The sequence below is a fragment of the Aedes aegypti genome, chromosome 3 (assembly GCF_002204515.2).
Source record: "Aedes aegypti strain LVP_AGWG chromosome 3, AaegL5.0 Primary Assembly, whole genome shotgun sequence".
Taxonomy (NCBI): domain Eukaryota; kingdom Metazoa; phylum Arthropoda; class Insecta; order Diptera; family Culicidae; genus Aedes; species Aedes aegypti.
Window position 1 is genome coordinate 39,731,932 of NC_035109.1, and position 144,179 is coordinate 39,876,110.

General features: G+C 37.7%; 2 protein-coding genes and 1 long non-coding RNA gene across 5 annotated transcripts; 2 read left to right on the plus strand and 1 right to left on the minus strand.

Annotated features, from left to right (window-relative positions):
• The first annotated feature begins 17,079 nt into the window (after positions 1–17,079).
• On the plus strand, positions 17,080–81,945 carry LOC5580273 (E3 ubiquitin-protein ligase RNF13). 3 transcript variants are annotated; one of them, XM_021853775.1, is made up of 8 exons: positions 17,080–17,806; positions 51,783–52,303; positions 69,196–69,371; positions 69,438–69,529; positions 70,119–70,318; positions 70,412–70,607; positions 71,324–71,828; positions 80,085–81,945. In XM_021853775.1, exons 2-8 carry the CDS (start codon positions 52,172–52,174, stop codon positions 80,533–80,535), a joined length of 1,752 nt encoding a protein of 583 aa, XP_021709467.1. In that variant the 5' UTR covers positions 17,080–17,806; positions 51,783–52,171; the 3' UTR covers positions 80,536–81,945. The 3 variants fall into 3 exon arrangements, with proteins under 3 accessions (XP_021709467.1, XP_021709469.1, XP_021709468.1); XM_021853777.1 differs by having other exon boundaries at positions 17,083–17,806; positions 70,421–70,607; XM_021853776.1 differs by lacking the exon at positions 17,080–17,806 and adding an exon at positions 51,639–51,707.
• A 12,227-nt stretch (positions 81,946–94,172) lies between these two features.
• LOC5580274 lies at positions 94,173–139,499 on the minus strand. Its single transcript, XM_001662851.2, has 6 exons — positions 138,801–139,499; positions 119,093–119,265; positions 118,398–118,502; positions 116,982–117,122; positions 94,966–96,070; positions 94,173–94,902 (listed from the first exon to the last, which is right to left on the minus strand). Exons 1-6 carry the CDS (start codon positions 139,322–139,324, stop codon positions 94,470–94,472), a joined length of 2,481 nt encoding a protein of 826 aa, XP_001662901.1. The 5' UTR covers positions 139,325–139,499; the 3' UTR covers positions 94,173–94,469.
• On the plus strand, positions 96,721–96,948 carry LOC110678886. The gene is made up of 2 exons (XR_002502019.1): positions 96,721–96,808; positions 96,874–96,948. It is a non-coding gene; the product is annotated as an uncharacterized LOC110678886 (long non-coding RNA).
• Positions 139,500–144,179: the final 4,680 nt, after the last annotated feature.

The following is a 144,179-nucleotide window of genomic DNA, read 5'->3' on the forward strand; positions in this document are numbered from 1 at the left end:
ATAACGCTGAAGGGGGTGGGTGGGTGTCCTCTTGCTGTTACGGTCCATACAATATTTGTAAAATGTTCATACAAAAAGCGTTACGAGGGGGTGGGTGGGTGTCGAAAATGGCCAATTTTAGCGTTATGAAATTTGTGAATAAACCCAAATAGCAATGTGGGGAATGGGCGGTTAAGTTGTGTAACTATAAAAAATCGCCGATTTTCTAGAACAAAATGTTTCGTTTAAAGTTTGCCAATTATTCGACAAATTGTACATTTTTTGTCCAATTTCCTGTAAGGCAAACAGTTTGGATTTAGTTAAACCATAAAGTTCAAGAAAAACGAATAATGTAAATGAAATTATGATACTGTACAGTATTTTAACCCTATGCTATACTGCTCTGTTGTATTTATACTATATGTAAAGAAATTAGGAGTGCATTTATAAGAACCTATGAAACAAGTAGTGCGTTTGTTCTAATTGTACTTCTATTGAATCATTTACAGTTCATTAATGTAAAAACTATGTTTTTTGCAAATTAACTGTAATTGTTCGTTTCAAGTAAAATTAGAAAGTTGCACTACATGTTTATTTCTTAATTTTTAAAGTAATAACTTGTCAACTAGTTTCGGAATTAGTATTATTTTTTCCATAATCTTAAGATAAAATTGTCTACTTACATGAGTTGTAATTTTTGCCATATGTTATAAATTGCTTCGATGACTTATCATAATAAGTGCAGAATTTCGTTGGGTCGTTTTGATGCCTTGACCACTTTTAATCGTCCTCTGATGTTGAAGAAGCGCGGTGAAGACACCAAATCAAGGGGTGGATCACTTTCCTAGTGCACATTTAATGTGCATCGGTTTGCATCAAATGCATTTTTGTTCATTTATCTCAACACTTAGCTCTGACACCATCATATCATCATAGTAACATAGCAACATGTCATTGTTTGTTGTGAAAAATTTTAAAACCGTCCTAAACACTTTCCGTAGTTGAAATGTTGATCAGATACAAATTTTATTGATCAGGTCATTAATGGTAAACCCATATGTTTTCCAACATAATATTTATTTCTTACAGGTCATTAATTGAATTTAAAGCAGCCTATTATTGGAGCTTTTCGTAAAGACATGTTAGTCATAAAATTTGTTAGGCTGATCTGTGGCCTATCACTTCATGAACATTGTGAAAGAGGGTTTATACATTCGTATGGTTCCAAAAACAAAAGCTGGAGTACTGCTAAGCCGCATTGATCAGCTCTTTGCATGGTAGATACCTGCCAATATTTCGTGTATCAATATTGAATCTGGATATCCTATAAGTCAGTCTATTAACATAACTTTTGCCATAGTAAAAGCATGTAATTCGTGACGGCTTTCATTCCAAGTTTTATTTATATTCTATGTAACTCATTGGTACTATACCAGGGAGGAAGCCTCAGAATCATTTTCAAAATTTTATTTTGAATTCTCTGCAGAGCTTTCTTCCTGGTATTACAACAGCTAGTCCATATTGGTACAGCATACAACATGGCTGGCCTGAAAATTTGTTTGAATATCAACAGCTTGTTCTTAAGACAAAGTTTTGATTTTCTATTAATAAGGGGATAGAGACATTTTACATATTTATTACATTTGGCTTGAATGCCCTCAATGTGATTTTTGAAAGTTAAATTCTTATCTAGCATGAGCCCTAGATACTTAACTTCATCTGACCAATTTATTGGAACCCCTCTCATCGTGACAACATGTCTACTTGAAGGTTTCAAATAAAGAGCTTTTGGTTTATGTGGGAATATTATTAGTTGAGTTTTGGAAGCATTAGGAGAAATCTTCCATTTTTGCAAGTATGAAGAAAAAATATCCAATCTTTTTTGCAATCGACTACAGATGACACGCAGGCTTCGTCCTTTGGCGGAGAGGCCTGTGTCATCCGCAAACAAAGATTTTTGACATCCCTGAGGTAGCTCAGGTAAGTCAGATGTGAAAATATTGTATAATATTGGTCCCAAAATGCTGCCTTGAGGAACACCAGCTCTTACAGGAAGTCTTTCAGATCTGGAGTTCTGATAATTAACCTGAAGTGTACGATTTGACAGATAACTTTGAATTATTCTAACAATGTATGTTGGAAAATTAAAGTTTTTTAATTTTACAATCAAACCTTCATGCCAAACACTGTGAAATGCTTTTTCTATGTCTAGAAGAGCAAGACCAGTAGAATAGCCTTCAGATTTGTTGGAACGGATCAAATTTGTTACACGTAAAAGTTGATGAGTGGTCGAATGTCCATGGCGGAATCCGAACTGTTCAGTGGCAAAAATTGAATTTTCGTTGATGTGGGCCATCATTCTGTTCAAAATAACCTTTTCAAAAAGTTTACTGATGGAGGAAAGCAAACTGATTGGACGATAGCTAGAAGCTTCTGCAGGATTTTTGTCTGGTTTTAAAATTGGAACAACCTTAGCATTTTTCCATTTGTCAGGAAAATATGCTAATTGAAAACATTTGTTAAATATATCAACTAAAAATGATAAGCTACTTTCTGGAAGTTTCTTGATGAGGATGTAGAAAATTCCATCATCGCCAGGAGCTTTCATGTTTTTGAATTTTTTAATAATAGTTCTCACTTCTTCCAAATCAGTCTCCCAGGCATTTTCGAAAACGTTCTCTTGATTGAGAATATTTTCGAACTCCTGAGTAACTTCATTTTCAATTGGACTAGTAAGTCCTAAATTAAAATTGTGCGCACTTTCAAACTGCATAACAAGTTTTTGAGCTTTTTCGCAATTAGTTAGTAATAATTTGTTTTCCTCTTTCAATGCCGGTATTGGCTTCTGAGGTTTTTTCAAGATTTTCGATAATTTCCAAAAGGGCTTAGAGCCAGGGTCCAATTGAGAAATCTTATTTTCAAAATTTTTGTTTCTTAATTGAGCAAAACGTTTCTTGATTTCTTTCTGCAAATCCTGCCATATAATTTTCATAGCAGGATCGCGAGTGCGTTGAAATTGCCTTCTCCTCACGTTTTTAAGACGGATCAAGAGTTTAAGATCATCGTCTATAATCACGGATTCAAATTTTACTTCACATTTTGGAATTGCAATGCTCCGGGCTTCAACAATGGAATTTGTTAAAGTTTCAAGAGCATTGTCAATATCAAGTTTAGTTTCTAAAGAAATGTTAACATCAAGATTGGAGTCAACATACGTTTTATATATATTCCAGTCGGCTCGTAAATAATTGAAAGTGGAGCTGATAGGATTGAGAATCGCTTCTTGCGATATTTGAAATGTAACAGGGACATGATCAGAATCAAAATCAGCATGAGTAATCAGTTGGCTACAAAGATGACTACAGTCGGTTAAGACCAAATCAATCGTAGATGGATTTCTAGAAGAGGAAAAACATGTGGGGCTATCAGGGTATTGAATTGAGAAATATCCTGAAGAGCACTCATCAAATAAAATTCTGCCGTTGGAATTACTTTGAGAATTATTCCATGACCGATGTTTGGCATTAAAGTCACCAATGACAAACAAATTTGACTTATTGCGAGTCAATTTACGCAAGTCAGTTTGGAGCAAATTAACTTGCTGCCCAGAGCATTGAAAAGGCAAATAGGCAGCTATGAAAGTATATTTACCAAACTGTGTTTCAACAGAAACACCTAAAGTTTCAAAAACTTAAGTTTCAAATGATGAAAACAGTTGATGTTTTATACGCCTATGAATGATGATTGCAACTCCCCCACATGCCCCATCAAGTCGGTCATTACGATAAACAAAAATGTTAGGATCTCTTTTGAGTTTAGATCCAGGTTTTAAATACGTTTCGGTAATAACTGCTATATGCACGTTATTAACCGTAAGAAAATTAAACAGCTCGTCATCTTTACCATTCAGAGAACGAGCATTCCAATTTAAAATATTTAAATTATTATTTGGATCCATTAGAAAAACGTAATCCAATAACAATTTTATTTGTAAATTTTACACCTACTTGGACTGCTTCAGTCATAGTGGTGGCTTTGAACATTGCATCAATCATTAGATTCAATTGTTCAGTTAGAAAATTAAAATCAGAGGCAGACATGTCATGTGATTTCCCATTGGAATTTCCGGTAGACGAAGAAGCGGAGTTACCTGTGGCAGTAGGGTTTTTTCCATTTGATTTGAAACAAGTAGAATGGGTACCCATGGATCGAACAGGGGAGGATTTCGAATTTCCTGCTACGATATCGGCAAAGGATTTACCGTGGGTAGATACATTCGAAATAGAAAGATTCGAACGGCTACCCGACGGATTAAAATTAGCTTGTGAATGAGCATGATTATGATCTTCCTGATGGGTATGATTCATGATCAAGCGATCGTTAACTGAAAAATGAGCATTGTTCGATACTCTACCAGGCAAATTCCGGAAACGACCGTTATCGTAACGGATATTATCTTTCATCTGCCTGGCACGAGCCTCAATGACCTTTTTGCGTGAAGGACAATTCCAAAAATTGGACTTATGGTTAGCCCCGCAATTACAACATATGAATTTGGTGGTATCTTCCTTCACTGGACAGACGTCTTTGGCGTGAGAAGAACCTCCGCAAATCATGCATTTAGCATCCATGCGACAATTTTTTGTACCATGACCCCACTTTTGGCACCGACGGCACTGAGTGGGGTTCTGGTAATTTCCTCCAGGTTTCTGGAAATGTTCCCATGTCACACGGACATCAAACAAAAGTTTTGCTTTTTCTAAAGCTTTAATATTATTTAGTTCTTTTTTGTTAAAGTGAACTAAATAAAATTCTTGAGAAAGCCCTTTCCGAACAATGCCAGATTGGGTTCTCTTTTTCATAATGATTACTTGGACTGGGGAAAATCCAAGTAAATCATTTATTCCATTTTTGATCTCTTCAGGTGACTTATAGTCACTTGAGAGACCTTTCAAGACGACTTTGAACAAACGTTCAGTTTTGTCGTCATAAGTAAAAAAAATTGTGCTTCTTCTCTTCAAGATATCTGAGAAGAAGTTCGCGATCTTTAAGAGTTTCCGGCAAAACGCGACAGTCTCCTTTCTTTGCGATTTGGAAGGAAACCTTGATTCCCCTAATGGAGTTCAAGATCTCCTGCCTAAATCCCGCAAATTCGGAACAACTGACCACGATTGGCGGCACTCTTTGCTTCCTCACTTGAATCAAAGAGCCTGGGCTAGAGGCTGCTTCGATTTGGTGTTCGGAAAATTTGTCTAGAGCATCGAACTGATTGCTCATTTCGATACAATTATTCATTTCACCCTTGGAAGAAAGTTCGCATTCCGGGGAAACGTCCTTTCTTCCATTCTTGCCACGTGTAGTGACAGTTTTAAAACCCACTTTTTTGGAAGGAAGTAGTGAATTCAGAGATTCACCCTTCCTTTTGTTTGTTGTTGATACCATGTTTAATGAATAAACGAAAGAAGACGTGACCTTCGAAAGGTTTTTTCCCAAGACGGTGTCCAAGAAGGATTACCACCGCTAGCTTTCGCCAACGGGTCCAACGAAAAATCGAAGGCACGGGTCCAAACAAGGATCGTAAAGGGATCAATAGTAGAAAAAATAGTACTGAAAAGTACTGTTTTAGTAGCACTGAAAAGTACCGTTTTTAATTTTAGCACTGAAAAGTACTGTTTTTGTAGCACTGAAAAGTACTGTTTTATTGCTTTAGGTAGTTTTTAAGAAAACTTCCAAGAGCAGAGAGAATTCGTGTACGCACAGCACGAAGGTACGATGCGCACTGATTGAACACTTGTTTGTTTTGCACATATGTTGACCTTGATTTCGCATATAAAATTTTAGCAATATGATTTTTAGTTCATATTGTTCAAGTTAATGACTATAGTCAAGATGATTAAATATATAATAACACTAAAAATTTCCCCATCGAGCCTCCGTCACTTCTGTATAACTTTTCAAGCGTGTACACAAAATATATCGCTTACAAATACCAATAACATATAACTATTTCTTAAACTGTTCAACATGAGTTGAACAGTAAAACGCACATGTGTTGGTGTGCAAATACGTGCACAGCAGTACAAACAATTTCGCAAATGATGAGTCTATATTGCAACTGTTTCTCGAACGTTTTCAATATTATACTGTTGAACCTAATCTAGATGGTAAAATTAATTGTCACTTTTGGTATAGATGACTGAAAACGTAGTTTATGGTCAACAGCTTTCAATTTCATATTATTCAACATAGCTTAAATTTCATATTATTCAACATGGGCTTCGTAGCCGTGCGGTTAGTGTCACCAAGGCATTTAGCCGCATCGTGCTAAAGAGTGTAGTTTCGATTCCCACCTCAGGCCGTAAAACTTTTCGACAGGAATGTTTTCCGACTGTGCCACTGGGCGTTGCATGCTAGTCCATTGTCTAGTGTGGTGCTTCCTTCAAAGGGCAAATAGCCCACTGGGAGTATTTAACGTGTAGTGTCTTTTTAAATACAACCGCTTGTGATACATTAACCATTACAGATAAAGGAAACTTATTGTTTGCAATGTACGACAAACTGTGTTTTTCTATGCGGGTTATTCACAAATTTCATTACGCTGAAGGGGGGGGGGGGTCCTTAAGATGTTTCAGCTCATACAAAATTTGTAAGATCTTCATACAAAAAGCGTTATGAAGGGGTGGGTGGGTATCCCCGCATAGAAAAATACAGTTTGCTTTACATTCCAAACAGAATGTTTATTTTATCGGTAAAGGTTACCCAACTAACATTTAGTGCAAATGTAAACATTCTCTAAGCCCTCTTTATACGGCTTCATGCTGAGTAAAGGCGCTGTATATACGAACGAAAGCTTCTATGCAATCATTTTACCAACAAATCTGGCGAATCTACTCAGCTATTTTTAAGCTGTGTTGGCAGCTCTTATTCATACCGATCATTGCTCTAACTCGACAGTTATACGACATGTAGCTGTGTAACATCTTCGGAAGGCGCTTTCTCAATTATTTCGCAACTGTTGAATAATTTTTATACAGCTTTGCTGTATTATTGATTAAATATTATTGCAAGCTGTTTCACAGCTTCCAGAATTTAATATCATAAGTATCTGAATTAAATGTGTCCATCGTTACACAATTAAAGTATCTGCCACCGCCTGGAATCGAACTCACGATCTCTGCATCCACAAGTCTTGACGTTGTCCTTGCTGCCACCACAGTATATATCGAAGGCAAAGAAAACACACCGTTTTGTTCTACATTGAAAACGGTTCATATAATATTCTATAATGACGGTAAAAGATGTTATAGCCACGCTTACACGGCTTCATCAGGCTGTAAAAGGGTGTGAAACGTCAAACGCAATGTTTACATGCAACAGTTTGTGTAGATTTGCGATCGAGTGAAACTGCTGCTAAAAAGAGTGCGCGATGATTTTCTGTGATTATCCGGCGGAATACAACCCGAAGATCCACGAACCTTACGATCCTGTCCGTTACTACGGCAAGCCGGATACGCCTGGTGAAGTTGATCGAATTGGGTGCTTGGTTTGGCCACCGTGACAAGAACCCAAGGCTGCCGCTGGAGCCGTGCCTTTTGGAGATGGAAACAGAAATACTAAAAACCCAAGCGGCTGGGAATTGCCCCGTTCTTCCAGGTCATCGTCGGCGGAATGATGTTGCCATCAACTGGGGCAAACGGAAGCACCACAGGAACTACAAGTAGCATTAAACGAAGGCATCCTGGAAGCAGGGCAGTGAGAAGCGGAACCTATCCACAGTTTATTATAGAAGCGCGATCCGCGGATGATAATTTTGGCAGGATCCGGAGGGTGGTTCCGGCTTGTGGAAGATAGCAATTAGGCATAGATTGGCAGACGGGAATACAGTGAAAAGCTGCTAATTTTGTTCGGAGAGTAAATTACATAATTAGCGAAAAATAAAATGTGAAAATCTAGGAAATTTGGTTTTTTTGTTAAATGATGGTCACTGCCAGGCTTGATAATTCTCCTCAACATCATCAGAGTTCGGTGACATACTCTAGAGCAGCGTGCTGCCAGTGCCTCTTTGCGAGGGAGCCAAAAAATGCTAAGCAGCGAGGCAACGAAAAATGAGCGAGGAAGATGCAGCACAAAAAAAAGCCGAGTTAAATTCCATCAAAAAAGGGTGCTCTCACAACTCCCCGAGGACTGTCTGTTCGGGCGGCAGACTCGAGAGTTCGTTTGAAGTGTGAGTGATGGTGAGCTTCGTAACGAGAGAGAGAGAGTGTCTGAAAAAATCCTCGCATTTTTCAGCACTCTCACTCGAATCGCTTGAGGATCTGTGTTGAAAATTTTGAGTTTATTTTTTTCTCCTCAGAAAAACGGTAAAATCGGCTCCTCTTTGCATCGCAGAGGAGTTTCTATCAAGCCTGGGTCACTGCTCCTGAATTGATAGTTCAAAAATTAAATATGAGGTTAATAGAATTGTAATAGATGCGTCACAAGTTGTTGTTTTACAGCTCACCGCTGTATATTCGCTGTATAACTAACGATAAAGCGCTTCTTAATTATATATTGAGCAGCATAACAAATCATATTGAATAGAAGCAGCCGGAATAATGATGGGGACTTTTATTTCACATCATTGGGTTGCTACCTGTTGCTACTATTTACAGCTTAATGAAAGCAGCAAAAGCGATAACTGACGTAGTTTATTCAGCTAATATTTATAGCTGCAAATCGTTTGCGATACAGCTGTATTAACGCTAATAGTTCTATTTTTGACGGCTTTCAATTTTGGCTGCGTTCGCTGCTTTAATTCAACTGTTATACAGCACAAAGCAAATAATCTTGGCTTATAGCGCTAAAATTGTTAGTTGGGTAGTGTACCACAAATAATTACTTTTATGTTAAACAATATGAAACTAAAAGCTTATTACTGTATGAAATGATTTTCGTACTTCATACCGAACAGTAACAATTTGTTTCAGTGTCCAAATAATGTTAAACAATTTAATGATGAATGCTCATGAAATACAGTGAAATTGTATCTTCACATTTTGCAAAATTCTGTGTGATTATTTTTCCGCTTCAAACTAACACAGGGATATTTCACTATATTTTACCTTTTTTCTACAGTTTGGCAAACAGTTACACGCATTATTGTGTCCAATGTATTTGTGAGCGCGCATCAGTATACAAATGCACTGTGCCGATTCCGATTAAACCATATGATATTGTCGCACCGCCACCAAACCGGATCGCGCCAGTGAGACTCGCGACGCGCCTCAACTCGCCGCATTTTGAAATCAGTTTTTTAGTGTGGCGCTGCATTCTTACGATTTTTATGAACACAGCGCACTATTCACATATTAGCTGCGACGCACGGGTCCTGAGAAAACAATAATTTTGAATAAATGTTGGTCTTGATTTCTACCGGATACATAATACCTAAATTCAACAGTTTGGCAAATTGTTTTGCATGTTGGTATTTGTAACCGATCCGTACATGCAAATTTTCATCACATTGCTGCAAACCGTCGCGCTTTTTTGTTTGTTTTTTCTAATCCAGATTTCAACAATTCAGAGTGAGTGAAAATTAAATTTGGTTTTGAAACTAGCGAAGAAAACTCTCGTTGCTTCTGTTAAGATCAGTTCCGCATTGTGGCCGATAGTGACATCCCCGCAAGATGATGAAACGGGTTATGCTACCTGCAACGAGAAGTGAACTGAAGAATCGAGTGTTTGGAACTCGAATCATGCCGCCGGAAGAAAATAAAAAGTGTTCGGTACGAATTACACGTTTATGAGAAGCATATCTAAAACATCAGATACCGGAAGTAATGTGGTTCTCCAGACGATGTGTATGATTTCAAAATACGTATTACATAAATTTGTATCGATTTTACTAAGTTCCATTAGGGGAAGAGGTGGCAATATGAACAAGTCTTGTGGATTTTATAGAATGCTGTGAAATCATCAAATATTAGTTTGTATAATTGTTTAATGAAAATGTGCTAAATAAAAATTGTAACATAATTTTAAAAGTTAATTGTTTTCTTCCAACTACGTTATGGGTCAAGAGAGGATTGAAAAAACCCCTTTTTTATTTAAACAAGAACAAATGAAACAAGTGTGTGTGATGTAAATTTACTTAACATTGGATCTGTAGTCGATATAATTGAAGTAAGTTTCTGTGGTGTACAGAATGTGTGTTGTACGAATTGTGATAAAATACTTCTCTGAGTGTATCATTGCACACGCCCAAGCCTACTCGGGATGAGCTTTCGATTTGACATATGAACTGGCGAAAGCTCATCTTCGGTTTGGTTTCTTTCGTTTCTTTTGCACCATCGGTTCGTGGTCACGCTCATAGAATGTGACCACGTGCATTATTCGATAGTATTGGTGAGTGCGAGAATGCAAGGCGCGTCACATACTATCATGCAACGCCTGAATGGGAAGCGAGAATATCGAAAATGACGAGACCGACTATGCTGGTTCTTGGATGGTGGTATGAGTGGATTCTTCATTTCGAGAACGCAGCGCCGTGATCATGCTGAGCTTTGATTATTATAGCTTCAGTTTATAAACGGATTTTGCGTCGAGCAGACGCTTTTGATTTTGATTCTGCGAGTGAAAGTTACCACAATGGCGCATCTCGGTAGGTATTATTTTGCGAGCAATTTTGGGAAAAAAATTAATTTTTGGAGCGACAGATCTCCAAAAATGAAAGTTTTTCAGATCGGCAGGTCTCTGGTAAATAATTGTCAGGAGCGACAGGTCTCCGATCCTAGTTTTCAGAGCGACAGGTCTCTGATTAAGAATTTTACGGAGCGACAGGTCTCCGATGCTAGTTTTCAGAGCGACAGGTCTCTGATAAAGAATTTTACGGAGCGACAGGTCTCCGATGACAGTTTTCAAGAGCGACAGGTCTCTGGTAGAAAATTTTCTGGAGCGACAGGTCTCCAATTATGAGATTTACGGAGCGATAGGTCTCTGTTCATAGATTTTCCGGAGCGAAAGATCTCCGATAAGAGTTTTTCAGAGCGATAGGTCTCTGATGATGAGTTCCTCGTAGTGCTAGGTCTCCGTTGATGAATTTCCTGATCTTACAGGTTTAAAACACTGTTTTAGATCAAAGGATTGAGTCTTCTCATGTTGTTCAATGAACGCTTGCCACATTCATTGATAACTATGAGTGGAATTCGGTTTGGAACATCTAGTCTACTAATAGAGAGAAATAAACATTACATTTACGTTTAATTAAATTTTCAATGATTTATTGCTCAATGAAATGAGTATAAAGTTAGAAAGAGAAATTGGATAACGCATTGGTTCAGCTTTGATCTGGGATTAAATTTTATATGTATTTTAATCGGAATAAATAATATTTTGGAAACGACTTGGTTGGAATAGATTGTGTTATGACTGAAGAATGATTGGATTGGAGAGATACTTGAGACTGGATTTGGAGTCAATGGAATATGATTTACATTCAAATTCAATTAAGATTTGATTTGAATTGAATTGTATATGGACTGGACTCAGGTACCATTTAAATATGGATTGGATTTGAATTAGATTTGATTTGGATTTAGATTGGACTTAAAGTGGATTGAATTTTGATTGAATGTACATTAAATTTTGATCGGATTTGAATTTTTAAAGTTGGATTAAGATTGCATTTCAATTGTATTTGGATGGGATTCAAATACTATTTGGATTGGATTTGGAATGGATTCGAATTTGAATTGGATTGGATTTGGATTAGATTTGGATTGGATTCGGATTGGATGTGGATTGGATTTGAATTGTATTTGGATTAGATTGGGATTCGGATTGAATTTCGAGTCGATTGAATTTTGGTTGAAAATGCTTTAAATTTTCACGTTGGATTTAGATTGCATTTCAATTGGGTCCTAAAATGTTTAATGAAATCTTGTTTTTATTCAATAACACGAAAGAGCACCTTACTGCAACTACTTTAGCATTTTTTTCCGCTCAAATAACGGCTATATCATGTTTAAACTTTAATTTGAAAATTGGGTCCATAAATGAACCTTGACACTTAAGATCACGTTTGACGTTCACTTAGTCGACAAAAACACCACAGGGGTTTTTGTTCAACCACTGGGGTTGTTCCTATCTGACATTTCGGAAGGGACACGGAAAACAAAATACACCCAAAATTTGAGTTTAAGCCAAGGGGTGTGACAAAATCTAAAAAAATGTTTTTCGGGCTCAAACCAACGGAAAACATTGGAAAATTGAGTAAACATGTGTTATTGGCCTAAACTTAAGCGTTTGGCACTAAAATTGGGACAGGGCTTTAGGACCCTATTGTACTTTGATTGGATTCAGATACTATTTGGATTGGATGTTGATTTGATGTGGATTGAATTTGGCTTGAATTTGGATTGGATTTGAGTTCGATTTGGATTGGATTTGGATCGGGTTGGATTCGGATTGGATTCGGATTGGATGTGGATTGGATTTGAATTGGATTTGTATTGGATTTGGATTTGGATTTGGATTGGATTTGGATTTGGATTTGGATTTGGATTTGGATTTGGATATGGATTTGAATTTGGAGTTCGATATGGATTGGTTTTGGATTCGGATTGAATTTGGAGTCGATTGAATTTTGATTCAAAATGCTTTAAATTTTTAGGTTGGATTTAGATTGCTTTTGAGTTGTATTACTATTTGTATTGGATTTGGAATGGAATCTGATTTTAAATGGATTTAAATTTGATTAGGATTGAATTCGGATTGGATTTGAATTCGTTTTGGAATGGACTTGGAGTGGATTGAAATTTGATTGAATGTGCATTAAATTTTGATTGATTTTAGGTGGATTTAGGTTGAATAAATTGAAATAATTTATATGAATAGTATTTGAATAGGACTCAGATACTATTTAAATTGGATTTGGATTGGATTTAAATTTGGATTAGATGACGATTGAATTTGAATTGGATTTGGATTAGATTTGGTTCGGCTTTGGATTTGGATATGGATTGGATTTGAATTCGGATTAAATTTGGAGTGGATTGAATTTTGATTGAAAATGCTTTAAATTTTTAAGTTGGATTTAGATTTGGAATGGATTCGGATTTGAATTGAATTTGTATTCGATTTGGATAAGATTTGGATTTGGATTGGATGTGGATTAAATTTTGATTAGATTTAAATTCGATTTGGATTGGATTTGGATTAGATTTGGATTTGGATTGGATTCGGATTGTATGTGGATTGGATCTGAATTCGATTTGGATTTGGATTTGGACATGGATTGATTTGGATTCGGATTGAATTTCTAGTGGATTGAATGGATCATTTAAACAACCAAAACGGCCGCTATGTAAAGCATAGATAGCGCCACCGTAGCCTTGTGTGTTTGACCGAACAGCAATGCTGTCACAATGTTAAATCCCACATACAGTGGCGCCTTTGTTTTGATGCGGTGAGCACTGTCAAAAACTATCTTCAATGATCCATTTTGATTGAAAATGGTTTAAATTTTTAAATTGGATTTAGATTGTATTTGAAATGTATTTCGATTGGATCCAGATACTATTTGGATTAGATTTGGAATGGATTCGGATTTAAATTAGATTTGGATTGAATTTGGATTGGATTTGAATTCGATTTGGATTGGATTCGGACTGAATTTTGATTGAAAGTACTTTTATTTTTTATTGGTTTAAGTTGGATTTAGATTGTATTTGAGTTGTATTTGTGAATGAATTCTGATTTCAAATAGATTTGAATTTGTTTTGGATTGAATTCGGATTGGATTTGGATTGGATTTGAATTCGATTCGGATTAGATTTGGTTTGGACTTGGATTTGGATACGGATTGGATTTGGATTTGGATATGGATTGGACTTGGATTCAGATTTAATTTAGAGTTGATTGAATTTTGATTGAAAATGCTTTAAATTTTTAAGTTGGATTTAGATTGCATTTCAATTGTATATGGATTGGATTTGGAATGGATTCGAATTTGAATTGGATTGAATTCGGATTGGATTTGGATTGGATTTGAATTCGATTTGGATTAGATTTGGAATTAGATTGAATTGGATTTGGATTGTTTTGGATTCGATTTGAATTGGACTTATGTTGATTTTAGATTATTTCGATAAATTGGATGGAATTTGGATTAAATTTTGATTAGTTTTTGGTTTTGTTTGGAATTAAAGTTGCTTGAAGATTGCATTTTGAATTGTATTCCTAGAACTAACGTATATAATTTTCAACAAGTTCGAATCCTGTGGTAAATCAAATTCATGTAGTATTTTGCTGGTCTTAATACTTTTGAATGATGTTGAGAGTAGAGAAGGGAGCGATTGTGGTGTACAGAATGTGTGTTGTACGAATTGTGATAAAATACTTCTCTGAGTGTATCATTGCACACGCCCAAGCCTACTCGGGATGAGCTTTCGATTTGACATATGAACTGGCGAAAGCTCATCTTCGGTTTGGTTTCTTTCGTTTCTTTTGCACCATCGGTTCGTGGTCACGCTCATAGAATGTGACCACGTGCATTATTCGATAGTATTGGTGAGTGCGAGAATGCAAGGCGCGTCACATACTATCATGCAACGCCTGAATGGGAAGCGAGAATATCGAAAATGACGAGACCGACTATGCTGGTTCTTGGATGGTGGTATGAGTGGATTCTTCATTTCGAGAACGCAGCGCCGTGATCATGCTGAGCTTTGATTATTATAGCTTCAGTTTATAAACGGATTTTGCGTCGAGCAGACGCTTTTGATTTTGATTCTGCGAGTGAAAGTTACCACAGTTTCTTCCACGCGTCTTTATTTGTTTCATTATTTCTTATTTAGATAATTTATGAATGCTTCCATAATGGTATAATTATAACAGAACAGTGAAACAAAGGGTTGAAATACTTCACATTACCGTAAATCAACAATTACACATACGTTCTTCGTTTTCTTTCAAATTTATAGTTAACCTGTATCAAGACTGTTTGCTTTACAGTGGATTGGACCAAAAATGGACAGTAAATCGACAATTACACAAACTGTGAACGTAAAATTTTGTTCGGGAAAATCGGCGTTTTTGAATGGTTACATAACTTAACCGCCTATTTCCCATATTGTAGTTTGCCCAATCACAATTCACCAAACTGTTAAAACCGTTCGTGAAAGGGTGAGTTTATTGTTTTTTTTCTGTTATACGAAAACATCCAAATATTGTCGCAAATGGTTGTAAACAATTTTGCAAACAGTAAGCGTACGGTTCAGAATTATGCGGGTCTTAAATGGCTATTTTCTGCGTTATGAAATTTGTGAATGAACCCCAAGTTTGCTGCAGAGGATTAGCCCTGCCGAGGCTGGTCCCTTGTAAAGCGAAGTATGCACTTCAACAGAAAAGTAATGGCCTATCTTGATACATGGGAAATTTCTTGCAAGAAATGCTCAAGAAAAGCATTTTTCTTTGATCGCAGTACGCAGTTGAAAAGAAATGTCAATTCAAATGGATCTCACTGTAGGAAATTTCTTGACCATTTCTTGAGCAGAAATTTTTACTTTTCTTGAGCGGAACAGCATACTTAGCTTAGCATTGTTTAAGTCGCCTAGGAGAAGCAGTTTGCCTAGGCTACTTCTGCAACACGTGTTGTGCTATATGCACAGGCCCCTCCCCGAAGATTCCGGGGAAATATGGTCTGAGGCCAAGGGTAATGTCCATGCACTGTTCAAAAAAAGAATTGCTCAAGTCCAATGCATAGCTGGTACTAGCAGGTCGTCGTTGTTGCGTCATCTCCGCATTCCCTGAGTTACCTTCACAGGGGATCTGTTTGCAGATTCCCCCCTTGTAAAAATCCACAAAATATGTTAGGATTCCCACCTTTTATGACGATCCAAGTCTCCTACCCCTTACCACGCGTTACCAGCCGTTACACTAGCTACGCGAAGTGACAGCCCACCTGTCACTTTGACTGTTTTTGTTTTTGCGCTTTCCGTCTCATGCGTAGTATGCACCTGAAACGTAAAGCGCTCAAGTAAAATTTCTCTTTTTTACCAAAGTAATTTTGACAGCTGATCCAGTATGAGCAAAGTGTCACTTTTACTTGCGGAATAATTGAGCGGCACATTTTTCCGTAAGGAAAAGTGACAGCTCCATTTGATTTGTACAGTAGGCGTTACCAACGTTATGAAATCAGCTCTACTTCTCAGCAGCGTACAGCTCAAGTAATTTCGGTAGCAGGATCATAGAGGTCCCCAAGCAAACTGCCACGAACACCAACGCACAATCAATCTTACACAAGGCGATTTCCTCAGAATGAAAACGTATCGATGTTTGTTTGACGTTATTGAGCTTTCAGTCAACGGCAGGCCAACAAGGAAGTGGTTGTTTTGCAGCAATTCTGTTTATATTTGGATTCTCACAGCAAACAAAAGCAATGTTTTGACAGTTCTCACAGCAAACAAAGAAAATTTTGTCAACATTGCACTACTACGCAGGCAACTGGATTGGTCTATTCCTTGACCGTTTCTTGTCCTATCCTTTTGCACAGTACTTATGATCAGCGTACCGGCCATCAAAACTCGATTACTTTTTCAAATCGACGTAAGTAACTTTCGAACGGTTTTGAAAAAACTAATTCAGAAGAATCAAAACCGGTCTTCTAAAACTGTTTTAAAATGAATCACCTTTTTAACATTTTTTCGCCGTGTACATCGCTCAAATTTTGCATACAATCAGATCGCGTTCAGAAACTAGGTAGTTTCTAATAATTTCAACAAAAATAATTATAACAAAATGATAAGCCGTTTCATACAGTTACTTTCGACGTTTTTCTACCAGTGTAAAATCGGCTCAAGTAGTGTTTTGTTTTGATTCGTGGTTAAGTCACTTTGTCTCTCTATACAGCGGGGCGGCGAAAGTAGTGATTAGGTTGCGAAAGTTGAAAATCTTACTTTCGTCGTTTTGTAAATTCGGAAATTAAACGTTCTAAAAGTGAAAAATCTAGTTGGGTAGGAGCGGAACAAGTGGAATTTCGTCTGCGAAACACGTAGGATCAATAAAGTAAGTTTATTCACTTTTTTGACTTGAGACTATTTGAATAAGTTTTCGAGAAAACGCTCAAAACAACGCACGCAAACCCATCCTTGTTCCGCTGATGAGTGGAGCGCATCGCTCTTCTTGTTTTATCCGCTCGGACACTACGTGATCGACAGTGACTCGAAACGGTTCCGTGTGTGAGGCGTAGTTTTTGTTGAAAAAACGTAACGACGAAAAAAGTGCAGTCATCAGCTCGCGAAAAATTCATTCGATTCGATTCCATCTTTGTGGTGCCTCGATTTCGGTACAACGCCGTTTTTGTGTATTCTTGGAGGAAAAAGGCGAAAATGTGAACCCAGAGCAGCGAAAAATCTGACGATCCTGAAGTCGGTCGGAACCGAAAGCCAGAAGAAAGAAAAAAGTTGGGACTGAAGGAGGAGCGATTTGTTTTTGTTCTCGTCGGTGGAAACACAATGGCGACTGTCGTCTTGATCGCCTGCTTCGATGGGTGATTTTCTCGAGGTGTTGGAAGCGAATTTTGATTACGAATGTGGAAACGATTTTCTCGGTGGAAGAATTTGCCTTTGGGGGTCTGAAGAAGAAAAGCTGTGAAGAGAAATTGTGCTTGGGCGAGAAAGATTGAAGTCTTCGTTGGCAAGGGCTAATCAATTGAAAGTGTTTTTCATGTGCGAACTGTGTTTATCTACGTAGCAGGAGAAAAAGTGATTTTTATTCGAAAAGAAAATCGATTTTGTTTCTTGCTGAAGTTTCCCGAATTGGATGATTGCAGCGCTCGGAATCGAAAAAGGTAAGAAGCTCTTTGGTGAAACAAAATGACCTTGCTTGCAGCAAAACTGGACTGCTTTGATTAGAACAATATTCGAACGGTAGGCGTTTCTCCTGTTACGAAACCACCTGCATCATCTGTTTTCGGTGTAAAATTCAAGACAGATAAACAGAAAGAGTTGAGGAGGAGAATTTGGTAGCGCAGCAAAACACCCTTTTGAGTTGCTTCCCAAAAAAAAAATGTTCTCAAGGACAACCACTTTGTGGTTGTTCTAATAAAAGGCCTTCTCCACGCTTGTCCTGTCTGGACGTATTAATATGTTTACTCAAATTGTGTGTTCTTGATAAAATTTTCCACTCTCAATCAATAGCCTACGACTGGGGTGTAATGAAGGTGAGACATTTAAAAGCGGAAACACGTCTGCGGTGTAATGGCTGGCAGGTTGGATGAATGAAGGGAACTTTCGTTGTGAGCAGAATTATTATTCACTTGTTGTCAGCTGTCAATACCTTCATTACGAATAACATCTGGATTGGACACGCAATGTTGCCATTATAAGTTTGTATAGTTCAGCCTGGTCGATTTTAGAATTTGAATCGAAGTCCACATAATGTTACATTACTTTATACAGTCAGACTGCAAAATGTTACAGCTCACTAAATACTGATTGTTCAACAGGTATAAATGAAATCACTTGTACCGACTTTTTTTTTTCGAATATTTTCGCCTGTATTCCAATTGTAACACATCGCTACAAACTGTGAATAGCTCTTACAGTCAACTCTCCATAACTAGATATTAAAGTACATCTAGTATAGGTCCCTTCAGTCTGCATACATTTTCTCTCTCCATATCTCGATATCCTCCTTATCTCGATATCTCCCTATCTCGATGTGTTTCTGTTGATTTCTTGTTGTCAATTTTCTCTCCGTATGTCGATATAACCAATATCAAAGTTTACTAGACCAAAGTTTTGGGATTCAAAATAAATTAGAAGCACAAAATGACGTCTGTTTGTGTATTACTTTCTTGGCAACGGAGTGTTTTTCAATCTAGTATTCATCAAAAATTTGTTCTTTGTTCTTTGTCCCTATCTCGATGATCCCTTCGATATCGAGATGTGGAGAGGCGACTGTAACCATCGATCCAAGGGACCGTAGTAAGGCAGAAACCACGGTATCTACTGTCGGAACAAGTAGGTGCCATGCGTCCAGACCGGCGCAAATCAATCATAGTAGGCTAAGGTTTTCTACGTTAATACATTTTTACTTCCCTAACAACCGTCTAACAGTGTAGTTTGATTTACGGATACATCCATTAAAATATGGGCTCAGTTTTCGGGAAATCAAGACCAACAATTGAAAAGGCCTCAAGTCCAAAATGTAAACAAATCGGTTTTCTGCTGATTTCAGTGTATATCAAGGTTTGAAAAATCATAACTAGCATTTGGAAAATCAAAACCACTTGCTATTACCACTACTTGAAAGCTAATTCTATTCTGTTCAAGTTTGTCGAACACGCTAATAAGATCAAATTGAGTTTTAACATTGTTTGATCGAGATTTGTTTTCCGCAGTACCCGGAAATCACAGTTTTTGAATATATATGGTATGAAAAACACACATTGACATTATTTTTTCTGACCATAGTCAACGGGAATCGAACATTGTGAAGCTATGAATTCATTAACCATTTACAGCTTACATGTTACCTAAGGCAATAAATTACAAAAAATGCCCCAAGATCGAGCACTGCATCGCAACCTGATGATAGTTAAATCACGCATGACACATGTACCGACGAATGAATGAATTGAACAAGTTAGCATTGCTTTTTCTTTCCGATTGATGATTGTTTTGATCGCATTTCATTGCCCATTCAGAACGATTTGAAAACAATCATCATCATCGACTGAGAAAAAGCAGTGCTAACGTGTTTATTTTTTACATTCCACAAAGCTCACGATGGTGCTCTTTGCTCCCCACAGCGGATTCACATATGTGCTTCCTAAGTTACTATTTTTTACAATTTATTTTCGTAAGATAACTTATAACTTTCAACGGGATTGAGCTATAAATATGTGTAGTCATCATGTTCTGGAAGATAAAAATCCTAAATTTTCATACAGGTATGTTTTTAGAGAAAACACTTCCTAAAAATAGTGATTTTCAAGAACCTCGAAGCACAAACCTCAACCAAACTATGTTAAAACTTGCTCCAATCTTAAAATCGTGTTCGACAAAAGTTCGTAGAATTGAATCAACTGTGTAGAGGTATTTCCAATAATTTTTGGTGTTCCGTTCGGTAGTTATGATTTTTTATAGCTTGAAATTATCCTAAAAATACATAATTGATTTGAAGCACACCTATTTTTCTTCCAAATTGATTGAAATTTCGACCAGAAGTTCATTTTAACATGAAAAATCTAAATATTGGTTGACTGGTTGATTTCCCGACATTCTTGAAAATATGAATAGGTCTAGTGGGTATGCTTGTGTTCTTGGATCTGATTAAAAAATTCACATTCAGAAATTTATGCAGAGTGTAATAATAATTCAGTACTACCTACAATTCACGTAATTCTTCCAACTAGTGAAAAAAATGGGTTCAAATTCACAAGTAATGATTATTTTATGGTAATTTGCTATTGTAGTTTGCAACCTGCTGCTTATAATAATAGCTTTGTTCTGCCTTATGCTCTTCTCACAAATTGATCACCTCCTCGTCCTACCCATATCAGTGACGTTTGTCGAGCTGACAGCTATTACGAAACTTCACTTTTTTTTCTGATTGGAGCGTATCTGAAGCTCACTCATCGGCTGGCGTTACCTGCACAGTGGGTTCGCCAACATCCTCCACCCCGTGTAGCTTCGGTATGGTCCGACCCTTTTCTGCTTCTGGTCCACGAACTGCTTCTTGCACTTCCAATAGTGCCAATTTCGTCGCAGGTCAGTTGATGATACCCTTCGACGTCTTCACCATTGCTTTGCGAACTTGACCGTCTCGTTCTTTTACGACCTCCACAACACGTCCTCGCAGCCAACCATTCCGTCGTCCTTTCTCTACAACGATTACCAGATCGCCTGGTTTTATCGGCCTTACTGGCCGGAACCACTTTGTACGTCGCGTGAGTGTGGGTAGATATTCATGTACCCAGCGCTTCCATAATGTATCCACCAAGTGCTGCGCCAGCTTCCTGCTGTCCCTCAAGGTCGTGGTGTCCACCAGCATGTCGCGCCCTGGTTGGTTGATGCCCTGGGTTCCATAGAGCAGGAACTGGTTGGGTGATAGAGCCTCCTGTTCCGTATTGTCCAGTGGGATATACGTAAGCGGTCTTGAGTTGACGATCGATTCCGCTTCAACCGTTATTGTTTCTAGGACCTCGTCGCTTGGGTGCCGTGGATGGTCCGCGATTGCTTGCATAGCTGTCTTAACAGACCTTACCATGCGCTTCCATGACCCTCCCATGTGGGGTGCTAGAGGAGGGTTGAACAGTCATCTCGTGTGAGAGTTCGTGAATGTCAGAGCACAGTCGTTATTGATCGTCCGAAGTTGTGTTTTCAGTAGGCTGCTGGCTCCAATAAAGTTAGTTCCATTATCTGAACAGAACGTTGCTGGTGAGCCTCTTCTTCTTCTTCTTCTCCTCCTCTGATGGCGAGACTTTTGTGAGTCTATACTGCCAAGTGTTGTCAAATCATGAAGCATATGATTAGGGCATCTCCATCGTCCCTTAAATTTACTTAATGCGATCGAAATCTCTATCAATCTTTTTTTTTCGGTTAATTAATAGATTGTACCGATCCAATTTAGTCGGTAAACTACTGTAGTTGTACTGTCAAAGAGAAAAATCGCTCTGTTTGGTGTTAGTTATTATATTGTTATGTTATTTGTTTGAACGAATTTTGAAATTTCTCGATAGTTATTAGCGCCAGCTTGGTCAAGTAATGTTTCTATGTTATCGTGTTCAGTTAGTATTTTGTATTGCATTCTTGATTGTGAATATTTTGTGCAGTGTAGTAAGACATGGCTGGAGTCCTCTTTAACCCCACAGATATCGCATTTGTCGTCTTGTGTTAATTTCCATAAATACAGTTTTTCTTTTGATAAGGTATGGAATGTTCTTAATCTCCCTATTGTAACTATTTGTATTGTATCCAGTTCAAGTTTATCAAACCACGGTTTGAAGGTAGGTTTTGGCATAGGATTGTAATGTTTAACTCCTTTTTCTGTCGAAGTTGTGATGTATTCTTGTGTCCATTCTTCTAGTGTTTCTATTTTCGCTAAATTAGTTGTGTCCTTGAGTGGTATTCTTGTGTGAATCATCTGTTCGTTAGTACATCCTTCTTTAGAGAGGGTGTCTGCTATTTCATTTCCTATTATACCTTTATGAGCCGGTACCCATTGAAAGTTTATAGTTTTCTTAGTTTTGTTTATTTTATTTCTAATATCCGTTATAATGAAGTTATCATCAGTGTTTTTATTTTTTATACTTATCAGTGCAGATTTTGAATCTGAGCAAATCACAAAATTGTTTGTATCTTTGGTATTAATTATGTCTATAGCTGTACTTATAGCCATTAGTTCTACGTTCATAATTGACATCGCGTTATTGACTTTACATTTGATTTTTTCATTTTTTTGTTCGTACCATTACCTATTCCGCAAGCATTCGCTGTTTTAGAACCGTCTGTATATATTTTGTGAAATTGATCGTATTTTTGATTTAGATAGTTTATTGTTATTATTTTTATGGCAGTGTTGTTCATATCTTGGCTTTTTACCCCAGGAATTTCGGTCTTTATTAATTCATTTAGTTCAATAGTATTTGTACTTTCAGTTTTGTTGTTGGTTATTATTATTAAATAGTTGTTTTCGAAAATTATGCACTCCAAGAATGTATAGCATTTAGGTAAATCATCTAGTTCCAAGAATTTTGAAATTATTTGTACAATTGGTTTATCATGGAAAAAGGTATTGATTGCTTCTTTTTTGGCTAGCCATCTAGCCCTATATTTGATTGGTAATTCTCCTGCTTCAGCGTATAGTACATTTATGGGTGTTGATTTCAACAATCTAAGGCACGTCCTTAATGAAGTATTAAACGAAGAGTTTAGTTTAGCTAAGTTGGTTTTCGCTGTTCCACCGTATAATGTTAATCCGTAGTCAATTTGTGATCTTATAATTGCTTTGTTGATTTTTAGTGCTGTTTTAGGGTGAGCACCTTTGTTTTTCTTACATATCATTTTAATTACATTCAATCTTTTTTTAACTTTATCATTTACATAATTTATGTGTGCTTTGTGTGAAAGTTTGTAATCCAGAATGTATCCTAGATATTTATGTATTTCTTTTTGTACTATTTGTACGTTGTTTATTCTAATATTTATTTTGTCATTTAGTTTTGAGTTGAATAAAATGACAGCGGATTTCTCCGGGTTGATATCTATTTTGATTGATGCCAGTTTACTCTTGATTTGTTCTAAAATTATGTTTGATGTTGTTTCTACTTCTTCTATTGATTCTCCAATTATTGTAATAGAAAAATCGTCTGCAAATTGTATGAAAATTACTTTGTCTGTATTTATATCATGTAGTTCTCTTGTATAAACATTAAACAATAGTGGTGAGAGGGGGCAACCTTGTGGTAACCCTTTGTTGGTATTTTGAATTATGTCTCCTTGTGTTGTTTGTATTATTATTTTCCTGTTTTTTAGGTACAGATCTAACCAAGTTGTGATTTTCCTAGGAATTCGTAGGTTATCTAATTTATTTAATAAGATGTTTATGTCTACTGAGTCAAATGCCTTTGTGAGGTCTAAGAAAATAGTTGCTACAATTTGTTTCTGTCTCTTTGCTTCTGTTATAATTGAGTTTATATGGTTGATACAATTAATTGCCGAGTAACCTTTTCTAAATCCGTATGATAAGCTGGGTATTAGATTTTCAATCTCTAAGTATTTGTTTAATCGTTTTTTAATTTCACAGTTTATTAGTTTCAAGTTTATGTTTATCAAAGCGATTGGTCTATACGATGATTCTTTAAGCTTATCTTTACCTTGTTTTAATATTGGAATTATTTTGATTAATAACCATTCTTCTGGTATTTTTTCATTCATCCAAACTTGACTGGTTAATTCTAATATTTTAGTTAAAAGCTTTAAATTGATGTTTTTCAAGAAATAATACGATAACCTATTTGCTCCTGCGGCCGAAGTGTCTTTTCTTTCTCGGATTGTTTTAATCATATTTTCTATTTTTAATGGTTCAACGTAAATTTCTTCTTCTACGTCGTAGTTAGTGTTTGAATGAGAATGGTTTGTCATTGCCTCTTCCTTGAAGTTGAGTTCAATGAACTTTGTTGCAAGTTCCTTGTTGTTAATTATCTCAGAGTTTTCTTTATGTTTGAAATTGCCACTTACACACCTGACAATTTTCCACATTTGGTTTACATTGGTCTGTTCATTTATTTCATTTAACATTTTATCTCTGTATTCAAATACTTCTTTCTTCAAAGCCTTTTTGAAGTTTAATTCTGCTTTTTTGAATTCGTGTTTGTTAGCTAGAGTTAAATTGTTCCTGAATTCTATGTGTTTCTTGTTTTTTATTTCGTAGAGCTTTTTAATGTTTTCGTTCCAGTAAGGTTTTATTTTTTTCTTACTATTTGGGTATATATCATATGTTGCTTTTTTCATTGCGTTGTTTATTTCTTTGTTAAGGTCTTCAACATTTGTGAGAGTGTTAGGGTCAATTTGGTTAAGGTTTTCTATTGCTTTATTTTTGCTAATAATTGTCTTTTGTGCATGGTTGTTGAATTTGTTATATTGTATAATGTGGCATTCTATAAGTTTATGGTCTGTTCCTAAATCTTGTGAACTGGTCTCCCAACTTGTTATTGGTCCTAGGTCTGGTGTTGTGATTGTTAAATCTATTGCTGAAGAATTGTTATTTATGTCTTCCCACCTGGTTGCGACTCCAGTGTTCAAGAATATGACGTCATGATTTCCTAGTAATTCACTTATTAGCTCTCCTCTTCTGTCAGTTTTGTTTGAAATTTTATCCCATGTTGAATGATGAGCATTCAAATCTCCTCCTAAAAATACTGGAACGGTACTGTTTTCGATGTAGTTAAAAAGTTTTTCGAGTGGTTCTTTGATTTCTGTTATTGGTGTGTCTGGGGGTAGATATAGCGAGATGAATATTATTGGTTGCTTAAGGTTTTTAATTTTTACTATTGTCATTTCAAGTTTTATGTCTGGGATTGTTATTTCTTCGTATATCAACGTAGAGTGTACTAAAATTCCGGTGCCACCGTAGCCGTCTGGCCTACAGTTTTTAATGAATTGATAGTTGAGAAATTTGTATTTCTCATCTGGCTTAAGCCAAGTCTCTTGAAGTAAGAATATATGTATGTCATTAGTTTTAAGGTAGGTTTTTATTGTTTCTCTTTTATGAAGAGGTCTTATACTATGTATATTTAGTTGAGATATATTTAGATCGTTTAAAAAGCAATTATCCATGATTAAATTTTAGGTGTTACTGGTTTTACGTGATTTCGTCAAATGTATTAGGTTCTGTATCATTGAAGCTATTTCAATAAGGAGTAAGTCTGAATCCAGTTTGTTGTCATTAGTTTTGTTTGTAATTTTCTCGATGATGTTTTGGAGTTGTTTTGTTAGGTTTTCTTGTTCTGTTTGAAGTTTTTCTGGTTCAGTTACTTTATGTGGATTGTTCTCAATTACGTGTACTTGTTCGGGATAAGTGTCAACAGTCGGAAAGGTGTTTTTGTGTGTTTCTGTTTTGGTTTTGGGTTTACTTTCTGTGTCATTGTTTGTGATATTGCGAATGATTCCTCTGTAGTCAAGTTTTTTAGATGTTGTTTGGTTGACTTGTCTGAACTTTGTTTTTGTCATACTGGGTTGTTCCAACTGTGGGAATTCAACGGTAGACTCTAACAAAGCGAATCTGTTGGAGGTTTGTAGGGTGTGTTTGGGGTAAAGCTGTTGGGCTTCTTGGAAGGTCATTTTATTTATGGTCATTGCTACATTTATGTGTTCCATCCTAACCCTTTCGGGACATTCTTTGTTGGTAGGAAGGTGATTCCCACCACAATTCCTACAGATTCGCTTTTGAGTCTTGTCGCATTCTGTGTGTTTGTCAGTTTCTTGTTGACCACACTTAATGCAGGTTTTTTTCCCCTTACAAGCCGTGTCTTTGTGCCCTAGTCGCCAGCATTTTGTGCATATTCTTACCGGGTAAATGTAAATTTCGGGTTTTTCAATGACACCGTAGATCGAAACAGTTCGCGGGAGTTCTGGTCCTTCAAAGGTAACTTTGATGGATCGAGTGTTAATTAATTCTGATTTTTGGTCTTTCGGGTCTTTTCGTCTTTTGATTCTTTCGATTTTTGTGATTTTTTTGTCAGAGATTGTGTTTTGATAGATTTCTTTTTCTGTGAGTGATATCGGTACATTTTTGATTATGCCTGTTGTTTCCAGTAGCATTCTTGGAATGAATGCTCTGTAATTGTTGTTTTTGAGTAGTTGTGTCGCGTTTAGTAGCTTTTCAGCGTCTTTTGGTTTTTTGTAAATTAGTTTGTATCGGTATTGCCCTGCTCTTTTGAGTTCTGTGAATTGGTCTAGTCCTGTGTCGTGGAGAAATTTCCCCACTTCCATTGGTTCGAGTAATTTTTCTCCTTCCTTGATTGAAATAGGTTCGATGAATAGTACATCATGTTGGTTGTTTTGAATCCAGATTGTTCGGTCATTGTTAATGTGTTGGTTGTTTGATTTTGCGTTTGTGGTGTTTGAGGTTAGGTTATCTGTTGAATTTTTTATTTGTTTTTGTGTTTGTGATCTGGTGCTGAGTTGTGTGTGTGGTTGTGATTTTTTTAACTGCTTTGTTTGTTTGTCTAGGTGTGTGTCGTTGTCTCGTCGTTTCCGTTGGTGGTTTTCTTGTTGTGTTGGTGTCTGTTCTTGTTCGGAAAATCCGGCGAATAGGTCTTCATCGTCTGTGTTGGGTAAATTGGTCTCCATCCATTCCTTACCTTTGTCTGGTGGTAGTTTTGGGTCGTCTGTTCGTGTGGTGTCCATGTTAGGATTCAGCCAACATACAGCTGGCGTTCCTCCCTTTCACTTTTTTTTCTTAACCTAGCTTACACTAATCTTTCTCTTTTTTATTTCTATTCACAACTTATAAACTAACACTTATTGGCCGATTTTTCTCTCTTCTATGTACTTATTATCAAATTTGTGGAAAAATAAAACTATTAATTAAAGGAAATATAAAATGGAGATAGAGATTTAAATTTGGAAAAAAGTTTTCGCGCACGCGGTTTGAAAATGCTTCACTACACTCGACTGGTTTTTTGATTGGCTCTTGTGGTCCGCTCAGAACGACGGTTTGAGGAGGAATGGTGAGCCTCTTCGCGCCACAAACCGTCGTATAGCCATGACACACGACTGTGTAGACAGGCCGTGAACAACCTCGAGGTGGACTGCCCTGACTGACAGGCACGTAAACAGTGCGATCCAGCGTTTGATCGAGCTGCGTCCTTGCTTCAGCTAAGTATGCTGTTTCGCTCAAGAAAAGTAAAGAAATTCCTTGATTGAAAGGGTCAAGAAATTTCCTACAGAGAGCCCCCTTTGAAGTGACATTTCTTCTCAACTGCGTACTGCGATCAGAAAAATGTGATTTTCTTGACCATTTCTTAGGAGAAATTTTCCACGCATCGAGATAGGCGATTCCTTTTCTTGTCAGTAGCAAACCGGCCTTTCACTAGAATTGGACCAAAGTAGTCCACTCCAGTGTGTGTGAATGGCCTTATGAATGCGGTTAGTCAAATTTCTTGTAATGGAGCCATAATCGGTGTCTGCGGAGATGTCTTCCGTATTCGACAATGTTGACACTGCTTACTTATTTTCGCGATAACTGTGCGAAGCTGCGGAATTCTGAAGCGCTGCCGTAATTCGTTAAGAACAATCTCGATGTTTCCGTGAAGAAAGCGTTCGTGGTAATTTTCAATCAATACCCGATGATCTTTTGGAAGAAGAATCGGGTACTTCGCATCCTTAGTTACCCTTGGCGCCGCTATTATACGACTGTTCATCCTGATCACACCATCCTAATCTAGCATTGGAGACATTTTGAACAATGTACAGGTATGTTCCGTTTTTATCACGTTCCGATTTTGTCAAGCTCCGATTTTGTCACGTTCCGATTTCGTCAACAAATTATTCCGTTTTTATCAACACACAAAATTTTTTTTTTCATTTTCAAAATGTGTAGAATGTTAACTAAATACTTATTTTTAAGCAATTTAAACGCTTTTCAATAGCCTAAGAGTTAAATTTTCTACATTATGTTGATGTTGAGCACCTACGATACATGGTAGGTGTTAGGCCATATACGATTCAATATGTTAGGTAGGTGTTAAGCCATATATATTCAATAATTCTTATCCACTGATCAATTATAGTTTTCAAACTTAGCATGGTCTGTTGATTGACCCATCCTTTAACAATCGAGAGTTGCTCTGGCCACGTCCTAGCAACAACTAGAATTTGTGATTAGTAGAATACGTACTTAAGAGAGTTGCAGTAACCTCTCCGTTTTTCTTATATAACATGGCATCATAGAATTTTCTATGTAAATTTGATAGTAATGAAGCCCCTTTTGATTTTGCTGAGTAACGGTTTGAAACGGAAAACACGTTACAAAACGTTTCCCGGCAAAATCAAAGGGGTACGTTGGGCACACTAAACAAAGGCTGCAAGTGCCCTATTTCAGACACTTTCTTCTATCTCCTAAACTCGATAGAATTGGACAAATATATCTAACAGCCATTGATAAGATACTGTTCCAAAGGGTAGGGGAGGAGTTTCAGCAAAACTAAGCAATCTATAGAGAATTTAGAAATCTCCATAGAACAAGTTTGCATCGAGGAAGAGGGTAAAGGTCTGAAATGGCTGACAATTTCAGAAACTGTTGATACTGGACGTTCCCACGTCACGCACGTTGCCATCCAAAATTTACTGGTATCTTGATCTTTGAGCAGACATGAACCATTCCCCACATGGAGACTGAAAGGTTTATTAGGAGTCTTACGGCAAATTAGCCCGTCATTCGTTTTGGCAGCCATGTTGATTTTGCAGCTTGCAATTTCAAAGTGATAAAACTCAGTCATCTTAAGTAACATTGATTCAGGAAGTATAGCTACTTGCACTTACATGCGGAAAGTATGCTGATACTTTTTCAGCTATGTCAGTACAAAACCGAGTGATTTTCTTCAATTCCACAATCAGCCACACCATCACGAATCAGCCACAATCATCGATTCCCAGTACAAATTTCAAAGACGATATAAAACTTTACAAAAGAGTTTCTTACCAAAACATTCTAATTTGATAATGCTTGTTCTAGAGTTTGTACACTTTTGTATATTTTGATAAACTTCTTGCTTTGCGTTGCGTTGCGTAGTAACGGAGTAATTCGTAGATTGCATACCGAGAGCTGTCATTTTTTTTTGCTTTTTCAAAGTTATTCCAATTGCTTATGGAGGACTATTTAGGAATGAATAGCCATCCGATAGGAGTTCAGACTTGAAAAGACATGAAAGCTTCCATTGCCGGCCACGCCCATATTCGCCCATGGGTGGGAAAGTAGTGGTCTCGGATTCACTACAAGCGAGTGATACGATCGGAATATAATCGTTGGGAGTGATTTAGCTAAGAAAGGTTATTTTCGATCTATAGTTGTCCATTGATCCAGGGATGGTTGTCACGGGTTTTACGACTCAGCGATATTTTCATTTCAGCCAGTGATTATAAGATATAATTTTCTGGTGGTACTATGCCACCTGACATATATTGAAGAAAACTTTGTTTTGTGAAATGATATTTGCGTATGCTTATCATCACAATGTTGAGAAAATGAACCGTGTTGTTTTCCGTTAGCTGAATGGACCAGTGCACGAGTTCACCCGTTGACGTTTGAGCGGTGCCGTGTTATTTACGTGACCATGGCAACGAGTGAATTTGGCACCGCTCATACGTCAGATTAGTGAACTCGTACATCGGTCCATACTTGCATGCCATAGATGAAAAAAGAGCAGTGAGGCGTTTAGTACGAGGTTGCCATGGTAATGACTTGGATAAATTCCGTGAGAATGTTGTGACTATGATTGCTGCTTTGATATACTAAATACGAGCCAATTCTAAAAAGCATATTTTAGAATTTGGAAGTATGTTTGTATTATCATTATCTATTTGGTTACGGTAATGCATACATGCGGGGCTTATTGTAAGTGAAAGTCACTTCTGAATGGAAGTGTCTCTCCAACCATTCTGAAATGGGTCACTGGATCTGCAATAGAGCTATCACCTTCTAACTCTTGGACTAAAGCTATCTGCAAAAGCAAAGTAGCATGGAATACACACACACACATAGCTTTCCATTAGGATGGTTAAAAATTTGAAAATGTTTGTAAATCCAATCTCCCATGTGTTACTTATTATCCTTACCATAAAAATAGTGTTCTGTGAAATTTTCAGCTTTCTAGGTGCTGATTTAAAGGTGGCCTAAAGACAATGTAGGTTTGTATGGAAATTACTATGGAGTAATTTTGAGAAATGTTCCAAACACACTAGTACTGTAATGTAAGTAGAAACTTATCATTCCATATTGAAAACTCATTCTTCATCGCCCTACTGTCCATTGATCCAGGGATGGAACACTGGAATTTTCTTCTAGTGTTCTGCTTTTGTGTTTTTGATAAACTTCTATATAAATCCAATGGAATGGTGTTTGTTCTGGAAAAACACCTGAAAACTAATCTGTCGTTATGTATGGGAGATTGCATGGCGCTGTTCTAGATTGACGATTAGTGCATCACTATCAAAGTTGGTAGTAATAACCTTAGAAGCAAGATCACCACAATTATTTTACTGATAAGATTTTGGCTATTCAAAGCACAGGAAACCGTAAATATATAGTTCAGTTTGCAAAATTTTTGCAACATAACTCCACATTTAATCGCCAATTGGGTGTTACCAAAAATGCAAAAAATTTACCTTGGCAAAAAAGCTCTCAGTTGATAACTGCGTAAGTGTTCATAAGAACACTAAGCTAAGAAGAAGGCTCTTCCTAAGTTGGGATGTAATTCCATAAAAAAGAAGAAGAAGCAGAAGGAAAGGATGAATAGTAGAAAAAGTATTTGTTTCTTGTTTAATCTATCTTGAAAAAAAACGATGATCAGCTCGACCCATTTACTTGTAGTAATTTTTACAAATATTACGCACCTCATGATGCAAAGGACACTTATGTAATTATCGTTTTAATATTACATATTACATTTATTGAAATCCTAACCAAGAAAACTAAAACTATTAATGATTTATTTCAAAATCATATTGATTGATGGGAGTCGGCAATCAACTTTCATTACGAACCTATAAGAATGAATAATGTAAATCTGTTCCTTACAGCTCCTAAACATCAATACTGTGCATTTATATGATGAAAATGTGTACTATCCTGACCAAACTGCAATTTTATTTTCAAATTTTGTAAAATATTTTGTCTAAGAAAATTATTCCGTTTTTGTCACGGTTCCGTTTTTGTCAACTGAAAATTGCCGATCGTGTTGATAAAAACGGAACATACCTGTACTAGACTTGCAGATTTGCTTCGCTTCCTTATCTGGATTGTTCTTGTTGTAAGTAAGCGTAGCATATTCGTCTGGATATTCCTGCATCTGAACTTGTCGAAATATCAGAAATTCGGCCTTCTGCAATTCCTGCTGTGTTACCAGACCGTTTGCTGTCAATCCTAGGAAAAGCTTGACTGCCCGTACTACGTAGCTTGCCGCTCTGTGCAGTCGTGCCCATTTGGAGAACCGGTCAACATCAATGAGTGGATCTGGCATTACACGATGATGAAGAAATACGTTACGTAGATCTTCCGTCGTTGTAAACGTTTCGGCATTCTCAATCAACCAATTATTGCCAGGTTGTCGTAGAAAACTCGGTCCTGTGTACCACCAGTCTTCGGGATTAAAGCTAGGTCCATCTCTCCACTTGGTCGCTTGATCAGCCACATTTACCTTGGACGGAACCTTGCGCCATTCATCTACAGTGGTTGTGCTTAAAATTTCTCCTATTCGGAATCCGACAAACTGGTGATAGCGTCTGGTTTCGGACCTCAGCCAAGCAAGCACGGTTGTTGAGTCTGACCATAAGTATCGAACAGCTATAGGTATTGTTAATGACTTGAGGATGCTGTCCAACAATCTCGCTCCGAGAAGAGCAGCTTGCAGCTCCAACCGTGGTATAGAAAGAGGTTTTAAGGGCGCTACCTTCGTTCTTGCTGCTATTAATGGCTATCGCGAGGTTTCACCGTACGTTTATCGAAGGTATGCTACGCAGACGTACGCTCCCTCGCTTGCATCGACGAAAACATGGATTCCCTCACAGCTCGGCGTTGCTCCGCCGCTAAGGAAAAAATACCTTGGAACACGAACTTCACTTATTTTCTCCAGTAAGCTGCTCCATCTTTTCCAATCTTCCAGGATTTGTCCGGTAACTGCTTCGTCCCTATCTGCTCCAGTTCTCCAAATCCGCTGCATGATGATTTTTCCATGCACAGTGTAATGCGCGATCAATCCTAGCGGATCAAAAATGGACATAATCGTACGAAGCACTTGGCGTTTAGTTGGAGCTTCATGCTTTTCGACGATTTCAAGAATCTCTTCTTTCAAATGCAGCTCGAAGCTGAAAATATCCTCAGATGGCCGCCAGACCATACCTAGTACTCTCTCTACGTTCGCCTCCAGCGTTAGTGCTTTCTTTTGATTTCCATTAGTCTCTACTATGCGCTCTAGTACCTCGGTGGAATTGGACGAAAAGTTTCTAATGTTCATTCCAGCCATGGAATGCACGTACTTCACTTCCTCTATTAATTTCACCGCTTCTTCTGTCGTGTTCACGCTGTCCAGATAGTCATCGACATAATGGTTTTCTATTATGGCCCTTGCCGCTTCAGGATATTGTACCGCGTGCTCCTCTGCATTCTTGTTTTTCAAGTATTGCGCACTAGACGGCGAGCTTGCTGCTCCAAACGTAGCAACATCCATAACAAAGATTTGAGGTGGCTGATCTGCCCGTTCCCTGAATACAAATCTGCGATTGTCGGTCTCTCGGTCGGATCAGAAACTGGTGAAACATTTCCTTTATATCTCCACTAAAGGCTATTTGTTTCGGTCGGAAACGCAGTAAGACAGTAGGCAATGCTGCTAGTAGGTCTGGTCCTTTAAGCATTCTATCATTGAGAGACACGCCCTCAACGCGTGCCGCTGCGTCCCAGATCAACCGAACCTTTTCTGGCTTCCGTTGATTTCGTACGACCCCCAATGGAAGATACCAAACACGTCCCGGTTCCCACATAAACCCAAAGCTCTTTATTTGAAACCTTCAAGTAGACATGTTGTCACGATGAGAGGGATTCCAATAAATTGGTCAGATGAAGTTAAGTATCTAGGGCTCATGCTTGATAAGAATTTAACTTTCAAAAATCACATTGAGGGCATTCAAGCCAAATGTAACAAATATGTAAAATGTCTCTATCCCCTTATTAATAGAAAATCAAAACTTTGTCTTAAGAACAAGCATTTGATATTCAAACAAATTTTCAGGCCAGCCATGTTGTATGCTGTACCAATATGGACTAGCTGTTGTAATACCAGGAAGAAAGCTCTGCAGAGAATTCAAAATAAAATTTTGAAAATGATTCAGAGGCTTCCTCCCTGGTATAGTACCAATGAGTTACATAGAATATCCAATGTTGAAACATTGGAACAAATGTCAAATAAAATAATAAATAATTTCAGGCAAAAATCGTTACAATCTATCTTCTATTGCCACGATCAATGCGTTATATGTTTAGGTTAAGTTAGGTTAAGTATATTTAAAGCGTTTTTTTTTTCTTATAAGCAGGTGAAATCAACTCACCTGTAAAAAATCTGAACTGCTACGGCAAATGAAATGTTATATGTTGATAACAAAATGTTAATAAAATCTTAAATTTGTTGTACCAAATTAGGATGATAGTGTTGGCTAATAACACAGAACACCTAGATATAAGAAATGAATGTAATGTTTGAAATGATACTAATATAGAAAATAAAAAAAAAAATAAATAAAAAAAAAAAAAATAAAAAAAAAAAAAATAAAAAAAAAACACGTTTACTGCCCATACTCGCAATACAGTCCCATTAGGAAAATCGTCATGTCGAGAAAAACGCTTCTAAACATATTTGCAAAACTGTTCGTTCCACCTCTTCTGATAGCAACAAATCGTGGTAGCATTACTCTACATACTATCATTACAATATCATAAAATCGTCAACAACTGTAACACGGTTAAAATGGTTGTTTTTGAAGTCCAAATCTGGTACACAAGCCAATGGGACTCGTTATCCGAGTACTTTTCTAGCCAACCGCAAATATACCCGCATACCAGTCCCATTCCTTGGAACTCGCTTACTTTGTTATCACGCACGTTGACACATTAGTATTGAAGTTTACAATAGATCAGAAGGCATTTTTCCTTCTGAAACTCTTAGAACTCGCATGTTTTAATTGCAAATTTACTCCGAAGCACTATTCAGTGGTAGGTACTATACATTATACAATGATAGTTTTGTAAATTTGATTTGTCGGTTTCTGTCGGCCGCTTGGTTGAATCCACCCACAGCACAGGAACGTTGGATTTGAACCATACCTAGGAATATAACAAAAAGAGCAAGTTTTGGATCTTTATGACGACAATCGCTTCAAACTTGAGATTTCCCATGCGTGGATAATACTGTTGTGTGCCCAGAACCATCCTTTTTCGGCATTAGATGTTATATATACTCCGTACGACTATGAAAATCCTGTCGATGATACCAATGGCCATGTGCGCGAAAAGCTTCCCCTTTCATACCGATGAAAGTTGAGCATGCCGGAGATTTCGTTGAGAATTAGCCAAATAAGTTGACAATTGGCCAAACCTTGTTTCAAAGAGAATCTATTTTGCTTTTTTTTTATCCTCGCAAGGATATAGGAACCGGATCCTATTCTTGGCACTTTTGATTCACTTCGACAGTGGAGTTTTTTGAAAACTACTGAGCTCATACTTGGCCTCAATATGCATCGTATTGAAGTGCTTCTTAATGCAAAGTTTCAGACAATTCGGCCGAGCAAAACCCCCATGCCAAAGTGAATCATGGATGTGCCCAAGTGGCTTTGCACCCTATACTTTTAGTTGTGGTTCTACCGTTTATCGCAACAGTAGTCACTCTAGAAAACTTTCATGTCACGCTACAATAAGTATTTTTCGTGAATAAACATGGTTTTATTCAGTAGAGTTTGTACTGTTCCTTCTCTTAATGAAATGAAAACCACGATGCGAGATTTCAAAGATTCAATTTTAAGCATAATTTTGGGAAGTACACTAAAAATGAACACCTTTCACGGAACTAACTCAAAAATGGATAAAATTCATATGGGACTGTTATGCGAGTATGGGCAGTAGACTCCAAGGCTCGCATCAGTTACAGCAAGCCCTGCATCGAGTCCAAACCCTCAGCTGTCTATCGCGCGGCTTACCGGCCGGGACAACTGGCCCACGTGGAAGTTCACCGTGAAGACTATCTTGGAATTGGAGGATTTCTGGAAAGCGGTCAAGCCACTGCCACTCCGTGAGTTAATCACGACCGACCTTGTCATATGTGACAGTGTGGACAACTACGTCATTCAAATCGTATTCACCGCATACCAGCTACGTGGGTAGGATTTGATATCTCCGAAGAGTGGGTCGGCATTCTGCTCCTCGCAGGGCTTCTAGAGGAGTACAAGCCGATGATCATGGCGTTCAATTCCGGTCTAGCTATCACCGAACACAGTATCAAAACCAAGCTACTTCAAAAAGTTTAAGCGACAGCGGACAAGACCGCTTTTGTAGATTGGAAACCATTTCCCCCAAGGCAGAAGCTCAACTTCAGCTGAATAGCCACTCACTCGCGACATTTTCGTCGACCAGTGAGTGTGAAAGTTCAACATTTGAAAAGGTTTCATTAAGGAAAAAGAAGAAATAAACCTAGTGGTGGAGCCAACAAGTAAATCTTGGCACCGAACGGTTACAGTCACAAGTTATCAAATCGACAAAGTTTTGAATAAGGGCTCATTTACGATTTTAATAACGATTATGGTGTTACAGCTCATATAAAATGTTTAGAATATTCATACAAAAAGCATTACGCGACGGTAGGTGGATGCCAAAAATGATAATTTTCGGTGTTAATAAAATTGTGGGTGAGTCCTAGGTAAGTGCTTCTACATATGTGGCCTTGTGTCATCCATACTTTGAACTTATTTGCTTTAGAAAACTTTTTATTTTCAAGAAAAAAAATAACGGATTAAGAATTAAAATAATTTCAATTACTGTAAAGAACTACATGGACATCTTGATGATGTACTTAGGTACCTGGGGCTTTTGTCGGCCAAATTAAAGTTCAGCATTAAGATGCACTTAACATGATTATAAACCAAAGCCAAACCTCGAAATTTCAAGAGCACCAAACAGAGCTCTGAGCTGAAATTTTGATCGTTTTATCATCAGCATAATGCAACCAATCCATAAAATTTTCAACGCGAACGGTTGTCAGGTTCTTTAGATCTTGAAGCTTGAAATTGAAATTCTAAGTTTGGCTTGAAGGGGTAATTGTTGGTAAATATGGTTCAAAGGGCATTCAAAATAAATCCCTTTCGTGTGAAGAGTAGAATCTGTTTTATTAGCACAATTAATCACCTATAATATAATATATAATATATAAAACACCCATAATAGATAGCTCCAGAGCTCCGTTGATTTTCGACGAACACTAGACAAATCGATTCAGAGGAATACTATACTATGCCACAGTTTTCAGAATAAGATTCTATATAGGTTAGAATAATCCAATAGTCAACTTATTGTTCCAATAGTGAAGCTGTTGATAAACAATCAAATTACTATGGAAAAACAATTTAAAAATTTTAAACTGATTTAAAAAAAATGTTTTAGCGCTTTCTTTGGAAACGATTTTTGATATAGAAAAAGTCATTGGAAAGAGTGGATTAAAAATCGGGAAAATTATGTAAAATAAACCGGGAACAAAAAAGCGGGAATTTCAAAATTGAAGTTCGGTGGCCACCCTGGTTTATTTCTAATACAGATTTATGTATTGTTAATGAATTTGAGGAAGTATTCGAATATAATTCAGCAAACTATGACAACATTAGAAATAATTTAAATAATATTAACTTGCAATCGATTTTGAGAAGCAAAGATGATGAAATTAATTCATCTGAAGTTTTCTACAATTGTGTGTTCAAAATCATATTAGAAAAAATACCAATCGCTAAAAGAAGGTCAATGGTTTTTCAAAACATCCAGTCTGGTTCAATAAAGAAATAATAAATTAGAAGAATCGTAAACAGAAACTGTATAAAATTTACAAAAATCACAAAAGTCAAGAGAATTCACAAGTAGCGGACAGCTTAATTCAGCAATGCGATTCGCATACGAGAACTACAACTCCAAAACTGAGCAAGAAATCAAAAATCGTCCGAAGAATTTCTTCAACTATGATAAATCTAAACTAAAATCCAATAACTTTCCTTCTACAATGTATTTTTATGATAAGGTTGGCCATTCCTCACAAGAAATATGCAACTTATTTTAAAATGTTTTTCAATAAGTTTACACAACATACTCTGAAGCTGATCGTGACTATAAATATTTCGATTTCCATCATGAATTTCCTAACGATGTTGGTATCAATCATATAAATGTGCAAGAAATATTGAATGGTTTGAAAAACTTGGATGCAACCAAAGGAAATGGACCGGATGGAGTTCCACCAATCTTCATGAAGGCTGTAGCAACTGAATTAACTACTCCTTTATTTTGGCTCTTTAATATTGAAAAGCTCATACCCTGTTCTAATTTTCAAATCTGGCAAATAATCTGATGTAATTAATTGTGGTATTGCCCTTATTTCGTGCATTCCGAAGCTCTTTGAGGTCATTATAAATGAAAAAGTATTTATCCAAATCAAAATTAAAATAACTACAGCGCAGCACGGCTTTTTTAAAGAACGATCGACAACAACTAATTTTCTCGAATTTGTAAACTATTCGTTGAGTGCTATGGAAAATGGAAATCATGTACAGTCGACTCTCCACATCTCGATGTTCTACATCTCGATATCTCTCCCTATGTCGATGATTTCATAGGTCCCTTCAGTCTGCATACATTTTCTCTCTCCATATTTCGATATCCTCCTTATCTCCGTATGTCGATATGACCAATACCGAAGGTTACTAGACCAAAGTTTTGGGATTCAAAACAAATTAGGAGCGCAAAATGACATCTGTTTGTGTATTACTTTCTTGGCAACGGAGTGTTTTTCAATCTAGTATTCATCAAAAATTTGTCTCGATCTCTCCCTATCTCGATGATCCCTTCGATATCGAGATGTGGAGAGGCGACTGTAGAAGCATTTGACCGTGTTGATATACCCATGCTTATATTTAATCAGCGAAAAATGGGTGTTAAAACCAAACTGCTGACTGGATTGAATCATATTTAACCACTCGCGAGCTAATAGTGAAATTCGATGGAAATAGGTCAACTTCCATACATGCCACTTCAGTGGTTCCACAAGGCTCTTATTTAGGTCCGCTTTTGTTTATACTGTTTATGAACGATCTGTCGTTTATATACCACATATGTCACCTTCTTAGCGGTTTGGTTAAGGACACCCGTTACGAAATTTATGTTTTCATCCGGTAAAACTGCTTAAACCGATAAATGTATGTTCCCTAGCGAGAAAAAAGGACAAATTTAGCTTGCGAGCAATGAAATTTACCATTTTAAGTTGGAAATCGTGTTGTTTCTACTATGGCGATAACCGGTACAAATAGTGTATGAGTGTCCAATTACGACAATACTGTAGAGGCGGTTTGTTTACATTTTTATTCATTGGTGGAAACGGATGAATAATTTGCATAAAATTTCATGGCTCATATGAAATACCGTAAGTTCGGGTGTAATTGATCAGTAGGGTTAAATTGATCACCGTGTCACGCGATTTTAATTTTTACAAATAGTGCACCAAATTCATTGCAACCTATAATAAATGAACGGTGTTTGTCTTAAATAATGTATGTTTGTGTATAGTGAAGTTTTTTGTGTAACAGAATGTTTATTTTTATGAGAATAATGTAAAATTCTAGAATCAAGTTTGGTGTGAAATTGATAGACATTCATAAACTTCTAATTCTAAACAAGGATTTGGACATGGTGTAAACCTGAAAGTTTGTGAGTATGGTAAAAAATATATATCCAAAACAGATTTTACTATCAAAACTCTTACCAATTTGCTCGTTTTGTTGAACAATTTGATTTTCTGCTACAAAGTAGAGAAATCCTTTGGAAATTGCCTATATTTAGGCGTTTTTTGCGGTATTCTTGAAATTTTATTATTGATTATTTCCATAAATATTGTCTCGTTAAGAATTTGGCAAGCATATTTGGATTCCGGAGGCCCAAATTGAGTATGTAAAATTAATTTCAAAAGTAACAATAATCACTTTGACCACTGATCAATTTCACCCCGAAATGGGGTTCCACGATTTTTAATTTAAGAGCTGATTTTTGGCACTAGCATCACATTTGTTAGAAAATTTCGGTGCATGAACCAATGAGGTTCACCGCCGTACTTGTTTTCCTGCATTTAGTTGTATGGTATTGATCAAATTTTAGAGGGCATACCAAGAAAACAGTGAAAAATGATCAATTTCACCCGAAATTACGGTACTCATTACTAGAAGTATCTAGGGTCGATGTACCAATAACCGCATAGCTAAGAACAAATATTCGTATAAAATCGAAAAATAACGCTAGCGTCATTATTTTTACATCATCTGAAAGCTTTTTATCTTGGTTTTGTGGGAAAAATATGAAAACTGCGAAAACTCATATGTTTGCATTTATTATCGCTTGTGCCACTATAGGAATACATGTGCCTATAGTAGCACTATTTCTAATTTCTGTTCCTATAGTAGCACTAGCATCACAGCGTTGGCAAAATACTAATCAAAATCGTATTTTTACAAAGCTTTTATATTTTTCCTTGAAATGTGGATCAAAAGCTTTCGTTTGATGTAGAAAAGTACTTAATTCATTAATTATTTCGTATAATAAAAAATAGTTTCTCTCAGTAGTGCTACTATAGGAACAATAGGTCAACTATAGGCGCAAGGGAGCTCATATTTTAAGCAAAACTAATTATTTCGATCATTTTTTGAACAAAATCAAGCTGTGTATCAATGGTACTTAGATAAATAGCTCCTGACCTTCATGTCAAAAAATATTTTGAAAAGATTCATAGCAAAACGGCTGTAAAAAGCCACTAGTGCGACTATAGGGGACTGTCCACTAAGGGAACACTGACCCTACAGCAAAAACTTGTTAAAATTATGAAAAAAAAAAATGATACGTTAAAATGAAAAATGTGAATTTTTGACGTTTCTACTAACGAGTGTTATCTCATTATTATACAGAATTCACATGATTTCGACTACATAAACTAAGTTTTTCAAAATTCATTGTGACAACAACTATTTTATTTCATTAGTTTTATCGTATTTCAATAATTTGTGGAAATTGTATGAATATTCTGTAACAATCTGTAAATGTGCACGGTAAATGGAGGCCGCACAGCGACTGGTGACTTAATGGTACTTATTTAAAAATTGTTAGTTTTCTCGATCTCTCTATATATCGATAGTCCTTTCCTGGCCGACATTCTCATCGCTAGAAAACAATAAGACAATTCGTCCAAAGAAAACCCCTTATTACCATGTGATTCCTCGAGGTACCAAGTAGTTCTTTACATTTTAATACACACTGATCAATTGGTGAACTGAGCTACTCAGTGAACCTAGAAGTATCGTATGAACTTTAAAAACAAATCATAAACGCTTTCAACATACACATACACGAATGGTATTACACGATTGATAAACGACGGCTTATGATAAACACGGCAGAAATAGACAGAAACTTCCTGAAGTGTTTCAAAACGACGCCATTTTCGAGATAAGAAATTTGCGGTTTGCATCATAGGTTAGTCATCACGCCCGCAAACTCATCAAAACTCGCCATCATTACGGGAGTCGGACAAAATTTGATCGATGTATCAACGCAGGAAGTCATTATCAAGCAGCTGATAAACCTGCAAACAAAGGCATTATGGGTTTATCTAAACCAATTGAGGAAGAAGAATTTAGATAAATCGGAGATGCTGGCCACAGTAATCTGTGAATCTATAGCAATTCGTAATACAGGAAAAATATAAGAATGATATAATGTAAGGAATACAGTGAAAGGAATATTAATCAGAAAGAGTTTGCAAGTGATGCTGGTATCTTTCCGCTGAAGTATGTGCTTAATGCGGTCGAACCAATGCATCATCCATTCTAAATAGAAAGGTATTATGTATTGACCTGTATTCTAAGTGCCAAGCACTTTTACAGGAGCACTTATACTTCTACAAACTACCTAATACAAAATAAAATAGTGAGTAGATCATGATACCTTAAATAAGTACAAATTATCTCGGGATGCTAGCTGCCCAATTTCGAGAGTACAAATTCTCACTCTAATGCGCTTCACTTCCGATGTTAGACATTACGCAGAAATCGATGAAGTCCTTGGAATAATAGTGTATCACATCGATTGACCATCGCATGTTTCGATCAATCATCGAATATTATCCGCCCGTTCCGGTGAACGATTTCCCAAACCTCATTCAAAACCACGTTTTTATTCCTCAGAATTCGAGCAGGTTCCTGCCTGTGCGTCGTGCTTATCCGGATTCATGCTGCTTCATTGTTGCTCGATAGCCGCGCTATCACGCTTAGCTGTTGGCAGCTGCTGGCTTGGTAAGCAGCAACCTTGAGATGGTGTAGCGCTCTCTTTGTGCTCCCATCAGCAACATCAACAGCAGCGGTACCCCTGCTATGGCCTATCATGATCGGTCGTGGAGTGTGTAGTTCCATTTTTGCGTCGATAGACATTTATATAGGCTGACGTAGAGCTAGCGGGTTAATGGGCGCACGCCGTAGCAGACTGGTTGATGACGGTGCGATATAACGAGCCGACGACTGCGGAGGATGTCAACAGAGCTTAACAGCAGGGCTGGTAACAGATTTGGTCAATTACAACAAAAGGCTGGGAAACAGGCTCTGTCCCAAAGAAGAAAAAGGGATACCTCTCGGATTTTCAGGTGTTTCTCTTATTATTTTTGAAACATTTCCTGGAGTAATCCCTAGAAGGGTTCTTGAATAAATGCATAGGAGACTTCCTTGGGAAATTTCACAAAGAACTTCCTGCAGATATGCGTAGAGAAATACTTGTTTGAAATTTTAAAGAAATACTGAGTAACAGTTTTAGAGGATACCTTAAGAACTCCATGGAAGCATCTCTTAAGAACTCAAAATCAACCCATTCTTGAAGTTGAGCTAAACGTAAATCTTGGAGGAAGTGGATGAAAAAAAAATGTATGAATTAAACTCTTGAAAGTATTTTGAACGAGATTCTTGGAGGACTTGAGAATTCAGTAGAAGAATTACTATATGACCCTTTTTTGTTTTCGTAATTCCTGCTAGGAGGCCTTCCTCAGCCGAGTGGTTAGAGTCCGCGGCTACAAAGCAAAGCCATGCTGAAGGTGTCTGGGTTCGATTCCCGGTCGTTCCTGGATCTTTTCGTAATGAAAATTCCCTTGACTTCCCTGGGCATAGAGTATCATCGTACCTGCCACACGATATACGAATGCGAAAATGGCAACTTTGGCAAAGAAAGCTCTCTGTTAATAACTGTGGAAGTGCTCATAAGAACACTAAGCTGAGAAGCAGGCTCTGTCCCAGTAAGGACGTTGATGCCAAGAAGAAGAAGAATAATTCTTGTTAGGTCTCTTTTTGACCACCTTTTACTCTCTTTTTGGGTCGCTATTTCAGGGTGTCGACTACCTGGAAAAACCTGGAAAGTCAGGGAATGTCAGGGAATTCGATTTTTGACCTGGAAAGTCAGGGAAAGTCAGGGAATTTTACTAAAGGTCAGGGAAAAATATTCAATTCTACAACATCAAACAAGTTGATTTAGAAGATGCTTTTATGCATATGAGAGTGAGCTGTACTTTAGAATCCAAAATTTTCTGAAATGAAAAGCATCAACAGTGCTCTCTGAACAACTTCTTCAAAGTTGGTGTAGCTTTCTTTATTAATATTTAGTTCTAAAGTTTGCTAGATCAAATCATTGTCTTCTCTTCGAAATCTTGAGGAAAAATGGAATTCACTTAATCAAATCATGTCAATATTTACAAGTTTGCCTAAAATATCCAAGTTAAACTGATAAAACAAAATATAGAGAACAACCAATTAAGATTCTCGTATTTAGGTGAGGATGAAAACCGTATCTCAAAATTTCAAGAGCATAAATCTGCAAGACATAATTCCTGAATTTTTTATCATGTCGTTTCTGGAAACAATAAAGATAATACCGCAAAGTGCACTAATATTGATATTTGTATACTTTGCTATCTATTTCAATTTTGATTTTTCAATTTCAATTTTCCAGGATTTTATGAAAATATTGTGAATTCCAAGCGTTACTTCAGGATTTTATTCAGGAGCTTACTTACAGATATGTCCAGTTTGTTTTTTGTTCTGAAAATATACCGGAAATTCTCCGAAAATTCTGAAGATCATTATCTAAGATATCTTTGTGAATCCGTAGAATCCATGGAAGCAGAACTTTCAGGAATTTAATTTGAAGGAATCTGCACGATAATCCTTTGATAGTTTGTGAGATTACTTGGAAGGTTAGTCGGACATCTTCCCGTAGATGGGCTAGACCGAGCTTGAAACCGGTCGAATAAAAAAGTAAATTTAAATCCTTTTTTAATTGTTTGTAAGAACAATAGGTGTTATGTCCGTTCTCGTGTCGCGTTCTGTGAGTTTACATGAAGTTCTTACGTTAGCACAAACCTCCGAAAAAAAGTAGTTAAATCGAGGATTGTTAAAGGCACGACACATTAAAACGAACATCTGAAAACTTATTATTAGCACGTTATTCAATTCCAGAATTCAACCCGTTAAAAATATTTAGATAAATTTCTGGGGAGAACGGTTGCTTAAATTAAAAAAAAATCATATCAAAATTCTGAAAATTAACTAGCATAAATTACCTGTATAGACATGGTGAAGAATTTTAAGAAACAATGAATACATTTTGGAAAAAGTGTCTATGTGATCCCTTAACATTTTTTGAAGTACCATCAGTGCACCAGATTCTGCTCATTTAAGGGAAGTTATGTGTTCAAATGTTTATTTAAAAAACTATTGTGTCGATCAATTCGTTTTTTATGTCACAATGTATCTCCAACTATAGGTAATCAGCGGCAAAATAAAAAGAATTAAAAAAAATCATAAAAAAATCATTGAATTCCATTTATGACTGCATCAAAGCGTTCCTTTTTCCGCTCACGGTAAACAGATTTCGTGACGAACTTACTAAAAAATGCATTATATTGAATTTCTTTATTTATCCTGATATTTTTTATAATCAAACCATAGCTAATACTGCAATAAAGAAGGCTGTATACTTAAATCGACATTTCTTAAAAAAAATTGTTTATCTTTTTGCATGAGCGGTTATTGGAACACACAAAAATACCTATTGATCCAATAACCGCTCACGAGGTATTGTGTTTTCTGTATAAAGAATTATGTTATCATATGAAAATAATCGCAGACGACTTCATTTGAAAGTTGTTATTTAATATTGCTAGAATACATCCGTGCTAAAAATGTTGGTTTTTGACACGAAAAATCATTTTTTACACTAGTGAGCGGATACTGGTGCACTGATGGTATTTCTGTAATATTCCTATGGATTCTAAATTAATTTCTAGGAAAAAAAACATGACTGAAATAAATTCTTCAATATTTATTTAGAGATTCCTGTAGGTGAATTCCGGTGAAAAATTTCTTCAAAGAGAAGAAACTTTCTTCCATTATTCACCAGCAACAAAATGTTCTTTTCTTCAAAGAAAATAAGCGCCGGAATTCGTCTACTGGAGGTGTAATTATAAAATTCTTAAACTAGTTAAAATTCTTTGGACTAGTTTATGGAGGAACAACGAAAGAGTTCTTAAAACATAATTCTTTGTGATATTGAAGTCATTGGATAAAACATTTGAGGAGGTTCTGAGAGACATATTAGAGGAGTTCCTGGAGAAGTATTTGAAGAATACTTCCAAAAATACATTCAAGAATTCAAATTGGAATTTCTGAGATTTTTTTTTTGAATTCCTTGATGATTTTTTTAATGAAAGCTCTTTGGCAATGGCTGTAATTTATCTGAAAAAGAAGTAGGCAAATTTCAGGAAGAAAGTCCTTTCAATAAAAAAGCATAGTAATGATCTTAATAGAGTGACGTCTTATGTATAAAAATGGTATAATCAGCTTGCGGAAGTTGTCCAAAATTGTCCTTTATGACTGAAACTTCAAAATCCGAATACATCGTTTTCTACAATTTTAAAAATAACTTTTGCGCTTGAAGATTTCAATATCAGTACATGGCTCAGAATTTATTTAGCTTCTACTCAGCTTTTACCGCTTTATCAATACGAATTATCATGTTTGAAAAGTACATACCAAAGTGCTCAGTTTTATCATATTAACTTGAAGAAAATTATCGTTCAACCTATTGCTCATTTTATTCATACGACCTAAAACATAAACTCTACCAAAACAAACAAATCAACATGGTCTGGAATTTTTCTGGAAAACGACTGGAAGGTCAGGGAAAGTCAGGGAATTTTATTTTCAAAATTGGGTCGACACCCTGTATATTTCCAGGCATTAGGTCTCTAAAGTTCTTATTTTCAAGAAAATCAGTCGCTACCAGCCCTGAAACAGGGCAATTCCTACTCACACGCGCGGGAGCAAATATTGATTGCAACTTGTAAATACCTCAAGGTAGGTACCTCTTCCTGTGTGCGAATGCTCAAGCCAATGCGGGTGGGCGGCCATTAAATAGAACGGAACGTGTCAAAGGGATGCTGTTCCTATACGTCTTAATCAGCTGCCAGCGGGGTAAATGGAATTTGTATGTCGTCAATCACGTGGGCGAGGTTGCCGGTTGAAGGAACTGGTTAATGCGATTGCGGCACGGCTTACTATGACTGTGCTTCAGCGTGGAGCACAGTAGGCTGTTTTGCATGTACACTAGCTTTCACTGCTGCGTTCACTCTCTAATGGCAGAACGACACACGTTCACCTATCGATTAGAATTGCGATCAACGTCGATTACTACATTTTATTTAGTGTATCGTATGTGTTAAATTCATGTCACCTTTTTGCTAAGTAATTTTGTCGCTTACTATCTCGTTTTTCATGTTTGAAGTTCGACGAGAGTCCTGCCCAAGTTTCTGTGAGAAATTTGTCAAGGATTCTGATCAATCTTTATCCTTATGATTCACTTGGTAGATACTTAGTTGTTTTATGAAATAGTTAAAAAAGCTCATGCTAGGCAAATTTTTAGAGTTATTGTAATTATTGCGGACTTTAAAGAAGTTATGGTTCAAAATAATATTTTTTAGTATGCTTCTTCTTGGAATGTCTAGCATGGAATGAATAATGAATGCTTAAATGCCCTTAAAGTGATTTTTGAATGTTAAATTTTTATCTAGTATGAGCCCTAGATACTTAGCTTAATATGACCAAATTAAGGCCCAAGTAAAAATGGAGCCAATGTCAAAAGTGAAAGAGCAGTTTTCGCTGTTAAAATCGACAAATAAAAAAAAATAAAAACACACAGCTGTTTTATTTCCAAAATAAAAACGCTGTGTGTTTTTATTTTTTCCGGTTTGTTGTTTTCAAGGGCGAAAACTGCATTGTCATTTTTGACATATGCTTTATTTTTACTGGTACCTTAAAGGAACCTTTCTCATCGTACCAACATGTCTACTTGAAGGTTTCAAATAAAGAGCTTTTGGTTTATGTGGGAATATTATAAGTTGAGTTTTGGAAGCATTAAGAGAAATCTTACATATTTGCAAGTATAAAGAAAAAATATCCAAACTTTTTAGCAATCTACTACAGATGACACGCAGGCTTCGTCCTTTGGCGGAGAGGCCTGTGTCATCCGCAAAAAAAGATTGTTGGCATCCCTGAGGTAACTCAGGTAAGTCAGATGTGAAAATATTGTATAATAATGGTCCCAAAATGCTGCCTTGGGGAACACCAGCTCTTATAGGAAGTCTTTCAGACATGGAGTTCCGATCATTAACCTGAAGTGTACGTAGTGTATGTACAATGTATGTTAGAAAATTAAAGTTTAATTATTTTTTTTTTATTTTACAATCAAGCCTTCATGCCAAACACTGTCGAATGCCTTTTCTATGTCTAGAAGAGCAAGACCAGTAGAATAGTAAAATTTGGTGAGTGGTCGAATGTTCATGTCGAACAGATCGAATTGTTCATTGGCAAAAATTGAATTTTCATTGATGTTGACCATCATTCTGTTCAAAATGTCTTTTTCAAAAAGTTTACTGATAAAGGAAAGCAAGCTGATTGGACGATAGCTAGAAGCTTCTGCAGGATTTTTGTCTGGTTTTAAAATTGGAACAACCTTAGCATTTTTCCATTTGTCAGGAAAATATGCTAATTGAAAACATTTGTTGAATATATCAACTAAAAATGATAAGCTACTTTCTGGAAGTTTCTTGATGAGGATGTAGAAAATTCCATCATCGCCAGGAGCTTTCATATTTTTTATTTTTTTAATAATAGTTCTCAATTCTTCCAAATCAGTCTCCCAGGAATTTTCGAAAACGTTCTCTTGATTGAGAATATTTTCAAAGTCCTTAGTAACTTGATTTTCAATTGGACTAATTAGTCCTAAATTTAAATTGTGCGCGCTTCCAAACTACATAGCAAGTTTTTGAGTTTTTTCGCAATTATTTAGTAATAATTTGTTTTCCTCTTTCAATGCCGGTATTGGCTTCTGAGGTTTTTTCAAGATTTTAGATAATTTCCAAAAGGGCTTAGGAATATTAACATCAAGATTAGAGTCAATAAATGTTTCATATACATTCCAGTCGGCTCGAAAATAATTGAAAGTGGAGCTGATAGGATTGAGAATCGCTTCTTGGGATATTTGAAATGTAACAGGGACATGATCAGAATCAAAATCAGCATGAGTAATCAGTTGGCTACAAAGATGACTAGAGTCGGTTAAGACCAAATCAATCGTAGATGGACTTCTAGAAGAGGAAAAACATGTAGGGCTATCAGGGTATTGAATTGAGAAATATCCTGAAGAGCACTCATCAAATAAAATTCTGCCGTTGGAATTACTTTGAGAATTATTCCATGACCGATGTTTGGCATTAACATCACCAATGACAATTTTTTTTGACTTATTGCGAGTCAATTTTCGCAAGTCAGTTTGGAGCAAATTAACTTGCTGTCCAGAGCATTGAAAAGGCAAATAGGCAGCTATGAAAGTATATTTACCAAACTGTGTTTCAACAGAAACACCTAAAGTTTCAAAAACTTTAGTTTCAAATGACGAAAACAGTTGATGTTTTATACGTCTATGAATGATGATTGCAACTCCCCCACATGCCCCATCAAGTCAATCATTACGATAAACAAAAAAGTTAGGATCTCTTTTGAATTTAGATCCAAGTTTTCAATACGTTTCGGTAATAACTGCTATATGCACGTTATTAACCGTAAGAAAATTAAACAGCTCGTCCTCTTTACCATTCAGAGAATGAGCATTCCAATTTAAAATATTTAAATTATTATTTGGATCCATTAGAAAAACGTAATCCAATAACAATTTGATTTGTAAATTTACACCTACTTGGACTGCTTCAGTCATAGTGGTGGCTTTGAACATTGCATCAATCATTAGATTCAATTGTTCAGTTGGAAAATTAAAATCAGAGGCAGACATATCACTTGAAGTGGGTACATCTGATGATTTCCCATTAGAATTTTCGGTAGACGTAGAAGCGGAGTAGGAGTTACCTGTGGCGATAGGGTTTTTTCCGTTTGATTTGAAACAAGTAGAATGGGTACTCATAGTACGAACAGGGGAGGAGTTCAAATTTCCTGCTACGATATCGGCAAAGGATTTTCCGTGGGTAGATACATTTGAAATTGAAAGATTTGAACGACTACCCGACGGTTTAAAATTAGTTCGTTAATGAGCATGATTATGATCTTCCTGATGGGTATAATTCATGATCAAGCGATCGAAAAATGAGAAATGAGTATTGTTCGATATTCTACCACGGAAATTCCGGAAACGACCGTTATCGTAACGGATATTATCTTTCATCTGCCTGGCACGAGCCTCAATGACTCTCTTGCGTGAAGGGCAATTCCAAAAATTTGACTTATGATTAGCCCCACAATTAGAGCATATGAACTTGGTGGTATCTTCCTTCACTGGACAGACGTCCTTGGCATGAGAAGAACCTCCGCAAATCATGCATTTGGCATCCATGCGACAATTTTTTGTACCATGACCCCACTTTTGACACCGACGGTTCTGAGTGGGGTTCTGGTAATTTCCTCCAGGTTTCTGGAAATGTTCCCATGTCACACGGACATCAAACAAAAGTTTTGCTTTTTCTAAAGCTTTAATATTATTTAGTTCTTTTTTGTTAAAGTGAACTAAATAATATTCTTGAGAAAGCCGTTCCCGAACAATGCCAGATTGGGTTCTCTTTTTCATAATGATTACTTGGACTGGGAGAAATCCAAGTAAATCATTTATTCCATTTTTGATCTCTTCAGGTGACTTATAGTCACTTGAGAGACCTATCAAGACGACTTTGAACAAACGTTCAGTTTTGTCGTCATAAGTAAAAAATGTGTGCTTCTTCTCTTCAAGATGTTTGAGAAGAAGTTCGCGATCTTTAAGAGTTTCCGGCAAAACGCGACAGTCGCCTTTCTTTGCGATTTGGAAGGAAACCTTGATTCCCCTAAAGGAGTTCAAGATCTCCTGCCTAAATCCCCCAAATCCGGAACAACTGACCACGATAGGCGGCACTCTTTGCTTCCTCACTTGAATCAAAGAGCCTGGGCTAGAAGCTCCTTCGATTTGGTGTTCGGAAAATTTGTCTAGAGCATCGAACTGATTGCTCATTTTGATACAATTATTCATTTCACCCTTGGAAGAAAGTTCGCATTCCGGGGAAACGTCCTTTCTTCCATTCTTGCCATGTGTAGTGACAGTTTTAAAACCCACTTTTTTGGAAGGAAGTAGTGAATTCAGAGATTCACCCTTCCTTTTGTTAGTTGTTGATACCATGTTTAGTTAATAAACGAAAGAAGACGTGACCTTCGAGAGGTTTTTTCCCAAGACGGTGTCCAAGAAGGATTACCACCGCTAGCTTTCGCCAACGGGTCCAACGAAAAATCGAAGGCACGGGTCCAAACAAGGATCGTAAAGGGATCAATAGTAGAAAAAATAGTATTGAAAAATACTGTTTTAGTAGCACTGAAAAGTACCGTTTTTAATTTTAGCACTGAAAAGTACTGTTTATGTAGCACTGAAAAGTACTGTTTTATTGCTTAGGTAGTTTTTAAGGAAACTTCTAAGAGCAGAGAGAATTCGTGTACACACAGCACGAAGGTACTATGCGCACTGTGAGAAGAGAAGAAGTTTGTAATCTTTAAGAATTTTCGGCAAAACGCGATCGTCTTCTTTCTTTGCGATTTAGAAGAAAAACTTGATTTATCTAATGAAGTTCAAGATTTTATAGTTTGTAGTCTCATTCATGTTTGCAATGATTCCAATGTAGCTCAATTAAACCGATGATGCAACAATGGTCCTTTTCAACATTATATCCCGTTGAAATCTTCGTATTGATAACGTTATTCATTACGCATGCACTCTAAACACCCATGTCGAGCTGATAATGCATAGATCCATATTCGCTCACCACAACTAGGGCACTAATCGATAGATCACAACAGGTCACGGTACAGGCGATGACTTCATACGCGGAAAGAGCACAAAACCATATATTCAATATTTGCAACCACCACACCGGCGACCGGCCTCGCTAAAGAACTTTACCATTGGCAGCATCAGCCATCATGTCAGTTCCACGTTAATCCACGCATACTTATTTACTTATGTCGACAACGAAGCGAAACCTTATCAGTGATTATTTTGAGTTCGATGTCTGTGTTTCTGATTTCACTCTTTGTTGCGCTTGCTGTTCCAATATGTTGCTGTTGATTTATAGCGAACAGTGCGCGGCGATAGGGATCCCTCAGAATACACTTTTTTATTTAGATCATGTCAGTAGTTTATTTAAGGAAAAAGCTAACAAGGAGTACGATGAATGTATCTTTATTATCTAGTTCCAGTACTTTGGTCGAGGAATAGGATAGAGGAGTTCTAGCTTAAAAAGTAACCCTTTTCTTCACGTCCTTCTTTGTGACATTTCTTCCCAACTAAGATATACTTAATCAGTTTTCTGCTTACTGTTCTTATGAGCAATTCCACAGTTATTAACTAAAAGCTTGCTGTTTCAATTTACCCTTTTTATATGTGTAAATCGAGTGGCAAGCACCAAACTTCTTTATGCCCTGAAAAATCGAGAAGAGTACCCTCACCCCCTTTCCAAATTTCCAATACCGCCTCTCTTATCAGTTTCGCTTTTATGGCACACGAACGCCTGGCTCGTTCGTTAAAACCGATCAGTCATCAACGAGGGCTTGCTCTCAGTTGCTCTTAATCTAGGTGTAATTAATTTCACAACACAAAAAATGACTTCACATGAGCTAATTGATACCATTTGTCAATCTCTCTATTTCCAGCTCGCTAGAAGATGACCCAACTGCATCAGACAACAACGGTCCACTATCATGCTAGAACGCATCAGTGTCTCGCTGCAGCACCACCGTCTATGCTTGAACCATCCATTCATCATTCCATCGAATGGTGAACGTCACGACACAACCGCTGCTAATTCAATCGAGCTGATATCACCACTAGCCGCATCAACCCATATCAGCTGTTTGCACGTTGATAGGCTTTGTTGAAGCGCAGAAGTGTTTGAAGTGTTGTTGTTACATCCATACATACGAACGTTTATCGAAAAACAAGTGACATGAATCGATACTAGTGAAGAACCGGAAGCCTAGCGAAAGTGCTTCGCCCAATTTAAGACTCTGGAGTTTCCTGTGACTGGGTGCCAACCGAAACGATGGCCCTGTCCATAGTGAGCGCCTTCTTGGTCAGAAGTCTGCTGACCAACTACCATCTAGTCCTACTGCTCTCAGTCTTCCTGCTGTCGAAAAGTGCCAAGGGGGATATTCTCGTCTATCAACAAGATCAGGTACGTTCCAGTGGTGGCAACCTTGAACTAACTTTTTTGTAACTCGAAATCTCAGATCGATCATCTCACGCTGTGTGTCTATGCACTCGTCTATATTTGCATGAGCACGACACGGCGGCACGATTCTAAGTTGCTACCCATACTAATCAATTGTTAAAATATAAATATATTCTGTAATAACGTACAGTGACTCAATCTCATCTGCATACAGGGCTCTGGTTTCAAATCAAGTTGGTAAAAAATCATCAACTTCTAAACACTTAATCAATAATAAAGGTGTCATCTATTATTTACGGATTTCATTTATTTTTATCTCTTGAAAAATGTAAAATCATTGAAATTGTGTTCAAAACTGATCCAGTTCTATATCCATACATGTAGCATTCAAACATAGGTACCTACAACGTTTTAAACTAAATCTCGTGTTAAGTATCATACAAACGTATCTGCAGTGATCGATTTCTCTTCGTTGATTTTCTCTTTGAATCAGTACAAGAAATCGAATTTTTGAAATATTTTACGTGATTTTAAGATACAGCATGACGAAGCACGATAAGTAGTGTCAGTGTTCCCTTAGTGGACAGTCCCCTATAGTCGCACTAGTGGCTTTTTAGGCCCGTTTTGCTATAAATCTTTTCAAAACATTTTTTGACATGAAGGTCAGGAGCTATTTATCTAAGTACCATTGATACACAGCTCGATTTTGTTCAAAAAATGATCGAAATAATTAGTTTTGCTTAAAATTTGAGCTCCTTTGCGCCTATAGTAAACCTATTGTTCCTATAGTAGCACTACTGAGAGAAACTATTTTTATTATACGAAATAATTGATGAATTAAGAACTTTTTTTACATCAAACGAAAGCTATTGATCCACACTTTGTAGGAAAAATATAAAAGTTTTGTAAAAATACGGTTTTGATAAGTATTTTGCCAACGCCGTGATGGTAGTGCTACTATAGGAACAGAAATTAGAAATAGTGCTACTATAGGCACATGTAGTCCTATAGTGGCACACGCGATAATAAATGCAAACATTTGAGATTTCGTAGTTTTCATATTTTTCCCACAAAACCAAGAAAAAAAGCTTTCAGATGATGTAAAAATAATGAGCCTAGCGTTATTTTTTGATTTTATACGAATTTTTGTTCTTAGCTATGCGGCTATTGGTACATCGACCCTACATACTTTATACTGAACTAAAAACAATCGAAAACAGCTCGCTTGGGAAATTCCAAAAATTTCATATTGCCAAAATCGAAGTCTCTTTATGGTGCATTCTTCAAACAAAATTTATTGTTAATTTAATTACAAAGTCATCCTACAATCTTAGTTTGTAGAAATTATTGGTAATAATTGCCAATATCTAACAAATGTTGGAATCTTGCGTCCTGAGGTGAAAAAATGCTGACAAACTTGCATCTTGTCGCCTTTATTCACAGAAGAGAGGATCGACGAAGAGAAATCGATCATGCGACTTACGCCCTTATTCTAGCACACGCTTGATATGTAGAAAGTATGCTGATACATTTTCAGCTATATCAGTGCAAAACCAACTCAATTTCATTACTTTCAAAATGTGGATAGCAACAATCATTAACGACGCATTCAATTGTCAATGACGGCCTACTACGCTTTAACTCTTTTTCCCCATGACTTTACGAAAAAAGCGTTTTTATAAAATATGCATGTATAAACAATGTTGAAAGTGGGCTGATTCTTTCGAAATCAGTTCAATGTCTTTAGTTGTTTTTCATTAACTGTTTATCAATAGTTTAACTATTGAAACATTTCGTTGACTTTTGGATTAGTCTGATGGGTAAGGCATCATATTCTAGTAACTCGGAGATGAACCAGCCATGGGCTGAAAGTCTCACAAATAAAGTTAATAATAATAATAATAATAATTCTTGTAACTAATGCAGAGTATCCATCTGAGTCGGTTTGTTTAGAATTGTTCGAAAGTCAATAGTGCTAACTTCTATCTTTTGTTAGCTTCAGAGCACCAATGACTTTCGAACAATAATATATGATAACTGTGGATACTGAATAAATTTTAAACATTTGTAATCAGTTTTAGAGCAACTACGAGTGGATACTGGCATCTTATACTATAGAATATTTGTTAGTATAATAATATATTTTGTTTTTTGTATGGTATTCATTTGTTGCTGCCTGACAGCTTTACTTGTCAAGGCTGAACCCTCGGTCTGGCTTTCGCCAAGTTTCCCCTCTACCAAGGCTAGGCAATGGTGCCTACATGGACACTGTTTATTATTAGTATTTGTGACATGGTAGTTTTTGAAAAGTACCCATATTCCCTTGCTTCTGAGAAAAGAAAGCATTTTAAAAATCAGCAACTCCAACAGAATTTGTTTAAAATAGTAGTGTAATAGTGTCATTACTAATACTGTCTAGTCGAAATGATTTGTCATTTAAGTGTCCTTTTTAGTCATGCTATTGTGATCAGTGCTGTTAAATGTCATGATTATCACGTGAATTTGACAATTGAATATTGCGAATTTCTTCCATCCCCGTGGAAAAAGTCAGCGGAAAATGCTTTTCCTGGTGACCATTTCTGAATTACTATAGGTTCGCCATGTTTGCTGATGATATATTCCGCATGGGAAAACGCTATGAGCATTTAAATTTTTCCAAAATTATAACATTTAACAGCACTCTTGTTTTTTTCACGTAAAATTAGGGTCTCAAATGTCAATTATCGTCAAATCTTGACAAAATTACGTTGTTTAGTCGTAGTTCTAATTCATTTCGTTATTCTTGTTGTTGAAACTATTTATTGGTCATTGCGTTCATATGTCCCAAAGAAATGAGTCACTTTCCTTGTCTGTTTATAACTTTCTCGAAACTAGCATGATCAATCTCAGCGTCCTACTTTCCAAAGTTATCAATATAGTGAATAATTAAAAGTCAAATTAACTTAGGCTTTAACATATATAAGTCTTATACAAGATCGACTTTTCGGTGGCAAATGCAACGCTTCACAACGACTACTTTCTGCTTGTAAATTTTGCGAAAATGAAGCTGGAATTAGATTTTGAATACCATTGTTACCAATGAGCTATTCATTATTATGGCAATGTAAAAACCATATTAAAATTAGATTGTCGCCACTTATTTCTACTCAGTGAATCTACTAGTCATTTTCTTCAGAGTTATATTCCCTACTACGTATATGATAACGATGCGTATAGCTATCTAATTGTAAGAGTGGCATTCTGGTTAGAAAAGGCAAACTGATCGTCCAATAGTATTAATGTCCGTTCGAATAGATTAGCTATTTGAAATGGGTATCAATGCTATCAACGACGCAGAATGTCCGTTGGATCACATCCGAGGTATTAGTGCGTCTATGCCATATAAATATGACGCGGCTTTCCCATTGGAAGTTCAACAAACAACCCCCGGACCCCTGAAAACGGATGTGCATAATATCATTGTTTTAGAATCCTGTCGAAGATCTCAGAATTCATTAACCCTCTAATACCCAACCCTGCCTTTAGACGGGGTACACTTTGGAATTTTGTGTATTTTTTCGTAGCTCTGAAATCAAAATGATTTTATTTTTGTCTTAAACCTTGACTCATAACACGCATATAAGAAAAGTTTTTCATGACTTTTGAAACTTTTTTGTATTTTTGAAAATTGTTTGAAAAATTGTATTCTTATATAATCTACAAATGCCTAGGTTTAAGTTAACGTGTAATATAAAAAATCGTTTCTTTTATATTTTTCTACGATCAACCTATCGCAGAAGAAGCGTTTGGTGGTATTAAAATAATTTCAAACCAGTTTTCCTGTTAATTACACGGAAAATAAAAATAATTCCTGAAAAAAAATTAAAAAATTTATATTATTAAAAGTTTTGTGAAAACTAGAATTTTTATTATTGCTAAAAATCAGTAACTAGAAGAGGCTTCAAGAAAAAATGAAAAAGGGTAGGGATGTTCAATAATAAAAATTATAAAAATCAAAAACCAAAATTCATAGATTTGCGAATAAAAATAAATCATTTCCCAAAACGTGTTTAGAACGATTTTAGATAACTAAAAATGATATTTAGATCGAAAATAAAAATTTGGGTATTAGAGGGTTAACGTCATACGTTTAATTTCGAATACTGTCAAGGTTAAGGCTCGTTATGTTACAATATCGAGATGCACTTGACATCTCTCAACTAAACTACACATAACTGTTTAAAATCATCAAATTTCCATGTATGACGAAACAAGGAAGCACAATGAGTGGTACACTTACTTTATACTTGGAAGACACACTCAAAAATCACGTAGGTTATGCACCGCAAATGATTTTCGAATTCAGCTATCATACTTTGAAGAAGTACATGAAAATTGTAGTCAAATGTCTACCAGTGTATTTCTCGATGAGTCCTATAAGAAACGTTCCAACAGGATTTTGCCAAAGCCCTATAGAAAATTGTACGGGGCAAGCACTTGGGAAATCTCAAAGAAATTACGAAAGCAATTTGTCAAAAGTATTTTCATAAGTTAATAGATGATTTCCTCGGCAAGCACCATAATGATTTGGAAGATTTTCATAAGTACCTCCAAAAATTTAATTATTATTCCGGAAAGATCGCAACAAGAAGTATTCTAAAAAAACTTAAACTGCTATGAAACTCTATAATGAGCTTACTAGGCGTTAATCAGGATAAAAAGCTAGGCAACAGTCGGGGCAAAATCACTAATCTAACCATTCGATTTGAGGAGGAGAGGATTGCACTCACACCGCAAACAATGAACAGTTTGAAATTTCTTCAATCCCGGTTCACCAGCGTCCCGACGATTTTCTCGAGAATGTCGGCAGAAAGTTGGTAAAGTCTGCCAAGGTTGAGCTGAAAATACGCAAGGAATTTCCTATATACACCTCCCTGAACGATATTATTCCCATTTTCAAACTCGCACTTCGGCAAATCGGTTGAAAAATCTTGACGAAATGACATTCACGATATTTTATCAAACAAAAAAAAAATTGAAGTATTTTGGCGCTGCGCTGTCAACGATGTCAGCAAGAATAACGAGATCGCTAAGCGATGGCAGAGCTGTTCCGCGCTAAGGACTCACGGAAGTTTTACAAGAAGCTGAACCGTTCGCGCAAATGTTTTGTGCCACAAGTCGACATGTGCTGAAATTTTGACGGTAACCAGCTGCTTTTGATTGCGTATTCCTGATTATTCCGGATGCCACTTGTTTACCTTGCGTGTTGAAGATTTCACATCTACTCGATTGAAACACTACCTTGTAGCTTTTCTTGACAATCTCAACCACCGACAGAAGTTTTGTGGACAGCTCCGAGATGTATGCTTCGATTTCCATCGTTTCCTTGATCGCAACTACAGCGATCCCGTTTCCACGACGCACGTCTTTCAGCAGCTCCAGGTACCGGGTCATGTGTCTGGTTGCACCTGATTCCTGGTACCACTGGTGCTTTCCCTGACCTTGAATCATCGACAACGCCGTACAGAAGGCTTCTGCTTTCTTGTTGGCTAGGTTATCCGAACAAAACTTCGCTATGTGGCCGGTCTTGCTGCACTTCCTGCACGGCGGATCTTTGGCATGCGACGGCTCCGGCTTGAATTTTCCCTTGGCTACACTGCCGTTATGCGCATAATTGTCCCATGTTCCAAAATATGCAATCGAGAAAAACGCGTTTAAAGATTTTAACACCTCTAGGACTCGTATTGACCAGTTGTGTGGTAAATTAAATTTAAAACTTCACAATATTATAAAGAATAGCATGTTTATTAGAGTCAAGAGTTTGTATTATGTGAATAAAGTAAATTTAGCTACAAAATTCAAAGTGGGACTGTTATGCCTAGAAATACGGGGTTTTTGGTGAATTTCTTCGCATAAGAGTCCCACTGATAGTAGTGACCAATTATTTGCTAAGCATACTGCTGTAGATGACTGTTTTTACGTATAGATTGTACCGAATGTAGAGGACGTATATCCTCAAGACTATGTTAAGGCAGCTAATGAAGGCTCAAGTGACATGTGCCAAACAAAGCCACGTGTGGGGAAGTGAAGAAATACGATTTTATAGTTTGGGATGGAAAGCGAAGTTTTCTTTATGTGTGATAATTAGAAAATGTATGAGTTAGTTAAAGAAAGAATGGATGAGTAAATTTGAGAGTTTATAAGATGTAATAAATTCCTTAATCGACTCTTCCAACTGCAGGCTTGACAAAAACTCATCTGCGAATTCAAGGTTATTCTGCGGAGTAAATATTTAACTCAAAATTCACGACACAAATCTTCACACGATTTGACATTTCTTTGGACTTTGTTTGCAATATCATGATATTTGATACCAACATATTTGCCACTTGCACCGAAGAGCCAATTATGCGGAAAGCCCAGGTCATCATATTCTTCTTTTGACTTGACTTTTACTTCTTCTTGACTTCATCAAGCTTGATATGTCGCAAGATAGGTCTCAGGACCGCCAATATAATGGTCACTTCCTCTGGGAAACAGGGTATCCAAAACAACCTGGCATGTTATCAAGTTATCCAGGAACCTTTGAATTACCCTTCAGTAGCCTTGATTTGCGAATTTATGAAGTTTGATGTTGCCAGCTAGGTTTTAAAACCGACAGTTTAGAGGCCATTTCCCCCAAGGAACCGGGAATTCGGAAAATTCCGACATGTGGTCAAGTCATTCAAATACATTTGAACCACCTGCAGATTTGATTTGCAAATTCACGAAAAGCCAGGTTTCAGATTTGCCAATATAATGGCCACTTTCACCAGTGAACCGGTATTCGTAACAACCCAGCATGTGGCCAAGTCATCCAAAAACGGTCGAACTATTTTTATTCAGAATCATGAAGCTGATTTGTTGCAAGCCATGGGCTTGAAATTAAAGTGATCGCTGTTTCTTCAAGTGGGATTATTTCAGTACTCCTCGTGATGAATCCAAAATTACGGTAAATTTCTAATCGATGACGGCGGTTCAAAAAAAAATTGAAAAATTTTGTGATTGACCCTGAAAATTCAACTGAAAATCATTGAAAAACGAATGGGAAATAATATTTTGATATTGAAAATTTCAATCAAATTTGGCGTCATACTCATATGAATGATGAATACATCTCGATAATACAAACACATAAATCAGGTTGTGTTCCACATGGGATGTAAAGCCAACGTAAGAAGAAGTTCAAAACGATTTTCCAAAACACTAGCAAATTCAAAACTGACAACTGAACATTTTGTTCGAAATTAGCGCAGCGAATTATATAGTGTGACAGTTATGCGTAGAAATACAGTAGTGGGACAGTTATGCGTGGAAATTCAACAATGGGACAAATTGACTTGGCTTGCTTTCCGAACAGAGTTAATTTTTGGTAAGTGTTTTCTAAAACTATACGTAAAAATAAACTGTTTGATGACAAAAAGTCAAAATGCACAAAAAGTAACATGGGACAATTATGCGTATAACGGCAGTACAGTTCTGCGTTTAACGTAATAAGATTGCATGTTTATTATTTTAGTGATTACTGACAAGTTTTGTAATAGCACTTAAAATTTAAGTAAAAAAGATCAATTAACGATTTTGTTACTAAAACTAATGTCAAATATTCTGTAATGTTCTCATCATTCACGTCATTTTATAAGCTGACATCACGATATCACGATCAAAACCTAGATGTTTGGAACTACCTAGGATATGGAATTAACGGTTCCAATTCATCAGTCTTACGATGAAGATGCATCGAAGTCAAACCTCGGATTTTCAAGACCACAAATCTAGAGAACGAAACAACCGTTTATGCTGAAAATTTAACTCACTGGTCATTTGCTGGTGGTGAACAGCATGAACGGTTGTTTGGTTATCTAGATTTGTGCTCTTGATGAGGCAACCGATCGTGTCAGAAACTTTAATCATTCCACAACAAGCCTTCAAGCAGACAAGACGTGTTTGAGCTTGAGCTTGAGCTTGATTGGCCGCCCGTGGATGCTACTCCAGTATCGCCAGATCAGCTGCATTTACACAAGGAACCAACCGAATGACTGCTTGGGACTAACAGACATCCTCAGTGTATAAGTGCTGATGATCTTCTATTTTTAGACGACAATGGTGCCTGCCACGTCAGAATGCAGACCAATGTGGGGAAGGGGGAGGAATTGATGATGCATTATACTGGCACCCACGTAGACCGTATATACCACTGCATCTACGCCAGTTCATGCGGGAGTGTATGGATTGGGGGAAAGGCATGGCAGAGAGGTTTGCTTTTGTGGTTAGCAGACTGCCTTTGAATCAGGTGTAAGGAAAGGCATGCGCGTGGAAGAATGGAAGCGTTAGGGAAACGGTTACTTGTCCGTCTCTGCTTCTAGCGTTTGCTATGAACGAATAGTTTGAGTGTGATAGATTTAGAATGGAAGATAGAAGCAAGTGAGAGATACAACTACAAAGTACGAGGAAAGGGACTGGCCTGGGATTGACCCCATGACCTTCTGCTTATGAAGCAGAAGCGGTAGCCATCAGACCACCAACCCCGTCATCAAGCAGACAAGACGTGTTTTATAAGCAATACTTCAATAAAGCTATTTTAGTTTCACTCAAAGCTCACTTATTATCTGCCCATCCGAACAGAACTCCTACATTACCAGTGCGTTGATGGCGACAGACTATGAATATCACTGATGGCTTAAGTTCAGCATTAAATTAGGCAAATAAAATGTCAATTGAATTTACAAGTACAATATTTTCGACAGTGCTGCTGATGGATTTGAACTATATGTTGCTCACTGATAAACTCTAATAGTTTGGAAAATTACCACGTGATCACTCATTCTACAGTAACAAACGTCGTTTTTCCATTTGGCAAAGATTTTTTCTGCAGAAAAATCACATTGACGGAATATCCAATTATAGCCGCTCTCGAGTGCTTCAGAGCCACTATTGGTTGATATCTCTCGGTCACGCGAGCCAGCAGAAGAACTCCTACGAAATGCTCCGCGATCAGAAATCCAATCTCATTCAATTGATGACACTTTGAAATCATCTTGTAGGCGTACACACCAAATTTTCGACAACCTACTAGCAATTTTATTTGCTGAAACTTATTCAGCAATACATAATTTTGCTGATGTACAGCACTTCTGAGATTTTTTACTGGAATTCAGCAATCTAACTTGCTGGATACTTGTCAACTCCATCCGGTTTACTGATTTCCAGTAATTTATATGTCAGATGAGTGATAACCAGCAATCAATTAGAAAATTTGCCGTAAATCGGTAAACATAATTACTGAACTCGCATCAACAATGTTTTGTTTTTACGGAGATGAACCAGCCTAGGGCTGAAAATCTCCTTAATAAAGCTATAATAATAATGTTTTGTTTGCTGAAAAACCAGCATACAGTATATGCTAGAAACTAGAAAAGTTCTTGACCACTCGCATGAAATTTTAAGACTTGCAACCAGTCACATTTTGTGTACATTCTTCGAAATATCGTATTTGGTAGGTAAATACTATACAGGGTGTCCGCAAATTATCCGTACAAACTATGAAGACATGGCTATATACAACCAAGCATATTAAATTCAATATTCTTGCATGGTTTTAACCATTGGCTTATTATATTCTTAAGAAGTTGGTTTGACACATTTCCGATTTCAAATATTTGTAAAACCAAGCCAAATATGTTAAGGTATCTTAAACGGAGCAGTTTTTCGAGCTTCATGACGGAAGAGAAATGTCCGTAGAACTCACTAGATTTGAACCGTATAATTTTCTATTTCCAGTCTAACTTGAACTGTAGGTTACCTCAAATAAGAATTGGACATTTGGATTCATCGCTTTTAGATTTTAGGGATAACACATCTCCAGTATGACTAGCGGCGCTCAGGAAAAACGTCTCCGAAAAAATTAACTTTGATTATCTCAGTAACAAGCAATCAATTCAAAATTATTTAAAGTTGTATTTTGTGTAAGCACATAGATGTATTATGAAAGGTACATGAACATTGATTTTTCATTGCTTCCAATGCGAGATCATCTTTCCCTATATTTTGCTGTTCGGATAATTTGCGGACACCCTGTATTCAGTTGATAACTAAATCTCGAAAACTTATTCAAACAGTCTCAGTTCTGAAAAGTGAACAAACTTACTTGATCGTGGACGCGCCTCTGATTGATTGTGATGCTGTACTGCGGGATTGCATCTCTATTTGATGAGATATTCTCCGTTGATTCCAACTCTGATCCATAGCTGTGGGGCGACTGTACCTCATTCATGTTTGTTCATTCACTGCGGCGTGTTTTATCACTGCTAGCTACTCTTTGCAAGAGGATATAGGCCCAGAGTCACTGTTAGAAATGACGAGTTCAAATTTCTAAATCGGTTGAGAAAATTGGGCAAATTTGCCGTCAAAAATTACCTTCAAGTAGAAGACTTTTGGTAATCCGAACCAAATAAGAAAGCGGATGGATCGTTTGAAGCGGTTGATCCTATGAATGATCTGCAGGCGGAAGGGAAGATTATCCTGTTCCAGAAACCAACCGGAAAACTATTACCATGTTCGTAAAGCCAAGATAGCTCGGGAAGCTTAGACGAAGCTCAACGACACGTTCGAGGAAACTGGCCTGACGTGGGAAGTTGTTCTGCTTTATAAGCTCATTCGGACCGATCTGGAATCCTGGAAACACCAAATTTTAATTCCTGTAAATCAGCAATTTGTTGCTGATTTTTTTGTGCAGTGAATTCAGCAATCGATCCAGTAAAATAAAAAATTCTGGATCTTTCAGCAAAGCAAAATCTCATCAAAGTGACAGTTGGTTTGCTGACCATGCAGCAAAGTACATTTGAATTTGCTGATCAATCAGTACTTAGCTATTCGTTATTGTAGGGGATTTTTTGCTGATTTCCAGCAATTTTGAGTCGGCAGCACCCGGCTGGTGAAAAATTTAGAAAATGTTTTTAATTGTTCTTATCAAAATGAAATGAAATGCTGCTGCATTATACGCCATAAACATTAGTTTTGACGAAAATACACACTATTTTTCTGCACTTTAAGGGACAGGGATGTGTAGAGGAAAAACACCATCCGCCGTTCCGGTATTGTTACCATTCTAGAAAAAATAACTCGAATGATTCTTTAATATTTCTCGATTACTTTTTCAAATCAACGTAAGTCACTTTCATGCGGTTTTGTGAAAAATTATGAGACAGAATCATAACCTATCTTCTAAAACTGTTTTACACTGAAAATATATATTGTTTTATATTACGAAATCGTTCGTTTGAACTACGAAATTGTTCGTTGTTTTCTGCAACGAAACAGTTTCGTAAAATGTATACAACCAGCTTCGTAATATGATTCAAGCTCGAAATCAAAACAAACAATGATTGTTATAATGTACTAATCATTTCGTAATCGAAATTCGTTTGTTTCGTATTCAGAACGAACATTTAAGAAGAAGCTTCTTATATTCTTCGGCTGCGGTCGTGTCATGTTGTATTTTACGAAATGTGTCTACGAAACCTTTCGTTGCAGAAAACAACGAATGATTTCGTATATTAAACGATCAGTTTCGTAATAATTATTTTCGTAATACGAACAACACGATAACGCACATCTACGAATTGTATATCGTACATCTTACGATTATTTCGTAAAGTCACTGAATCGCGAAATTCTGTCAAGTACAAATAATTCATACAACGAATGAAAATAGTGTTATATGTACGAAATCTTGTTTTACGAAATGGATTTTGGATAAAATACGAAGAGATGTTTTCAGTGTAAAATGGATCACCTTTTTAACATTTTTTCGCTTACATTTTGCATACAATGAGCTCGCGTCCAAAAACTATGAAGTTCCTATTATTTCACACAAGTTTATGACAAAATGATAAGCCGTTTTATCCCCCTTTTGTCACGTTTTTTGTATGAGTCCTCCAAAATTTTTGTAAGGCTTGTCACGCTTGGCTTGACCCCCTCCCCTCCCCTCGGAGCGTGACGTAATTTGTGCATGACCCCAAATTAAACGTTCTAAAAGTGAAAAATCGAGTTTTCAGAGCGAAACGTGTAGAATTTTGTCTGCGAAACATGTAGAGTCGATAAAGTAAGTTTGTATACGTTTTTGACTTAAGTCCGTATGAATAAGTTTTCGAGATTTCTTCCAAAATTTTAGCACCCTATTACGACGAGTGCTGTAAAAATGAAATTCTGCAACGAGTTGTGTACAACATTTTACACAAATTCTTAGCGAACTACTTAAATGTATCAGAAATCATATCGAGAAGCCCCCATTATTTTGAAATTTCTGCAAATTGTTGAGTAAAGATTCATTACGCAATTTAAAACAATTGCTTAATGAAAAAGCTTTGCACCATAGCCTTTACGCAAATGATTTCAGATGCTTACATGATACTTGATGGGCTACAATCCGCTACGTTGAATCTACGCCGAATGGATAATTCTTCTCCACTGGGCTCGGTCCTGAGCCAATCGCTTCCAGTCGCCCTGAACGTTAAGTGCCCTTAAGTCCTCTTCAACTGCAAAAAGCCAACGTGTGCGCGGCCTACCACGAAGCCGACGGCCTCGTCCGGGTTCTCTACTGAATATTATTTTTGCTTGTCGTTCTTCCGGCATTCGTACCACGTGACCAGCCCAACGCAGCCTGCCGTGTTTTATAAGCTTGATAATATCCACTTCTTTATATACTTGGTACAACTCATGATTCATGCGACGCCGCCAGATGCCATTTTCTTGTTTACCGCCGAGTATTGTTCGCAGCACTTTACGCTCAAAAACTCCAAATGCTTTCCGGTCGACCTCTTTTAACGTCCAGGATTCATGGCCGTATAGAGCAACCGGAAGGATAAGAGTCTTATATAGCGCGAATTTTGTTTTCGTCTGCAGGCTACGGGACTTAAGCTGGTTACGGAGCCCGTAAAAAGCCCTATTCGCAGCTGCAAGACGCCTTTTCACCTCGCGGGTAACATCATTATCGCAAGTCACTAAAGTACCAAGATACACAAATTCTTCCACTACTTCAAATTTTTCACCACCTAGCACCACTTCACTACCAACGTCACGATTGGAACCACGCTGTCTACCAGCGATCATGTACTTAGTTTTGCTGGTGTTGACGGTAAGTCCAATCCTCGCTGTCTCCCTTTGAAAAGGCACGAATGCCTCTTCTACGGCTCGACGATCAATTCCGATTATATCGATATCGTCCGCAAAACCCAGGAGCATATGCGACCGGATAACGATGGTACCGCTTCTTTGCACGCCCGCTCTCCTTATAGCTCCTTCGAGAGCAATGTTGAACAAAAGATTCGAAAGCGCATCTCCTTGCTTCAATCCATCTAAGGTTACGAAGGAGGTTGAAGTCTCATCCGCAACCCGCACACTTGATTTCGATCCATCCAACGTTGCACGAATCAGTCTAATCAGTTTCGCCGGAAAACCGTGTTCTACCATTATCTGCCATAACTCATTTCTCTTTACTGAATCGTACGCCGCCTTGAAATCAATGAACAGATGATGTGTCTGCAAGTTGTATTCCCGGAACTTATCAAGGATTTGTCGCAAGGTAAACATTTGATCCGTCGTTGATCGGCCCTCACGAAAACCAGCTTGGTATTCGCCGACGAAGGACTCCTCCAGCGGTCTCAATCTGTTGAACAGAACACGTGACATTATTTTGTACGCCGAATTGAGGAGCGATATTCCTCGGTAATTGGCGCACTCCAATCTGTGGCCCTTCTTATACAGAGGGCAGATGAGGCCCTCCAGCCAGCTAGTAGGCAATTCTTCTTCCTCCCATATCCTTAACAGAGTACGGTGCAGCATTTCGTACAGCTGCTCACTACCGTGCTTGAAAAGTTCGGCCGGGAGCTCGTCTTTTCCAGCAGCCTTACAGTTCTTCAATTCCTTAATCGCTCTTCTAACCTCATCTAGCGTCGGGGGCTCCACAGCTTGTCCATCATTGCTGATGATTAATCTGTTCTCAGACGCGCTCGAATCCTCTCCATTCAACAATTGCTCGAAGTGTTCTTTCCACCTGGCAGCCACCAAGATTTTGTCTGTCAGCAAGTTACCTTCGCGGTCATTGCACATGACGGGAGACGGCGCAGTTTTTCTCCGTACGCCATTGACAGTTTCGTAAAATCTCCGCATATCGTTTTGTTCGATGCTGTTTTGCGCCTCAGTAATGATGTCTTCTTCATACTGCCTTTTCTTTCTGCGGGGAATTCGTTTCTCGGCTGCTCTAGCTTCCTTGTACCGCTCTCTATTCTGCCGGGTACCAGACACTAACATCCGACTTCTGGCAACATTCTTCTCATCCGTCACATTCTGGCACTCCTCATCAAACCAACCGTTTCTGGGTCGTCTCTGAGCAGTACCTATCACCTCTCGCGCTGCTGTGCTCATCGCACCGTGGATAGACTCCCACAGATTGTTGAGGTTTTCGCCTACGTTGTATCCCCTTATCCGCTCATCAAGCTTCCGGCGGTACTCGTCTGCTACACCTTCTGTTGATAAGCGCTGGATATTGAAACGCAACGGTCGCTGTGTTCTTGTGTTCGCCACGGTAGACAACCGTGCACGAATTTTACTTACAACGAGATAGTGATCAGAGTCGATGTTTGGGCCTCTAAAGGTCCTCACATCGATGACATCCGAGAAATGCCGACCGTCCACCAAAACGTGGTCTATTTGGTTGCAGAGCTCGCCATTTGGGTGCATCCAGGTGTGCTTTCGGATGTCTTTGCGTGCAAAGTAGGTGCTGCTGATGGCCATCCCTCTAGCTGCAGCAAAAGTTATTAGCCTTAGGCCGTTGTCATTGGTGGCGGAGTGAAGGCTCTCCGTACCAATTGGTCGGCGTTAAGTCAGAGTGGACCAAGTGACATTTTTCATATTTTGAGAAAAACGGGCTCAAAGTCTAACGCTTTGTATTTTTTTATCTCAGTAAAATTTTGGTTCAATATTTCTACCCATCCTTGTGTTACTTTCAAACAATATAATGTGAAGTGATAAACATGAAAAATCACAATCCGAAACTCTGATAGAACGATTTTTTGATGGACTATGTGCACTTGGTCCACTCTGATTGAACAATTTCAAGAAAAAGAACAATCATCTAATGCTTGCGTGGTCAAACTGGGTGCATATCTTTAAGCTGAACATATTATCAAGACCCTTCGACATCAGTATCGTAAATTCTTCAATAATCCATATCTTCAATCTCAAAACCAGTGGCATTACGATACCTTGGAAATTAAGGTTTTGAAGGGTCAGGGCGTTGAAGACCAGAAATATTCAAATATGCGTTCAGTCAGAGTGGACCAAGTGCACATAGTCCATGAAAATCTTGAGTACCGACCAAAATATACTGGTCCAATAAGCGGGTTCTAGGACAGTCCATACATACACCATAGAACTACCATAAACTTCTATCGAACTCTGAAATCGACTCAAAAAATGCAATAATCAATCAGTTTGTTGCTATTTGACACTTGGTCCACTCTGTCTGCACAGAAATTGTTGCAATTTCTGATCACCTACTCAAATACGGTAAATGGCCAGATATCAAAATAAGATCCATCGAATTATGACATGTTTATGAGTTTCTATTGATGGAAACTCATTCCATGCCAAAAAATTCCATGCCAAAAAATCTGGAAAATAACTTGAAATGTCTTGCATTTTCTAGACTTTCTCAGCGCATCGATCGTTTTCGTTGTTATGGTATAAAGCACTTGGTCCACTCTGACTGCATACTTTTATTGATTTTTATTGATCATCCAGAGTAAATTTGTTACATATCTCTCTCAGTTTTCAACATTCATCAAATCGGATCAAAGTGAAATGGAGATAACGTTATTTTGCATCTAATGGCAGAATAATCCAATTTTCCCAAGTTTTGTACTTGGTCCACTCTGACTTAACGCCGACCAATTATAGGGCGGAAAAAATCCTCTCTTCCGACCTGAGCGTTGGCATCCCCGATAACAACTTTTACGTCATGTTTTGGGCACTCTCCATAGGTCTTGTCGAGACAATCATAAAACGCATCCTTCGTGTCGTCGGGTTTATCGTTTGTCGGCGCATAGATGTTGATCAGACTGTAGTTGAAGAATTTGCCCCGTATCCTCAATACGCAGATTCGTTCATTAATCGCATTCCACCGCATAACACGCTTCATCTGCTTCCCGATCACTATGAATCCAACGCCATGCTTCAGATGCATAATGGCTATTACGAAGCTGCATTATACAGTACAAGGCGTTTCATGATAGATAGGCGTGATGGGCTGATTTTTATTCATATTTTATTCTAAAAAATGACCCTCAGTTGATCCATAACTGTGGGGTACATTTCAACCGAAACTCTTTCAATGCTCACAAATGTTATTATTACCAGAACCAGTTCCAGCAACATTTTGGCGCAATGGCCTATACTGGTGCTTCTACCCTATTGGATTTTATAGCAAAAATAATTACAAAGTGGTATTTTCCATAATTTTACTTATTTTTTACACGCCTGCTTATAAAATGTACCCTACTACATCTGAACAACAATATCGAAGACTTGAGTAATCCTATAGCGCATTTAATTTATTTTTAAATGTTGTATGTTTGAATGTTGATAAGAATACTAATATGGAATTGGATCAATTTTGGAAATAAATTCAATACTTTTCCATTATTCCATTGAAATCAATTTTATGTTTGTCGAATTATATATGACGCCAATGAACTTCATCATTGATAAACCATTTTAAATTCAATATATCATTTGATAGTTTTTTACCAACTAGATGTAAAAACTGTACGAATATGAAATTGAGTCCCAATCAATCTACAACACTCATTCCCTTTCAGCTGCTGGAGGAGTTCCGTGACTTCCCGGCCACCTTCGGGGGCGACATTCCCGAGAGTGGCATCAAGGTGCGTGCCGTCCGGGCCGTTCCCTACGATGGCTGCTCGGAGATGGTGGGCCCACCGGAGAATGTCACCGCCATCGGCGTGCCGGTTCGGTTCGCCGTCATTATAGCGAGGTAAGTTTGCGCGCGTAAGATTTGCTGATTTATGTACATGTGACTGATGGCGGTTCGTAATTTTAGGTACAATTGCTCGTTCGAGGAGAAGGTTCGCAATGCACAGAGAGCCGGGTACGTGGCAGTCATTGTGCACAACGTTGGAAGCAATGATTTGGGTGAGTTGGCGATATCTGATGTTTGTGAATTTATGAATACTTCTAGAGGATTAAGACTATACGGGAATTCATTGTAGTTATCTATCCTCGCTCTGCCAATTTATAGAAGCAAATTTTAGGTTGCACTCTGCGGAAAGGTGTAAGCTTATCAAAATCCAAATTTCCAAATTGAGGCCAAATGGCCGAATACTCTTTAAAAGATATGATTATCAAAAGCAGCTTCAATATTTAAGTATACATCCAAGCAGGATTGCTTCTGAGCGAATGCTTTCTCGATATCGTATACAACTGTTCCAGTGGACTTTCTAGATTGTTATGTTGATTCACATGAAGAGAGAGCACGAACTGTATGATTGATAATGAGTTACAAATATCTCAGAAGAAAAGCTTCCAGACTGATTGGTCCATAACTCGCGATACTCGTCTTCCGTATTATTACGATAGGATCTGGGAATATACCCTGTAGCGAAACTTGCATCACGATAACTGGAAACATTTGTAAAATCTGTAACACACTTTCTACCTTATGGATTTTCTCGAAAAAAATCAAATTACAAAAATTGAATATTACCCGTCTTTCTCCACGCAGAACGCATGTCGGCCAACCACGCCGAGGACATCGTAATTCCGTCGGTATTCATTGGCGAAAGCAACGGCGTGTACATCATCGAGAGTTTCCTATACCCGCTGCCGTACGCGCTGATCATCACCGACGACATCCCATTCAACATTAACAACAACCTAATAATCCCGTTCGCCATCGTCGTGGGACTGTGTTTCATCATTATGGTAAGTCTCCCCATCCCGAAGAAGCAACTTATGCTTAATCGTGAAACTAAACATGTTGTAACGCGTGTCTTCCTTGTACTTGGCGGCGTGTGGGTTTGGCAGGTGTGCTTCATGATCATCCGCTGCATACGGGAACGTCGCCGTATGATGCGCCACCGCTTGCCCAACAGTGTGCTGAGGAAGATTCCAATCGTGAAGTTCGCCAAAGGAATGCAGTACGACACGTGTGCCATCTGCCTGGATGACTACGTTGACAACGAACGGCTGCGGGTGCTACCCTGCCATCACGGTACGAAGATTATGGTCGCTAACTTTCTGAAACCCTGAATTCAAAAGATCGGTTTTTGCTCCAGACTGCTCATTCGATAATAGGTTCTGTTCTAAGGGCCCTCCCAAAATTTGAACACATTTGGATGAAAATTGAGACCACACCGCTCACGTATTCATTTTGAATTACATATTTAACGTTTACCAAAGCGAATCCATTCCCACATCCAAACTCCCAGTGTTTTCTTGTGGAAGTGCAGAGGACTCCTCGGACACGTCAACATTTCCCTCCCATTCCAAACTATACTGCATTCGGACGCAGCCGGCGCCGTTATTGTTTGTTATATTAATGAGAGCACCAATACTTTCACATTGAAGGTGTTAGTGACCCTGAGTAGCGTCTTTTGGTTCCCTGTGTAAGTACAGTTGTTCTTGCAATAACGGAGTAGCAACTGCGGGTGGTCAATCATGCTAATGCTCATGTATCAGCGTAGTTCTAACTCTCAAGAGCACATGGGAAACACTAGGTATAACCGATTTAATGAATTACTTGCATTTTCCATAGTAATTCCTATTCGAATTTTACAGCGCTTGTGCACTCTCAGTTGTCATCCAAATCAGTTCAAATTTTGGGAGTGTACTAAAAAATCGACCTACCTACAATCGAATGAGCGGTGTGGAGAAAAAAAAAGTAGTATTGAGCAACTCTACTAATCATATTCTGATTTCATATTGCAGCATATCACGTCAAATGTATCGACCCTTGGCTAACGAAAAACCGCCGCGTTTGTCCAATCTGCAAACGGAAGGTTTTAGCCCGAGGAGAACGGAGGCCGCCGAGGCGGCGCTCCTCCACCGACAGCATGTCATCGTCTGATGCCGACGAAAACTCTCCACTGCTGAACACGGTCCAGAACCAACCGACTGCGACAAGTTCGGCGCCCACTCCACCGAACTACCAAACACTCGAGGGGGCAGATGGTGCCGCTACATCTTCGCCACGGCGCCCTCAGGTTCCGGCGAACAATTCCCACGTGGTCAATTTGAACGTCGATGACGAGATGTTGGTTCCCCCTCAAGCAAGCCTGGAGAACAGGGCAGGTCGTCGGTTCAATCCATTCGACCGTGCGGTTCAGCAATCCTCCTCGCAACAACCGGCCGCCCTCGAGGGTGGCGGTGAATCTCCGTACAGTCCGATCGGGGAAGAACAGCCGGCCAGCTCCGTATGGTCGCGATTTATAAAGTGAGTATCTACTTGCAGCAGTCGAATCACTGACGAGTAAGATTGGGAACACAATCTGGGTTGTCCTAGAATATAATAATTTACAAGGTTTTCAACAAATATGGTTACGGTATCAGAAGCGTATTAATGGACAAGGTCATTTGGCATTATTTCAAACTTTGTGAAAGATGAGAGTCATTTAGCATAATTTCAAACCATGTTTACAGTAACTAGTATTCCGAATTAATTTTAATCTATGTAAAAGCTTGAACAACTACCGTAAAACTCAACATTACATATGCATTGCAATTGGATTAAATGGACAAATTGAAGTTAAATTTGCGAAATTAAAAAAAAAATGCCCGTATTTTTGGTGAGAATCGAACTCATTACTCCCTGTTCACTAGATAGAGCGTGTTACCCCAACACTACACCTCAGTTGAGCTCGGCTAATTTTCATTCTTTTGCCGTGATTCGCACAGCCGAGCGGTCAGCAACTGAGTTTTAGCTGATATCTCAGCAAAAAATCAAGTTTGTTTATAGCAGCACCTGTTGGTGCCGCTGACATCAAACGTCACTTTTACTGGGATATCAACAAACGAACTTTAGCCGAGATTTGCACAGCTGTGATCGGCATTCTGATTTAAGTGTCTACGAGAGGACTCATAGACGCATAAGTTAGCCTGAATTTGATTTCAACTCAATAATCACGTGGTTCTCTTTCGCAAAGCACACTAATTTCGAAAGAATTAGATGGCCATCCAAACACAATGCTTTCTAATGTCGTAAACGAATAGTGTGTGGTTTTCAATTTTAGTGTTACGTAATAAATGATTGCTGCCTTATCGAACTAAGAACGTCGTGACCCATTGGGAGCCACGCACTATAGAAATCTCGTCCAGCACGTCGTTGGCGAGTAGTGTGTGGTCTGGGCTAGCCATTGCATATACATTAGAATGCATTGTGCTTGGATGGCCATCTAATTCTTCCGAAAGAGGTGCGCTTTGCGAAAGAAAACCACGTGATTATTAAGTTGAAATTGAATTAAAATTAACTTCTGTGTTCATGAGTCCTCTTTTGAATATTTTTAATGGCGGGCCTCTAAATTTGCTATTTCAACCAAGTGTCTAAAGACACTTTTTTCCTTATTCTGCTTGCAGCAAATCCTGGTTTGAAATCTAGAAGCTCCAGAAAAACATATTGCACAGGTCCTCCAGGATTTTTTTTTTCTAAAATTTCACGAAAAAAAAAAAGCTCAAGGAGTTCTTCTAGTCTAGGGAAATCCTGATATTTCCTGTGGAATATTTACGGGCATCCTTCCAGAAATATCTTTACAGCTTCGTCTACCAATTATCCCACAAATTCTTCCAGCGATTTCTTCAGAATTTGCTCCAGAAATTCCTTGAGCACTCCAACGCTACCCCACACACTTAAATTAAAATGCCGATCTCAGCTGTGCAAATCTCGGTTAAAGTTCGTGGGCTCGGGCTGACATCTCAGCAAAAATGACGTTTGATGTCAGCGGCACCCACACAAGCTACTATAAACAAACTTGATTTTTTGCTGACATATCAGCTTGGTGACCACTCGGCTGTCCGGATCTCGGCAAAAGAATGAAAATTAGCCGAGCTAAACTGAGTGTGTACCTTCAGTAATAGTCACAGGGATCATTCTGAAAATTTTCCCAGAGTCTGTCCCAGAATTTTCTCCACATTTTTTCTACTAATTCATCTACCGGTTTGTTCAGTTGTTACTTTAGGAAACAGCGTTGCAGAAATCTAAAATTCTCATATTGCATACTTAAGATTCATCACGATTGTAGCTCAGGGATATCATTCTTTGACTTCCAGTGGCGCTAGTGAACTAGAAACTTTTGCTTTTGTGGATGTCTTAGGATCCTGATCAGATCTCTTATAAAAATGGCGTATTCGGCAAAGTTGTTTGAGAAGCCAAGGGCCATCAATGATTGAGAAAGTTGATTCTAAATTTTGTCATCAGCTCAATTTGTAAAATTTGTAAAATAAGTGTTTCATTACACTTTTTTATTAAATTTAGGGGAGGGATTATTAGAGTATGTTTAATGTGCTCGCCTTACTAGTGATTTTAGTATTTTATTTTTTTGCAAAAAGTGAAGTGTTAAAGTTCAGTTACTAGTTTTAAGTGTTTCATGCCAATGAGCATGGAACACTTATTTTACAAATATCTCGGCAGCCCGATCACTTAAAAAGATGGCGTCTTTGACGGAGTCGTTCAGTAGCGCAAGGGCTATTTTTATGTAAGCCCTGAAATTAAAAATTGGCTAAAATAATGATAGCCCTAAAGCTACTGTACAACTTTGCCGAAGATGCCATTTCTCCAAGTGGTCTGGCTCTTGAGATATCTGCAAAACAAAAGTTTCATGTTCACCGCCTGATGGCAACAATTTTAAATGAACTTGTTCTAACAATAGTATACTCAAAATAATCCAAACGTCAAGACCATGTGAAAAATCACGTAGAACCTTGAAAATGAATTTTTCAAGAATTTACCTGACCAACGTAACAATCATCGGGACATGAATCGAAATGAACTGAAGTGCCTGTAATGTTCACTGAAGTTCCCCATTACCCTTACGTGAAAATCACGTGCACAGTCTTTATTCATTTTGACAGCTGCATGCTTTGTTCGGGCCTACCCCGTTTGGCATAATGCCATTTGGCATAATGCCGTTTGGCATACAGTCGTTTGACATAAAGTCGTTTGGTATAATTAGAAGATACTGCAAAGGTACAGTAATATCCGGGACCATAAGATGTGTCATAAAATATCATGTTTCTTCTTATTTTTTAAATAGCATGGCATATCTTGGGCGTTGGACACATTTTTGTAAAAATGTGCTATAATATTCCGAACACAATGGCCCCGAAAGTTATGTATGATGCAATGCCAAAAAAAAGCTTTATTATATATTGGTTTCCTTGAAAAATGAATATTAGAAGTATGTCTTATCGATAACTGACAACGGAATATACGATCGCGAGCAGTTTATCAACACCTCTTTGCTTAATGGAAGAAATTTGATCAAATTACATGTTTTGCACAATTATGCCAAACGGCTATCATGCCAAATGACATTATGCCAAACGAGCGTTATGCTAAACAGCTATTATGCCAAACGACTGTATATCAAACGGCATTATGCCAAACGGGTTAGACCCCTATGTTCATTCTGTATCCTTCCTATACTCGTGTGTTGATATTTGCTGACGATCAACGCAGATTCATCATAGCCGTAAAAGATCAGAACTAGTACAGACTGTGAAAAGTGTTCTTCTTAGCAGAAAATTGAAGTAAGTAAATGTTAAAATTTGGAATACCTACATGAGTTTTGTTAAAATTGTGTATATTCTGTTTTACTTTTTTTTTTCTAGCTATCAAAAATCTAAATCGCAGATCAGTGGCCCTTAGGGCTTATTTATATTATTTAGAAATAAAATAAATAATAATTCAATTTAATTGAACTAATTTGAGTTCGAAACAGTTGATGAAAACCAATGTAAAATAACGTAATGTGTATCTAAATATTTATTATAAAAAACTAGAACTTCACCTACTGTTCACTGATACAATTCGTCAAACGTACGAATAAAACACGTAGGGGAAGGGTGGTAAAATGAACACGTTAAGGAAATCATCTTGCTTCTGATATAAAAACGAGGAATCTGTTAAGTTCTATCGCACAACATCAAAATATGGATCGTATCTATAGTAGCGACATGCATTCAGACTGAAATAGCTAAATTTTCACATATTTTTATCGCTAACAAAAAACGATGCAGATGTTCATTTTGTTGGTAAATTGAACAGCTGTTGGTGGTAAAATGAACATCATGCAAAAAACGTGAGGAAAACAAATATTTTTGAAAATTTCCCTTGCGTTCCCGAAAATATATCCATTAATGATTGTAACACATTCAAAAATAAATCTAATGGTATCAGATTTGGTATTATATCATAACGATATTCACCTCAGCTAAAAGTTACGTCAGTTCTAATTTTCAAATGTGGTTTTCTAAAATCTTAGTTTTCGTTGATATTTTCACCTCAATTGACCTTCGTATCAACCCGAACACTCCGATTTATGCTCTAAATCGTCCGTGCGTGATAAAAGTTTGATCAAATTTGTATTTTCTCGGTAAAAGGCACGGTGTTCATTTTACCACCCCTGTTCATTTTTCCACCACTTCCCCTAACAACTACCGGATACAGCAGTGACGTCAGATAAGTCCATGAGTTCATGCGTTCATTCATGGTTACCTTTGATTCATGTTAGTGCTACGTGAAAAGCGCGATGGAAAAAACTACGTATGTTTTCACGTAGCCTTGACGTTTGGATTATTTTGAGTGTAGCTCTTGAGTGACTGAACAACTCAATTGTTCGGTAGATTATTCTAACAATTGTTACGATTTCTTGTGAAATGCTTTGTATTTTTTTTTTGTGGGGAATTGAATTGAACAATTTCAAAAGAAGATTTTATAAAATATCATCATGTTTAGAAAGGTATTAAAGGAATCCTGGCAATATTCTAGGTGATAGATGCTTGATAAATTTACATTAAGATTGACGGCAAATTTTTAATAATTTTTAACAGAAATCGAGGTAATAATTGGCATTCGAAATTTCTTTGAGAGATCACTAAAATGATAATTCTAGCATAACATATGATCTTGCCTTAAAAGCCATTGGTAGCTAAGTGTGTAGCTTGTTGTTACTGAACAAACGAATGGATTTACACGTTATTCAACAATGCAACGATGAAGAGAAGATCCTCATCTATCTCCCAGTCATGATAGTTTTTGTTTTCGGTCCATTCATTTGATCAAAACCAACAAGCTACACGCTTGGTTACCAATGGCTTTTAGGGCGAGATCATAAGTTATGCGACAATTGATGAATGCTGATAAGATTCTTAGTGGATTGTAGGAGAGATCCCCACTTGTTTTTTTTTTAATTCTTAGTAGATTTGTAACGGTTTGATAAAAGCTGAGCCAAAAACAATGTCAAAATTCATGAAAGATTTTGTGTATTCTTGGGCAAATTTATTAAGAACTCTCTTTGATGATTTCTGGAGTTAACGATGATATTGATTCTAGATGAAGCCTTGTCTGTATTACTAGTTTGTATGGTCCTTAATCTATGAAAGAGTTGAAATGAGGCCCAACAAGATTTTGTATAGATTTCTGTAGATTCTTTCAATCATTCTCTACAAATTGGGAAGATATTTATGAATAAACAAATAGCAAGGTCCTTTGGGTATTTTAAGCAGATTTTTGTTGTTGACGAGATTCTTGGCCAAATTTTTGATATATTGTATGGAAGATGCTTTTTCGAATGTAAGTCGAAAATTGTATATCGCTCCATAGAAGTGGCGCAACCAGGGAGTGAGGGATTTGGTGGTCAAATATGCGTGTTAAAATAGTGAAGTTTACTCAGGGTGTCTACTACCTGGAAAAACCTGGAAAACCTGGAATTCTCAGGGAATTTTATCCAACCTGGAAAAACCTGGAATTCTCAGGGAATTTCGGCTACACTCAAAAAATTTTTTTTGAAACAGTATTAAATGGTAGAATATGTCGTTTTTGTGACAAAAATTTCCTCAATCAAAAATATTTTCGGCTGCGCCGCTATCAAAACACTAGTTGACAAGAAATTTCCTCAGAATTTGGTCTAAAAATCCTAGAGCACTTCAAAGCATCCACAAAAGTTTATTCCAGAGTTTTTGAAAAAAAAACCGTTTCGAGTTTTACAAATATTCATCCACGATTACTCTTAGGACCTGCTCCAAGAATCCATCAGGCATTATTCGATGATATCTTTTATAAAGAAGATCCCGATAAATTCAATTCTAGGATTCCTCATTAGGTTCCTACAGAAATTTCTCTTGGAATGTCTTCAGCATATCATCAAAATATTGTTGCTGTGGTTCAAACATTTCTCTAATAATTTTTCAAATAAAATTACCCAATCTCTATGGATTATTCAAAATTTTATCCAAAGTTCAGGAATTCTGTCCGAATTTCTCCAAGCAATTCTTTCAAAATGTCTTGTAGGACATTATTAGAGATTCTATTTTTTTTTTAAATATTGTAGGAAGAATTTCTTCAAAAATTTAGGAGGTATTTCTGGTAAAGATGCATCGAAGCAAAGCCACGAATTTTCTAAAGTATAATTCTAGAGAAACAGACAGCCATTTGTGTTGAAAATTTAACTCACTGGTCACTCGCTGGAGGTGGAGGAATTTTGAATTCTTGACGATGCTTTAAACGGGAATGCTGGAGGAAGTCCTACAGAAATCAATGGAATTTTTGGATGGATGATTCCTGATGTGGTTGTCTTAAAAAAATCCAGATTGAATTAACGATGGCATGTAAACCGAAATTCTTGGAAGAATTATTTAGAAAGTTCACGTTCAAATCTCAAGATCAAGTTCAAATCTCAAAACAAATTCTTGAAGAAATCATCGGAGTAATATGTTAAAAAAGCTAAAGCAAATCGAGCTGCTATATTTGTCGTAATGTCATAAGAAATTCCAAAAAAGGGCATTAGGATTGTACTTAAAAAAATGTGTGTTCAACTTAGGAATCAAACTCTCATCTCGTGCTACCTGATAGGTTTCTTTTAAGATTCACAATTCATTCATTAATTTTTTTTTAACGCTCTCCAAAAAAATATTGTAGGTCCGTTGTTGATGTCCATACATCTGAATCCAATTTTAATGTGATTATAGACCGAAGCCACACCTCAAATTTTTAAGAGCACAAGACTTAAGAACCAAACGGCGCTCCGCGTTAAAAATCTATCCCATTGGTCACCACCAGCAAGCAAGCAAGTTGATTGGTTTTCAACGTGAACTGTTATCGGATACTCTCGTCTTGTGCACTTGAAAATTCAAAGTTTGGCTTCGTTTTATAAACCTTAAGGGAAAAAAATTATTTATTAAAATCGAAAAGACATTTTTTTTTTCATATATGAATTAAAACCACTTTCATATCATTTGAGAAACACTTGATTTTCGTGGCAATTAAATAAAAACCACATTTTTTTTTCATTTGTTTACATGTTATGAACAAAAAAGATTATTGTTTTATTGAAGTGAAACATACTTTGGTAGATAAATTTATTTTCAGAAATACCTTTTATTAAAAAAAAAGATTTAATCATCTAAAATTAACTATTCACATATTTTGGAAAATTTCTTTACCCTGGATTTATTTTTTTAAACCTGGAAATCTCAGGGAATTTCATTTCTGTAAATTAGTAGACACCCTGTTACTTAAATCTTCAAGTCGATTTTTTCTATTAAAAACATCGTCTCAAATTCAAATTTACAAACATTATTACTTCTATGTACATTTGTTGATTTTTCCGCATTTTAAAGGGCCATGTAACCAAACATGATTGAGTATTATTCTTGAGATTCTTGAGGAATGCGTTTAGGTTTAGTGCCAATAAATATCTTTGTTGTAAAATGATAGCATTTGAATCGCAGTTGTTGTACAAAGTGCAATATCGCGACAGTCCGAAGGTTAAGGCACAGACAAACAGACGTAACAGTTAGAACAAATCGCAATCAAAATCATAGTCGAGAGAACATGTACGCCCAATGTTAAAATCGTTTTATTTGGCTGACGCCTTATACCATCGTCCTCCCAGGCATTCCTTATCGTTTTCTTTCAGTACCTACTACAAAAAATTCCAAGGCCTTCTTAACAGTTCTTCTTGGCTTACGCCATACTGGTACAGAGCATGCTTCTCAGCAGAGCACTAAGCACTTCCACAGTTATTAATTCAGAGCTTCCTTTCCCTGCTAACCACTTTTGCATTCGTATATTGTGTAGCAAGCCCGAAGATACTGTATGCCATGGGAAGTCGTGGAAGTTTTCAACCCATAGATATCCTCGACCAGCTATTTGGATCCTCGAATTTTTACAATATCCATTGTTATCATTCAGTTCACTATCTTAATTATGTCAAATAACCCTCACTATTAGTATAGTTCAAAATTATGCCAAATGTCCGTAATGCCAAATGACCGTTTTGTCAAATATCCTTTTGGACCAATTAATCATATTCTTACTTTAAAAAAAGGCTAATTCTAAAGGGTTGCTGAAAGCTCTTACAATATCTTCGATCCGAAACCTATATTTTGATTAGAAAGATGGATCGTTCAATCGACACTGAACCAAAATCATAAATCTATCAGTAACACATCTCATCTCTTATCCCCCCCAATCCAGCAAAATGCGCTTCTTCGGCCGTAACGAGCAGCGCCTGGAGGAGATCCTATCGGACGACGACGAAGACGACGACGATGTACCGCCGGCCACCGGTGATACGCTTCCGATCGCCACCGCCAGCCGTAGTTCTGCCGCCGCCAGCAATAACATCCTGAACAGCAACCTCAGTGGATCGTTCCACGGGGAGGACACAACCGACGACGAGATGGTTGGCGCCAGCTTCCGCGATGAAGCTAAGCGACGTCAGATCCGATCCGCGCCCAATCTTCCCTCGACCAGTGGAATGGCTGGTGGCTCGTTAGGCAGTGGCGGTGGCCGTCTCGGCGTAGCAGCTCTACCAAATGTTAACTTTATTCCCAGCCAACCGAGTCGAAGTACCGGCGATCCGGGGCGGCGTTCAAACCGTTCCGGTGGCGGTGCCGGCAGCTCCGGTGGCCACTTTCCCGTGTAAATAGCTAGCATAAATGGATAGAACAGAGCAGGTAAGTCCATTGTTCATCATATATTTTAAGAAGAAAAGATGAATTCGGGAATAAACTATTCAGAGAAGTGATACGAGCAAGTGGAGAATTATGATTCACCCGGTTAGGTTTAGCAGCTCTAGGCACCCGTCGGATGCAACTTCCAGTTTATATAAAACGTTCGGTTGGTGCAATGTGGACCTCTTTCGTTACTTTACACCATAAGTACCTAAAACATTTGTTCGTATTCATTTTTGTGTCATTTTATTGGAAATCAACTCTATTCGATACTCGTTTGTAAGAAAATTATAGGGAATCTTTAGAACAAAATAAAGATTCTTGAATCTGAAATTGTGTAACAGAAAGCCTGAATGTGATTGGATTTTTTTAAAGTCGTTTATTTTTTAAATATTTTATCCATTACGAATATTAGAAATAGGCAGTAAACTGAATCAACTATTAACCAAAAGAAAAGTAATTCCATTGTGTTACACCTCAATTGTGGTAAGGTTGGAATGCGGGAGACAGGATTGTCACAGCTCATTCAATATTTAACCATCCTTTTTCCGATAGTGAACATTTGCGTTAGTTGCTAGTTGGACAGTTGAATTAGGAATTTGTAGGTCACAAACACAGCTCCAAATATTTGTATTTAATCGATCACGTACACTCACCCGGACACTTTTATTATAAACATTGAGGGAAAACATATTCTGAGCGTGAGATGTAACCATGTTGTTCGTGTTTTGTTCGATTAACTTAAAAATATCCATATCCTTTATTCGATTATTTTGTGTCTAAGACCCTTCCCTAACGGTAGGATTATCAAATATTGTTCGTGCTTTTCATTAGCATCGAAACAACACTTACCGCGCATAATGAATACACATAGACGCTGTACAATATTAGTCATCTATTATAATAGTAAATTTAAGGAAACACATACATGTCGAGAAGAACAGATCGGAAATGTGAATTTACTATTTTTAATCACGACAGCGTAGTATCATGCTTGTAAGAAGAATAACATGGAAACTACTCTACTGCCAGTCGAGTCTGCTGCTAGGAGGATTATGTTGTTCACCTTATCGTGTGTACCTAAATAGTAGAATGTGTTATTGCTATGAGCTATAAGCGATCATTAAGATAATAAAAATGAACAAAATCTGGAATTTCCTGAACCAAAATCTGACGAAGAGCAAGTAACAAATAACAGCAGGAAACGAACGCAGACACACGCAAATGCAGACAGAAGTACCATACGTATGTAGTGAGTTTTAGTTATCTGGGTCATAGTGTAGTATCTCGCAGAATATCTCGCAAAGAAAAACATCCACAAACACAAACAAAAAAAAACAACAATAAGGTAATGCAGATGGAATAAACTGAATTTGACTGAAGCCAACTGGTCCGGTCTGCCTAGTGATGTATCACTGCCGCGATTTAGGTGTCTGACTTCCACCTGCTTCTGTCTCGGTCCTCTACCAGGCATTTCATCTTAGAAGAAGTTGTGATGTACTTTTCCGTAGGCGTCTCCATATTAAAAGTCGCTGATTTTCCTTTACGGTCAAGAATCAAATTTCAAAGGTCGCAATAAACCCTATAATGCTATACATCGATTCTCGAATACTTTTAGAACTTCATTCTTAAGAAAAGAGTACATTTAGGTAGTTATTAAACTCAAGTTATTAAACTCTCAAAACATTGAGATGATTGGAGTTGTAAAAGGTTCAATGGTCTGCCGAAATATGGCAAGTTAAAATATAATCTAATCCGATCTGTCTGAATACCGACCAATTCTCCAGATAATCATCCAGGGACTCGTTCTGGGTCACGAAAATTCTTTCGGGGATTCATCCAAGAGTTCTTCTTGACATTCCTTCAGAAACTCTCCTATGAATTTCTGTAGAAATTTCATCAGAAATTATCATAAGGATTACGTCAGGGATTATTTTAGGAAAATCTCTACAAAAATTTCTCCAATAGAGCTCTACATTAATTCCTTTTGGAAAATCTCTTCATGAATCCTCCAGAGATTTTTGCTGGGATTTCTCCAAGAATACTGGAATAATTTCTCCAGAAAAATCTCTACAGGGGGTTTTCCAAGGATTTCTCTACAAATTCCACCAGCAAAATCTCTACAGTGATAAATAGTTCTTCCAGAAGCCTTTCAGATATTCCTACAGGAGTTTCTCGAGAGACTCATCCAGAGTTCCTCTAGTAAAATCTCTACAGCGATTTCTGCAGAGATTTCTTCAAGAATTTCATAAAGGATTGGTTCAGAAAAATCTCTAAATGATTCCCTCTAGAAATTGTTCCAGGGATGAGCTGTATATTTTAATAAAATATGATTTTCGTCTACGCAGTCTAAAAATCCGTTGAAAAAATAAAGACAGCGGAGTCAAAAAGCATATTTGATGTTCCACGGATTTTTCAGGAATTCCTCCATAGATTTCTTCAAGAATACCTTGATAGACTCCTGCAAGAATTTCTCCAGGGAATTTAACAGGAGATCCCTCAAGGGATTACTCTAGATTTTATTTTTAGAGTTACAAAGCATTTAGCCGCATCGACCAAGGAGTGCGAGTTCACTTCCCGCTTCAGTCCGGAAAACTTTTCGTCAGGAACGTGTTTCGACTGTGAAATTGGTATCTATAGGGATTACTCCAGGAATCTCTTCAGGAAATTATCTAGGGTTTTATTTTCTTCAATTCTTTCAGAATTCTTATTCATTTTGATGAAATCCTTGGAGGAATTCATGGGCGGATCTCTGTAGAAATTTCTAGAAGTATTCTCAAAGAATTCCCCAGAACGAATCTCTGGAGAAATTTTAAGATGAATCCCTGGAAGATTACCTGAAAAACATCCTTAGAATAATTCATGTAGCGATTCTCCTGGATGCATGCCTGAGACAATTCCTAAAGGAAACTCTTGAGGAGTCCTATTGGAATTCATGATGTTATTTCTTGTAGAATCCCTTGATGATTTTCTCCAGGAGAATTTCTGGAGCAATTCCAGAGGAAATCTCAGGAATAATTCCTAGAAGAATCTTGAGAAGTCTACCAGAGGAAATTCTGCAGAAATATATGGAGTAATCCTTGAAGAAATCGTCGTACTGTTACTTGGAGAAAGCTTTGAAGACATCTCTGCATAAATCCCTATAGAGATATTCCTGGAGGAATCCTTAGAGAAGTCTCTGAAATAAATTTTGGAGAAATATCAGGAGGGGTTCCAGGTATAATCTCCATTAGAAATCGTTGGAGAAATTCCTGGAGAAACCCAAGTAAGGATTGTACTGAAGGAATCACTAGGCACATTCCGGCAGAAACTCCCTCAGAAAATCTTGACGAAATCCCTGCAAAAAATCCTGGAATAATTCGAATTGCTGAAGGTATTTCTGGAGCCCTACACTGCCCATAAATGCACGTCAGTCCCATGTTTGCTGGATTTCCTATTCACATGGGACAATTATGCGTTTATGGGCAGTACAGGAACCCGTCTCTTAGCGAACAAAATTTCTTCCTGTAGGAATCTCAGGGAAACCGCTTGTCTATAAATCGCTGTAAGGATTACAGTAGAGTTTATCTTGGATCATGTGGCTCTTGCACGTAGTTTTATGTGAACGTGCACGTGCCCAGTGGTAAATGCGCAGCTTTCAGCTAGACCAAACCAATCAGAACACCCCACTCATTTTCAGAAAGAGACATTTTCTCAGAATTTTTAAAAATTTAAATTTAGATACAATTTTTAAAAGTTTTTATCTGTGTTATGATCTTAATTAAATATAGGTAGCTTCTAAGTTAGGTACTCATACATTTTTCTCAATATTGTTTTATGGTTTTGTGGATCAATGTATTGAGCCCATAAATTACGAACAAATATGTTTTGAAACGTTTTTAATATCTAGAATCTACAATACTTTAAATTACTAGAAGACCCCTTTCACATAATGCAGCTCAATCTTCCTAACAAATCAAGCATTTCAGATGACTGATATGTCGAATTTCAACGTTTCTGTGAATTTTCGAATATGATAGAGAAGTTCAATCCCTTAAAACCCCACCTGTCTTTAACACCCCATGTTACGGTACCTACTAAGTACCATTTAGAAAATCATAAGGTAGCATCCATTATGTAACGCTCAAATCGGCAATTTTCGACCCCCTCTCCTCCCTCCGTAACGCTTTTTGTGTAAAAAAAATATTTTTTTTGTATGAGCCGTAACGTTTGAGCCTACTCCCCCTCCCCGTAATTTTTGGACGGTGCCTAACTAACGCATACAGTAAATCTGTCAAAATGTTACGAGAAATTATTAAAAGTCCTTAGAAATATCCTTAAAAAAATGTTTGGTCAAACTCTCTAGTCCATCCCACGCATATTTCGATGCATTTGTGTAAGCTTTTCATGCTAACGGGTGAAAGGGAGTGTGCGCTTTCTATTAACACTTCATCCGTCGCGCTGTTGTACACCACTGGTGGAAAACCCTCGCTAGTCGTGCACAGCACCAGCGTGATGGCTCTGATGATAGCAAACCGCGCGACAACTGGAAGATTAATAATCAAAGCAGAGGCGTTCCGTGAGGAATTTGATTACCTGTGCACTGACTCGCACAAACCGTTTATTTTGAATTATGAATACGAATTTTTCAATTGATTTTTAAAATGTATTTCAGCTTAAAATGTAATTTCTTATTATTAACACCTTAAAATGTTATTTCCAATACCGTGAACGTACCATATTTGACGCGGGTCCAAACTTGACGCATTTTCTAATTTATTCTAATATAAATTAATTCTAGTTCAGAATAGCATTCGAAAATTTATTCCTTAATCTTCATTTACATGTTATTGAAAGATTTCAACCAAAAAAAGTTTATTTTTTATTTATAATAGGCAAAAAATAAAAATTATTTGAAAATGCATCCGACAAGTCCGTCAATTTTTTCATTCCTTAGTGAATGTGCTAAATATTGTTGATTAATTTTCATGAAAATATTGTACTGTTTTACAGCAATATCATCAACAACAGTCAGTAATATACTTTTATTCATAAATTGACGACGAAATTTTTCTATTTTTAAGGTTTAAGACATATTTTTGTATGAAAATCTTGTGCGTCAAGTTAGGCACACAATGTTCCTAATTATTTGCTATGTTGTTCAGCATGTTTAGTTGAATCGAAAATAGGAAAAGAAATATTTATGGCGCTTGCATTCAAAAAAATCCATCGACAGAACAACCCAATGCTTCATGTAATCACATGTAAAGGTCATCCATAGATTACGTCACGTTTTTAGGAAGAGGAGGAGATTCATGGAAACGCAACGATTCATACAAAATATTCGCGCTTTTCATAAAATAAATGTGGCCAAGGTTGAGAGGGGTTGAAAATTGTACAATTTATCGCGGTTTATGGACGTCCCTTAATGTTTCAAGGAACCTTCAATAAATGCGTCAGGAGGTGAGGTGTAGGTTCAATGGTTTGTTTTGTATAATTTATACAATAGGGGGTGTCCATGAGATACGTGTCACAAAAACATACCATTTTTGACAAAAACCCCGCCCATCCGCCCCACGTCACACTTTTTATATGGAGCCTTCAAACAACTTGTATGATTCGTAACATCTTGCAGAACACTTCCTTCCCCCTAATAACATGACGTACTTAATGTATGACCCCATATATGGTTCTCGATCTGTTTCGAGGCCCATACTGCCGTTGGTTCTACGCATATTTGTCCCGCGGTCTATAAGGGTGACATAGAACATGGGACAAGTAGGCGTAGTTCACGTGTTATAAGTAACGAAGATTTTCAAACAACCATTTTTGGAACCGATTGTTTTCGTTCTAGTTTTTGACTAATTTGTCCTTATTTTAGCAACTACCTTCCCCGCTCCAGCGCAACGTAGTTTTTAAACCTTTCCCTTGTTTGATATCGCGACGAAAATATTGAGTACGCAATAAATAGTCGACTAGCTCGTACTAAGGTTGGAACAAGAATGATGAAAATTTATTTGTCAAATTAAGCCACGCATAACAATGGGTTACTTCGATCTGCTTCGCAACACTCCTCCTTAAGCCAGTTATGCGATTCCCATGGCTTGTCGATTCCGCTCCAGCTTCATCCGTTGGAGTGGTTTCGTTAATCCGTCAGCTACTTGATCGTCGGTATTAATGTAGTTGATCTTCACAATTTTCCGATCCTGTGCGTCTCGGATGTAGTGATGACGAATATCTATATGCTTTGTCCTTGGGGTGTATCCGCCATTCTTTGCTATACAAATGGTGCTTTGGTTGTCACAGTAGAGATCTATTGGGTGTTTACCGCCAAACTGCAACACGAGTCCATGACACCAGGAGGCCTCCTGTACCGCTGCAGACAACGCCATGTACTCCGCCTCGCAGGTGGACAATGCAACGGTCGGTTGTCTCTTGCAGCTCCAGGATACCGCTCCGCCTTGCAACAGGAACATGTATCCGCTGGTTGACTTCCGGTCGTCCATATCAGCGGCCCAATCAGCGTCGGAGAAACCACAGATGTCCTCGTTGCCAGTTCTTGAGTACTGCAGCTTCAACGTCGATGTTCCTCTCAGGTATCGCATCAGGTGCTTCACGGCTTGCCAATGACTTGGTCCGGGGTTGGTGTTGTACCTACTCAGTTGGTTGACGGCGAACAAGATATCGGGTCTGGTGCACTGAGCGAGATACATTAGGCACCCTACCGCTTCTTGGTAAGGTACCGCCGCCATTTGTTTGGCTTCTTCTTCGGTTTGCGGAGACATTTCTTTCGTCAGCTCGTCAGTCGGTGTTCATCGGTGTCGCTGTGGGTTTTGAATCTTGCATCATGAAGCGGGTCAAAACCGATTCGATGTAGGCTTCTTGATCAAGTCCTATGCCCTCCTCCGTGCGCGTGATCCGGATCCCTAGGCAACTCTTTGCGGGTCCGAGATCCTTCATACGGAACAAGCTATTTAGCTTGGCCTTGATTTCGTTCTTCAAATCTTCGTCGTTGGAGAATAGCATCAGGTCGTCTACGTAGATTGCGACAAACAGAACTTTCCCGCTGCTAACAATGTAGTAAAGACACGGATCGTATCTCGAAGGCTTCAGTCCAAGCTTCTTGAGCGCCGCATCCAGTTCCGCGTTCCACACGCGGCTTGACTGTTTCAGTCCGTATAGGGCTTTATTTAAACGGCACACCATTGGTCGCTTTCCGGGTTGCTCGAAACACGGGGGTTGTTCCATATATATCTCCTCGTCCAAATCGCCTTGGAGAAAAGCGGTGATGGCGTCCATCTGGTCGACGAGAAGATCATGCTTGGCAGCTAGCGCAAACAGAAACCGAAGCGAACTGTGACGAACCACTGGCGAGTAGGTTTCGTCGTAGTCCACCCCCTTTCGCTGAGAGTACCCCTTGATGACTAGCCGCGCCTTGTAGCGATCGATGTTCCCGGCTGCGTCGTGCTTGGTCTTGAATACCCACTTGCACTTGATAGCCTTTCTCCCTTCCGGGAGGGCCGTCAGCGTCCACGTGTTGTTGTCCATTAGTGCCTGGTATTCTTCACACATAGCCGCCTTCCACCGCTTGGAGTCGTCACGCGCCAGTGCATCCTGATGGGTGTACGGATCTTCAACCGTTGTTGAAATCCTAGCCTCGAATTCGGACGTTACGATCCCGTTGAATTGACCCTGGCTCTCGGGTCTGGTGGCATCACGTGAACTACGGACTTCGCTTTGGGATGTTGTACCATCGTCGGATTGACTCTGGTTCCTCGGTCCCGGGGGCATTACATTTTGTTTCTAGGAAGGAATGGAACTGGGAAGACCTCGTGTTGGAACTACAAAATGTTTATAATTGCCTGGAAGGGCGTGCTCCCGACCGCTGCGCCTCGACACCTCTGACCTAGGTGGATATGAGTTTTGTCGCGGTGGGAGCACAGGGGTCAAGTTGATCACGGTACTGTTGGCATCTTCAGATTCACTCAAGGTCGCTTCATTGTCGTCGGAGGTTTCATCGTTAACATCGGTGTAAAATTCCTCATCCTCTTCCTCGTCCTCGCTTGGTACCTTGTCCTGGACAACATCGTTCGGTGATAGGGACACCACCTCTTCGTGCTCCAGGAGAATAACCTTCTTGACCGGACTTGTTGGTTGAACCGGAACAGACTCACCTTCGTTGATAAAGTTGACCTCCCGACTGATGACAATCATCTTCGACTCCAGGTTGTACAGCCTGTATCCCTTGGTTTGCTCGTCGAATCCCGTAAGAACGCATTCTTCGGATTTTTCGTCCCACTTCTTGCGCTTCTGTTTCGGAACGAAGACCATGGCACGAGTTCCAAAAATCAAATGGGACAAATGCGGCTTCTTGCCAGACAACGCTTCTTCCGGGGTGACGTCGTGACCTTTGGTTGGCGACCGATTCAGCAGGTACACGGAAGCAGCCACTGCCTCCGCCCAGAATCCTTTCGATAGCTTCGCCATGTGCAACATGCACCTCGCACGCTCCACGATCGACCTGTTGGCACGCTCCGCCATGCCATTTTGCTCCGGGGTATACGCATTCGTTGTTTGGTGGACGATTCCGTGTCGCTCCAAGTACTTCTTGAAGCCCGCGTTGACGTATTCTCTTCCGTTGTCTGTTCTGAGTACTTTCAGCTTTCGTCCAGATTGTCGTTCCGCCATAGCGTGGAAATCCTGGAAAGTTTTAACGACCTCAGCTTCCGACTTCGTTTTCAAGAAATACGTCCACATTCTGCGCGACTTGTCGTCCACGAAAACGATGAAATAACGGCTTCTCCCAAGCGACTTGACCTCCATTGGCCCGCAGATATCGGAATGGACCACTTCCAGTACTCCTTCCGCGCGAGAACCTTGCTTAGGAAACGGATGTCGACTATGCTTGCCCGTCGGGCACACCTTACAGTCAGCCATGCTTCCTTTTCCTCCAACGATATTGACGCCAGTCACCAGTCCGTTGGCCAGGCTGCGCACGCCGTTAGCATTCAGGTGCCCCATCCGTTGGTGCCACATCTTCAAGCTTCCTGCTGATGAACATGATAAAGCGGTTTGCTTACCTTGTTTCCGTTGTTCAAGTTTAAATAGATCGTTGCGGTGGCTTCCAGTAGCGATTACATCGCCGTCCCGGTCGATCACCTTGCACCCATCGTTGTTGAAGACGACGGTATGGCCCCTCTTCACGATCTGGTTGACCGACAGTAGGTTCGCAGACAGATCCGGTAATAACTGAACGTCATGGACAGGAATCTCATCGTCGTTGCAGGATGGTTGCAGTACAGATGAACCCGTTGCAGTAATCTTCATGTTACCTCCGTTTGCTGCTACCACGGTACCACTTGACGGTTTGATGTTCTCCAGAAGGCTGCGCGTCATATGCACGCTTGCTCCGGAGTCGAAATACCATTCCGAGTCCGGCATCGATCCGGCCCCTTGGGAGGATTCGATTTCTTCACTTGCTTACCGGCATTTCCGCTTCGCTTCTTCGCTGCAAACGCGGAATCGTTGGACATCGCCTGGACCTCTTGAAGAAGTTTTGTTTTGATGATGTCTCCACTGATGGGTATGCCCGAGTTCTCCAACGCCATAATCATTGGACGGTACTCGTCGGGCAGGCCAGCCAGCAGCAGCGTTCCGACCCACTCTTCGGTTATCGCGAACCCGATCCCGTTGAGTTGATGAGCAGTCGAGATAATCTGGTTCACGTAATCGCCCATGGATTCGCACGACGCCAAGTCCGTCTTGATCAATTTGTGGAGGAGTCCGACCCGCCTGGTCAGACCCGAGTCTTCGAAGGCTTTCTCCAGCTTCGACCAGACTTCTCTCGCCGACGTCGCTTCCTTGACATGAACGTAATTGATGGGGTCAAGAAGCAGGATGATGTTCGCTCTTGCCTTGCGATCCTTGTCCGCGTTTACGGCTTCGAAGGTTCCGTCTGGCTTCATCTTCGGCTTCACGACGCACCAGAGATCTTCGAGCTCCAGAAAAGTTTGCACGGCGAACTTCCAGGTGGCCCAGTTGTCTCTTCCGGTCAGTCGTTCAATTCCAGGAAGGCTTTTTTTTTTTCAATTCGTTTATTTAAAGGCTCACACGCCGTACCCAGCTTAACAGAGCCGATTACTGTTTTCTAAAGGTTCAGAACCTCTATGATCAGATTATGCTTTTTTCACCAGAAGATGAACCGATTTCCGTAAGACCAGTGTTTGGGAAACACTGATCAGCGCAAGTCTTTTTCGTTCCACAAACTTTGTTCGCCCGCCTCGATCGCCGTCGCTTGTTTGTCGTTTTATTGTTCTCGGTGGATGAGCTCGATGTATTGTCATCATCAGTCCATTCGTCGTTGTTCGTTTGGTTTTCTTCATCTGGTCCGTCCACGTCAACAAGAGTTGGTGACGTTTGCCGATCATCGTTTATCGGTGGGAAATCATCCTGCGTAAACAACCCGTCGGAAGATTTCGATGATGTTGCTGGTGTGTTGTTGGTTTGGAATGTTATTGGTGATGTTGCTGTTGTGGAAACCGGACATTTCCTGCCGGGATGAGGCGTTTGGCCGCATGAGTGGCAGGATTTTGGCTGGTTGATGTAAGACACCATTGTTGTCTCATTTCCAATGGTAATGACTGAAGGAACATGGCGAAGTAAATTCATCCTCAAGACTCGCACTCCATTTGATAGTCCGGGAAAATAGTGCTTCCACTTTTCATTCCTGATGGAAATCACCTCACCATACTTCAGCATATGATCGGCGATTTCGACGTGGCTCATTGACGGTGGGAGGTCATGGACTCGAACCGTCACCGCGTCACAATCCACGAAGATAGGAATCCGAAACTTTGTGTCTCCACAAAGCATTGTTCGCTTCCAATTATGTTCTGATTGGTAGCGAACGACGATTTCATGAGACTTCATTTCAATGAGCACACAGTTACGTAAGTGATGCAACTGTATGCTCTTGATATCCGCATATTGGAGCTTTAAATCGTTCTCCAAAAATTGTTGCACTTTGGCCACTTCAGGGCGCACTGGGAGAACACTGAAGTCGACTACTAAGGTGTTTTTTCGTGCACCGGGCATTTTCGCGAGACTGCAAACTAGAGTGGAAAAGGCAAAGAATACGTCTGACGCGCGCGGTGTCTGGCTGACAACTCTTCCAGGAAGGCTTGAAGTGACTATGCTACTGCCCGCAGCGCTTGAGGATCCAGCTGTATTGGAGGTCATCTTGCAATCTTGATTGGCTAACAGTTCAGAGGTATCTTGAATACTTGAAAAAACTGTTCCGCATTAGGCCCATAACCTATTGAGTACGCAATAAATAGTCGACTAGCTCGTACTAAGGTTGGAACAAGAATGATGAAAATTTATTTGTCAAATTAAGCTACGCATAACAATGGGTTACTTCGATCTGCTTCGCAACAGAAAATACATTAAACTAAACAATAATGCTTAACTATGGATTGAACTCAATAGCCGGTTTTATTTTCTACACTAACTAAACGCAAAGCAAAAGTACTACCGGATGACGTCATTCAAATTTTTTTCCAAAGGTTCTAACTTTTATGTACACTTTAAAGCGCTTTTTCCAATTAATTGAACTATTGAATACTGAAACTCTTGTATATTTTAAACTTTAGCAATTATTTGTAACTGCGTCAAATAAGGAACATAGTGCGTCAAATTAGGCACATTGAAGAATTGATGCGTCAATTAAGGAACCTAATGTGTTCCACAAAAAAACAATCAAACATGAAGAAAAAAACGTTTAATATTTTTTTTTACTGATTATTCCCTAGTTCTATAATAGTTGAGCTAGCATAGGTTCAAATTTCAACTAAATCGGACAGATTTAGACGATTTGGCAAGTGTTTGAATTTAGAATTTTCTTAACCGCGTCAAATATGGTACGTCCACGGTACTGTATGCAATCTTGAAGTGTCTGGAAGCTATTATATTTGTTGCTCATTGGACGTATTTTTTGTTTGTTTTCTTCTTTTCAATCACTAGTTGTAACTTTTAAGAATTTTAGATGATTCCAATATACAATGTTTAGGGTCAAGGAAAATTCTCAAAATTTCGCTGATACCAAGGCGATGAAAGAAACATTTTACGTGTTAATCGCGGTCCCATAGTTTGATAATATTTGACATAAAAATGTATATTTACAGTAAAAATTACCTTTATATGCGTAAATTTCAAGCATTTTTCGTATTTTGCGAACTGATATAATAAGTTTAATATCATATTATCAATACAAAATTTAAAGCAAGAAGAAAGACGCTTAACTTGAAACTAAACGATTAGCACATTTTTTTATATGAAACTTGGCTTACAAATAAATAAACCATTCTTATGAGCAAAAATCTGAACTTTTCTGAGATTATCATATAAACCTTCAGAATTCAGCTATTCATGCGTTATTTTCCAAGTTTCGCGATGAAGGATAAATTCCATGGATTTCGTGGCTTTCGCGAAATTCCGAATCTTCATTATTCCTAACGTTGTTATTCTATATAATAATTCTCATTATTCACAGCTTGTCAATTGTATCACGATATGTTAGCTTTTTGACGATGTCCAGCGCTAGTACATCTCTTTGTATACTTTTGTTGATACATCAAAGTTTTTAAGTTAAATGATGACTAACTGTTGACCGCTGAAACCCACTTTACGCCCACCGCAATTTATCAGTTGTCGGTTTGTTGAGCAAGAAAAACTATATTCACACATAGTTTATTAATCAATTCAAAGCCACATAAATTTTGTGTATTTAATAAGATAAAACATAATCAATTTGGCCAATATGTTTAAAATATCTAGTTTTGGTTCCAATCAATATTGCGCCTACTATCGCGCGACACCTGGAAGCTCCATGCAACATACATACACACAAAACATGTATGGCGTTGACGCTTTCTCTTCCAACAGCAGACGTCGTGACGCCAGTTGCGCGCGCTTTCTCAATTCTTGCAAACCAATGCGAGTGTCATGGGCAATTTCTTTCTCGGGTGCACAAATTGGAGTGAACCAGATTTTACCTATACAACGCCACCGTTGCTCTAGAAATGCCAATACAAATGCACATTCCTGCTGTGTCCATACACGCTATTTTCGTGCATAAGAAAAAGTGCACGGCTGATATGAACATTCTCTGCAATACGATGGAGACGCATGGCAGTTTGTCTTGTTTGCTTTGCTGTTTTCGCTTGCTGGTTGAGCAAGACCATGGGGGGAGAATCAAACGGTTTGTTCACTGAGGGCGATGCACCAATTGAAGGTGAAGAAATCAAACAACATTTTCAAGCAACTACACATTATGAATGTTGGAAGTATTGAGAATTATATTCTCAAATATATATATATTTAATTTGTTAGTTTGAAATCTTTGACTGTGCAGTGCACCAAGTGCACCTTAGGACGAGACGCCACTGAATCAAAGTATAAAAAAAAAGAATAGAATGGAATGCACCTGTGGTCGACGGGAGAAGCTTAAGTTTGGAAATGGAATGCAAGCTAATAAAATGGAAAACGCTCATCTAGTAAATAATTGATGTAAATTTCTTTCGTCAACTCGATCAAAATATCGTATGATAAAGAAGTACCATATATACCTTTCTCCAAATTAATCAACCATTTATTTATATCCATCTAAACACAACATCAGTTACTTGAATCACAACACACACGTATTGACGCTTTCGACGATTGGTAGTATGTATGGCACCGTAATATTCAACATTTATCATCTATCGTACCTGGGTATAATTGATATGCAAGCTCGGAATTACCACATTTCAGTTTTTATAAAAGTCCGATTTGTTAACTTTCTTTTGAACATCTGAAACAACACGACTCATATAATGGCAGTACTTAATGTGTTTTTGGGCACGCACGAAACCATTTCAGCAATGCCTTACACAGCAGTTCCGTTGACGTAATCATATTGCTGCGGCTGATTCAGAAATAGTTGCGAGTGCGACTTACGCCGTTCCCGTTCAATTTTGTCCAGATCGAAAATGGGCGAAACTTTTCCGGAGAACATCGCCGGAGGTGCCGTTTTCGGTGGCACATAGTTGAATGGCGGTTGAATGACCGAATGTTGGATTCGTGCGTATTGAGGGGGAGGGGGAGGGGGCTGATACGAGCTCAGATAGTCAATGCTGTGGTGGCCTTGAGCTGACGTTGATCTCATGTTGTACTCCGCGTAAGAAGGGGATGGTGGAACGTGAAGGTATTGTTGTTGCATGGTCAGGAAATCGTTGGTCGATTTCGGGATGATCTTTGGCCATTTAGATTCATGATGATGTGGTGAAGACGTGCCCAGATTGTTCTGAGATAAATTCAATCTGAAAAGAAGGCGAAATGTATGAAAAAAGATATCACGAAACGTACCACGAAATGTTTCCTACCTGATAGGTTCCAGCAACCCACTGGCAGAGATTCTACGATTCCACGACCCGTGATGATCTCCCAAATCGTCCAAACTGTTGAAACCGCCGCGTTCATCAACCAGTGCATGCTGTGCTTTTTTCATAAAATTCCTCGGCAGTGTTTGTCTCATATCGTAGTTCAATCTCGGGCACTCCTCACGCATTCGACCTGCACCGTACGTCTGATCCAGTGAATTGTCCGATCGTATTCTCTGACGACGTTCCAACGCATCCACGCTGACTGCTGCACCCAACATCGAATTTCTTCTCCTGCGCTTAAACTTGTCGTCGTCGCTATTGTTTCCCTCTATGACAAAAACACTCTGAAACCCGTCCTGATCTCTTCCATCGTCTTCGATGTAGTAGATGTTCTTCGGTTTTGGTCTCGGGCCAACTTTCTTACAGAACTCGTTGAACAGCTTCTCCTTGGACAGTTCCTTCGTAAGATACTGCTTGGAAATGCCGCAGAGGTTCTTCAAATTCTCCTCGCTTTTTCCATCCGTTTCGCTTCTCGGGTCATCCATCAACATTATATCAGTACTCGTGGACACACTTCTCGTGAGCTTCCCCGAATCCAGCGCCATCTCGATCCGTGACGTTGCGGAGATATCTACGGGTGGTGATGTTGCCGTGGCAGTGCTTCTCATTTCCGGTGCCGGTTCCGTGTAGAGCTCATTCAAGCTTTTGACTAAATTACTGCGGTCGCGATGATACCGGTGTACCGCACAATCATCGCTGCTTTCGAAATAGAATCGCGGTCGCGTACCGTTAAACACTCCGTAATCACCTGACTTGGACGGGTCCTTCTTGGGGGTGATGCTATAGTAGTTGGCACTCAGGTTCTGGTAGGTGGGATAGACTTGTGCACGAGCGAGTTGTGCTTGGTGTAGGTTGGAGTAGATGAGGACATTGAAGATTCCGGACAGTTCCGTGATGACGAAACCGAATACGTACAGCAGAAAGCTTTGGCCGTAGCGGAACGTGAAAAGCGGTGCTTGCAGGGACGAGCGAGGCCGTAGTTTGTAACCGATTTCCGCCTTGAGAATTGAGATGAACATTATCAGTCCGATTAGCATGAGAAGACCTGGAAGATTCAGATAATTGATAGAGAGTTTACACGAAATCAGTTCGGGGCAATGAAAAACGGAACATAAAAAATTGAAAAAAAAAAAATAAAATAAACAGGAAATGTGGATTAAGAAACAGCTTCAGAGAACACGCTTCTGTTGCTAATTTCTCGATGATATGCAGGAATCTTACACTGAGCCAATTTATCCGATTATCCTTATCTGAAAAATCATATACCTGCTTCGGAATTCAGATTTGATAGGTTTTATTAATGTCCAATGATGATATATGAAGATCCAATTGAGTTAAAATAACAATATGGAAGCAATTTGAATTCTACATAGAACTTATTGGACATCATTATCCATTCTGTCATTACAAAATCATATACATGGTATCTAATTGTGTAATGTGAAAAACATCAGTTTTTATTTAGCTATAAGATGGCGTGTCCACTGCACAATTTGCTTGTTAATTTCGGTTTCTAGACGAATTATTGGAAATTATTCAAAGATCTTATCAAAGGTAAGCTGTAGAAATCAGTTATTTTCGATTATACTGCTATTTTCTTTTTCTTAATATATTTCAGAATATGGAAGGTTCCTAGTTGAATGGAATTTGAAGCAAATCTCTTCAACGACCAAGACAAAGGCTCATGAAGGGAGGTCATGAGCCTTTGTCTTGGTCGTTGAAGAGATTTGCTTCAAATTCCATGCAACTATGAACCTTCGATGTTCTGCCTGACGTTATCGAAGTAAGTTATTTTATTAGTTAGTTAGTTTTGGACATTACATTCAGGGAGATTTTTCATCATTTCAGAAATTGTTCACCAACTATGCTGCAACAAAATTCCCTCTGAATTGTTGAAACAGACGTAGATGAATATCTTCAATATGTGCGAACACCCGGATAATGTAATGATTAAAGAATGGCGAAGTAGGTCTCTCTCAAATCAAGGAAATATATTTTATGAATTTCGCTCCTTTGTATTGAAGAAATACTAAATAAACAATTTTAAATTTACTTGAACGATTTTATTATTTATGAAATTTTATTTTGGATAATCAAATTTAGCAAATGCCAATTGATAACTCATTCATTGTTATCAAAGAAACAATAACAATTTATTTTAGTTTCACACGAAAGTTATATGATTTTGTATATGACACCAGCTTAGATTGGATTTTTATAGCCATAGACTTTTTGTTTGAATGTTATATGATTTTCGTAATGAACTCTATCTGTATGAATTCTAAATAAGAGTTATATGAAAATCATTATGGAAAAAAGCTATATTTTATAGCTGTAATGATTCGAACATGAAAATTTTTTGGAGTGTACGTGTTTGCCTGCCCGAGCATGCGGAAAAATCTAAACAAGATTATAATTTGTTGTTATACTTAAGTTAACAACTGACGATCATAATCAGCCATTGGTTTGTTGGAGATCAGAAATAATTGGGTTAATTCTACGAGTGACGTGAGGTGAGTATTGTAACCTTGCTATATGAGACCGACAATTCTCACCTCACGCTTTTATAACCTGCAAATAAAGAATAAAATAATATGTTAATCTGTCCACAGTCCGGGAAGTCTCACTTCTGAGCCTACGGCAGCCAGTATTTATAGCTCAGAAATCCTGTAGGTACGAACAAGTAAAATGTACCAGAGTCATAAGGAACAATATGAGATAGGTAGACATGACAGTCCTTTCCCCTTTAGAAACTTTGTAATAACTCTTTAAAAAGCCACCTTCACGTTAAACACCTCATACAACAAACAACCGAATATATACCCAATTCCACAATTGTATCTTCAAAGTACTTATTTCATAACTACAACAAAACATTCAAATCATTAGATTAATACTGCTCAACATTACATTTGACAACTTCGTCAACACTAAAGAACAATTTCGTTCATCTCAAATAGCAATCGCTTCACAAAAGAACAACTAAGTTCACAATATACGACAATTTCGTAAGCTCTAAAGAACAATTTAGCTCAACTCCAATTGGTAATTTCACCATACTCAAATAAATAAAATTGGTAAACTCGCCACCTCAAAGAAAAACGGTAATCGCCAACACACGTTTCCATGATCCTTGTCGCCACTTTTATAACCTGCAAATAAAGAATAAAATAATATGTTAATCTGTCCACAGTCCGGGAAGTCTCACTTCTGAGCCTACGGCAGCCAGTATTTATAGCTCAGAAATCCTGTAGATACGAACAAGTAAAAGGTACCAGAGTCATAAGGAACAATCACTTGAGATAGGTAGACATGACACACGCCACTCGTAGAATTAACCCAAATATATTTGATAAAAATGAGTGTGGAGTAGTATTGAACAATATCTTCAAAAGATCAAAATAATATCTAGAAGATTTAGTGATCGGCAAACAAATTAATATCGAAATATGATCTGACAGATGGCGATGAACATTGCAGCCAACACATTTTCAAACATCCTTCCAATATCAGATTTCTTCTTCTTCTTCTTTCTGGCATTACGTCCCAACTGGGACAAAGCCTGCTTCTCAGATTAGTGTTCTTATGAGCACTTCCACAGTTATTAACTGAGAGCTTCCTTTGCCGATTTGACCATTTTTGCATGTGTATATCGTGTGGCAGGTACGAAGACACTCTATGCCCTGTGAATCGAGAAAATTTCCTTTACGAAAAGATCCTCGACAAGCGGGATTCGAACCCACGACCCTCAGTATGGTCATGCTGAATAGCTGCGCGTTTACCGCTACGGCTATCTGGGCCCCAATATCAGATTTAGAGATGCGATCAAAATTAAGAATTTCTTAAGGTGAAACATCTCGGAATCCAAAGATGGCCGTCACAATGACCGACTTGTGTCCCTACTCACGTTTTCAAAGGCACAAAATTGGAGAAATAGTTGGCAAACATTTCTGATCTTCTTATCTTAGGCTTTCTGCTTGTGCACAAAGCCAAAATAAAAAGTTCACTGTTGTTGGATGCTTTCTTCGCGAGATTTGTGCATTTGAAGTTTCAGTGCAATCTTAGAAGTTGATTCCAAACTGTTTCACCTTAATGCGTTCTTGATGAAGTGGTGGCGTATATCAATATATGCTTCGTGTGAGTATTATACCTACCATTCTTCGTGATTGCGATACAGCTCTGGTTATCACATCGGATTTCTATTCGGTCGTCGTTGTTGTCCAGTAGTGCCGTGGCGTGGACTTTCGGCACTACTGGACAACAACGTTTTCTGTACGGCGACTGATTCACACATGTACTCCGCCTCACAGGTAGACAGTGCCACCGTGCCACTTACATGAAATGGCATCGCTTTGGACCAGAAACACGTTTGCCGCTGGTTGGTTGACTTTCACTCAACTGAATCGGATCACCAATCGGCGTCGCAGTAGCCGACAATGCTGGAATCTGCATTTTTCTGTCTCATCTGTCTGTCTGTCTCATTGGTAATTGTAACCGCATAACAGTCACATTGAGATTTTACATGAGTACCGTAATGAAGTAGCGATGAAATTTTCACCAGAATTTTTTTCTGACTATTCTCCTAGTATGCGATATGGGACCCAGATAGCCGTAGCGGTAAACGCGCAGCTATTCAGCATGACCATGCTGAGGGTCGTGGGTTGAAATCCCGCTGGTCGAGGATCTTTTCGTAGAGGAAATTTTCTCGATTCCCAGGGCATAGAGTATCTTCGTACCTGCCACACGATATACACATGCAAAAATGGTCAATCGGCAAAGAAAGCTCTCAGTTAATAACTGTGGAAGTGCTCATAAGAACACTAATCTGAGAAGCAGGCTTTGTCCCAGTTGGGACGTAACGCCAGAAAGAAGAAGAAGAAGCGATATGAGTTGTACACAATTTCAGTCTCAAATAAGAACTTTTGAATTCTTGGTAATTTTTAAAAATTTTAGTTTCGTCCCATACTGCCATAACATTTACATTTACTCAACTACCAATAATCGCACCTCGGTTGTACCTCATTGGTTACGATATCGCCACTGCGCAAAGGTAATTCCATTTAATCAATGCCTACTTTTGTCGAATGTTACAAATATGCAGTTATGGGCAGTGTAGTTCATCGGATCTACGTAGGCCTCTTGATCCAATGCGATATAGGGGAACTTACGTATTCTCGGCAGTCTAAGCCGATGCCGGGCTTGTTTTGTAATTTTCTCGGACATCTGCAAACAAAGTACGTGTTTGATTATTTACATCTATGCGCTGCTCAATCCTATATCGATTCACACCGACAGACTTGTTAAAATCTTTCTGGAAATGTTTTTACAACGCTGCGAACAGCTCTTGTTAGTGTCGACTATTGTCGGCAGCGTCATTCTCTTCGGCAACTTTCCCATAAGCGCTGCAAGCGAATCTGTTCGGCAGCTCCAAATCTGTCGCATTTTGAGGCGTGTTCATTTGAATTGATGACATCTCTGGCGAAATCGTTTGTTCCGTCTCGGAAATCTCGTCAGCGGGAAGCTGGTAGAACAAAGAATCATCTGAATATTTTCATTGGTGTGTTTTGACAGAAAAATACTGTGTATTTGGCGTTTCAAATTTGGTTGCCGATAATAGTCGAATGGTGCAGAAGCCGTAAGTCTCCCTAGTTGCTTTTTGCTCGATCCGGATTCCAAGGCAATGTTGCTCTTGTCCGAGATCCTTCGTACGGAAACAGGTGGATAGCTGTTCCTTCAGTTTCTTCGTCTTCATCTGGTTTTACTGTAAATCATCAGGTCGTCGACGTACAGGGTGTCCGCAAATTATCCGATCAGCAAAATATTGGAAAGTTGATCTCACATTGTAAACAATGAAAAATCAATGTTCATGTACCTTTTATAATACATCTACATGTTAACACAAAATACAACTTCAAATAATTTAGAAATGATTGCTTGTTACTGAGATAGGCAAATTTAAATACTGGAGATGTGTTGAAAAAAAACTTAAATAGATTAATCTAAATGTCCTATTACCATTTAAAGTTACCTGCAGTTTAGTAGCTTTAAGTTAGACAGGAAATAGAAAATTTTACGGATCAAATCCAGTGAGTTCTATGGACATTTCTCTTCCGTCATAAAGCTCGAAAAACAACTCCTTTTAAGACACATCAATACATTTGACTTGGTTTTGCAAATACTTGAAATCGGATATGTGTCAATAAGAATATAATAAGCCAATGTTTACAACCATGCAAGAATATTGAATTTATTATGCTTGATTGCATAGAGCCATATCTTCAAAGTTTGTACGGATAATTTGCGGACACCCAGTATATGGCAGCGATCCTGCCTCCTCGGAAGCCGATGTAGACACACGGGTCGCATTGCGTTGGTGTCAATCCAAAACGTCGCAGAGCCGCATCTAGTTTGTGGTTCGAAACTCGGCTCGGCAGCTTTAAGCCATACGCACAGAACAGATAGCAAAGATGGCAACAAAAACAGCTGACAAAATTAACGCGAACACTAGCGCACCTGGTGGCGGCGGGCAAGCTTTTTACACAGTAATTTTTTCGAAAAATGTGCTGAATTAGACAAGAAAACTCGTCTAAATCTTTTTTTTTTTTGATTTTTACTCCAAGGTTGTTGAAAAAAAGGTAGTCTCCAGAAAGAGTGGAATATTTTCATTGAACCCATGATAACCATGAAATTTAAACCGCAATTCAGGCATAACTTAGATTTTACTTAGCTTAGCTTAGCTTAGACTGACTACACATATCAATGGTTGCTATTCCGTGATTGACCGAAGTCAGTGAAAATGCACAAAGAATCAACTAGAAGTTCGGCTGGGATTGGCCATAATCTTCTTCAGTGTGCATAATTCAGTGCCTCTATTTATACAGGGTCAATAACGGCGCCGGCCACGTCCTTGCAGTCAGGTGGGATTGGGGGAAGGAATGTTATACCCAAGTAACACTGCTTGTCATATAATTGTTTAAAATGCACGTATTATACATGTTCGGTTGTACTTTTCTTGTATAATTGACTTAATATCGTACGCTTGTATAGCTCAAAAAGCGCAAAAAATGGCGGCTTATATAACATCTTGCATAGGTCTAGTGATGAAATAATACCGTGGAATGAATGATTTATAAAAGAATTCTCAACATAATAGAAGAAACGCCTAAATCTACCAGCTGTAAGTTATAATAAGGCATTCTGTAAGCAACACTAACTAACAAAATATATGCATATGACAACTACTTGCATTTGTTGTAATCAAGCTGATTTCAAGCAATATAACTTGCATAACACATTTATATCACAGCAAGGTGTATCAGTTGCAATGTAGCTATTTGCTAGTGGTTGAACTTGCAGAAAGCATTTATATAACAAATTGTTTATCATCAAGCCCAATAACGTGAAAATCAGAGTAGATTATATATACATTTATATTAAAAATTAAAACAAAATCTGATCATACCCGACAACCTGAAAAGTTATTTCTAAGTTATGATGTCGATGATTTTGATTTATGATCAGATTTAAAAATATTATTTGGAAATGCATTATATTCATTAATTGGAGTCATGTTTTAATTGCGGTTCGAAATATATGGAGTAATTTATAATTTTACTCTCAGAAAATTTATGCGCCTTCGATGTAATGAAATAATGCAATTGAAAATCATCAAAATTGCAGTTTTTGTTCGATTTGTTTTGATCACAAAAAGAAAACAATATGGCGTAATGCTTACAGTGCCGTTGAGAAATGTTTGGAATGGTTGATACGTCTGAAATATAAATCCAAACTAATAATGCATTTAATAACTGAATATTAAACCGGTCATGATTCTTACTTCTGATACTGATTCTTATCTACAAAAAATACACATCTAGACCGCATAACCAAAATTTATTCAGATCATTTATCTAAAGCTTGGGGCATTTCTTCCTAGCTACCATTGCATCATATTTTTAACCGGTACTCTAATGTGTATTTGTTTCTGACTCAATAAATCTTGCTTCCATTCAGATCTTAATATTACGTTCAATATATGTCTTGACGACAGCTCAATAACAGGTATGTGAAAAAAACTTACAATATACGTTAATAAAACATATTAAGAGCAAGTTCACAAATGATTCTCGAATACGTTATCATATTATCATTACGTAGTCATTATAACACCCTTATAACTTAATTATAACTTCTTTTTCGAAACCAAATGAAACGTCAAAATCTTATTTGTTTGTAAACAATGCAGTAAAAATGATGAAGGCAAACAACATAATAGCATCTATTTCATCAAATATATTTGTTTTAAGAGCATGAAATAATCTACCAAGGATTTTGAACCAATTTTGGGACATTCATAAATGGCAGAAATGTATTCCAACACGAGTGTAGTAGACTGTACGAAACGGAACGAAAAACAGTAATACGGCCACATTAGGAATAATGTAAGTTGTAGAACTCGAGACGAAACTGTCCGGTATCAGACTAAGGTGCGATTAACGGAGAAACACGCCTTCGAAAACATTTTCACAAGTGTAGTATACCATTGTTTGCGGGATGATAAAGTATTTCAGCATCCTGTTATTCCGACCTAATGATAATAATTCTATCTCATATTAGAATACTTCGAAAAGAAGCTCAATTTCATGTCGTCTGTATAGCTTTTACCAGCTGATCTTTCATTGCCATCACGAGACAGGGTATCCGAATTTAGGAAGAAAACACCGACAGACGGGAAAAATTATTCAGGACAAATTGAACGATTCTCTGACGACAATTCTCTTCATATTGGTGCATTTGGTAGGAAACCAATGAAAAAATAACACATCTTAGAATCCTATTTTTGTATCAATGGTAATAAGTTCTTATAAAGCTATATTAACGCTCATGGAACTGTATTTTTACCAAGACAATTCGTCACTTTTTTATTTTATGTGTGAGTGGAATATGTTTTAGGAAAACTATTTTATAGCTTTAATATTACAAAAGCTGTTATGGATTTCACCTATAATTCTCCTGTAAAACATTATCTTCTACATGTTGCGTAGAAAGATGTTTTTGGTGTTACTTGGGTAGTGTGTAACCTTTGCTATTTAGAGACCGTGTTTGCCTCTGCATCTCCACAAAGGTTACTGGGAAGGATGTTTGTTAATGGGGAGGATCGTTGGGTCAAAGGATTCACTTTGATAAGTGATTAGACCATGATAAATAGTTTTTTTTGTCAAATATAAATATGCTTTTATGAAAATATAATATTTTCATTTGATATGAACAATTTCTATGTAAAGGAAAATTATGCCGACACTTGAGGTGGCGAACCATTCAAAGTTTGTTGAACAAATATCTAAATGTAACATTCCTACAGCTGTCAGGACGAAAGCATGTGTTATTATATTTTACTTATTTGAAAAGAAACAAAAACTCGATTGGCTGGAACATCATAGAACACTCTTATTCTTATGCCGACACTTACAGTGGCGAACCATCCAAAGTTTGTTGAATAAAGTGAACCTTTCGCAAGTCTACACTTGTAGTGTCGAACCATTCAAAGTTTTTTTTTATAATTACAAAAATAAAGATAAAAAGAAAGGGGTGTTTTGAAAACAAAAAAATATAAATAATTCATGAATTAGAGTTTATGTCGACACTCACAGTGACGAACCATTCATAGTTTGTTGAAAAATCATATTTACGTCCTACCGTTGTATCGATTAAATGTGCAGTCATACATATTTTATAGATTAGAAATAGTAGCATGGAACGAGCTCACCAATTGATCCGTCATCCTTGACTGAGCAACAACAATCCGCATTCAGCTTAACTCGTTTGCTCGGCTATATAAAAGCACTCAGAGAAAATAGGCGCACGACCCGAGAGGGAAAACAACTGACGACTGCTCGGGCTTTCTTGTCGCACTGCCAAGGAGCAATCGTCAAGGTCGAAGATCAAACAGAACTAACCGATCGCGGCACTTTTTCACTTTACTCGACCGACGCGCGACATGTTTGATCCTGCCCTCGTCACCCGCTCCCGCAGAAGCAAGCGTCAAGGTCGGAAGATCAAACAGAACTAACCGATCGCGGAACTTTTTCACTTCACTCGACCGACGCGCGACATGTTTGATCCTGCCCTCGTCACCCGCTCCCGCAGGAGCAAGCGTCAAGGTCGGAAGATCAAACAGAACTAACCGATCGCCGAATTTTTATCTTCACTCGACCGACGCGCGATATGTTTGATCCTGCCCTCGTCATCCGCTCCCGCAGAAGCAAGCGTCAAGGTCGAAAGATCAAACAGAACTCTCAGGCATAACTTAGATTTTACTTAGCTAAAAATTCACAATTTTTTACACACATTTTTTTAGTTATCGCAAACATCAAATTTTGTAAAAAAAAACGTCAATTTGTCAATTTTAAAATATTTTGAAAAGAAGAAGTTTTGCTGAAAAAAGTAATTCTACAACCCAAATTTATGATATTTGGTATATTGCTTTTAATCAGTTCATTTAAGAATGATTGCTTATTAAAAATATTGTAATTTTTGTCTGAATCTGAGTTTTGTTATAACTCAAAAGTTTGATTATGTATTGCTGTGTGCGTTTGAAACGCAAATATCAAATGCGGGAACACCAAACGCGGTAAGATTTTTCACAAGGAAGGTGAAGTCAAAGATTGATTTTTTTGCTAGGTTGGCGGTGATATCGATCATGGTTGCTAAGTGTCCTTTGATTAGTTTGTTTTACCGCGTTTGAAGCTTAGTTGGACATAATTTGCACCTCAAACGCAAACAGCAATATCATTTTGTAAGTAAAATCGGCCAATGCGTAAATGTTGTACTGCACAAATGTTAGAAAACAATATCATGCAATTTTCTTACAATATTCCAGACTTTCATTTATTTATAAGCAACAATAAGTACTAATCACGTACTAATGATCATGCAAATCAAACATTGTTCTCGATCACATTCCGTCAAGTTTTTTGCATCTTTCTTTTCTACGATAAGCATACAAAGAAGAGGGTAAACCATCTAGAGTGAAGAACGATTTCTTAAAAACTTACATTTTTAGAATTAAAAATAAATGGTAGGTGGCTTTAACGCTTGATGTGTTTGTAATTCAAAAGTTTTCTAAATGTTTTTTCTGAGATTTAGAGGATTTTGAACAGAAAAAAACTCTATATTATGATATAATCACAGATTATATTTCAGCAAACACCTTGATTGAGCCATTTGTCTCATTTATGTCATCTTCAAAACCGAAAATTTCGAAGTTTGCAAACAACCAGAAATAACATAAGAGCTCATGTAAAAAATCGTATAGGATTGATTCAAACTTTGACCCATCTCCAGGATAATACGTCATTAGGGGGTTTAATCCTTATTGGAAGAAACTTTTAAGTCCGATAAATGCTAAAAAGAATCAGTATCACACAAAACATCTATCTAAGGAAAATAACGTCGTCATAAACATTAAAATTTTTCAAATATTAAGCATATTTTTAATCAAGTTTTTACCTCACTAAGTATTGTGACATTTATATTTTTTTAACTTACAAATGTTGCTGGATAATAATTGCATTTCTGAAGTCAAGCATTTTATAAATATATTAATTTAAGAAGTATGTGATTATTTCGGATTAGTTGGGGATCTACACCCCGTTTATTCGTCATCTCACGCTCAAGTGCAGTTAAGACACCTAATCGATCTGACGTAATTCCGCACTTCGACCCGCACTAATTAAGAAATTCATAGGAATAAATGACCAAAGAATAGTGTAAGTTTCATCAAATAAAGAAACAATAACTACCAAGAAATTTACTTCAGTTTTTCTACTTTTGTAGAACACGACTCTGGTTGAACACTGGAATCCGGTAATCGTTTCTCCTCCTCAAACGTCAGCCATTGTATTCTTGCTGGATAGCGAATCTGATGCGCTATACAACGTGCCATGTCGGGCATTAAATCTAAGGACTAGGAGATAAATCTTTTTATGCATTCCAAACTGTGGTGCCAAAGCAGAGTAGAATTGTATTAATTAAATTCAAGGAAACTAAATAACATAACACCGCGATAAATTAATCAACCTTGCACTCGTCTAAAAATTTGAACATCGGTGGTTTTTTCTTCATTTACATCATAGCAATCATTTGGTGGAGAGTAATAAACAAAACTCGATACATTGGAATTGAATATTGAGTTCGTTCACAAATTTCACAACGCTGAAAATGACCATTTACAACACCCACCCACCCTCTTGTAAAGCTTTCTTGTATGAGTAATCTAAAAAAAATGTATGAGCAGTAACATCTTAACGACACCCACCAGCCCCCTCTAGCTTTACGAAGTTTGTGAAAAGGCCCATTGAATAATTTCAACCGTATCCTTCACGAGAGTGTAAGTGCGATCGTGTTGGAAGAGTCGTTGCGTGAAGGCGATTTTGTTGAAAAAAATCGACCTCATCAAGCAAAAACTGTGTGCTGCAACATGTAGAAGAACTTTATGTTTGACATATATTTATTGCTTTAAACGGTGGACGAAAAAGGTGCACATGATTGAAATTAGCGTTATTTTTTTCGATATAAGTTTGATAACCAATTAATTCACAGTGGCGAGGGAGGTTGTTTTTTTTTCAAGTCTAAAACTCCAGTCGCACATAAAGGGTATTACCAGTTACCACATGATTTAGCTAACATATCCCCAAAGAAATCCAAAAGAACGTCAAAAGCCAATAAACATCGGAAAATGTTCAGATTTGCAGTTTAAAGTGTGTCAGGCTTTTGTTGACAAATGTGCACTGCAAGGCTGCAAGGCTTACTGTGCTGGCGAATCAATGGTGTTGACATAACTTCAAACAAATTATACGAGCGAGGCAGATCATTTTAGACGAAATTAACGTCAATATCCTGCACTGTAAATTCCAGTGGGGCAAACAGTGCTTTATTCGCCTACTCTTCTCCACATTTTCTTGTACTCTAGATGAAAAATACATTTTGTTTTAAGATGGCTATCTGTTCTGTGCCATACGCCTTGTTCAGCTTGCACACCATCGTCTTCTTTTTTCGTCAACGAAGCATGAAGGCTGCTCCATGTACATCTCTTCGTCAAGATCCCCTTGCAGAAAGGCAGTAACCGCGTCCATCTGGTCTATCGCCAGATTGTGCTTGGCAAATAGTGCGAGAAGGTATCACAGCGAATCATAGTGAACGACAGGAGCATACATTTCATCGTAATCTACCCTTTTTCGCTGCGAGTAGCCTTTAACGACTGATGCAACTGTATGCTTTTAACATCCGCATGTTGGTGATTTATTTCACTCTCCAAAAACGATTGAGCTTTGGCCACTTCAGGGCGCACCGGGAGAACACTAAAATCGACCACTAGGGTGTTTTTTTGCGCACCGGACATTTTCACAGAATGCGAACGAGAGCGAAGAAAGTAAAGAAATACGTCCGACGCGTGCGATGTCTGGCTAGCAACTGATTATCAATGCTTGCTGAGATACCGCTTCTACAAAAGAATACCGGGAAAACATCGTAGAGGAATCCTGGAAAGAATACCCAGATGATTTCCTGGACGAATATCTGGAAACACAATTGTCACTAGTGTTCCAAGGTAAACAAATGATTTAAGGGGACGGACCTGGTGTAGTGTGGTTAGAATACACGCCTCTCACGCCGAGCACCTGGGATCGAATCCAAAGAGTCATAGTGACGACTTCCTTCGGAAGAGAAGTGAAGCCGTTGGTCCCAAGATGAACTAGCACATGGATAAAAAATCTCGTTAATGAAGATATAAATAAATGCTTTAACAACTATGAACTCATTCCCATGCACTTTAGCACCAACATCACTTTAGTTTTAGGGTTTGTTCACAAATTTCATAACGCCGAAAACGGCCATTTTTGACACCCACCCACCCCCTCGTAACACTTTTTGTATGAATATTTTGAAAATTTTGTATGAGCTCTAACATTTTGTGGATACCCACCCACCCCCTTCAGCGTTATGAAATTTTTGAACAAGCCCTTAATGCATACAGACTTGTTTGCTATTTATATCCAGCAGATCTCAAGTACTATGGGGTCTATTTTTTAATTCGAGCGAATTCACGTGACTCGTCTGTAATCGTTGTCGATCAAAGTAAGCATGCATATTTCAGATGTCACCCGTCGACTCCTATAGTAATCCAGTCACATAGAGTGACAACTGTCGATAAACTCGAGTGACAGCGCCAAGTCGAGCGAAATTTTTAGTCGACAGTGACTCCAGTCGAGTCGTTTTTGATCGACTCAACTTATAAAATAAGGCCCTATGTTTCGTATAGCTATGTTGTGTTCAAAACTTATAAAAGCGCCAACTCGATCGACTTTAGATGCTAATCTTACAAAAAAACGTTCAAGTTGTCGTTATAATTGAATTAGAAGAGTCACAGGGATTCATAATCATGAAGTTTGAGCCGTCGCATACCTAATTTTGGTGCTAAAACTTAGTGGTTTCATATTACGAGTTTTCCGGTGGTCATTTCGGTGCTCCAAAAGGACCAGAATAACCATCAGTTCATTCTTTTGGCAAAATACATTCAAACATAATAAATCATTATGAGTTGGACACACTACATTTGGTTTTTTGACATAAATCCGAGTAATTTCATCGAATTGTCCAGATTGGCCACCTTCCGGGACTCCAGAAACCGGTTCCGCATGGACCATACTGGACCGAATTTTTCAAGGGATGTGCACCGGTAGTTGGTTTCTTTATTACAGAGAAATATCCATCAACCGAATAGTACCGATGTGAATTACATATACAAAACTGCGATGAAAACTTACTTTTCGGATGTTCCGGGTATGAATAACTAAATGATTTGAGAATCTCTATTAACAGTCCACGTAAATATCAATTCAGCAATATGAGGACGGTTCAGATAACTTGTTTAGTTACGAAACTACAGGTTGTCAAAGTAAGGGTCTCTCTATAGGAACTTTTTTCAGATGTAGCAGGTTTCCGGTGGCCACAGTAACGCAATTCCGGATATCCAGAAGGGTTTCCGAAAATCGACATGTGTACCTTTCATTTACAACAGAACTGAATCCGGTCGACACACTGTTTTTTAAAGCTGTTTGAATTTACGGGTCGAAAACGACCCTAAGTCACAATTTGTAACTTTTTTTCATGGAGGCTTCCCAAGGGGCCATTCAAAACTTTTGTTTCCGCAAAAATCAATATTCTCACAAAAAATACTAAATTGTCAGAAAACGTCAAATTGCTAGGATATTTTAATCAAAAGTTACAATGATTTGAATTTTGAAATGGGTTGAAAACGACCCAAGGTTCTTTCTAAAGTTAAGTTATATACCAAACTCCGTAAAAAAATGAAAAAAAAAATTTGTTCTAGACCCCCCGACCGATTATTTTCGTTTTGGTTGGGAAAGGGGACAATCATGGCTTTCTTGTGTCAAAATTTCAGACATGCCGAATTTTTTGTTTTGAAATTGCTCTACGAAACACACCGTGATCTGCTTGCCTCATTCTCTATCTGCAACCATGTACTTTATTTTGGATGAATTGATGGTCTTCATAGTTTCGTTCCTCTGCACGCTAGGTGTTCTAATCACACCCTGGAGCATAATGTTGAACAGTGAATTTGAAAGTGCATTTCCTTGCTTTATTGTATCTGAAGTAAGAAACAAAGTTTGCAATTCTAATACTTGATTTCGAAGCATTCAGCGTTCCATCTTCACTATTTTGGTGATTTTTGTATTGTTCGATTGCATTCAGATGTCCATCGTATTGCTGCTCATATCTTTCAATAATGTTGCCTGCCATTGGAAACATTACGTAGAAATTTTAACTTATTGCCCTCTAATCGATTCATAGGCATGCAAATCTCCAATGTTATTGATATACCATGCCCACACAGTTACGGATCACCCACAGTGACGGATCACTTTGGCGATTAACATCGGATAACTCGCTCAAAACATAAACGTTGACGTAAAACATATTTTTCCCATGTTATACTATTTGTCTTCTTCCGTTTGTAATGTTAAGCACAACATTCAACCGCTAAATAACGGTGTTTTTGACAAATGTTTAGATGTTACCACACAGCTATCATTATATGGTCGTTTTCTGTAAGAAGTGCCGTCAGCATTCATAAGCTCCCACAGCACACTGTAGCCGTCGCTGAAAAAACGTGATCGAAATTGTTTTGACCTTGAAAACATGATTTTAGTACTATAGTGTCTTCGGGAAAGTTTTTTCATAAAATAATCGCTATTTTATGAAAGTGTCAGTTTGGTGATTAATCCACCTATAAGTGAGAACGAAATTTTATTTTTCGTATTTATGAATTTAAAAATAAACTTTATTTGGGAAAGTTGTAGGTAATATTAAAAGAAACAACTTTGCTGAAGACACCGTATGCATATTTTTTGATTTTCATGTACATTTGTGGATTTTTTTGTGGAACGCCCCTAAAAATCACTTTTTTCATCATAACTTAGTTGGATGATTTTGTACAATTTTCAATTGTTCTAGTGTTATTTGTTACTTGCAAAAACGCATAACTTTCTCCAGAAGAGCATATTTTTATCTCTCATACTTTTCGAGTTATTGAAGGTTTTATATAAAATTTTGCACCTTTTTGACACTAAAAATCATTTGGACGCGCACATTTCCGCAGTCTGAAACATGTTCATCCAATGGTTTGAAACTAATACTATGAAATGCAGAGAAAGCCGCTTTTAGCCTGCTTTAGCCTGACGGTCAAAAGAAAGTCTGAAAAAATGTTTACTTACATGCAGATATAATTTACACTTATTCACTACCCCCTATATTGGCTTAACTTGAATATCTGGCATCACTGTATCGAATTTTATGCAATAAAGTCAACAATATAATCAATCAACAAAAGGTCGGAATAATCTATTCAGACAAGTTTATCACAGACAAACAGATAATATATCCAACACACTTTTCGTCGTTCACCATCCCAACGTTAGCTGTTTATTTTTTGCAGAAAAACACTTATTGCTATTTTTTCTGCAGGAAGTCTCAGTCCTTTCTTTAGAATTTTTCGGAGCTCGCAGCAAAAATTAAAATGTATAATATAACTATGAAACATTTATTTTTTCCTTTAAAATTCATATGCAATCCATAAATCAGTAAATATTAATGTTTAAGATTATCATCATTATTTTTAGCTCCGCTATCACTGGTTTGTTCGTTATCTTTTTTAACCAAAAGATTTTCCCATCCTGATAAGGAAACACAAGATGTAATCACAGGATTTGATGTCGCCAACAAACAGTGTAATAATTCTTAGTCAGTATCAATTCTGGCGATCCTCCCTGCAATTCTTAATATCCTTGTTACATCCTCTTGAGCCTCTTCGGTCAACTATCCAATAGAGACCAAGAAAGAAATTACCTCATTAGTATTAAAGGGACGAATGACCTTCGGGTTAAATTCCCTCTCAAACAACAACAACAACAATTACCTCACTTCCTCGTATAAGGATTCAGTGTACAAAGCGTTGAGCAAATTTCTCCATAGCATCGATGTTACTGAATCGATTCACATTTGAACTGTCGAATCTATTTATCGATTTAATCGAATCCTTTGCATCTATATATTTGAATTGAAATTTATGAAGTTTGGGATGGGATCAAATGAATTAGCAGTCGACACCAACATCTTTCAATAAAATCAGTTTTCATATTCGATACAACAAATTCACTAATTAAAAATTTGGTTTCTCTCCCATAAATTCATTAAGAAACATTTATCGATTTCTACAAAATAAATCGAATCAAAAACTCGAATTAAGAAAATCAATTCATTCGATTCTAGATGCTCCAAACATTGATTCAAAATATCGATTAATCGTAATGACAACTTAAATATTCGAAATATCAATTTAAACTCAGCCAAAGCTAGTACGGATGCTGATATTGGGTGCCACTCATATAAACCAAAAAGCAATTAAACAGTTTGAAATGCATACTTACCGATTTTCTCGCATTAAAACATATGTACACAATTATGAAGAAACAATCCACAATCGTTTTCGTGTACTGCCGTTCTACGCATATTTGGCTCGCAGCTCATAAGGTTTACACAGAAAATGGGACAAGTAGGTGTAGATGAGCAGTGTAAGCAGGTTGTAATTTATTAATGTCCCTTTTATACATGGGTTCGATCACCACAAATGAACAAATTCAACAAAATGTTATCATAGAAAAATGTATGAACAAATTTTGTTACATGATCTTTAATATGATCATCTTAAGATTTCAGTAATTCCGCTGTTTTATTTTGTATGATGCTGATAAATAACCTTCGCCAATCGTATCATAAATCAAGCGGTTCTGGTAATGGCAAATCACATGACACGATAACTATTACTAATATTCTAAAATATTTCAACAAATGTATATTTTTTCATTCTCCACAAACGAAAACTATAACATTTTTTATTGGTTTAGTGGGAAAAAATTTCATTATCCGTATTTTACTAGTACTACCGATGAATCTATGACAAAAGGTCGAAAGACAAAAGGTCGAAAGGACAAAAGGTCGAAAGGACAAAAGGTCGAAGAACAAAAAAGAAGGGACAAAAGGTCGAAAATCTTTTTTCAAAGAAGGAAAAATTTCTCACCAAGCAAATCATTTTCGACCTTTTGTCCTTTCGACTTTTTGTCTTTCGACCTTTTGTCCTTTCGACGTTTTGTCTTTCGACCTTTTGTCCATGAACCCTACCGATTCTGATCGATGTAGTACCGTTGAATCAGTATTCAGCAAAAGTAGTCGCAGCCGGAATCCCTAATTGACCACCTACTTCATAAATGAAACTAACGTTAGAAAAGCGAATGATGAAAAGAGTGTATGATATTTAGTCTGTTTGTCTGTGGTAAACCTGTCTGAACAGATTATTCCGATCTGTTGTTGATTGATGTCATTGTTGATTTGATTGCATAAAATTCGATACAGTGATGCCAGATATTCAAGTTAAGCCAATATAGGGGGTAGTGAATAAGTGTAAATTATATCTGCATGTAAGTAAACATTTTTTCAGACTTTCTTTTGACCGTCAGGCTAAAGCAGGCTAAAAGCGGCTTTCTCTGCATTTCATAGTATTAGTTTCAAACCATTGGATGAACATGTTTCAGACTGCGGAAATGTGCGCGTCCAAATGATTTTTAGTGTCAAAAAGGTGCAAAATTTTATATAAAACCTTCAATAACTCGAAAAGTATGAGAGAAAAAAATATGCTCTTCTGGAGAAAGTTATGCCTTTTTGCAAGTAACAAATAACACTAGAACAATTGAAAATTGTAAAAAATCATCCAACCAAGTTATGATGAAAAAAGTGATTTTTAGGGGTGTTCCACAAAAAACTCCACAAATGTACATGAAAATCAAAAAATATGCATACGGTGTCTTCAGCAAAGTTGTTTCTTCTAATATTACCTACAACTTTCCCGAATAAAGTTTATTTTTAAATTCATAAATACGAAAAATAAAATTTCGTTCTCACTTATAGGTGGATTAATCACCAAACTGACACTTTCATAAAATAGCGATTATTTTATGGAAAAACTTTCCCGAAGACACTATAGTACTAAAATCATGTTTTCAAGGTCAAAACAATTTCGATCACGTTTTTTCAGCGACGGCTACAGTGTGCACAGGTAGTAAAATTTAAATGTTAAAGCATGTTTTATGCTCGTTCGCTTCGATTTAGTATGAAATCATCTTTGGAAAACATTTTTCTTGATTGTTGATTCTAAATACCGAATATTAGCACTTCTAACTAGTAATCCATAATATGGACCAGGAAATGATTGTTTACCACGGTTATGGATCACTGCCAAAGAATGTAGATTTCTGCTATTTTATTCATTGGATTCGAAATTTTAAGACAATAGCACTAAGAATAAAACTAATAAAACATCAAGGTTTGTAAATTTCATTTTTAGCAGACAAAAATGGGTGGAAAACATGGTGTGGAGCGAAAACAGTACATGTCTCAGTTACTACAATGCAGTATCACAAAAAAGGGCTTTTTTGCGATTCCGTTGCAAATCAATCAACTTTTCATTGATAATATGCACAACATAATGGCCTGCTTTTCCTATCAAAAAAAACAATGCTGAAAAGTGCTACTTTTCAGCACTGGTTTCGGTGCTGAAAAGTAGCACTTTTCAGTTCTGTCTGGGAGGTGTCAGACAAATATCCCAGTCTATTCTGCCATAGCATCTGATTCTATATCTTATGTGAGATCCAGGTGTAAGACTGGTAATATTGTCGGAGCAATAAAAAGTTAGAATCTATTCCTTGCTGAAGTTGGATTTTTCTCAGAATCTTTGCGAGATATCTTCAGAAGTGGTGCATTCGATTCGCACCCGGATGCGTTCTAATGCGCCCTACTTCCTAGGCATGGTATCTTCCATGGATACAGAGAAAAATCAATTTTCGGCGAACTGCATTTTCTAACGATTGACCGATCTTCCAAAACTGGTTTAGGAACGAATCGTCAAGCATTCATTGAGGTGATAGCAGAACCCGCTACTGGGGCGTACAGTTTCAGTTACCTGTTTTGTCCTCCAACAAGGAACATGGGTCTGTATGATGTTACATTGAAAATTTGTGACATTCGTAGAAACTATGTCGCAGCCTACGCGATTGGAAAATACTGAAATGATACTACACATGGATGTATGCCCACGTGGTTTCTGTTGAAATGTTTGTTTGTGCTTCTGGAAATGATCCAGCTTGAACGGCATTTTTCGTAATAGCAAAAAATATTGTATGCAACTCGTTGCAAAACTCGATTTTTTCAGCACTCGTTGTATTTATCCAACTCGGCGAGCCTCGTTGAATAAATGTACAACTCGTGCTGAAAAAATCATCATTTTGCAACTTGTTGCATAAATAACTATTTACCCTTGTTTCCAGCTCTAACACTATTGCTATTTTTTGCAGTTATATGTGACACATTGTTAACTTTCGCCATACCATGCAATACAGATGCATTGAGTTGAAAATCTCTTGATTTTGCGCACTGATCCGTAATATATCACAATTTGATCCATAATATGAAAATTGATCCATAATATGGTTTTCAGGAATCGATACAATTTTTAATTTTTATGCAATCCTATGTAAATATTACACACAAAACAGTTTACTAACCGAAGTTCCAATTCGAAACGATTCTTGGACGGTTGGAACTCCACACTATTTGATCCATAACTGTGGGGTCATGGTAATACACTTGAACATAAATATTGAGAGACAGCATGAAATTAATAGCATTGTACAAAATCATTAACACTGAATCAGAAGCCGCGTTGTTTAATTTCGTAAAATACTAATGCAGAACCTCGCTTGTCGTACACAATATCTGCGTGGTGCTTCTGACGATGAGAATCTGCTCGACAGCCGGAACCCAGACAACCAGAAGTCGCATAACAGTTTACGAACAAAGTCGTTTGTTTATATAAATTGCATCACACCCGCACTACATGGTGGATGAAATCGTTTGATTGATGGATTTTCTCGCATAAAACGTTATGAGTTCATATGTACATTTTGTTTCGCCCCGTATACTTGTACAAAGATAGTCGGATCAATCCGTAGCAGCTGTCAAATGAACTTTGTTATCATAAATTAAGTCGCATAAGAGTACAGATTGATTCGCAATAAAATCGATACACTCGTATTGCATGCTATTTTTCATCATATAAAAATGAACATATATCGCCTCCACATTTGTACGTATAAGGCCTTTTCGCACCTTATACGTGAAACTTTCGACATATAAGCATCACATAACGCAAAAAGTGATTCCGTTATACGTACAATCTGGTTGTCGGGAAGGTTAAAATAAAGGTGATAAATTTCGGGTTACACAACTAGGTAGTATAAATAAAAAAAACAATAATGAATTGCACTTACCTGTTATTATAAATAGCACCCCGGATACGAAGTAACAGATTTTGTGCCTGGATGAACACATGGCCAACAGAAACAGCACATAGCTGATGACCAGCACCACGTTCGACACCAGGAAGAATGGCGATGAATGGGTTACGGTGTCTGTGAATTAGAGCGAATCTGAATTAGGCCGTAAATCCTTGAAGGCTATTTTTAAAGGTGTGACTTTGATTCGGTTCCGGTTCTTCTACCCCACACCCATTCCTTGTCGTGGACTAAACTATCCTAAAGCATATCTGTACCTACAATGCGTAACAAATTCCCTATCTCTGCTTAACCTAGTTTTGCGAGGGGAACACCATCTCGCACCTTGAATCATTCATGTAGTGTTATCATCGAAATGAGAAATCTGATTAAGCCAGCTTCCACAGACGGCTGCTTCCTAATGACCCAAAATGCATGCCTCACTTATAATGGGATCAATGTTTGCCCTGCTTCTAAGTCCTCCTACTTGTTACTGATGCTGTTCCTATCATCTGACCCTGCTTGCTTGAATCGTACACACAACACCTTCCACTCGATGAACTCACTGAAATCAAAGCTCCTGTACAATCCTCCGGTTAAGCACTCACTCGATGGCTATCTCACCACGTGGGATAATTTCGAAAAAAAACCTCATCGGGTTGTGAACGGAAGCTGCGCAACGATAATATCGCACGGTGGTCCAGTTTGGAAAAAAAATCCCGGCAAATTAGGCATTCCTAATATTTTATAGACCCTATATTGGGCATAGTTACGATATTTTGGTTTTCGTAGTACAACATTTAATCAAAATTGTTGTTTTTCATATATTTGAAGGCTCCTAACTCAAAAAAAAGGAATTAAGATAAACTTAGGCAAGAGGATTTTTATCTAATCGGTTCCTTAGACCAAAAAAAGAGCATTTGAACGAGATATCTTCACGGGGAGTAATTTGTAAGATATGAAGAAACTGTCCTACTGTTATTTAATATATGTACCTACAATAACAGTTAATAAATTAGAGATAACGGCAGATTGAAACGTTCGGAAATTGGGCTTTGACAACTTTTAAGAAAACTGGACCTCTGTGTATCGTTGGACAGTACTTGTCGGTAACATAATAATATGGCTTGGGGCAAACATCAAAGGCTCCAACTCTGGACATGGGAAATGGTGAAGATACAAACGGAGGGACAACTATTGCTTCCAGCCAATGATGATCGGCCAGTGTCGGGGGTGATAGACTTTAATAATTCTATTACCAGCCCCTCTAGAAGGGCTGCAATCTATATACCCGATTTATCGGAAATCAATCGTGCGCCGTATTATTGTCCTAAAGTGGTTTAGTGTACGGGAAAATTCAATCAAGTTTCTATTGTGAGTAATTTTGTCTAACTGACTGGGGGTAACACTTACACGGGATGGCGTTAGTGGAATCTTGCGGATCCGGATTGTAGTCTTCCTGGGGAAAGTAGTCGATGGTGGTGCATTGAAACTCCGTATGACCCAGATTGGCCCCGCCTGTAGGAAAATGAAAGAGCTTGAGCTGGGAAAAAAAATCTACAGGTTCAAATATAAATCTTTCATCTTATTTAAAAACTGTTTTGACTCACATATCACTCAGGTTTTACTTACGAACTTAGATTTAGAATTTTTTAGTTAAGATTTGATCTTTAATACGACCACGGTAATCTTGCATAATGTTCATAGAATTTGAAAAAAAAAAACAATAGTTGAAGTATTCATCAGTATTAAGTTTTGTGCTGATACATTCTGGCGGAAATTCAAACATCGATTGCACGATTACATCATCGATAATTTATATCGATGTGCGATAGTTTCGCTCTCTTCTGACATCAATAAGTCGCAAACGGCGTTAAGAAAAACTCCTCCTAGAAGGAGATCAAACCAAACCTCCAACCCGCAACCAATGACGACTGTGGGGGCGGCGTAAAACATTGCGCCACTTCCGTCTGCAGTAATTTCCTCTCTGATTATCGGCTTTCTCGATTCAATTTTCTTCCGTGCGAATCGTTCTTGGTGCGAATCTTGCAAGACGATTGACGGTGACGATTTCATTTTTTTTTTAAAGACACTATGTAGAAACTTACCCATCTTGCTGCACAACGTCCAGAGGGAGGCCTTGGTATACTTGGTCAGATAGATACCTTCGTCTTTGGCGTTGTAGTTCATGGTGCCATTGTAGCTTCGGTTGTTGAGTTTTTCTTCGGTGAACAACCACTGCGGTCCGGCGACAGCAGCAATCACCAAAGCGACCGAAAAGCTGCAGAAAGAAGATTTCAATTTGTTTGTTATATAAAATAATCATTCATCTTAAAAAAAAGTAATTGCATTATATGAAAGTTTTCGTAGACTCCTAGCTTTTGTTAAGGATTTCAACAGGAATCTACCAAAGCTCCGTGACAAAATTATTCCTCTAAGATTTTTTTCGACAAAAATTTCACTGGAGATACAAATCTATGTCATCTAGGAATGTAAGAATTTGCCTGGAAACACAACAATGGTTCACGAAGGTTGTAGAATTTCTTCATGAATAGCTCTAAGGATGCCGTGGAGATATTTTTCCAGTTATTCCTACTACAATTCTTCCTCAACATACACCCGGGGAATCTCTTCAAAGTTTCAAGATCATAATAATAATAAATCTTCGCTTTGTTCAGTTTTATAAAAAAATGAATAAAAAAAACTAATTTAATTCCACTAGAGTTTGTATCCTTCGACAGATACGCGTATTTCGACCTCAATTGTAAGGCCGTCTTCAGTGTCGTGTTCTAGACTTGACTTCTAGTAAACACTGGACACTGTAGACGGCTTTCTAGTTGAGGTCAAAATAGAGGGTCTTGTTTCCCGGACTCGAAAAAATCCCGGGATTCGGGATTTTATTTTTAAAAATCCCGGAATTTCCCGGGATCCCGGGACAAAAATCAAATGTTTCCAAAACGACTACAGAACAATCAGAGCGGGTTTTGAAGCAATGTTCAGTTTCAAAGAGTAGTTTTATAATAACCGAACCTGTTTTTTAAAGGTGAATTCTTCTTCTTGAATTCTTTTAGGAAAACAACAATGCAGTCTTAGAAATTCATCAAAGTTTCACCTGTCTGCAATCAAATTTAATGGTAATTTGTTTAAGTTAATTTGAATCGAAAATCAATCGTGATGCATAAGGTGTAGGTAATACCAATCACTATCAAATTTTGCAAAGAAATCTTTTAAAATCCACTCTCACGATTGTGCACCTTATTTAGATTGTTAGTCATATGGAATCTTCATGCTTTTAAATGATTGGCACAATAGCCATGTTAGACGTTACAGCCACATTAGACCAGGAAAAGTGTAAGGCACTTCGGGCAAATTGAAAAGGTTACAGGAAGATAAAAAAAATCAACCACCAAATCAATTGTTTACAAATGGAACAAACCGTAGAGAAACCTGTTATAGTTTATTGAATATTACGTAACTAACATGCCGAAGAAACACAAGTTTAAGTATTAGTGGTCTTAAATCTCAATAAAACTCTTGAAGAGTAAGCTGAATGCAATAACTAAAATACATTCTTGCATCAACAGTCACAAAAAAAACATGTCCCTTGTTTTGTGCCATTATTTGAAAAAAATACAACAGCATTTTCTAGTTAAACATGAAATTTCGGGAAATCCCGGGATTTTCGAAAATATCCCGGGATTCGGGATTTTTTAGATCCCGGGATTTTTGTTCCGGGATTCCCGGGACAAGACCCTCTAGGTCAAAATACGCGTATCTGTCAAAGGATTCAAACTCTAGTGGAATTAAATGGTATAGAACTAAATTAGGATTTTTTCATTAATTTATTTTCAGAGCAGTTGTCCCAAGGATTTTTGAAGTTTTTTTTTAAGATTTCCATGTCCAGGTACGGCTTTTCGTATCAGTTCACCTTGAGATCACCACAACGTAAAAGACCACAAATCGAACATGCTTTGATTGATGGACTATACTTCTCCAATATTAAGTCCAAAGTCAGATTGTTGTGTTTAACACTGACTCTGACCACTATATGGCGATGGTTAAACTGCAGTCTCAAGAAACACAAAAGTTCCATCAGAAACTCAACGCACCCTCAAAGGCATTATACCGCGAGCCAATATGTGCAGGGATAAGATTTGGAACATGACGAACAAAAGTAATGTGATCGAAAGGTGAAAGCAGCATTTCGGCGAACATCTGAATGACAATGAGGCTGTGGATATTAGAAACCAACCAGCAAACACTTTGAAGGAGGCATTTAACAGCTCAAAAATAACAAGACAGTTGGTAAGGATGGTCCAGAGCTAAGTCCACCAATAATGGGATAAATAATTCTTTGTTTGCACCGGCTGGTAAGCATAATCTGTGTAACAGAATAACTTCCGGAGAAGTGGAAAGAAAGGGTAATATGTCCCATCTACAAGAAAGGCGACAAATTGAAGTGTGTGAACTTTCGAGCGTTCACCATTCTAAGTGATGCATATACAGCGTTCTCCTAAACAAGTATGCTCAAAATGCTTGTAGATGTCTTCTGCGCGATTATTCTTGATTATCCAAGGCATGATCGCGTAGAAGACACCAAAACAATTTGAAGTAGCTGCGACGATCTACAAGCGCGCCGACGCGAGCATTTTTCGCGCCACACAATACTTTAATTAAGAACTGTGACGAACTAAACTTGGAAGTCCTGTATCTTTTTCTTAGCTTTATTTCCACCCTTCAAATGCTGTTGAAATTTGGGTAGGGTCAGGTGGGGCAAGATGAGCATTGAGCACCCTAAGGATATGCGCGGTTTAAACCTACTTGAACGTTCTTATTTTGGTGAAATTGGTAACCATCCTTATCTTTTACATTATTACTTTGACCTCCAACCATTAAAAGTTTTAAAAAGTGATAAATAGTTTTTCAAATAACACGTTGAAAAATAGCTTTTTTATCATCGGACAAAAAAAACTGCGGGGCAAGATGGGCACCCCAATAAAAAGATGCAATTTACTAAAGAAAACTATTATTTTTCAATGCTTGCAATATCCGAAGATATTATCTATAATATCTGACGGTATTATCTAAGCTATTTCGAAACTTTTATAAAAAAATAAATAACTTTTCACAAATTGCTAAGATTTTACTTAAAAAACGATTAAATTTGTTGTTTGTTTATATATTTTTTAGAAAAATAGTTTTGTGCAAAGGGTATACCACGGTGTGCCAGAAACCGTTATTAACGCAAAAAAATGTCCAAGAATTTGGCACCTACCATTCGAAAGATAAAGTATTCAAGCATCTTCTCCGTGAATTTGAAAATATTTTAACGAGGGAATCGAAAGTTATCGTGATTTGAAGGTTTTGAGCTGTTTTGGAAGGGATTTTTACATACTTCACAATTTTCCCCACCAATGCATCATTATTAATTTGTAAACTAGCCAAGTAACCATCAGTTTTGCATTAAGCATTCAAAACATATGATATCTAAGAATCTTCTCTGAAAATTTGAGATGATTTCTTCGAGGAAATCAAAAGTTACAATGATTTGTCAATTTGCCATTATTACTATGAAGTTTATATAAGAGCTTATATAAGGCTTTGCTATATTGAAGTCCATAATTTACAATTAACAATGTTTATAGGACTGACACTCGGTATTCAAAAGATATAGCAGTCAAGCATTTTCGCAGCTGGTTTGATAAAACTTTATCAAAAGACGACATAACTGGAGCATATTTTAGTTTTGGACCTGTCTTTAAGATTTGTTTTTCAATCGTTTAATATAATGTTCGCAACACGCATTTTATCATTGCGACACAAATTAACTTAACAGATTTGTATTGAACTTGTATCTTTCATCCAAGAAAGGTAGTGCTTCGTTACAGCATTAGCAAATGTCTTCATTTTTTTGAAAATTTGATTTAATTTTCGGCGTTTTGCTGGGCAGTGATTTGTTATGGCCCAAATAAGCGTATTGGTTAACCTGAACAATTTGAAAGTGGTTGTGGTTGCTCAGTCAAGGATGGATTATCGCTTTATGCAACTGTTCTAAAAGGGCTAAATATGATTGTTCAGAATTTATGTGGACAACAAAGGGGATAAGTTTTTATATTTGTTCAAATAATAGTTCGTAGTCGGTTATTGTCGAAATAAACCTTGTTTCATGTTTTGAAATATTTAAATGCAACAAGTCCCATATTCGGTTTAGTTTTACATTTAGATTCTTGAATTGTTACTTGCTATAACTATCGACTTTTCCTTTAGATACTGATAGATTACGTTTCAGATTGATGTTGCATGATTATCATCATTAAATATTTGAATGATTCGTCATCAAAGTCGTCATACTGAGTCAGTCAAGTTTGCTACATATGAAAGAATAACTTTTTATTTAATTTAATTTACTATTTTGTTGGCTTTATTATGTTTGGAGAGGTGTAACCAGTGAATATGATACGATGATCTCTAGAACTCTTGTAATTATGCGTTTTGTTTACCAAGACGAATCCTGTAATATAACCCTTTTCCATTTTCCAAACTCCCAATGATTTCTTGTGGACGTGCAGAGGACTCCAACAGCTTCCTCAGAAATGGCAACACGTAATACATTTATTCCATAACCCAAATTGACTTGTATTAGGACGCAAACGGCGCCGATATTGCTTAGTACAGGGAATGAGAATTCCATTACTTACATACTTAGGGTGGGGTAACAAATCCTAAGTAGCATCCGTCGGTTCCTTGTGCAAGAACAGTTGGTCTTGTAATAACAAAGAAGCAGCAGCGGGCGGTCAATCACGCTCTTTAATCACATTGATTAACATATTAACAAGAATTTGTTGGGTTTAGTAATGGTAAAAACATTGAACGAGCTAATTAAAAATATTCAAAATTCGCTTTTCCAAAATTTCAAAGTACTCTTGTTATATTTTCTTTTGATAAAGATTTCTCAAACTAACTTCGAAGATGCTAGTCAACTAGTGTGTGTAGTCAACTATATCTTTTGAATGCCGAGTGTCAGTCCTATAAACATTTTTATTTGTTAATTATGTACTTTAATAGGAAAGCCTTAAAAATAAGCTCTTATTTGAACTTCATAGAAATAATGGTAACTATGTAAATCATTGTAACTTCTGATTGCCTCGAAAAAATCATCTCAAATTTTCAGAGTAGATGCTTAGATATCATATGTTTTGAATGCTTAATGCAAAGCTGATGGTTACTTGGCAAGTTAACAAATTAATAATGATGCACTGGTGGGGAAAATTGTGAAGTATGTATAAATCACTTCCAAAGCAGCTCAAAACCTTCAAATCACGATAATTTTCGATTCCCTCGTTAAAATATTTTCAAATTCACGGAGAAGATGCTTGAGTACTATATCTTTCGAATGGTAGGTGCCAAATTCTTGGACATTTTTTTGCATTAATAACGGTTTCTGGCACACCGTGTATACCGTATGTCAAGCCTACAGCTAAATGTGGTTCTATAATTTCACACTTTTACTTAATTTTGAACTTGGTGCTCATCTTGCCCCAAGGGTGAAAACTTATTAATATAATCAAAACAATTGAAATATTTTTTAAATTTGATAAAAGTTTTGCTCCTGATTATCTACAGAAGATTGTTCTATAACTATACGGCCAAAAACGTATGAATTAATTTGTTTACGCAACAAAAATATCACTTTCAAATGAACAAATCTTATATGAAAAGGTAAATTTTTGGACTACTATGTATTTTTGACAATATTTACGTTGTGCTGTTGATTTTTTTGCTGAAATTTATGGCCGTCATATTAATTTTATGATATTCATCAGAACCCCAAATAGTTTATTGAAAAAATTCGGTAGAAACGACACAAACTAGGGGTGCTCATCTTGCCCCGGGTGCTCATCTTGTCCCACATTCCCCTATTTGCTTTAAAATTATTGTACCATGAAATAAAATTATTTGCACTTACTATTTTATTTTTGATTAAACATCGTACCAACCTCTGTCATAAGACTCTCAACATAATTACAATTAAATTCGCAACAACAATAGAAGAAAACCTGCCATAATTGCTTTCCCTTTCCGTAATCCATGTTAATGTGCCAAAAATGTCGAATAACAGAGACATTCATGCTATAAGCACGAACTGTATTTATTAACATATAAAAAATATCAAAGTTTTTCAAACAAGCAGTCAAATCTCGATATCTCTTCAAAAATAACAAATTTTCAGTGTACCTTTGAACAAAGGGTGTTTCCTGTTACTAAGTCTTACTTCCTTTTGTGTGTTTCGGGTTTTTGAATTATCTCTCTTGGTGTTCTGGGTGATTTTTGTCACATTTTTCATAAAGAATTCTTTAAGCTTAGCAATTGCCAAAGGAGCCTTTTTCTCTACACCTGCTAGGACACCAACATGTTTTTTTTTCCCTCATCTGTAAAGCTTTTTAACCACTGCTTCCATTATTTAGGAATATTGTGGTATGACCCATATTTATTTGGTGCTCATCAAATATCCTTTCACAATTGAGATGTGATAGACATTGGTTGATGTGTCACACTGTCCCAACTGGGCACAACTCGTTTTATAAAGTCTATTACCCTGTTAGGACTACCTTGCCAAATTTCCAAGGGCTCTAATAACCCTTTTCCAAATGTTAACGTTCTTTGATTAAGCAATGCTCCGCAGTTGCAGAGTAAATGCTCAGCAGTTTCGTCTTCAGCTTGACAAAAACGACACTCAGAGGATTGTATTTTTCCTATATTTTTAAGATGATACCTACTTGGGCAGTGACCGGTCATAAGGCCAGTTATTACCCTAAGATTTCCTTTATTAAGATTCAGTATAGCCCGGGCTTTAGCTAGACTGGGTTTTATGAATCTTTTCGCTTGCTTGGATGTATCCGTGGCGTTCCAATTGGATTCTACCATGGACATTTCCCAATTTTTCAGTTTCATCCTGAGAGTGCACTCAGGAATACCACAGAACGGTTCAGGGCCGACAAAGCTCGAAGCTGCACCCTGTCTTGCTAGATTGTCGGCGATTTCATTCCCCTCAATTCCACAATGGCCGGGCACCCAGTACAATGTAACTTCGTTCCTACTGGCCAATTGCTTCAAAGAAAGAATGCATTCCCACACTAACTTTGATCTACATGTGAATGCCTTTAGAGCATTCAAAGCTGCTTGACTGTCTGAGAAAATACAGATCTTTGCAAACCTATAGTTTCTTTTGAGACAAACATTTGTACAGTCAATGATGGCTTGTATTTCAGCTTGGAACACAGTGGGACTGCGCCCCATAGCGATTACCTTGCTGATACCAGGGCCGAAAACTCCAGCTCCGGTATTGTCGCCCATCTTTGACCCGTCGGTATAAAACACAATAGAACCTGCACGTAAACTTGGCCCACCAGAATCCCAAGTATAGCGGCTTGGTTTAACCACTTTAAAGGGAACATCATAGTTGGTCTTCGTTGTCATCCAATCTTCTATTGTTTTGTTATCTGAATTCAAATTGAATTCCTTGATGATTTTCATGTGACCAATCAAATCACCATCTAGTATTTTATTATAACGAATAAACTGCAAGGCATTTTTTGCAGCTTGCAGTTTAATGAATTGATGCAAAGGCAGTATATTAAGAAGGGCATCCAAGGCAACCGATGGTGTACTTTTCATTGCCCCTGTCATTGATATACAAGCAAGTCTCTGCAACTTAGCCAGCTTCTTCTGAGCGGTTACCTCATTTGTCTTGGGCCACCATACCAGTGAAGCATAACTAATTTTTGGTCGGACTATTGCTGAATAAATCCAGTTTACCATATTAGGTCGCAGTCCCCAAGTTTTTCCTAGGGCTTTATTGCAGACCCATAGGGCATTAGTACCCTTACTTATGACCTTGCTCAGATGAGAGTTCCAGTTCAATTTCTTATCCAAAGTAACACCAAGGTGTTTAACTTCTTCCGAAAATTGAATTTGAACTCCATTCAAAGAAGGCTGTATAAGCTTTACCTTTTTCCTTCTGGTAAAAGGCACGATAGTAGTTTTTGAAGGGTTTACGTTTAACCCCTCTTTCCTACACCATTTGAGAGTAATGTTTAACGCAGTTTGCAACCGATCGGAAATCGTGTTATCAAACTTTCCACAAACTAAGATGGCCACATCGTCGGCATATCCAATTACCTCAAAACCTTGATCTATTAAATTTCTAAGGAGTTCGTCTACTACAAGAGACCACAGTAAGGGCGATAACACTCCTCCTTGAGGACATCCCTTCGTAGATCTTATAGATATTTGCGCACCTCCTAGATCAGCAGAAATTGTGCGACCCTTGAGCATGGTCATAACCCATTCGGTAACACTTTTATCCAAGCCCCTTGCTTCCATGGCTGAACTCATAGAGCTATAGGATGCATTATCGAATGCTCCTTCAATATCGAGAAAAGCCACCACGGCTATTTCTTTGGCTTCAAGAGATTTCTCGATTTTATTTACCAGCGACTGCAGCGCCGTAATGGTAGATTTACCTGATTGATACGCAAATTGGTATTTACAAAGAGACATTTCTATTAAACTTGTTGACTTGATGAAGTCATCAATTATTTTTTCCATTGTCTTTAAAAGAACAGAGGAAAGGCTTATAGGTCTAAAGGCTTTGGGAGTTGTTTTATCCTTTCTTCCAGCTTTTGGAATGAAGACAACTCGAACCTTTTGCCACGCTTTTGGAATATATGAAAGCGCAACACTTGCTTTGAATATTTCGGTTAAGAGCGGACAAAGCGTCTCTTTTCCTTGTTGCAGTAAGGCTGGGAAAATATCATCTTTCCCGGCAGATTTGAAAGGCTGAAAAGAACTCAATGCCCATTCGACCCTCGAAGGCGTGAAGATTTCACAAGCTTTCTGATAGGCATTTATCGACCATACATGTCTTGCCTCATCTGAGACCTGTTCTTCATCCGAATATGGGATCGATTCAGGGAAATGAGTTCTCATCATTACTTCCAGTGTTTCAGAAGAGTCAACAGTATAACTGCCGTCTTCTTTTTTAAGGCAACCTAGACCATTTGAATGGTCTTTTGAAAGGACTTTGTGCAGCCTTGCAGCTGCAGGAGCGTTGTTGATGGTTTCACATACCCGTCTCCAGTCCTTACGTTTGGCGTGCCTTAGTTCTCTGTTGTATTCTGTTAGGGCTTTTTTGTATTCAACCCAATCTAAAGTGATCTTTGCTCTATTGAACAACCGCCTGGATTTCTTCCTCAATCCTGCCAGCTTGTCATTCCACCAAGGCACATCCCTGTTAGATGACCTTTGTTGAATAGGACAGCTAGCATGATAAGATGAGACCATTTGGTCAATGATCCCATCAGAGGCATTTTCCAGTTGTGAAACAGTCGTGAACTGTTCACCGTTATACGAATTCTTATTCGTTAAATGAAAACGATAGAGATCCCAACATGTTAAAAGATCAAATCTGTTACGCTTCCTGTTAATTAAAATAATTTTAAATTTTCGGTTTAAAATAAAATCAACAACATTTTTAACAACTGCTCTATTTTTCTCTCTAAAACAACGTGGGTGCTTGAAATTGTATGTCCATTTGGAGAAATATTTTTATAATCCTCTTTCTGATCATTTGTCTCACATGAACAAAACTAAGGAGAGCTTTATTTACACGCTTGACATATTTTTGAGATTATTACTTATTAACCCTCAAAGCCCCAGGACAGACCTTTTATGTTCAATCGACTTGTGCTCAGAAACAAATAAGTTTAACGAAACGCGATTTTCACTATGATCGATGGGATGAGTTACACTTCCTGCAAATGGTGTTTTCAAACCGGAAGTTCAAGTCTGGACATGTTTTTCAACCGGAAATAAGTGTTCCCTAGTCACATATTTTATAACTTTAACAACGAAACCAATGTTTAACGATAAGTTTTAACAATTTTTAGACATTATGTAACGGACCAAGGCTAGAATACACTATTTGGTTTATTTTCTTGCATGGGACGAAAGCCAGAACCTGGTTCCGGAAGTACGTTACGGATAGGAGCCGAGGCCAAAGAACACATGTAAATTTGACCTGAAGCAACATATGCGGCTACTTGAATGTCATGAAATCAGCTCAATAAGCCAATGCAAGACATCAACTCTCAATATTGTCAATTGTACCATATGGCCAAGGCTGGGTTGTAGGGTTACTTCCGATGAACCAGGAGACAAATATGGAAGAAGCTTAAAACTAGTCATGTGACTGCTCAAACTTCATGAAATAGCCTCAGCGTTGCTGTTAGAACATGCTTCTTTCCTTTTTTTGCTATATGGACACTTCGACCAGATATTGTCAAACGTTGAAACAACATAAACATAAACATAAATAACAGAAAACTAGACATGCGACCGTTCAGACTTCATGAAAGAACCCCAGCGTAGCTGTAAGAACATGCCTCTTGCCTATATGGACATTTCGGCCAGATGATCAGACAATGACCGTATTTTAAGGTCACTTCCGGTGAATCAGAAACAAACATATATAATTGGCAAAACTAGGCATGTGACCGCTCAAATTTCAAGAAATAGCATCAGCGTTGCTATAAGAACGGGCTTTTGTTTGTATTGTATACTTGTATACTTCGACCTGATGAACAGACAATGGCCGGTTTCTGAGGTCACTTCTGGTGATTCAGGGAACATACATGAATAATAGGTAAAACTAGAAATACGACTACTCAAACTTCATGAAGTAATCTCAACGTTGTGGTAATAACATACTTCTTGCATCAACCGATTCTTCGGCCAGATAACCAGAACATGAGCGGATTTCGAGGTTACTTCCGGAGAACCAGGAGATAAACATCTATAATATGTAAGACCAGACGTGCGACTGCTCAAACTTCGTGAAATAATCTCAGAGTAGTTGCTGGAACATGCTTCATATCTTTATTGATCTTTTGTCAAGTTGGACAGGCAAAGACCGGATTCTAAGGCCACTCCCGGTGAATCAGGAAACAAACATGGATGAAGCTCAAAACTAGGCTTGCGACTGCTCAAACTTTATGAAATAACCTCAGCATTGCTGTAAGAACATGATCTTTGCCTGTAGAGACACTTAGGCCAGACGACCAGACAATGACCGGAATCTGAGGGCACTTTTGGTGAATCAGAAGACACACATTCAAAATTCATAATACCGTCGATGGGGGTGACAATGGGTCTAGGGGGTGAGATTGGGTCAAAACGGAAAAATATGATTTATGAAATATTTCAGCTAATAACGCTTATATTACTAAAATCAATAATTCATATGTTAGGGAACATATTATTACACGTGATTCATCACAATATACATTTTTAGAAAAAGTAGTTTTTATTTACTTTATCAATAAACTTGTATGTTGAAACTAGATAAAATTTACCCCATTAAATTTCTCCTGTGCGAAGTATCACGCATGTAGTTAAACTTCTATCGTTATATTAGTAGAAGGTTGAAAGTCTTTTCATTACACTTCACACGTATTTTACGGAATCTATTTGATTTTTCCACAAAAAAACATTTTTTTCGGTACGGTGTCTAAAACATCAAGAATGGGGGTGAGATTGGGTCAAGTGAGAACGATAGTAAATGATATTGCAAGTTCACTTTTTTGACATTTCACGGTTCCTGGTGTTCTCTTTTTTCATTAAGATGTGTTTATACTTTCTAAATACAGCATATCTGAAACATCAAACAAGTCTACTTAAGTATTTCGTGCATTGAATAACAATGCAACGCATTTTGACAACTCAAACCCGCAACTGTATTTCAAGCGCAGCAACATCGTAAAATTTTATCAAAGGAATTTTTTGGAATTTAATATTTATCTATGTTTTTATATTATAGAAACATCTCACGGAAGTACAAATGAGTTGGATCGCTGAAATACTGGGATTATGACGTCAACATCTGCCTGAAATGTACTGATCGTGGAATGTCACACCGAAATTTAACTATTTGCAAAGGTTTAAAATAATCACTGTTTCAGTACACCTTTGGGGAAACTGAATAGGTTTTATGGCAATGAGAATACGACTTTGAAGACAATTTAAGGGAAAAAAAATAAGAAAATTCAAGTAAACTTGACGATAAATGTTGGGTTTACATTTTTTTTCACAGGTCTTCATTTTTTTTGTATAATCGTTCTTTTAAGTGGGTTTATCATACCTATGAAACATCTTAGATATCTTTTCATCTTGTTTGCATCGTATTTCATCAATATTTTTCAACTGTGAATGGTTTTGCAAACATATTCTCAAAAACAAGTAATTTCAATAACAGTGACCCAATGTCACCCCCTCTATGGGGTGAGATTGGGTCATTTTTCATTCACTTGTGGTGCCGCTGTGAATAAATATTTTTCTATATTTATAAATAAATCGCACATGTCTCTTTTTGACCCATTGTCACCCCCAACGACGGTATCGTCTAAGCTCTGCTATAAGAATTGGGTACACAATTCTTAATTTTTCTTTATTTTCAAGTTTTCAATTTTTAATAAAAGATAATAGATTTCTTTTTTCATATTTGTTTCATGATTCAGCAGAACGGATTTCAAAATCCGGACATTTGGCTGAAGTGTTGATACATGCAAGAAACATGTTCTTACATAAACGATTAGGATAAATCATAAAGTACAAATGGACATGTGACTACTAACCATTTGTGCTTGTCTCTTGGTTCACCGGAAGTGAACTCAGAATCTGGTTACTGTTTAGTTATATGGCCGAAGTATCAATACATGTAAAAAGCATGGTCATACAGTAACGCTGAGGTTGTTTTATGAAGTTTTAGTAGTCGCATTTCTAGTTTTACCTTTTATTCATGCGCGAAGCATCAATACGTAATCTGATACCTGAACGGTCGCATGTCTATTTATTTAATGATCTTTATTTGTTCCTGATTATGGAAGTGACCTCGAAATCCGGTTATTGTCTGGTCATCTGGCCAAAGTGTCCATACAGGCAAAAAGCAAGGTCTTACAGCAATGCTTAGGTTCTTTCATGAAGTTTGAGCGGTCGCATATCTAGTTTTACCTGTTAGTAATGTTTATCTCCAGATTCGCCGGAAGTAACCTCAGAATCCGGTCAATATTTGGCAATCTGGCTGAAGTGTCCATATAGGCAAGAATCATATTCTTACAGCAACGCTTAGACTATTTCATATAGTTCGAGCAGTCACATGCTTAGTTTTGAGTTCATCCATGTTTGACCCCCGGTTCACCGGAAGTGATCCTATAACCCAGCCCTGGCCATATGGTACAATTGACAATATTGATAGTTAATGTCGTGCATTGGTTTTCTGAGATGATTTCATGACGTTCAAGTAGCCGCATTGTCGTTTTGGGACAAATTTACATGTGTTTCTTGACCGCGGCACCAACGCGTAAAGTACCGTTTTGATTCATATTACGGACAGCTTCAAATTCCGGACACTCTCGTTTGTATGGGAAACATTTCACACGAAATGTTTCAATTTTCGCCGTCCAAAAGTTCTCATTTTCGAGGCTCGTTTTATTAGGTTTTTTCCATAAATATCATTGCAAATTTATAATGCCCAACTACCTTAGACGTCTCTTAAGTGGTTGAACGATTTCAATTGATGATTTGACTGTTCCATTATTGATTATCATGAGCTGTCCGTAATTCGAATCAAAGCGTCCGGAATATGAGGCAAAAGTGAGGAAGCGTCCGGAATAAGAATCATGAAAAAGCCACACGTTTTGATTTATTTAAAATTATTCAAGTTGCGGACGCGTATTCTTTACCCACCATCCGAAAGTTAAGGGCTCCCGACGCTCGATAACGCTAAAAAATCATACAGAATGATTTATTTTGTACGGTCCAAGCTGGGTCATACTTCACTGAGGCCTTAAGTGTCCGTAATATGAATCAAAACGGTACTTCCGGAAACAGGTTCCGTCTTTCGTCCCATACAAGAAAATAAACCAAATGATGTATTCGTGCCTTGTTCCGATACATAATGTCTAAAAAGGGCTAAAACCTATCGTTTGACATTTGTTTCGTTGTTAAAGTTGTAAAATATGTGACTAGGGAACACTTATTTCCGGTTGAAAAACATGTCCAGACCTGAACTTCCGGTTTGAAAACCCCACTCGCAAGAAGTCTAACTCATCCCATCGATCATAGTGGAAACCACATTTCGTTAAACTTATTTGTTTCTGAGCAACAGTCGATTGAAAATAAAAGGTCTGTCCCGGGGCTTTGAGGGTTAAACGGAACAAACCTGAAGTGTATAGATATATTGGTTTTAAAATGATCGTTGTTTGAATTTTACAAATTAAGTTCGCCACAGTCCTTAATTCACAACATGGAGCGGGTTATAAGATATACATGAATTCATTCGAAAATATCAATAGGATCGCAAAAAAAATCCTTTTTTAAACGGAGTTGGAATAGTCTCTGGGTGCTTCGGAACCAAACAAAAATTTGAAAGTCTAGAGTCTTGGAAGACATCATGACCCAATTCAGAGGGCATTGAAAAAGTCGAAAATATGAATTTCCATTAGCTTTAGAAAATTCTTAAAATGAGAGAGACATTTAATATTCGCAACTGAGTCAAAACTAAACAATATAACTTGACTACTTATAAGTTGAAGAATGTTCTGAGTCCAATCCGTGTAATCCGACTACATAACTGTAATATCTGTCTGGGGGTGATATATTTCTGAGGTCCACGAAGCTCATTAAAAACGCTACTACTGCAACAGAACTTCAATACTTCTAATAAACTGAACTGGAATGTCTCCGAGAAAAAAAAAATAAGTGTTTTGAGGCAACTTTAAAACTCAGAGTTTTTGATAGATTTCTCTCACTAAATTCCAATGGAAGTTTTCCTAAGAATTATTCAAGGGATTTCAAAAATAATCGGAAGCGGGTCATAAAATAAAAATAAAAAATGTTTAAAGGAAGTCCAGGGCTGATCTCTTATTGGAGACTTGGTCACTATTTTAATCTAAGTCACTGAGAAGTCTCTTTTTTAATGGAAGGTCTCTCTCTAATGTCTCCTTTTTAACCAACATGTTCTCGGGTCGGAAGCCACTTTTTCCTTATATTGCTTGTAATCCTGATGCAAAATTCTAGAGGTTCCGGAGAATTCTCCACAGAAAGCTCCAGTGACTTTTTCTCATGATTTTTTTCGGCGATTACTCGATGAAAAGCTGCAAGATTTTTTCTAATAATCAACCTCATTCTTGTGTACGGTGGATCTAACTTTCGATCGAATCCTATTCATTCGAATCTACGGCCCACTTGATTTTGCTGGCGTAAATGAGAAAACAAAGCCGCTTTCGAACAAAAGAGCATTCGAACGTAAACAAGAATAGGGATGAATATCTGCAGAGATCCATCCAGAAATTTCTCTAAAAGTAAAATTGCTCTACCAATTTTCCAGCGATTTTTCAAAGGATGCTTAAAGGAATTTCCTTGAGCACATTAACACTACTACCTCCAGTGAATTCAACGGGAATGACTCGAAAAAAAAATCCTAGACACTATCCCAGTCTTTCCTCCGAATAATCGATAGAAGAGATTTTTCGATTCGTTACTCTAAGAAATGTTCCAATGTCATGGAAATTTTTTAATTCTAGAGCTTTGGAAGAAATTCATTATGAGATTTTCCATGAAGCCCTACAAGAACTCGTATGGGGATTTTCCAATTATTCTTCCAGGTATTTTCATGTGAATCCATCGTTTTCTTCCAGGAATGAATGAATGAATTTTCTTTATTAGAGAGACTTTCAGCCCTTGGCTGGTTCGTCTCTTCCATTTTCTTCCAGGAATTGCTCCAAAAACTACTACTACTAACTCAAGAAAATGTATTAGTCTAAGAAATTCTCAATAAATTCAACCTAAGATTCCTGATGAATTTTCTCTACAAATTTCTACAGATTTTTATCGAAACTTAGCTTGAGGAGTTCTTCCAAAAATTTCTTGAGTCGTTTCTCAATTTAAATAGTACAGTATTTAGTCTAGTGATCCCTTCAATTATTCGCACACATTTTTTTTCAAGGATTTCCTCCTTTGCTTGGTTTTTATCCAGAAATTCGATTGATTATGTTTTTAAATAAATATCTTAGGAATTTATCTAGGAAAACCACCAAGACATATTCGAGGTCAGGTATCAGAAGGTCGGCTCCAGAAGCACGTTCCCCGCCAATCGGGAGATTTCATCTGAGGTTGCTTTCCATTAGATAAAGCTCCCGGTTTTTTTTAAAGAAGTTCTCCAGGCCTTACGATCGTTACGCAATTTTGCGTCGTCAGAATCACCACGCTGATGCTACGATATTTTTCAAACAGTGTTGTAGGGTAAGGGATCCAAATTTCGACCCATTGATCTATCAAACGTTATTTAAACTACTATTTGAAATTTCGAAACATTTATAAAGCACTGGAATATGACATTACTGTTATACCTTCTTCTTTTTGGCATTAACGTCCTCACTAGGACAGAGCCGGCTTCTCACCGTAGTGTTCTTATGAGCACTTCCACAGTTATTAGCTTAGAGCTTTCTTTGCCAATGTTGCCATTTTTCGCATTCGTATATCGTGTGGCAGGTACGATTATACACTATGCCCAGGGAAGTCAAGGAAATTCCATTTTGAAAAGATCCTGGACCGACCGGGATTCGAACTGTTTCTGCCTCAATTTTTCACTACACTGAAAAGGGATTCTTTCTTTTCTATGGAACAAATAAGATTATAATTTTTTTTTAAATTTTCAATATAGGGGAACTTACGTATTCTCGGCAGCCTAAGCCGATGTCGTGCTTCTTTTGTAATTTTCTCGGACATCAGCAGACAAATTCCGTGTTTGTCTATTTACATTTATGCGTTGCTCAATCATCTATCGATTAACACCGACAGATTTGTCAAAATGCTTTTGGAAACGTTTTTGTAACGCTGCGAACATCCCTTGTCAGTATAACTATTGGTTTAACACATTCCACATTGCCTTTGAATAATAAAAATGCTCTCAAATAGAGAAAATTCATTCCCTTCAGATAAGCACAAACTTGATATAAATTTCGTAGAATAGTGTTTTCCTCATGCCATATATCGATTATATTGTCGAAAATAAGCACATGCATGGGTCGAAAAGTAGCACAAAAACATAAAGTCATTTATCCATAAAAATACAAAAAAAAAATGCAATGAAATGTCATCTGATAGAAGCTATACATGAACAAATCTTATGTTTTTCTATTTGATTGCCAAATTTGAATATTATTTTATGATTTTTTTGCCGGGCTTTTAGAAGTTTCCCACTTCTATGCTGGTTTCATGGGTCGAAATATAGTGCTCTTCTTCTTCTTTCTGACGTTACGTCCCCACTGGGACAGAGCCTGCTTCTCAGCTTAGTGTTCTTATGGAGCACTTCCACAGTTATTAACTGAGAGCTTACTATGCCAATGACCATTTTTGCATGCGTATTTCGTGTGGCAGGTACAAAGATACTCTATGCCCTGGGAAGTAGAGAAAATTTCCAACCCGAAAAGATCCTCGACCGGTGGGATTCGAACCCACGACCCTCAGCTTGGTCTTGCTGAATAGCTGCGCGTTTACCACTACGGCTATCTGACCTTCGGGTTAAAGTCCCTCTCAAACAACAACAACAACAACTACGGCTATCTGGGTCCCTATATATAGTGCTTTTACCCTACCTATAAAATACAACAGCGCGACGACAGCAGTGTTAGAGAAATTCCTGGTTCTCAAAAAAAGCTGAGCCTTAATCTTTGAGATTCAGACATTCTTTGAGGCATATGTTGACATCTCTGAAGAAATTACTATTTGAAGTCTTGATGATGGCAGAAACGCGAATTTTGGGGTAAACCCTACGGAAATCTATGTAGAGTAGTGTGTGATCCTTTGACCGTGACGCTTGCTCCTGCGGGGGCGAGTGAAGCGGTCAGACAGGATCAATCTTGTTACGCGCGCAGTGCAGTAGGGGGAAGAAAAGTGGCGTGATTCGCGAGGTAATTTAGTAGTGTGTGATCCTTTGACCATGACGCTTGCTCCTGCGGGGGCGGGTGAAGCGATCATGTTATGCGCGCAGTGCAGTGAAAAAGTATATAGTATTTGGCGGTAAGCTCAGTATGGCGACGAAAAAAAAAGAGCATTACATCCAGGTAAAATTGTTCATTATTATTATTTACTCACCTATTACCATTTGAAACTAAATACGTGCCAGGGTCGAAAATTTAATTTTCGATTCGGGAAGTGTAAAAACATTTCATATATCCATTTGATATCTGGGTGTTTTTATGCGGGGCTTACTGTATATGAAAATGACCTCAGAATGTGTGTGTATTTACTGCCATTCTTGAAATGGGTCGTTGGAATTTCAGTAGAGCTATCACCTTTCATCTCCCGGGCTAAAATTGTCTGCAGATATAAAGATATCGAAGGGTATCAAAAATACATGCATACAATTTTCTTCCATAAAAGCACTGCCGGTCAGTGGGAGATGGATTGTATACACACACACACACAAACCCTACGGAAATCTATGTAAGAACCACTGGGTAAACCCCTGGAGAACTTAAGACTTTCTCAAAAAAAAAAGTGAACAAATATTTGGTGAGCTTCGTGTTGCAATCTACAATGATATATCTGAGAATATCCTTGGAAAAATTCCAGGTTGTATTCTTGACGGTATCTTGAATTATTGGATACCTTGGAAAGTCCGAAGAAGAATCACTGAAGAAATTCGGTAAATTCCTGGATTAATTTCTGGTGCAGTTCCTGGAGAAAACAATGAAAAAAATAAAAACTCTAATACGTGCAGTAATTCCAGTACTGTGAGGTAAATTACAATGTGATGGCAAACTAGGTACTTGATAACTAAACTTGTCATTAGCTTGAAATAACTTAAAATAATAACTAAAATTTTAAGTTATTATTTTTAGTTATTTTAGCTTTTTTTTCAAACCAAATAGTATACTTGTAGTAATATTACGAAGAATTAAAAAAAGTTTTAAGAACATTCTTAGAGAAATTTCTGTTCAGATTATCATCGAAATCAAATTCTTGATTCCATTATTCCTGTTTGGTCTCTTTCTGGTCAGATTTTCAGGCATGAGGTATCTAAAGTTACTATTTTCTGAACACTCAAGTCCACTACCAATTTTCCCAAAATTTTATTCATGCACTTAGTTAAGACAGTAGAAATTGCGCTGACCTTAACCAATAATTTCATTTCGGAATTATTCCGTAAATTTCCTAATTCTTACGCCTACAACTAAGCTAGGATTTAGAGGAAACCAGAGACCTGTGGGCCTGGATATCCATCATTGAAAGCCCTCAATTTTATTTTTTTAGTATTGGTGGTAGGACCTTCCTTAGCCGAGTGGTTAGAGTCCGCGGATACAAAGCAAAGCCATGCTGAAGGTGTCTGGGTTCGATTCCCGGTCGTTCCAGGATCTTTCCGTAATTGAAATTTACTTGACTTCCCTGGGCATAGAGTATCATCGTACCTGCCACACGATATACTAATGCGGAAATGGCAACTTCGGCAAAGAAAGCTCTCAGTTAACAACTGTGGAAGTGCTAATAAGGATACTAAGCTGAGTAGCAGGCTCTGTCACAGTGAGGACGTAATGCCAAGAAGAAGAAGTAGGACTTGTTGGAACAACCGACTTTCTATTTTGATTTGAATTAAATTTTTTGAATAAGAAACCTTGACATATCATTATAACAAGCAACTAAAAAGACCGTTAAAATCTCATCGCTCACTACCCTAACACATTTACAGCACATTTTTACCTGCTCACAACCGGTGTAATCATCAGCATCCAATAGTTCTCGGTTACTCCATCGCTGGACCCCGATCCGAATGACGTCGTCGAAAGCACTCCATCGGAACAAATCCTCTTAACCAGACCCAGAGGCCCCCCGGCTTTGAGTGTCGCTTTCACACCCCCACCACTTCTATCATCATCATCGTCGTTATTTCGCACCTCGTTAGCGACCCCATTCAAATTATCCACCGACGATGGCGCCAAAACGTCACATTCCTCGGCGTCCAACACGGAGCGTCGCACTCCAGAGCCACCGTTCTGCTGCATTAAAACGAAACGACCACCCCCCATCCCATCGGGCCGCGGCGGATACCCGGTGCCCAGTCGAGCCGAAATCGATGGCACGTGAACCGAAGGCGAGGGTAAATCCGGGACACATGATTGACGCCGGACCGCACAGGACGAAGATGCACCACCCGTTCCGTCCACCAGCGAGAGCATCGAAGGGATACGCGGTTGCCTGCTCGTTGCGGTGGTCGGTGGCATCATCCTGAGATTGTGGACAGTTTAAATCCTGGCACGGATGGTACACATGCTAATCAGTGTGAGGATAACTTTGCTTAAAGGATGAATTACCGACGGTGCCAATCAGCCCGGCTGATCCGAACGCGTCAACAGTTGATTTACAACTGACGGCGAGAATCCTTGCTGCTGTCGGTTAAACTTCTAGTGCAGTTGCCACATGGTGTTATGTAGCCTAGCACATGGTTGCTACCAGGAGAGTCCGGAGAGATATAGTCATTCTGTTTTAGACTGATGTTTCGTACAACAAGTTTCTCGGGTGAGGAAGATAATGTTCTCTTTTCTGATAATTTATGTTGACTTAGCGTCTTTTGCAGTCGTTTAACGTTAAATTTACGGTAGTACGATTGATGAGGCTTGCTGGGCACTGAACTGAACTGAATGAAACATACGTCAGGGCTGGCAGCGACAGAGTGTCCTGAAAATAGGAACTTTAAGGACCTCTTGCTGATCAAAGAGACCAAAAAGATACATATCCAAATGAAACCTAGAGATCTAACAACAATCAAGAGATAAAGATTTGGTTCGTCAACAAATCAACAGACGTTTCGCTAAGAATATACCTATGTAGATTTTTTTTTAATTCCTTGTGACATTACAACAAATTGTTACTACAGGTATGTTCCGTTTTTATCACGTTCCGATTTTGTCACGCTTCGATTTTGTCACGTTCCGATTTCGTCAACAAATTATTCCGTTTTTATCAACACAAAAAAAAATTTTTTTTCTTATTTATTTAAAATGCTTGGTATATAAACTCAAAACTTATTTCAAGCTATTTAAATGTTTTTTAATAGCCTCAGGGTTGAATTTTCGACATTATTTTGGTGTTGATCACCTACGATACATGGTAGGTGTCAAGTCATATACGATTCAATAAGGTTTGATTCCTTCCTATCTGCTAATCAATTCGAGTTTTCAAATTTAGTATGGGCTGATGGACAAGATTGATGCATCTTTCAACATTCGAGAGTTGCTCTGGCCACGTCCTAACAACCAGGCTTGACAGAACTCCTCTGCGATGCAAAAATGAGGCGATTTTGATGTTTTATTGAGGAGTAAAAATTGCACTCAACATTTTCAACACAGATCCTCAACGATTCGAATGAGAGTGCAAAAAAGCACGAGGATTTTTTTCTGGTACTCTTTCTCTCTTGTTGCTTAAGTCACATTTACCCACACTTTGAAAGAAATCTTGAGTGTCTTGCCCGAACAAAACAGCACTCGCGGAGTTGTTATGGTACTTTAGTCATTGAATTTTGCTCTGTTCTGCATCTTCCTCGCTGATTTTCGATGCCACTCTGCTTAGTAGCCTGCTAGCATCGTCTGGAATTCGTGTTGCAGAGACCTCTCCTTATTCTTATATAACATGGCATCATATAATTTTCTATGTGAATAAGATAGGCATTTATCAACGAGAAAGATCAGTTCTTTTTTATAAGTAATGTACCTGAGAATGAACTCAACAATATTTAGGCAATGGCAAGGAATATTATCGAGTTCATTTTATTTTTAATAAGACTGTCGATCCCGTCATATTTTGTGCATTATCTTCCATCTCTCAAGCTCGATAACATTACACAGATTATAGCATAGCCATTGATTAGGTCCTGTTTCGAGAGTAGGGGAAGAGGTCCAGCAAAACTTAACAATCTAATGAAATATTTGGAATCTTCATACAATAAGTTTGCATCAGGGAAGATAGAAAAGGGCTGATGGCTAATAGTTTGGGAAACTGTTGATACTGAATCGTCTCACGTCACGCACGTTCCCATCCCAAATTTGTTGGGATCTTGATTTTTGAGCGGACACACACCTCTTCGTGGAGACCAAAAGTTTAATAAAGAGCTTATACCAACTACGCTACCTTTACGCTTATTCATAAACCTTAGCAAAAGAGATTCTAACCAAAAAGTTCTATTTTGGTTATGCTTGTTCTGGAGTTTGTACACTTTTGTGTTCTTGATAAACCTATTCAACATCGTTTCACCAAACAAAATAGTAGGATTTTAATTTAGGTTAGTGCTAGCCAATTCGTGATTCAACGCAGATCTAAATGGTAAAGTTGGCGCTGTTCTAGAACGGCGTGCATCCCAGTAGGAGTTGGTAGTGATAGTGAAGAAAAATCACCCAATCATTCTACACAATAGATGTTGACAATTCAAAGCACAAGAAACCGTAAAGCTTGCAAATCTATCGCAACATATTCCCACATTTAATCACCAATCGGATTTCAAATGTGTGCAAAATGTACCTTAGCAAAATAAAAAAAAAAACTCTCAATTGATAACTGCGGAAATGTTTATAAGAGCAGTAAGCTGAGAAAAAGGCTCTTCCTCAGTTCGGGTGTAATGTCTGTATGGCATTACATCCTAACTGAGGAAAAGCCTTTTTGCAAAATACAGTTCTTATAAAAAGCAAAAGGATGAGCATGTACAGAATAAAAAGAAATTGTTTCGTGTCAAATCTTTCTTGAAAAAAAAAGACAATTATCACCTTGACCCACTTCCTTGTAGTTATTTTTACAAATATGACGCATCTCGTTATGTAAAGCAAATTTATGTAGTTATCGGATTCATATTCTATATTAAATACAATTAATATCTAACCAGCAAAACCTATACTATTAAAGATTTATCGCATTAAATAATCATATTGATTGATTGGAGTCTGCAATCAACTTTATATACGATATGATACGAATGAACAATCTTAATATCAATCACAGCTCCGAAACAACAATACTGTGCATTTATTTGATGAAATTGTGTATTATCCTGGCAAAACTGCAATTTTGTTTTGAAATTTGTAAAATATTTTGTGTAAGAAAATTATTTCCTTTTTTGTCACGGTTCCGTTTTTATCAACTGAAAATTGCCGATCGTGTTGATAATAACGGAACATACCTGTATTCGTAGGTATAAGTGGTTAGAGTCCGCGGCTACAAAGCAAAGCCATGCTGAAGGTGTCTAGGTTTGATTCCCGGTCGGTCCAGGATCTTTTCGTAATGGAAATTTCCTTGATTTCCCTGGGCATTGCGTATCATTGTCCCTGCCACACGATATACGAATGCGAAAATGACAACTTAGGCAAAGAAAGCTCTCAGTTAATAACTATGGAAGTGCTCATAAGAACACTAGCTGAGCTCTGTCCCAGTGGGTACGTTAATGCCAAGAAGAAGAAAAAGAAGAAGGTATAACAGGGTTAGGAAGAGCCTGAGTGTCTAGAAATTATTATTAATTTGAGAGATCACTTCCTCGAAAAAAAAAAAGCAGGAACGACTAATCAGGAATCTTATAATACAAAAACAGTAAACTTTTCGAAGATTTTTTAAAGGATTTATTTTTAGGATTTCTAAAGAATCCATACATTTCTCAGAGGGTACTTCTTAGATGTTTTAGGGATTCCTCGTGACATTACGCCAGGTATTACCTACTCTAGGCATTTTGACATGGGTTCTCCAGAAATTATATCAGAAACTTATTGATGCACTTGTCCGAAATTTATTTTAGGCGTAGTATCTACTTCGTAGATTTCTTCAGGAAGTCATCCAGTGAGCCTTTCATATATCTTCCCAACAATTTTCGTTTAGAATATTTAAAAAAATCAACAAAACCATTTTAAAGATTTCTCTTGAATCTCTGAATTTATTTATCCAAGAATTAATTCAGCGATCCTATCGTTAATTTTTATAAAAGTTCTTTCAAGATTTTCTTTCAGAATCTCCTTCAAGAATTCAATCAGTATCCTATGATATCTCCAGGGGAATTTTTTTTTGAGTTTCTTATAGAACATTTCCACGTTTTCTTTTTGAGATTTCTCCGTAAATTCCCCCACAATTTTTTTTTTTTTGGGAATTCCCCTAAAGTTTTTGCTTATAATTTTCTTAAAATTTCAGCCTGAAAAATTTGGAGCATAAAGGTACCTCCAGAGTTTCGAATTTTAAAAAAATCCTCAAAACCAAAAATACATTATTTTTTGTGCAGTTTTTGTTGTATAACTAAATTAAACCCATTTTCCAGTCAAAAGTATGTAAAAAGATCGGCAATCGGTTGAGTATTCATGACGTTGTGGTCAAACAAAGATGATTTTTTTTAGCAGAATGAGTAATAATTTGGAGAAAACTTCTTTTATTTAAGAGTAGTTTTGATGTTAGACGAATTTTATGTATGAAATTTTTTTTAAAGAGAATGGTACTACTTGATACTTGATGTGCTACAATTCGCTACGGTGAATCTGCGCCGAATGGATTAGTCTTCTCCACTGGGCTCGGTCCTGGGCCAACCGCTTCCAGTCTCCCTGAACGTTAAGTGCCCTTGAGTCCTCCTCAACTGCAAAAATCCATCGTGTGCGCGGTCTTCCACGAAGTCGGCGGCCTCGTCCGGGTTCTCTGTTGAATATTATCTTTCCTTGTCGTTCTTCCGGCATACGGGCAACATGACCAGCTCAACGCAGCCTGCCGAGTTTTATGCGCTTGACAATATCCGTCTCTTTATACGCTTGGTACAACTCGTGATTCACGCGTCGCCGCCAGATGCCGTTTTCTAGTTTCCCGTCGAGTATTATTCGCAGCACGTTCAAACACCCCGAAAGCTTTTCGGTCGGCTTCCTTCAATGTCCATGATTCATGGCCATATAGGACAACCGGAAGGATCAGTGTCTTGTATAACGCGAGTTTTGTTTTGGTTTGCAGGCTACGGGACTTCAGCTGGTTACGGAACCCGTAGAAAGCCCGACTCGTAGCTGCAATACGTCTTTTCACCTCGCGGGTAACATCATTATCGCATGTCACTAGTGTTCCAAGATACACAAATTCTTCCAC

Coding starts and splice junctions, on each gene's coding strand:
- LOC5580273 (XM_021853775.1), top strand. CDS start 52,172: ATGGCCCTGTCCATAGTGAGCGCCTTCTTGGTCAGAAGTCTGCTGACC. Junction 69,372..69,437: donor TTCGCCGTCATTATAGCGAG/GTAAGTTTGCGC, acceptor TCGTAATTTTAG/GTACAATTGCTCGTTCGAGG. Junction 69,530..70,118: donor CGTTGGAAGCAATGATTTGG/GTGAGTTGGCGA, acceptor TTCTCCACGCAG/AACGCATGTCGGCCAACCAC.
- LOC5580274 (XM_001662851.2), bottom strand. CDS start 139,324: ATGATGCCACCGACCACCGCAACGAGCAGGCAACCGCGTATCCCTTCG. Junction 117,123..118,397: donor TTCCACTAACGCCATCCCGT/GTAAGTGTTACC, acceptor TCTAATTCACAG/ACACCGTAACCCATTCATCG. Junction 96,071..116,981: donor GGTGCTATTTATAATAACAG/GTAAGTGCAATT, acceptor TGAATCTTCCAG/GTCTTCTCATGCTAATCGGA.